This window comes from Haliotis rufescens, unplaced genomic scaffold (genome assembly GCF_023055435.1).
Source record: "Haliotis rufescens isolate VD_foot unplaced genomic scaffold, xgHalRufe1.0.p SCAF_41, whole genome shotgun sequence".
Taxonomy (NCBI): domain Eukaryota; kingdom Metazoa; phylum Mollusca; class Gastropoda; order Lepetellida; family Haliotidae; genus Haliotis; species Haliotis rufescens.
This window is the reverse complement of record NW_025964124.1, coordinates 2,322,384-2,466,562: the sequence shown is the minus strand read 5'-3', so window position 1 is coordinate 2,466,562 and position 144,179 is coordinate 2,322,384. Positions and strand designations below refer to the sequence as shown.

At 45.1% G+C, this 144,179-nt stretch overlaps 1 protein-coding gene across 1 annotated transcript; it reads right to left on the bottom strand.

Annotated features, from left to right (window-relative positions):
* Positions 1 to 140,442: 140,442 nt before the first annotated feature.
* On the bottom strand, positions 140,443 to 143,006 carry LOC125372517. Its single transcript, XM_048382810.1, has 2 exons — positions 141,001 to 143,006; positions 140,443 to 140,719 (listed from the first exon to the last, which is right to left on the bottom strand). The coding sequence occupies exon 1, from the start codon at positions 142,984 to 142,986 to the stop codon at positions 141,982 to 141,984; it is 1,005 nt and encodes a 334-aa protein (XP_048238767.1). The 5' UTR covers positions 142,987 to 143,006; the 3' UTR covers positions 140,443 to 140,719; positions 141,001 to 141,981.
* Between the last annotated feature and the right edge of the window lie 1,173 nt (positions 143,007 to 144,179).

The following is a 144,179-nucleotide window of genomic DNA, read 5'->3' as shown; positions in this document are numbered from 1 at the left end:
TAATGCATCATCGAACAACCAGCGGTGCACACTACGTGTTTTACTAGCAGTGTTGACTTCCACAGTTTGTATGGTGCCTCATCTAACAACCAGCGGTGCATATTACATGTTCCCTTCAACAGCTTGTATGATGTATCATCTAAACTCCAGCGGTGCACACTACGTGTTTAACCATCAGTGTTGACTTCCACAGCGTGTGTGATCCATCATCTAACAACCAGCGGTGCACAGAACGTGTTTAACATCAGTGTTGACTTTCACAGCCTGTATAATGCATCATCTAACAACCAGCGGTGCACATTACATGTTTCTGTCCCTAGATTGTATGATGCATCATCTAACAACCAGCGGTGCACACTTCGTGTTTAACCATCAGTGTTCACTTTCACAGCCTATATGATGCATCATCTAACAACCAGCGGTGCACACTACGTGTTTTACTAGCAGTGTTGACTTCCACTGCCTGTATGAAGCATCATCTAACAACCAGCGGTGCACAGAACGTGTTTAACCATCAGTGTTGACTTCCACAGCCTGTATAGTGCCTCATCTAACAACAAACGGTGCTCACGACGTGTTTAACTAGCAGTGTTGACTTCCACAGCCTGTATAATGCATCATCTAACATCCAGCGGTGCACACTACGTGTTTAACCATCAGTGTTGACTTCCACAGCTTGTATAGTGCCTCATCTAACAACCAACGGTGCTCACGACGTGTTTAACTAGCAGTGTTGACTTCCACAGCCTGTATAATGCATCATCTAACAACCAGCGGTGCACACTACGTGTTTTACTAGCAGTGTTGACTTCCACTGCCTGTATCATGCATCATCTAACAACCAGCGGTGCACACTACGTGTTTAACCATCAGTGTTGACTTCCACAGCCTGTATAGTGCCTCATCTAACAACCAACGGTGCTCACGACGTGTTTAACCATCAGTGTTGACTTCCACAGCCTGTATAATGCATCATCTAACAACCAGCGGTGCACAGAACGTGTTTAACATCAGTGTTGACTTTCACAGCCTGTATAATGCATCATCTAACAACCAGCGGTGCACATTACATGTTTCTGTCCCTAGATTGTATGATGCATCATCTAACAACCAGCGGTGCACACTTCGTGTTTAACCATCAGTGTTCACTTCCACAGCCTATATGATGCATCATCTAACAACAAGCGGTGCACAGAACGTGTTTTACTAGCAGTGTTGACTGCCATAGCCTGTATGGTGCATCATCTAACAACCAGCGGTGCACACTACGTGTTTTGCTAGCAGTGTTGACTTCCACAGCCTGTATGATGCATCATCTAACTACCAGCGGTGCACAGAACGTGTTTTACTAGCAGTGTTGACTGCCATAGCCTGTATGGTGCATCATCTAACAACCAGCGGTGCACAGAACGTGTTTAACCATCAGTGTTGACTTCCACAGCCTGTATAGTGCCTCATCTAACAACAAACGGTGCTCACGACGTGTTTAACTAGCAGTGTTGACTTCCACAGCCTGTATAATGCATCATCTAACATCCAGCGGTGCACACTACGTGTTTAACCATCAGTGTTGACTTCCACAGCTTGTATAGTGCCTCATCTAACAACCAACGGTGCTCACGACGTGTTTAACTAGCAGTGTTGACTTCCACAGCCTGTATAATGCATCATCTAACAACCAGCGGTGCACACTACGTGTTTTACTAGCAGTGTTGACTTCCACTGCCTGTATCATGCATCATCTAACAACCAGCGGTGCACAGAACGTGTTTAACCATCAGTGTTGACTTCCACAGCCTGTATAGTGCCTCATCTAACAACCAACGGTGCTCACGACGTGTTTAACCATCAGTGTTGACTTCCACAGCCTGTATAATGCATCATCTAACATCCAGCGGTGCACACTACGTGTTTAACCATCAGTGTTGACTTCCACAGCTTGTATAGTGCCTCATCTAACAACCAACGGTGCTCACGACGTGTTTAACTAGCAGTGTTGACTTCCACAGCCTGTATGATGCATCATCTAACTACAATCGGTGCACAACGTGTTTAACCATCAGTGTTGGCTTCCACAGCTTGTATGGTGCATCATCTAACAACCAGCGGTGCACACTACGTGTTTTACTGGCCATGTTGACTTCCACAGCCTGTATGATGCATCATCTAACAACCAGCGGTGCACAGAACGTGTTTAACCATCAGTGTTGACTTCCACAGCCTGTATAATGCATTATCTAACAACCATCGGTGCACACTACGTGTTTAACCATCAGTGTTGTCTTCCACAGCTTCTATAGTGCCTCATCTCACAACCAGCGGTGCTCACGACGTGCTTAATAATCAGTGTTGACTTCCACAGCCTGTATAATGCATCATCTAACAACCAGCGGTGCACACTACGTGTTTTACTAGCAGTGTTGACTTCCACTGCCTGTATGAAGCATCATCTAACAACCAGCGGTGCACAGAACGTGTTTAACCATCAGTGTTGACTTCCACAGCTTGTATAGTGCCTCATCTAACAAACAACGGTGCTCACGACGTGTTTAACTAGCAGTGTTGACTTCCACAGCCTGTATAATGCATCATCTAACATCCAGCGGTGCACACTACGTGTTTAACCATCAGTGTTGACTTCCACAGCTTGTATAGTGCCTCATCTAACAACCAACGGTGCTCACGACGTGTTTAACTAGCAGTGTTGACTTCCACAGCCTGTATAATGCATCATCTAACAACCAACGGTGCACAGAAAGTGTTAAACCTTCAGTGTTGACTTCCACAGTTTGTATGGTGCCTCATCTAACAACCAACGGTGCACAGAAAGTGTTATACCTTCAGTGTTGACTTCCACAGCCTGTATAATGCATCATCTAACAACCAACGGTGCACAGAAAGTGTAAAACCTTCAGTGTTGACTTCCACAGCTTGTATAGTGCCTCATCTAACAACCAACGGTGCTCACGACGTGTTATACTAGCAGTGTTGACTTCCACAGCTTGTATAATGCATCATCGAACAACCAGCGGTGCACAGAAAGTGTTAAACCTTCAGTGTTGACTTCCACAGTTTGTATGGTGCCTCATCTAACAACCAACGTTGACACTACGTGTTTAACCATCGGTGTTGACTTCCACAGCTTGTATAATGCATCATCTAACAACCAGCGGTGCACACTACGTGTTTTACTGGCCATGTTGACTTCCACAGCCTGTATAATGCATCATCTAACAACCAGCGGTGCACACTACGTGTTTTACTAGCAGTGTTGACTTCCACTGCCTGTATGATGCATCATCTAACAACCATCGGTGCACAGAACGTGTTTAACCATCAGTGTTGTCTTCCACAGCTTGTATAGTGCCTCATCTAACAACCAACGGTGCACACTACGTGTTTAACCATCAGTGTTGACTTCCACAGCATGTATAATGCATCATCTAACAACCAGCGGTGCACACTACGTGTTCTACTTTCAGTGTTGACTTCCACAGCTTGTATGATGCATCATCTAACGACCAGCGCTGCACACTACGTGTTTTACTAGCAGTGTTGACTTCCACAGCTTGTATGATGCATCATCTAACAACCAGCGCTGCACACTACGTGTTTTACTAGCAGTGTTGACTTCCACAGCTTGTATGATGCATCATCTAACAACCAGCGCTGCACACTACGTGTTTTACTAGCAGTGTTGACTTCCACAGCTTGTATGATGCATCATCTAACAACCAGCGGTGCACACTACGTGTTTTACTAGCAGTGTTGACTTCCACAGACTGTATGATGCATCATCTAACAACCAGCGGTGCACACTACGTGTTCTACTTTCAGTGTTGACTTCCACAGCTTGTATGGTACAACATCTAACAACCAGCGGTGCACAGAACGTGTTTAACCATCAGTGTTGACTTCCACAGCTTGTTTAATGCATCATCGAACAACCAGCGGTCCACAGAACGTTTTAAACCTTCAGTGTTGACTTCCACAGTTTGTATGGTGCCTCATCTAACAACCAGCGGTGCATATTACATGTTCCCTTCAACAGCTTGTATGATGTATCATCTAAACTCCAGCCGTGCACACTACGTGTTTAACCATCAGTGTTGACTTCCACAGCCTGTGTGATCCATCATCTAACAACCAGCGGTGCACAGAACGTGTTTAACATCAGTGTTGACTTTCACAGCCTGTATAATGCATCATCTAACAACCAGCGGTGCACATTACATGTTTCTGTCCCCAGATTGTATGATGCATCATCTAACAACCAGCGGTGCACACTTCGTGTTCAACCATCAGTGTTCACTTCCACAGCCTATATGATGCATCATCTAACAACAAGCGGTGCACAGAACGTGTTTTACTAGCAGTGTTGACTGCCATAGCCTGTATGGTGCATCATCTAACAACCAGCGGTGCACACTACGTGTTTTGCTAGCAGTGTTGACTTCCACAGCCTGTATGATGCATCATCTAACTACCAGCGGTGCACAGAACGTGTTTTACTAGCAGTGTTGACTGCCATAGCCTGTATGGTGCATCATCTAACAACCAGCGGTGCACACTACGTGTTTAACTAGCAGTGTTGACTTCCACAGCCTGTATGGTGCAACATCTAACAACCAGCGGTGCACAGAACGTGTTTAACCATCAGTGTTGACTTCCACAGCTTGTATAATGCATCATCGAACAACCAGCGGTGCACACAAAGTGTTAAACCTTCAGTGTTGACTTCCACAGTTTGTATGGTGCCTCATCTAACAACCAACGGTGCACACTACGTGTTTAACCATCAGTGTTGACTTCCACAGCCTGTATAATGCATCATCTAACAACCAGCGGTGCACACTACGTGTTCTACTTTCAGTGTTGACTTCCACAGCTTGTATGATGCATCATCTAACGACCAGCGGTGCACACTACGTGTTTAACCATCAGTGTTGACTTCCACAGCCTGTATGATGCATCATCTAACAACCAGCGGTGCACAGAACGTGTTTAACATCAGTGTTGACTTCCACAGCCTGTATAATGCATCATCTAACTTCCAGCGGTGCACACTACGTGTTTAACCATCAGTGTTGACTTCCACAGCCTGTGTGATCTATCATCTAACAACCAGCGGTGCACATTACATGTTTCTGTCCCCAGATTGTATGATGCATCATCTAACAACCAGCGGTGCACACTTCGTGTTTAACCATCAGTGTTCACTTCCACAGCCGATATGATGCGTCATCTAACAACCAGCGGTGCACAGAACGTGTTTTACTAGCAGTGTTGACTGCCATAGTCTGTATGGTGCATCATCTAACAACCAGCGGTGCACACTTCGTGTTTTGCTAGCAGTGTTGACTTCCACAGCCTGTATGATGCATCATCTAACTACAATCGGTGCACAACGTGTTTAACCATCAGTGTTGACTTCCACAGCCTGTATGATGCATCATCTAACTACCAGCGGTGCACACAACGTGTTTTACTAGCAGTGTTGACTGCCATAGCCTGTATGGTGCATCATCTAACAACCAGCGGTGCACACTACGTGTTTTGCTAGCAGTGTTGACTTCCAGAGCCTGTATGATGCATCATCTAACGACCAGCGGCGCACACAACGTGTTTTTATTTGGCAGTGTTGACTTCCACAGCCTGTATGAAGCATCATCTAACAACCAGCGGTGCACACGACGTGTTTTACTAGCAGTGTTGACTTCCGCAGCCTGTATGATGCATCATCTAACAACAATCGGTGCACAACGTGTTTAACCATCAGTGTTGACTTCCACAGCCTGTATGATGCATCATCTAACTACCAGCGGTGCACAGAACGTGTTTTACTAGAAGTGTTGACTTCCACAGCCTGTATGATGCATCATCTAACAACCAGCGGTGCACACTACGTGTTTTACTAGCAGTGTTGACTGCCACAGCCCGTATGATGCATCATCTAACAACCAGCGGTGCACACTACGTGTTTTACTAGCAGTGTTGACTTCCACAGCCCGTATGATGCATCATCTAACAACCAGCGGTGCATACTACGTGTTTTACTAGCAGTGTTGACTTCCACAGCCTGTATGATGCATCATCTAACAACCAGCGGCGCACAATGTATTTTACTAATAGTATTGACTTCCACAGCCTGTATGATGCATCACCTAACAACCAGCGGCGCACACAACGTGCTTTACTAGCAGTGTTGACTTCCACAGACTGTATGATGCATCATCTCGCAACCAGCGGTGCACAGAACGTGTTTTACTAGCAGTGTTGACTTCCACAGCCTGTATGATGCATCATCTAACAACCAGCGGTGCACACTACGTGTTTTACTAGCAGTGTTGACTTCGACAGCCTGTATGATGCATCATCTTACAACCAGCGGCGCACAACGTATTTTACCATCAGTTTTGACTTCCAGCTGTGCACACGACGTGTTTAATTGGCAGTGTTGACTTCCACAGCCTGTATGGTGCATCATCTAACAACCAGCGGTGCACACAGCGGGTTTTAATGGAAGTGTTGACTTCCACAGCCTGTATAATGCATCATCTAACAACCAGCGGCGCACACGACGTGTTTAACCATCAGTGTTGACTTAAACAGCTTGTATGATGCATCATCTAACGACCAGCGCTGCACACAGCGTGTTTTACCATCAGTGTTGATTTCAACAGTCTGTATGATGCATCATCTAACAACCAGCGGCGCACACGCTGTGTTTAATTGGCAGTGTTGACTTCCACAGCCTGTATGGTGCATCATCTAACAACCAGCGGTGCACGCAGCGTGTTTTAATGGAAGTGTTGACTTCCACAGCCTGTATAATGCATCATCTAACAACCAGCGGCGCACCCGACGTGTTTTCCTAGCAGTGTTGACTTCCACAGCCTGTATGGTGCATCATCTAACAACCAGCGGCGCACACGACGTGTTTAATTGGCAGTGTTGACTTCCACAGCTTGTATGATGCATCATCTAACGACCAGCGCTGCACACAGCGTGTTTTACCATCAGTGTTGATTTCCACAGCCTGTATGATGCATCATCTAACGACCAGCGGCGCACACAACGTGTTTTTAATTGTCAGTGTTGACTTCCACAGCCTGTATGAAGCATCATCTAACAACCAGCGGTGCACACGACGTGTTTTACTAGCAGTGTTGACTTCCGCAGCCTGTATGATGCATCATCTAACAACAATCGGTGCACAACGTGTTTAACCATCAGTGTTGACTTTCACAGCCTGTATGATGCATCATCTAACTAACAGCGGTGCACAGAACGTGTTTTACTAGAAGTGTTGACTGCCACAGCCTGTATGATGCATCATCTAACAACCAGCGGTGCACACTACGTGTTTTACTAGAAGTGTTGACTTCCACAGCCTGTATGATGCATCATCTAACTACCAGCGGTGCACAGAACGTGTTTTACTAGAAGTGTTGACTGACACAGCCTGTATGATGCATCATCTAACAACCAGCGGTGCACACTACGTGTTTTACTAACAGTGTTGACTTCCACAGCCCGTATGATGCATCATCTAAAAACCAGCGGTGCATACTACGTGTTTTACTAGCAGTGTTGACTTCCACGCACTGTATGATGCATCATCTAACAACCAGCGGCGCACAATGTGTTTAACTAATAGTATTGACTTCCACAGCCTGTATGATGCATCATCTCACAACCAGCGGTGCACAGAACGTGTTTTACTAGCAGTGTTGACTTCCACAGCCTGTATGATGCATCATCTAACAACCAGCGGTGCACAGAACGTGTTTTACTAGCACTGTCTACTTCCACAGCCTGTATGATGCATCATCTAACAACCAGCGGTGCACAAAACGTGTTTTACTAGCAGTGTTGACTTCCACAGCATGTATGATGCATCATCTAACAACCAGCGGTGCACACTACGTGTTTTACTAGCAGTGTTGACTTCCACAGCTTGTATGATGCATCATCTAACAACCAGCGGTGCACACAACGTGTTTTACTAGCAGTGTTGTCTTCCACAGCCTGTATAATGTATCATCTAACGACCAGCGGTGCACACGACGTGTTTAACCATCAGTGTTGACTTCCGCAGCCTGCATGATGCATCATCTAACAATCAGCGGTGCACACAACGTGTTTTACTAGCAGTGCTGACTCCCACAGCCTGTATGATGCATCATCTAACAACCAGCGGTGCACACTACGTGGTCTACTAGCAGTGTTGACTTACACAGACTGTATGGTGCATCATCTAACAACCAGCGGCGCACACGACGTGTTTTACTAGCAGTGATGACTTCCATAGCTTGTATGGTGCATCATCAAACAACAAGCGGTGCACACACCGTGTTTTACTACCAGTGTTGACTGCCACAGACTGTATGGTGCATCATCTAACAACCAGCGGTGAACACAGCGTGTTTTAATAGAAGTGTTGACTTCCACAGCCTGTATGATGCATCATCTAACAACCAGCGGTGCACAACGTATTTTACCATCAGTTTTGACTTCCGCAGCCTGTATGATGCATCATCTAACAACAATCGGTGCACAACGTGTTTAACCATCAGTGTTGACTTCTACAGCCTGTATGATGCATCATCTAACAACCAGCGGTGCACACTACTTGTTTTACTAGCAGTGTTGACTTCCACTGCCTGTATCATGCATCATCTAACATCCAGCGGTGCACACTACGTGTTTAACCATCAGTGTTGTCTTCCACAGCTTGTATAGTGCCTCATCTAACAACCAACGGTGCACACTACGTGTTGAACCATCAGTGTTGACTTCCACAGCCTGTATAATGCATCATCTAACAACCAGCGGTGCACACTACGTGTTTTACTAGCAGTGTTGACTTCCACTGCCTGTATGGTACAACATCTAACAACCAGCGGTGCACAGAACGTGTTTAACCATCAGTGTTGACTTCCACAGCTTGTTTAATGCATCATCGAACAACCAGCGGTGCACAGAACGTTTTAAACCTTCAGTGTTGACTTCCACAGTTTGTATGGTGCCTCATCTAACAACCAGCGGTGCATGTTACATGTTCCCTTCAACAGCTTGTATGATGTATCATCTAAACTCCAGCGGTGCACACTACGTGTTTAACCATCAGTGTTGACTTCCACAGCCTGTGTGATCCATGATCTAACAACCAGCGGTGCACAGAACGTGTTTAACATCAGTGTTGACTTTCACAGCCTGTATAATGTATCATCTAACGACCAGCGGTGCACACGACGTGTTTAACCATCAGTGTTGACTTCCGCAGCCTGCATGATGCATCATCTAACAATCAGCGGTGCACACAACGTGTTTTACTAGCAGTGCTGACTCCCACAGCCTGTATGATGCATCATCTAACAACCAGCGGTGCACACTACGTGGTCTACTAGCAGTGTTGACTTACACAGACTGTATGGTGCATCATCTAACAACCAGCGGCGCACACGACGTGTTTTACTAGCAGTGATGACTTCCATAGCTTGTATGGTGCATCATCAAACAACAAGCGGTGCACACACCGTGTTTTACTAGCAGTGTTGACTGCCACAGACTGTATGGTGCATCATCTAACAACCAGCGGTGAACACAGCGTGTTTTAATAGCAGTGTTGACTTCCACAGCCTGTATGATGCATCATCTAACAACCAGCGGTGAACAGAACGTGTTTTACAACAGTGTTGACTTCCACAGCCTGTATGATGCATCATCTAACAACCAGCGGTGCACAACGTATTTTACCATCAGTTTTGACTTCCGCAGCCTGTTTGATGCATCATCTAACAACAATCGGTGCACAACGTGTTTAACCATCAGTGTTGACTTCTACAGCCTGTATGATGCATCATCTAACAACCAGCGGTGCACACTACTTGTTTTACTAGCAGTGTTGACTTCCACTGCCTGTATCATGCATCATCTAACATCCAGCGGTGCACACTACGTGTTTAACCATCAGTGTTGACTTCCACAGCCTGTGTGATCCATGATCTAACAACCAGCGGTGCACAGAACGTGTTTAACATCAGTGTTGACTTTCACAGCCTGTATAATGTATCATCTAACGACCAGCGGTGCACACGACGTGTTTAACCATCAGTGTTGACTTCCGCAGCCTGCATGATGCATCATCTAACAATCAGCGGTGCACACAACGTGTTTTACTAGCAGTGCTGACTCCCACAGCCTGTATGATGCATCATCTAACAACCAGCGGTGCACACTACGTGGTCTACTAGCAGTGTTGACTTACACAGACTGTATGGTGCATCATCTAACAACCAGCGGCGCACACGACGTGTTTTACTAGCAGTGATGACTTCCATAGCTTGTATGGTGCATCATCAAACAACAAGCGGTGCACACACCGTGTTTTACTAGCAGTGTTGACTGCCACAGACTGTATGGTGCATCATCTAACAACCAGCGGTGAACACAGCGTGTTTTAATAGCAGTGTTGACTTCCACAGCCTGTATGATGCATCATCTAACAACCAGCGGTGAACAGAACGTGTTTTACAACAGTGTTGACTTCCACAGCCTGTATGATGCATCATCTAACAACCAGCGGTGCACAACGTATTTTACCATCAGTTTTGACTTCCGCAGCCTGTATGATGCATCATCTAACAACAATCGGTGCACAACGTGTTTAACCATCAGTGTTGACTTCTACAGCCTGTATGATGCATCATCTAACAACCAGCGGTGCACACTACTTGTTTTACTAGCAGTGTTGACTTCCACTGCCTGTATCATGCATCATCTAACATCCAGCGGTGCACACTACGTGTTTAACCATCAGTGTTGTCTTCCATAGCTTGTATAGTGCCTCATCTAACAACCAACGGTGCACACTACGTGTTGAACCATCAGTGTTGACTTCCACAGCCTGTATAATGCATCATCTAACAACCAGCGGTGCACACTACGTGTTTTACTAGCAGTGTTGACTTCCACTGCCTGTATGGTACAACATCTAACAACCAGCGGTGCACAGAACGTGTTTAACCATCAGTGTTGACTTCCACAGCTTGTTTAATGCATCATCGAACAACCAGCGGTGCACAGAACGTTTTAAACCTTCAGTGTTGACTTCCACAGTTTGTATGGTGCCTCATCTAAGAACCAGCGGTGCATGTTACATGTTCCCTTCAACAGCTTGTATGATGTATCATCTAAACTCCAGCGGTGCACACTACGTGTTTAACCATCAGTGTTGACTTCCACAGCCTGTGTGATCCATGATCTAACAACCAGCGGTGCACAGAACGTGTTTAACCATCAGTGTTGACTTTCACAGCCTGTATAATGCATCATCTAACAACCAGCGGTGCACATTACATGTTTCTGTCCCCAGATTGTATGATGCATCATCTAACAACCAGCGGTGCACACTTCGCGTTTAACCATCAGTGTTGACTTCCACAGCCTATATGATGCATCATCTAACAACAAGCGGTGCACAAAACGTGTTTTACTAGCAGTGTTGACTGCCATAGCCTGTATGGTGCATCATCTAACAACCAGCGGTGCACACTACGTGTTTTGCTAGCAGTGTTGACTTCCACAGCCTGTATGATGCATCATCTAACTACCAGCGGTGCACAGAACGTGTTTTACTAGCAGTGTTGACTGCCATAGCCTGTATGGTGCATCATCTAACAACCAGCGGTGCACACTACGTATTTAACTAGCAGTGTTGACTTCCACAGCCTGTATGGTGCATCATCTAACAACCAGCGGTGCACAGAACGTGGTTAACCATCAGTGTTGACTTCCACAGCTTGTATAATGCATCATCGAACAACCAGCGGTGCACACAAAGTGTTAAACCTTCAGTGTTAACTTCCACAGTTTGTATGGTGCCTCATCTAACAACCTACGGTGCACACTACGTGTTTAACCATCAGTGTTGACTTCCACAGCCTGTATAATGCATCATCTAACAACCAGCGGTGCACACTACGTGTTCTACTTTCAGTGTTGACTTCCACAGCTTGTATGATGCATCATCTAACGACCAGCGGTGCACACTACGTGTTTAACCATCAGTGTTGACTTCCACAGCCTGTATGATGCATCATCTAACAACCAGCGGTGCACAGAACGTGTTTAACATCAGTGTTGACTTCCACAGCCTGTATAATGCATCATCTAACATCCAGCGGTGCACACTACGTGTTTAACCATCAGTGTTGACTTCCACAGCCTGTGTGATCTATCATCTAACAACCAGCGGTGCACATTACATGTTTCTGTCCCCAGATTGTATGATGCATCATCTAACAACCAGCGGTGCACACTTCGTGTTTAACCATCAGTGTTCACTTCCACAGCCTATATGATGCGTCATCTAACAACCAGCGGTGCACAGAACGTGTTTTACTAGCAGTGTTGACTGCCATAGTCTGTATGGTGCATCATCTAACAACCAGCGGTGCACACTTCGTGTTTTGCTAGCAGTGTTGACTTCCACAGCCTGTATGATGCATCATCTAACTACCATCGGTGCACAACGTGTTTAACCATCAGTGTTGACTTCCACAGCCTGTATGATGCATCATCTAACTACCAGCGGTGCACAGAACGTGTTTTACTAGCAGTGTTGACTGCCATAGCCTGTATGGTGCATCATCTAACAACCAGCGGTGCACACTACGTGTTTTGCTAGCAGTGTTGACTTCCAGAGCCTGTATGATGCATCATCTAACGACCAGCGGCGCACACAACGTGTTTTTATTTGGCAGTGTTGACTTCCACAGCCTGTATGAAGCATCATCTAACAACCAGCGGTGCACACGACGTGTTTTACTAGCAGTGTTGACTTCCGCAGCCTGTATGATGCATCATCTAACAACAATCGGTGCACAACGTGTTTAACCATCAGTGTTGACTTCCACAGCCTGTATGATGCATCATCTAACTACCAGCGGTGCACAGAACGTGTTTTACTAGAAGTGTTGACTGCCATAGCCTGTATGATGCATCATCTAACAACCAGCGGTGCACACTACGTGTTTTACTAGCAGTGTTGACTGCCACAGCCCGGATGCATCATCTAACAACCAGCGGTGCACACTACGTGTTTTACTAGCAGTGTTGACTTCCACAGCCCGTATGATGCATCATCTAACAACCAGCGTGGCATACTACGTGTTTTACTAGCAGTGTTGACTTCCACAGCCTGTATGATGCATCATCTAACAACCAGCGGCGCACAATGTGTTTTACTAATAGTATTGACTACCACAGCCTGTATGATGCATCACCTAACAACCAGCGGCGCACACAACGTGCTTTACTAGCAGTGTTGACTTCCACAGACTGTATGATGCATCATCTCACAACCAGCGGTGCACAGAACGTGTTTTACTAGCAGTGTTGACTTCCACAGCCTGTATGATGCATCATCTAACAACCAGCGGTGCACACTACGTGTTTTACTAGCAGTGTTGACTTCCACAGCCTGTATAATGCATCATCTAACAACCAGCGGTGCACACTACGTGTTCTTCTTTCAGTGTTGACTTCCACAGCTTGTATGATGCATCATCTAACGACCAGCGGTGCACACTACGTGTTTAACCATCAGTGTTGACTTCCACAGCCTGTATGATGCATCATCTAACAACCAGCGGTGCACAGAACGTGTTTAACATCAGTGTTGACTTCCACAGCCTGTATAATGCATCATCTAACATCCAGCGGTGCACACTACGTGTTTAAACATCAGTGTTGACTTCCACAGCCTGTGTGATCTATCATCTAACAACCAGCGGTGCACATTACATGTTTCTGTCCCCAGATTGTATGATGCATCATCTAACAACCAGCGGTGCACACTTCGTGTTTAACCATCAGTGTTCACTTCCACAGCCTATATGATGCGTCATCTAACAACCAGCGGTGCACAGATCGTGTTTTACTAGCAGTGTTGACTGCCATAGTCTGTATGGTGCATCATCTAACAACCAGCGGTGCACACTTCGTGTTTTGCTAGCAGTGTTGACTTCCACAGCCTGTATGATGCATCATCTAACTACAATCGGTGCACAACGTGTTTAACCATCAGTGTTGACTTCCACAGCCTGTATGATGCATCATCTAACTACCAGCGGTGCACAGAACGTGTTTTACTAGCAGTGTTGACTGCCATAGCCTGTATGGTGCATCATCTAACAACCAGCGGTGCACACTACGTGTTTTGCTAGCAGTGTTGACTTCCACAGCCTGTATGATGCATCATCTAACAACCAGCGGCGCACACAACGTGTTTTTATTTGGCAGTGTTGACTTCCACAGCCTGTATGAAGCATCATCTAACAACCAGCGGTGCACACGACGTGTTTTACTAGCAGTGTTGACTTCCACAGCCTGTATGATGCATCATCTAACAACAATCGGTGCACAACGTGTTTAACCATCAGTGTTGACTTCCACAGCCTGTATGATGCATCATCTAACTACCAGCGGTGCACAGAACGTGTTTTACTAGAAGTGTTGACTGCCATAGCCTGTATGATGCATCATCTAACAACCAGCGGTGCACACTACGTGTTTTACTAGCAGTGTTGACTGCCACAGCCCGTATGATGCATCATCTAACAACCAGCGGTGCACACTACGTGTTTTACTAGCAGTGTTGACTTCCACAGCCCGTATGATGCATCATCTAACAACCAGCGTGGCATACTACGTGTTTTACTAGCAGTGTTGACTTCCACAGCCTGTATGATGCATCATCTAACAACCAGCGGCGCACAATGTGTTTTACTAATAGTATTGACTACCACAGCCTGTATGATGCATCACCTAACAACCAGCGGCGCACACAACGTGCTTTACTAGCAGTGTTGACTTCCACAGACTGTATGATGCATCATCTCACAACCAGCGGTGCACAGAACGTGTTTTACTAGCAGTGTTGACTTCCACAGCCTGTATGATGCATCATCTAACAACCAGCGGTGCACACTACGTGTTTTACTAGCAGTGTTGACTTCCACAGCCTGTATAATGCATCATCTAACAACCAGCGGTGCACACTACGTGTTCTACTTTCAGTGTTGACTTCCACAGCTTGTATGATGCATCATCTAACGACCAGCGGTGCACACTACGTGTTTAACCATCAGTGTTGACTTCCACAGCCTGTATGATGCATCATCTAACAACCAGCGGTGCACAGAACGTGTTTAACATCAGTGTTGACTTCCACAGCCTGTATAATGCATCATCTAACATCCAGCGGTGCACACTACGTGTTTAGCCATCAGTGTTGACTTCCACAGCCTGTGTGATCTATCATCTAACAACCAGCGGTGCACATTACATGTTTCTGTCCCCAGATTGTATGATGCATCATCTAACAACCAGCGGTGCACACTTCGTGTTTAACCATCAGTGTTCACTTCCACAGCCTATATGATGCGTCATCTAACAACCAGCGATGCACAGAACGTGTTTTACTAGCAGTGTTGACTGCCATAGTCTGTATGGTGCATCATCTAACAACCAGCGGTGCACACTTCGTGTTTTGCTAGGAGTGTTGACTTCCACAGCCTGTATGATGCATCATCTAACTACAATCGGTGCACAACGTGTTTAACCATCAGTGTTGACTTCCACAGCCTGTATGATGCATCATCTAACTACCAGCGGTGCACAGAACGTGTTTTACTAGCAGTGTTGACTGCCATAGCCTGTATGATGCATCATCTCACAACCAGCGGTGCACAGAACGTGTTTTACTAGCAGTGTTGACTTCCACAGCCTGTATGATGCATCATCTCACAACCAGCGGTGCTCAGAACGTGTTTTACTAGCAGTGTTGACTTCCACAGCCTGTATGATGCATCATCTAACAACCAGCGGTGCACAGAACGTGTTTTACTAGCAGTGTTGACTTCCACAGCATGTATGATGCATCATCTCACAACCAGCGGTGCACAGAACGTGTTTTACTAGCAGTGTTGACTTCCGCAGCCTGCATGATGCATCATCTAACAATCAGCGGTGCACACAACGTGTTTTACTAGCAGTGTTGACTCCCACAGCCTGTATGATGCATCATCTAACAACCAGCGGTGCACACAGCGTGTTTTAATAGAAGTGTTGACTTCCACAGCCTGTATGATGCATCATCTAACAACCAGCGGTGCACACAGCGTGTTTTAATAGAAGTGTTGACTTCCACAGCCTGTATGATGCATCATCTAACAACCAGCGGTGCACACAGCGTGTTTTAATAGAAGTGTTGACTCCCACAGCCTGTATGATGCATCATCTAACAACCAGCGGTGCACACAGCGTGTTTTAATAGAAGTGTTGACTTCCACAGCCTGTATGATGCATCACCTAACAACCAGCGGTGCACAGAACGTGTTTTACAACAGTGTTGACTTCCACAGCCTGTATGATGCATCATCTAACTACCAGCGGTGCACAACGTATTTTACCATCAGTTTTGACTTCCGCAGCCTGTATGATGCATCATCTAACAACAATCGGTGCACAACGTGTTTAACCATCAGTGTTGACTTCTACAGCCTGTATGATGCATCATCTAACAACCAGCGGTGCACACTACGTGTTTTGCTAGCAGTGTTGACTTCCAGAGCCTGTATGATGCATCATCTAACGACCAGCGGCGCACACAACGTGATTTTATTTGGCAGTGTTGACTTCCACAGCCTGTATGAAGCATCATCTAACAACCAGCGGTGCACACGACGTGTTTTACTAGCAGTGTTGACTTCCGCAGCCTGTATGATGCATTATCTAACAACAATCGGTGCACAACGTGTTTAACCATCAGTGTTGACTTCCACAGCCTGTATGATGCATCATCTAACTACCAGCGGTGCACAGAACGTGTTTTACTAGAAGTGTTGACTGCCATAGCCTGTATGATGCATCATCTAACAACCAGCGGTGCACACTACGTGTTTTACTAGCAGTGTTGACTTCCACAGCCCGTATGATGCATCATCTAACAACCAGCGGTGCACACTACGTGTTTTACTAGCAGTGTTGACTTCCACAGCCCGTATGATGCATCATCTAACAACCAGCGGTGCATACTACATGTTTTACTAGCAGTGTTGACTTTCACAGCCTGTATGATGCATCATCTAACAACCAGCGGCGCACAATGTGTTTTACTAATAGTATTGACTTCCACAGCATGTATGATGCATCACCTAACAACCAGCGGCGCACACAACGTGCTTTACTAGCAGTGTTGACTTCCACAGACTGTATGATGCATCATCTCACAACCAGCGGTGCACAGAACGTGTTTTACTAGCAGTGTTGACTTCCACAGCCTGTATGATGCATCTTCTAACAACCAGCGGTGCACACTATGTGTTTTACTAGCAGTGTTGACTTCGACAGCCTGTATGATGCATCATCTTACAACCAGCGGCGCACAACGTATTTTACCATCAGTTTTGACTTCCAGCTGTGCACACGACGTGTTTTAATGGAAGTGTTGACTTCCACAGCCTGTATAATGCATCATCTAACAACCAGCGGCGCACACGACGTGTGTAACCATCAGTGTTGACTTAAACAGCTTGTATGATGCATCATCTAACGACCAGCGCTGCACACAGCGTGTTTTACCATCAGTGTTGATTTCAACAGTCTGTATGATGCATCATCTAACGACCAGCGGCGCACACAACGTGTTTTTAATTGGTAGTGTTGACTTCCACAGCCTGTATGATGCATCATCTAACAACCAGCGGTGCACACGACGTGTTTTATTGGCAGTGTTGACTTCCACAACCTGTATGGTGCATCATCTAACAACCAGCGGTGCACGCAGCGTGTTATAATGGAAGTGTTGACTTCCACAGCCTGTATAATGCATCATCTAACAACCAGCGGCGCACACGACGTGTTTTCCTAGCAGTGTTGACTTCCACAGCTTGTATGATGCATCATCTAACGACCAGCGCTGCACACAGCGTGTTTTACCATCAGTGTTGATTTCCACAGCCTGTATGATGCATCATCTAACGACCAGCGGCGCACACAACGTGTTTTTAATTGTCAGTGTTGACTTCCACAGCCTGTATGAAGCATCATCTAACAACCAGCGGTGCACACGACGTGTTTTACTAGCAGTGTTGACTTCCGCAGCCTGTATGATGCATCATCTAACAACAATCGGTGCACAACGTGTTTAACCATCAGTGTTGACTTTCACAGCCTGTATGATGCATCATCTAACTAACAGCGGTGCACAGAACGTGTTTTACTAGAAGTGTTGACTGCCACAGCCTGTATGATGCATCATCTAACAACCAGCGGTGCACACTACGTGTTTTACTAGAAGTGTTGACTTCCACAGCCTGTATGATGCATCATCCTACTATCAGCGGTGCACAGAACGTGTTTTACTAGAAGTGTTGACTGACACAGCCTGTATGATGCATCATCTAACAACCAGCGGTGCACACTACGTGTTTTACTAACAGTGTTGACTTCCACAGCCCGTATGATGCATCATCTCAAAACCAGCGGTGCATACTACGTGTTTTACTAGCAGTGTTGACTTCCACGCACTGTATGATGCATCATCTAACAACCAGCGGCGCACAATGTGTTTAACTAATAGTATTGACTTCCACAGCCTGTATGATGCATCATCTAACAACCAGCGGCGCACACAACGTGTTTTACTAGTAGTGTTGACTTCCACAGCATGTATGATGCATCATCTCACAACCAGCGGTGCACAGAACGTGTTTTACTAGCAGTGTTGACTTCCACAGCCTGTATGATGCATCATCGAACAACCAGCGGTGCACACAACGTGTTTTACTAGCAGTGTTGACTTCCACAGCCTGTATGATGCATCATCTCACAACCACCGGTGCACAGAACGTGTTTTACTAGCAGTGTTGACTTCCACAGCCTGTATGATGCATCATCTCACAACCAGCGGTGCTCAGAACGTGTTTTACTACCAGTGTTGACTTCCACAGCCTGTATGATGCATCATCTAACAACCAGCGGTGCACAGAACGTGTTTTTCTAGCAGTGTTGACTTCCACAGCATGTATGATGCATCATCTCACAACCAGCGGTGCACAGAACGTGTTTTACTACCAGTGTTGACTTCCGCAGCCTGCATGATGCATCATCTAACAATCAGCTGTGCACACAACGTGTTTTACTAGCAGTGTTGACTCCCACAGCCTGTATGATGCATCATCTAACAACCAGCGGTGGACACAGCGTGTTTTAATAGAAGTGTTGACTTCCACAGCCTGTATGATGCATCATCTAACAACCAGCGGTGCACACAGCGTGTTTTAATAGAAGTGTTGACTTCCACAGCATGTATGATGCATCATCTAACAACCAGCGGTGCACACAGCGTGTTTTAATAGAAGTGTTGACTCCCACAGCCTGTATGATGCATCATCTAACAACCAGCGGTGCACACAGCGTGTTTTAATAGAAGTGTTGACTTCCACAGCCTGTATGACGGATCATCTAACAACCAGCGGTGCACAGAACGTGTTTTACAACAGTGTTGACTTCCACAGCCTGTATGATGCATCATCTAACAACAATCGGTGCACAACGTGTTTAACCATCAGTGTTGACTTCACAGCCTGTATGATGCATCATCTAACAACAAGCGAAGCACACAACGTGTTTTCCTAGCAGTGTTGACTTCCACAGCCTGTATGATGCATCATCTAACAACCAGCGGTGCACAGAACGTGTTTTACTAGCAGTGTTGACTTCCACAGCCTGTATGATGCATCATCTAACAACCAGCGGTGCACGTGCACAGAACGTGTTTTACTAGCAGTGTTGACTTCCATAGTCTGTATGATGCATCATCTCACAACCAGCGGTGCACAGAACGTGTTTTACTAGCAGTGTTGACTTCCACAGCCTGTATGATGCATCATCTAACAACCAGCGGTGCACAGAACGTGTTTTACTAGCACTGTCTACTTCCACAGCCTGTATGATGCATCATCTAACAACCAGCGGTGCACAAAACGTGTTTTACCAGCAGTGTTGACTTCCACAGCATGTATGATGCATCATCTAACAACCAGCGGTGCACACTACGTGTTTTACTAGCAGTGTTGACTTCCACAGACTGTATGATGCATCATCTAAGGACCAGCGCACACAACGTGTTTAACCATCAGTGTTGACTTCCACAGCCTGTATGATGCATCATCTTACAACCAGCGGTGCACACGACGTGTTTAACCATCAGTGTTGACTTCCGCAGCCTGCATGATGCATCATCTAACAACCAGCGGTGCACACAACGTGTTTTACTAGCAGTGTTGACTCCCACAGCCTGTATGATGCATCATCTAACAACCAGCGGTGCACACTATGTGTTCTACTAGCAGTGTTGACTTCCACAGACTGTATGGTGCATCATCTAACAACCAGCGGCGCACACGACGTGTTTTACTAGCAGTGTTGACTTCCACAGCTTGTATGATGCATCATCTAACAACCAGCGGTGCACACTACGTGTTCTACTAGCAGTGTTGACTTCCACAGACTGTATGGTGCATCATCAAACAACAAGCGGTGCACACACCGTGTTTTACTAGCAGTGTTGACTGCCACAGACTGTATGGTGCATCATCTAACAACCAGCGGTGCACACAGCCTGTTTTAATAGAAGTGTTGACTTCCACATCCTGTATAATGCATCATCTAACAACCAGCGGTGCACACGACGTGTTTAACCATCAGTGTTGATTCCACAGCCTGTATGATGCATCATCTAACGACCAGCGACGCACACAACGTCTTTTTAGTTGGCAGTGTTGACTTCCACAGCCTGTATGATGCATCATCTAACAACCAGCGGCGCACGCAACGTGTTTTACTAGCAGTGTTGACTTCAACAGCCTGTATGATGCATCATCTAACAACAATCGGTGCACAACGTGTTTAACCATCAGTGTTGACTTCCACAGCCTGTATGATGCATCATCTAACAACCAGCGGTGCACAGAATGTGTTTTACTAGAAGTGTTGACTGCCACAGCCTGTATGATGCATCATCTAACAACCAGCGGCGCACAATGTGTTTTACTAATAGTATTGACTTCCACAGCCCGTATGATGCATCATCTAACAACACAAGAAAAAATACCCATATATACAAAATATACAATTTTGTATATTTGATATTTCCAAAATATACAATTTTGTATAGTTGGTATTTCCAAAATATACAATTTTGTATATATGGTTAGATTTTACCACTGCTTCATTCAATTTCCTCACCTCTTATAGAATGTTTCACATAATATGTGGTTGCAAAGTTTACTAATGATACCGAACAGTATAATTATTGCATGTGACAATAATGCTTTAATACTATTTTCATTATGACAACTATATGATGTTATGAAATAATTTGTATTTCGTTATGTTTTACAGATCTTAATAACAGTTTGATCAATATAAAATGCGTACGCCAGCAACAAGTAGTTGAAAGTAGTTTTAAACATTGATGTTTATCGTTCCAAAGCTCTGTTCTCCAGCTCAGTTCATCTTTGTTTACGAGAACGTTTTTAATATGGGCAATTTTCTTCTTTCGGGACATTGGAGCAGTCATAATATTCATAACATCATAAATATTAAGATTACAGGCAATTTTAACAACTTTAGTACTCCATGAACTTTTACATAGTAACCATTTTCTTCATCAAAGCGTTACAAGTACTGTTATTAAATCTTGGGGTAGTCTAAAAACATTAGCATGTAATGTAACAAACGGGGAGGAGAGACCCATGTCTCCATTAGTGGCTATACATGGAGGTACCGTTACTAACACCAAGAAATAATTTACCGGCTCTATTTTGGATTAGATTAACGTTTTATCCTCATATACCAGAGCCATAGAACATTACCGGCTCAACAAGACTCTCATACAGTTTCATAAAAAAACATCATAAGACATACACCCAACAGAATAAGACAAAGCATGCCTGGCAGAATTGTACAACTCTTTCACAGTTTCACATATCTAGATGCTCGTCAACCCGTAGTCCCAGATAACGATATGATTCTACATAGACCAGTGTTTGCCCAGCGTAGAGGAATCTGGTTAATCTGTATCACTTAACGAGTTTGAATAGCTTACTCTGCCCACAGTCGAGAGCAGCACAGTAATTAGTAGTTTAGACCAGGCGAATACACTGGTTACACTTGACTGGTCTGTCTGATGATTCGGTCACCTGCCAAATGGGATGTCTGACAATTGGGTGTGAACCTTACAGAGGAAGTTATTTTATGAATGCGTCACGTGTTTCAAAAGAGATGACCATTATCTAAGTAAAATACTTCTAAGATCATAAAGGACATAACATTTAATAAAGTGAAATTCATTTTCGACAAACTTTTATGAACAATTTTAAAACAGTGCGTGCAGATTCTATTTTCTAAAAGTTTGGGGGGGGGGGGGGGGGGGGGTTGTAAATCGTCCTGTTTCGATCCAGATCTAAAACTAGCTAAAATGCGACGGTGGTCCCTGTATTTAAAACATAAGGGGCAACAACGTTACGATCATGAAAGTTCTTAATGTAATGCCCTTAACGTTATGTTTATCGTTCCAAAGCTCTTTTCTCCAGCTCAGTTCATCTTTGTTTACGAGAACGTTTTTAATATGGGCAATTTTCTTCTTTCGGGACATTGGAGCAGTCATAATATTCATAACATCATAAATATTAAGATTACAGGCAATTTTAACAACTTTAGTACTCCATGAACTTTTACATAGTAACCATTTTCTTCATCAAAGCGTTACAAGTACTGTTATTAAATCTTGGGGTAGTCTAAAAACATTAGCATGTAATGTAACAAACGGGGAGGAGAGACCCATGTCTCCATTAGTGGCTATACATGGAGGTACCGTTACTAACACCAAGAAATAATTTACCGGCTCTATTTTGGATTAGATTAACGTTTTATCCTCATATACCAGAGCCATAGATCATTACCGGCTCAACAAGACTCTCATACAGTTTCATAAAAAAAACATCATAAGACATACACCCAACAGAATAAGACAAAGCATGGCTGGCAGAATTGTACAACTCTTTCACAGTTTCACATATCTAGATGCTCGTCAACCCGTAGTCCCAGATAACGATATGATTCTACATAGACCAGTGTTTGCCCAGCGTAGAGGAATCTGTTTAATCTGGTTAATCTGACTGTTGGAATATTATCTATGCATTATCCTGTCTAAAAATCTAGATATATTTACAATATCATGTATGCATTTTTGAATCATTGTATTCCGGAGTGGTCTTCATATAAACTTCTTGACCAATCCGCTTCATGTACATTTTCAGAAAAACATAACATAACATGGGAATACCGTTCGAATTGAGCCTCGCTCAATTTCCCTGTGCGCTGTGATTTTTTATTTATTTTTTTTAAATGAAAATTTTACAGGGACTAGCTGTGCTACCACACATGTTAAACCATTTTTACAGTTTTGTCTAATTTTAGCGATAATGAAAACTGAGTAGAGATAAGATATATTGATGAACAACGTCTTTATTACAGTTAGGAGCGACGCTTAGGTGTATGTTGTAACACCATTATCAAGCAAGTGATGTTGTTCATCCACAGATCTTATCCTCTCTCAATACTCCAACTTCTAAATTCCTCGCAAAGAAGATAATGATACTTGTTTTGAATCTTGCCATCGTACAAAATATTCTTCGCACAGTATTCAAGAAACAATGTAATATTAATATCATACTACGCCATCAATATATGTTGTGCAATATTTGAGAGGTTGGCGCCTGTCGGGACGGTGTGAGATGCTAAAACTGTTCTTGTATAGTCTAGTATCCTTTGGCTAGTGACAGCTACCACTGTTTATTCCCATTCAAGTTGCTAACGGTGTTTCATCTAAACAGTATTATGGGAAACGGAAATTAAAACATTACTTCATTCGTTATGCTACCATTTTTGAATATATGTCCATGAGATTAATCTGTTCATTTTTCCGTATTTTATTACGGAACTTATAGCTTTGTGTGGCACAAACGATCAAATAGTAAGATGACTACAATTAAAGGACATTAATAACGAGAGGCTGTTCACATATATGTACATCATATATGTATCACGCGAATCATTTCTGATTTTACTCGACGTAAGAGCTAGAAACGTTACCTACTTCCGGCGCAGTGGTTCTAGATGTTGGCGCTATCTAGATTGGGTCCCTGACACATGCAGCTCTATTTGATGGGTGTATTGTACTTAATAAGCTGAACTTTTATAAATCTATTTTTTGCAAATATATACTGGTCGATCCAATTAATCATTGTTACTAAAATATATAGGATTGTTGTCTATAACGTGTCCATTCGTATGTCTGTTTTACGTCTGTTCTACTAATTATTGACACTAAGAAACTCGTACAATTTTTTAAATCATTACTAAACGTGTTGTACTTGTCTACATCTGAATTGAAAAGTGGGAGAAAAGTTGCTTACTGTATTTTGCCGCCTTTGATGGTTCTGATGATCAAGATGACAACGTCAAAATCTAAGTGTTCAGGAGTCGATGAGGATTCAGGAGTTTGTGAATTGATGCAGAATCAAGGTTGGGGGTTATTATAGGCCTAATAGTGCACCACGTGATTTATGTCCAGGCCCCCGTGACATGCAGTTGTCATGTGACATGTAATTAACTAATTGAATTGCAAAAACAATTCCGACAGCAAATAACCGCATCCACAACAACAATGCGTGGATGCAAAGAAAGAAACCATTTTAAACCCCTTTCTGTATATTTGTATTTGTATTCCTTTCTGAAACTATCATTCTACAAACAGTTGTGTTCACCGCCTATTGTGATACTTCTACTTAAGAAAATAAAAAAGGATGTTTATTTAGTCATTTGACATGCGGTCATTGTAAACAAGGATTAGTGTGAAAGGATTACTAAGTTTGTCATCCAGTATAATGCACTTGAGTTTGTAATTAGTCATATCCTGACTCCAGTAAACCAAGGCAGCTACATCAGTTGTGATTTATGAATTTGTGGAATCTTAATGAAAATAACGACCGCCTGTCACAAAAATGCAAACGAACATTGAACACGCACAGTTGCAGATTTTCCTTTCGTACATTTGAGGGTGAACGTGAACGAAGCCGTGCAAGATGCTTTACAGCGATTTGTCTTCAGAACACATATTGAGCTCAGGTAAGTTTATTAATGATGATATTTTCATCCATTCATAGATATGGCGATCATGAGCGCTGACACTATATGTATTCGCAATAGAACATTTGGAAGACTAGACACAAATTGAGTCACAATATGACAACATCAAATCAAAGAATTTGTTTAATGCAACAGATTTAAGGCATTGAAATTGTACATTATTATAAAATACATGAGTGTCGCTACGCCTCATGTCAAATACATCAATGAATTCTTTATTAAAAAAATTAATTTAATATTACTATGAATTTATAGCTAAAATTATGGAGTCTTGCATGTCGAGCCAACAAACTATAGTACATATTATTCACCTTGGAATTTCTGTTTACTGTGCTTGCGGTGGGGTCAACCCTATTCCCAAAATGGACAGTTCCAAATACTACTGCATAAAATATTAATGCCAATTTGGAGAAAATTACCAAATGAATGAATGCAAGTAAAACTTAATCCAGGGAAAAAGAAAACTGTTCAATATCACGTCAAAGTGTGCCCAAGTGCAAAACCTTATCTTAAAATGAAAGGACTTTGGTATTAATATTTCAGTCAGATTATGATATTGGCGAGTTAACGAGGTAAGCCCTATGATTAATTGTCTTAAATACCTTTCTGGTGTCCACCGCCGTGAACCATACTCAATCACTCAGATAAATAACCCCTTTTACATAAGTCATGAACAAGCATATATATATTGCCAATATTTTGCTCCCATGTTTTGGATAATTGTACCAAAGAAAAAGAATTAATCCTAGAATGTCTACACATTAATTCATTACGGACGCTGAAATAATGCCGATGAGACGTTAATTTTTACCTCACCCACTCACTGATTACGGACTATTTGTGGGCCAATAAGAGGTACAAGCTACGTGAAAATGTGAGACCAACGTAGCCATTACACCTTTTTACAAGATGGAAATGGAAAACATCTTTGCTGTTAGTGATTACATATAAAGAAATCTAACCAATTCACAGGCTATACGTTGTAGAACTGAATGCAAGTCATTCCTACCTGATACCATTAATAATTGGAATAGTCACCGGAAAAAGAGGATTATGAAACTTAGACAATGTTATATTCAGTTAAGCCATGATACCAGATTTTGTCACTTTAAACTTCCATCGGCTTAAAAAACACATCTCAGATAACACATCATGCATGCTCTTGTGGCTGTCACAATGGTACACTGCATTAATTTTTACACATGCCCCAACTACAATATATTTAGAAACGATTCTATTCTAAAGGTTAAGTGAGTTTCTAATCAGTGGTTTATTGGAAACAATTTGAACAGTGCCTAATTTAGCTATTTTGAAATCGGTCATGTACATCCGACGTTCGGGTGGATTTGCACATATATAATAACTAGTAGTAAGACTTAATACATACTTTGAGACACGTATTAAGTATTAAAGAGTTAAATAACTTTTCTTAGGAAACCCCTTTCCATCAACCGCACTGTTGACCTATCTTTTTTGTTCTGTTTTGATGTATTGATGTATTATTTAATACAATATGTATATCTCCCCTCATCCCAATGTTAATAAAAGGAAGCTTGGTGGGGACTTTTGGGATATAAGAAATGAATACAGACTGCCATATTGTCTGAATGTCTTAACAATCACCGGGTGTGACCACGTAGACAGGATATCATTCGGGTTTCTCATAATTACTCCATGAGCATGCTTGGTATTGTAGCTTGGGGATATTAAATGTAAGTTTGTTATCAGAGGAGATTGATAGTGAACTTTTAGTACCAGTTAGATATGATATCTATATGACTTCTTTCTGTTTGACAAAGGATTAAGGGTATATGTGTGGGTAATCCTTCCACGCTGATGAAAGAAAGTCACTCTACTAGTTCATGTAATCTACGTCAAATAAGATCAGAACACATGCATTATTACAACATACTCAGGATACCAATAACAACGAAATGTACAAATTAACAAACATGATCAATATTATTATTACATGTTAATGCCATGTATGTAAATATAGCTATATAAACATATGTTTAATTTTTCAGCTTGTGTGAAGTCGTCCATAAATACAAGAAAACGTATATTTTCCCAAAATTATATTACCCTCAAAAGGGCAATTATATTCATGTTACATTTTTTCAGTCTCTTTTTTAATTCGAATGACGTAACATTTATGTTACTTTGATTTTATTAGACCCATGTTGTTGTTACAGACCCAGGGATTGACTAGGTTCATTACATGTCATAAAAGTGCTGGGACATAATATGGTGGCAATACATTCTCTAATTAACACCTGTCACAAAGGGACGGGCAATTTGGGTTTGTCCTCAGGGAATGTGTTATGCAATTTGTGTATTCACGAAATAACATTCAACAAATTATGTACATGGTCCTGTGATGTAGGATTGATGCATTCGTACTTTTTATAAATAAATGAATTGCATTTTTTTTCTTAACCGTGTGCGAAATACGCATAATGTCGGAAAGCGCAAGTTAAATACTGACTTCATCCCAAAATAAATCACAAACCCTCTCTTATAATTTGTATATTATTCTATATTTTAATTATGTAAATCACGTTCCTGTCACTTTTAAAGTAGAATACGTTAGTCACTCAACCAATTCCATTATTATTTTCCCAAAGATCAAAGATTAAAGCAGTTATCAAGATTTATTTTCCATATCTTTAAAAATACTTAATCTTTACATTGAAACTGCCATCATGATGTATTATTATTATTATTATTTTTACTATTATTATTGATGTACATATGGTTTGCACCCAACCATGCGCGTGCCAAATTATACAGCGTCAAGCTTTTAGTTTTCCAAAGTAGAAATTAAGCCAAATGAATATATATCAAGTTTCCTTTTGCTAGAACATATGCATGCTGTTGTGTTTTTTCAAGGTAATCTTCGTTCTCGCATTGATAACAATATTTAAAGAACAAGTATTATAAAATATAATACGGGAATATATTACACACGTTATTTACGCATCCGGTTGCTCATAATACAATTTTCCCCAAGGACTACCGTTTTACAAAACGCGATTTTCCGCGTTTCCGCCGAGATTTCACATTATAACAATGTATATCTACAATGAAACCGACAGCTCAGAACAAACCAAATTCAACACTTTTAAGTAGTGATAAAATAGTTTTCATCCTCTGTGCAATCCACTCTGTTGGCATATGTGCACGAGAGCATGTTACAAAACACATCGCGGCCTCCCCGTAAAACAAATCCAAGCCCAAACACTTTCAATACAGAAGTTACCGCCAAAGCAATCGCCCCCGACAGCTAATCCCCTCTGTGCATTTGACCATAAAGTCTACTCACATACCAAGCACCGCGCCAGGAAAAGTACCAGACGCCTCAACCGCCCACCCGTCAATATCATTGCAAGGACAGTATGTACTCCCGCTAACAGTGTGGAGTACTAATTAAACTTCCAGTAATGTTACCCGCCACTAAATCAGTTTTTTGTAACTTGCTGATACTATTTTGCACATACAAAACATTTATAGAGCAATACATAGCAATTATCCTCCTTTACCAACATATACAAAGAAACACAGTGCTCAACTTAAAACACTTCAATTTGCACATATATCATAATTATACACAAATACATAATAATTATCTCCCTTTACCAATATATACAAACAAAACAAATTTGGATACACCATATATACAAATTTGTATATTTTGTATATGTCATATATACAAACTTGTATATTTTGTATATATCATCTTTCCAATCTTGTATATCCTTTGGAAATATCATCTTTCCAAAGGATATACAAGCTTGTATATATGGATTTTTTTTGCAGTGCAACCAGCGGCGCACACAACGTGTTTTACTAGCAGTGTTGACTTCCACAGCATGTATGATGCATCATCTAACAACCAGCTGTACACAACGTATTTTACCATCAGTTTTGACTTTCACAGCCTGTATGATGCATCATCTAACAACAATCGGTGCACAATACGTGTTTAACCATCAGTGTTGACTTCTACAGCCTGTATGATGCATCATCTAACAACAAGCGGTGCACACTACTTGTTTTACTAGCAGTGTTGACTTCCACAGCCTGTATGATGGATCATCTAACAACCAGCGATGCACAGAACTTGTTTTCCTAGCAGTGTTGACTTCCACAGCCTGTATGATGCATCATCTAACAACCAGCGGTGCACAGAACGTGTTTTACTACCAGTGTTGACTTCCACAGCCTGTATGATGCATCATCTAACAACCAGCGGTGCACACGACGTGTTTTACCAGCAGTGTTGACTTCCACAGCCTGTATGGTGCATCATCTAACAACCAGCGGTGCACACGACGTGTTTTACTAGCAGTGTTGACTTCAATAGCCTGTATGATGCATCATCTAACAACCAGCGGTGCACACAACGTGTTTTACCATCAGTTTTGACTTCCACAGACTGTATGGTGCATCATCTAACAACCAGCTGCGCACACGATGTGTTTAATTGGCAGTGTTGACTTCCACAGCCTGTATGGTGCATCATCTAACAACCAGCGGTGCACACAGCGTGTTTTAATGGAAGTGTTGACTTCAACAGCCTGTATAATGCATCATCTAACAACCAGCGGCGCACACGACGGGTTTAACCATCAGTGTTGACTTCCACAGCTTGCATGATGCATCATCTAACGACCAGCGCTGCACACAGCGTATTTTACCATCTGTGTTGACTTCAACAGCCTGTATAATGCATCATCTAACAACCAGCGGCGCACACGACGTGTTTAACCATCAGTGTTGACTTCCACAGCTTGCATGATGCATCATCTAACGACCAGCGCTGCACACAGCGTGTTTTACCATCTGTGTTGATTTCCACAGCCTGTATGATGCATCATCTAACGACCAGCGACGCACACAACGTCTTTTTAATTGGCAGTGTTGACTTCTACAGCCTGTATGATGCATCATCTAACAACCAGCGGTGCACACGACGTGTTTTTAATTGTCAGTGTTGACTTCCACAGCCTGTATGAAGCATCATCTAACAACCAGCGGTGCAGACGACGTGTTTTACTAGCAGTGTTGACTTCCGCAGCCTGTATGATGCATCATCTAACAACAATCGGTGCACAACGTGTTCTACTAGCAGTGTTGACTGCCACAGCCTGTATGATGCACCATCTAACAACCAGCGGTGCACAGAACGTGTTTTACTAGCAGTGTTGAATTCCACAGCCTGTATGATGCATCATCTAACAACCAGCGGTGCACAGAACGTGTTTTACTAGCAGTGTTGACTGCCACAGCCTGTATGATGCATCATCTAACAACCAGCGGTGCACACTACGTGTTTTACTAGCAGTGTTGACTTCCACAGCCTGTATGACGCATCATCTAACAACCAGCGGTGCAAACTACGTGTTCTACTAGCAGTGTTGACTTCCACAGAGTGTATGGTGCATCATCTAACAACCAGCGGCGCACACGACGTGTTTAATTGGCAGTGTTGACTTCCACAGCCTGTATGGTGCATCATCTAACAACCAGCGGTGCACACAGCGTGTTTTAATGGAAGTGTTGACTTCAACAGCCTGTATGATGCATCATCTAACAACCAGCGGCGCACACGACGTGTTTAACCATCAGTGGTGACTTCCACAGCTTGCATGATGCATCATCTAACGACCAGCGCTGCACACAGCGTCTTTTACCATCTGTGTTGATTTCCACAGCCTGTATGATGCATCATCTAACGACCAGCGACGCACACAACGTCTTTTTAATTCGCAGTGTTGACTTCCACAGCCTGTATGATGCATCATCTAACAACCAGCGGTGCACAGAACGTGTTTTACTAGCAGTGTTGACTGCCACAGCCTGTATGATGCATCATCTAACAACCAGCGGTGCACACTACGTGTTTTACTAGCAGTGTTGACTTCCACAGCCTGTATGATGCATCATCTAACAACCAGCGGTGCACAACGTATTTTACCATCAGTTTTTACTTCCGCAGCCTGTATGATGCATCATCTAACAACCAGCGGCGCACACAACGTGTTTTACTAGCAGTGTTGACTTCCACAGCATGTATGATGCATCATCTAACAACCAGCGGTACACAACGTATTTTACCATCAGTTTTGACTTTCACAGCCTGTATGATGCATCATCTAACAACAATCGGTGCACAATACGTGTTTAACCATCAGTGTTGACTTCTACAGCCTGTATGATGCATCATCTAACAACAAGCGGTGCACACTGCTTGTTTTACTAGCAGTGTTGACTTCCACAGCCTGTATGATGGATCATCTAACAACCAGCGATGCACAGAACTTGTTTTCCTAGCAGTGTTGACTTTCACAGCCTGTATGATGCATCATCTAACAACCAGCGGTGCACAGAACGTGTTTTACTACCAGTGTTGACTTCCACAGCCTGTATGATGCATCATCTAACAACCAGCGGTGCACACGACGTGTTTTACTAGCAGTGTTGACTTCCACAGCCTGTATGGTGCATCATCTAACAACCAGCGGTGCACACGACGTGTTTTACTAGCAGTGTTGACTTCAATAGCCTGTATGATGCATCATCTAACAACCAGCGGTGCACACAACGTGTTTTACCATCAGTTTTGACTTCCACAGACTGTATGGTGCATCATCTAACAACCAGCTGCGCACACGACGTGTTTAATTGGCAGTGTTGACTTCCACAGCCTGTATGGTGCATCATCTAACAACCAGCGGTGCACACAGCGTGTTTTAATGGAAGTGTTGACTTCAACAGCCTGTATAATGCATCATCTAACAACCAGCGGCGCACACGACGGGTTTAACCATCAGTGTTGACTTCCACAGCTTGCATGATGCATCATCTAACGACCAGCGCTGCACACAGCGTATTTTACCATCTGTGTTGACTTCAACAGCCTGTATAATGCATCATCTAACAACCAGCGGCGCACACGACGTGTTTAACCATCAGTGTTGACTTCCACAGCTTGCATGATGCATCATCTAACGACCAGCGACGCACACAACGTCTTTTTAATTGGCAGTGTTGACTTCTACAGCCTGTATGATGCATCATCTAACAACCAGCGGTGCACACGACGTGTTTTTAATTGTCAGTGTTGACTTCCACAGCCTGTATGAAGCATCATCTAACAACCAGCGGTGCAGACGACGTGTTTTACTAGCAGTGTTGACTTCCGCAGCCTGTATGATGCATCATCTAACAACAATCGGTGCACAACGTGTTCTACTAGCAGTGTTGACTGCCACAGCCTGTATGATGCACCATCTAACAACCAGCGGTGCACAGAACGTGTTTTACTAGCAGTGTTGAATTCCACAGCCTGTATGATGCATCATCTAACAACCAGCGGTGCACAGAACGTGTTTTACTAGCAGTGTTGACTGCCACAGCTTGTATGATGCATCATCTAACAACCAGCGGTGCACACTACGTGTTTTACTAGCAGTGTTGACTTCCACAGCCTGTATGACGCATCATCTAACAACCAGCGGTGCAAACTACGTGTTCTACTAGCAGTGTTGACTTCCACAGAGTGTATGGTGCATCATCTAACAACCAGCGGCGCACACGACGTGTTTAATTGGCAGTGTTGACTTCCACAGCCTGTATGGTGCATCATCTAACAACCAGCGGTGCACACAGCGTGTTTTAATGGAAGTGTTGACTTCAACAGCCTGTATGATGCATCATCTAACAACCAGCGGCGCACACGACGTGTTTAACCATCAGTGGTGACTTCCACAGCTTGCATGATGCATCATCTAACGACCAGCGCTGCACACAGCGTCTTTTACCATCTGTGTTGATTTCCACAGCCTGTATGATGCATCATCTAACGACCAGCGACGCACACAACGTCTTTTTAATTCGCAGTGTTGACTTCCACAGCCTGTATGATGCATCATCTAACAACCAGCGGTGCACAGAACGTGTTTTACTAGCAGTGTTGACTGCCACAGCCTGTATGATGCATCATCTAACAACCAGCGGTGCACACTACGTGTTTTACTAGCAGTGTTGACTTCCACAGCCTGTATGATGCATCATCTAACATCCAGCGGTGCACAACGTATTTTACCATCAGTTTTTACTTCCGCAGCCTGTATGATGCATCATCTAAGAACAATATGTGCACAACGTGTTTTCCTAGCAGTGTTGACTTCCATAGCCTGTATGATGCATCATCTAACAACCAGCGGTGCACAGAACGTGTTTTACTAGCAGTGTTCACTTCCACAGCCTGTATGATGCATCATCTAACAACAAGCGAAGTACACAACGTGTTTTCCTAGCAGTGTTGACTTCCACAGCCTGTATGATGCATCATCTAACAACCAGCGGTGCACAGAACGTGTTTTACTAGCAGTGTTGACTTCCACAGCCTGTATGATGTATCATCTAACAACCAGCGGTGCACAGAATGTGTTTTACCAGAAGTGTTGACTGCCACAGCCTGTATGATGCATCATCTAACAACCAGCGGTGCACACTACGTGTTTTACTAGCAGTGTTGACTTCCACAGCTCCTATGATGCATCATCTAACAACCAGCGGTGCATACTACGTGTTTTACTAGCAGTGTTGACTTCCACACAATGTATGATGTATCATCTAACAACCAGCTGCGCACAATGTGTTTTACTAGCAGTGTTGACTTCCACAGCCTGTGTGATGCATCATCTTACAACCAGCGGTGCACACAACGTGTTTTACTAGCAGTGTTGACTTCCACAGACTGTATGATGCATCATCTAACAACCAGCGGTGCACACAACGTGTTTTACTAGCAGTGTTGACTTCCACAGCCTGTATGGTGCATCATCTAACAACCAGCGGTGCATACTACGTGTTTTACTAGCAGTGTTGACTTCCACACAATGTATGATGTATCATCTAACAACCAGCTGCGCACAATGTGTTTTACTAGCAGTGTTGACTTCCACAGCCTGTGTGATGCATCATCTTACAACCAGCGGTGCACACAACGTGTTTTACTAGCAGTGTTGACTTCCACAGACTGTATGATGCATCATCTAACAACCAGCGGTGCACACGACGTGTTTTACCAGCAGTGTTGACTTCCACAGACTGTATGGTGCATCATCTAACAACCAGCTGCGCACACGACGTGTTTAATTGGCAGTGTTGACTTCCACAGCCTGTATGGTGCATCATCTAACAACCAGCGGCGCACACGACGTGTTTAACCATCAGTGTTGACTTCCACAGCTTGCATGATGCATCATCTAACGACCAGCGCTGCACACAGCGTGTTTTACCATCTGTGTTGATTTCCACAGCCTGTATGATGCATCATCTAACGACCAGCGACGCACACAACGTCTTTTTAATTGGCAGTGTTGACTTCCACAGCCTGTATGATGCACCATCTAACAACCAGCGGTGCACACGACGTGTTTTTAAATGTCAGTGTTGACTTCCACAGCCTGTATGAAGCATCATCTAACAACCAGCGGTGCACACGACGTGTTTTACTAGCAGTGTTGACTTCCGCAGCCTGTATGATGCATCATCTAACAAGAGTCGGTGCACAACGTGTTCTACTAGCAGTGTTGACTGCCACAGCCTGTATGATGCACCATCTAACAACCAGCGGTGCACAGAACGTGTTTTACTAGCAGTGTTGAATTCCACAGCCTGTATGATGCATCATCTAACAACCAGCGGTGCACAGAACGTGTTTTACTAGCAGTGTTGACTGCCACAGCCTGTCTGATGCATCATCTAACAACCAGCGGTGCACACTACGTGTTTTACTAGCAGTGTTGACTTCCACAGCCTGTATGATGCATCATCTAACAACCAGCGGTGCACAACGTATTTTACCATCAGTTTTTACTTCCGCAGCCTGTATGATGCATCATCTAAGAACAATCGGTGCACAACGTGTTTAACAATCAGTGTTGACTTCTACAGCTTGTATGATGCATCATCTAACAACAAGCGATGCACACAACGTGTTTTCCTAGCAGTGTTGACTTCCACAGCCTGTATGATGCATCATCTAACAACCAGCGGTGCACAGAACGTGTTTTACTAGCAGTGTTCACTTCCACAGCCTGTATGATGCATCATCTAACAACAAGCGAAGCACACAACGTGTTTTCCAGCAGTGTTGACTTCCACAGCCTGTATGATGCATCATCTAACAACCAGCGGTGCACAGAACGTGTTTTACTAGCAGTGTTGACTTCCACAGCCTGTATGATGTATCATCTAACAACCAGCGGTGCACAGAATGTGTTTTACCAGAAGTGTTGACTGCCACAGCCTGTATGATGCATCATCTAACAACCAGCGGTGCACACTACGTGTTTTACTAGCAGTGTTGACTTCCACAGCTCCTATGATGCATCATCTAACAACCAGCGGTGCATACTACGTGTTTTACTAGCAGTGTTGACTTCCACACAATGTATGATGCATCATCTAACAACCAGCTGCGCACAATGTGTTTTACTAGCAGTGTTGACTTCCACAGCCTGTGTGATGCATCATCTTACAACCAGCGGTACACACAACGTGTTTTACTAGCAGTGTTGACTTCCACAGCATGTATGATGCATCATCCACAACCAGCGGTGCACACAACGTGTTTTACTAGCAGTGTTGACTTCCGCAGCCTGTATGATGCATCATCTAACAACAATCGGTGCACAACGTGTTTAACCATCAGTGTTGACTTCTACAGCCTGTATGATGCATCATCTAACAGCCAGCGGTGCACACTACTTGTTTTACTAGCAGTGTTGACTTCCACGGCCTGTATGATGCATCATCTAACAACAAGTGGTGCACACTACTTGTTTTACTAGCAGTGTTGACTTCCACATCCTGTATGATGCATCATCTAACAACCAGCGGTGCACAGAATGTGTTTTACTAGAAGTGTTGACTGCCACAGCCTGTATGATGCATCATCTCACAACCAGCGGTTCACACTACGTGTTTTACTAGCAGTGTTGACTTCCACAGCCTGTATGATGCATCATCTAACAACCAGCGGTGCACACTACGTGTTTTACTAGCAGTGTTGACTTCCACAGCCTGTATGATGCATCATCTAACAACCAGCGGTGCACAACGTATTTTACCATCAGTTTTTACTTCCGCAGCCTGTATGATGCATCATCTAAGAACAATATGTGCACAACGTGTTTTCCTAGCAGTGTTGACTTCCATAGCCTGTATGATGCATCATCTAACAACCAGCGGTGCACAGAACGTGTTTTACTAGCAGTGTTCACTTCCACAGCCTGTATGATGCATCATCTAACAACAAGCGAAGTACACAACGTGTTTTCCTAGCAGTGTTGACTTCCACAGCCTGTATGATGCATCATCTAACAACCAGCGGTGCACAGAACGTGTTTTACTAGCAGTGTTGACTTCCACAGCCTGTATGATGTATCATCTAACAACCAGCGGTGCACAGAATGTGTTTTACCAGAAGTGTTGACTGCCACAGCCTGTATGATGCATCATCTAACAACCAGCGGTGCACACTACGTGTTTTACTAGCAGTGTTGACTTCCACAGCTCCTATAATGCATCATCTAACAACCAGCGGTGCATACTACGTGTTTTACTAGCAGTGTTGACTTCCACACAATGTATGATGCATCATCTAACAACCAGCTGCGCACAATGTGTTTTACTAGCAGTGTTGACTTCCACAGCCTGTGTGATGCATCATCTTACAACCAGCGGTGCACACAACGTGTTTTACTAGCAGTGTTGACTTCCACAGACTGTATGATGCATCATCTAACAACCAGCGGTGCACACGACGTGTTTTACCAGCAGTGTTGACTTCCACAGACTGTATGGTGCATCATCTAACAACCAGCTGCGCACACGACGTGTTTAATTGGCAGTGTTGACTTCCACAGCCTGTATGGTGCATCATCTAACAACCAGCGGCGCACACGACGTGTTTAACCATCAGTGTTGACTTCCACAGCTTGCATGATGCATCATCTAACGACCAGCGCTGCACACAGCGTGTTTTACCATCTGTGTTGATTTCCACAGCCTGTATGATGCATCATCTAACGACCAGCGACGCACACAACGTCTTTTTAATTGGCAGTGTTGACTTCCACAGCCTGTATGATGCACCATCTAACAACCAGCGGTGCACACGACGTGTTTTTAATTGTCAGTGTTGACTTCCACAGCCTGTATGAAGCATCATCTAACAACCAGCGGTGCACACGACGTGTTTTACTAGCAGTGTTGACTTCCGCAGCCTGTATGATGCATCATCTAACAACAGTCGGTGCACAACGTGTTCTACTAGCAGTGTTGACTGCCACAGCCTGTATGATGCACCATCTAACAACGAGCGGTGCACAGAACGTGTTTTACTAGCAGTGTTGAATTCCACAGCCTGTATGATGCATCATCTAACAACCAGCGGTGCACAGAACGTGTTTTACTAGCAGTGTTGACTGCCACAGCCTGTATGATGCATCATCTAACAACCAGCGGTGCACACTACGTGTTTTACTAGCAGTGTTGACTTCCACAGCCTGTATGATGCATCATCTAACAACCAGCGGTGCACAACGTATTTTACCATCAGTTTTTACTTCCGCAGCCTGTATGATGCATCATCTAAGAACAATCGGTGCACAACGTGTTTAACCATCAGTGTTGACTTCTACAGCATGTATGATGCATCATCTAACAACAAGCGATGCACACAACGTGTTTTCCTAGCAGTGTTGACTTCCACAGCCTGTATGATGCATCATCTAACAACCAGCGGTGCACAGAACGTGTTTTACTAGCAGTGTTCACTTCCACAGCCTGTATGATGCATCATCTAACAACAAGCGAAGCACACAACGTGTTTTCCAGCAGTGTTGACTTCCACAGCCTGTATGATGCATCATCTAACAACCAGCGGTGCACAGAACGTGTTTTACTAGCAGTGTTGACTTCCACAGCCTGTATGATGTATCATCTAACAACCAGCGGTGCACAGAATGTGTTTTACCAGAAGTGTTGACTGCCACAGCCTGTATGATGCATCATCTAACAACCAGCGGTGCACACTACGTGTTTTACTAGCAGTGTTGACTTCCACAGCTCCTATGATGCATCATCTAACAACCAGCGGTGCATACTACGTGTTTTACTAGCAGTGTTGACTTCCACACAATGTATGATGCATCATCTAACAACCAGCTGCGCACAATGTGTTTTACTAGCAGTGTTGACTTCCACAGCCTGTGTGATGCATCATCTTACAACCAGCGGTACACACAACGTGTTTTACTAGCAGTGTTGACTTCCACAGCATGTATGATGCATCATCCACAACCAGCGGTGCACACAACGTGTTTTACTAGCAGTGTTGACTTCCGCAGCCTGTATGATGCATCATCTAACAACAATCGGTGCACAACGTGTTTAACCATCAGTGTTGACTTCTACAGCCTGTATGATGCATCATCTAACAGCCAGCGGTGCACACTACTTGTTTTACTAGCAGTGTTGACTTCCACGGCCTGTATGATGCATCATCTAACAACAAGTGGTGCACACTACTTGTTTTACTAGCAGTGTTGACTTCCACATCCTGTATGATGCATCATCTAACAACCAGCGGTGCACAGAATGTGTTTTACTAGAAGTGTTGACTGCCACAGCCTGTATGATGCATCATCTAACAACCAGCGGTTCACACTACGTGTTTTACTAGCAGTGTTGACTTCCACAGCCTGTATGATGCATCATCTAACAACCAGCGGTGCAAACTACGTGTTCTACTAGCAGTGTTGACTTCCACAGACTGTATGGTGCATCATCTAACAACCAGCGGCGCACACGACGTGTTTAATTGGCAGTGTTGACTTCCACAGCCTGTATGGTGCATCATCTAACAACCAGCGGTGCACACAGCGTGTTTTAATGGAAGTGTTGACTTCAACAGCCTGTATGATGCATCATCTAACAACCAGCGGCGCACACGACGTGTTTAACCATCAGTGGTGACTTCCACAGCTTGCATGATGCATCATCTAACGACCAGCGCTGCACACAGCGTCTTTTACCATCTGTGTTGATTTCCACAGCCTGTATGATGCATCATCTAACAACCAGCGACGCACACAACGTCTTTTTAATTCGCAGTGTTGACTTCCACAGCCTGTATGATGCATCATCTAACAACCAGCGGTGCACAGAACGTGTTTTACTAGCAGTGTTGACTGCCACAGCCTGTATGATGCCTCATCTAACAACCAGCGGTGCACACTACGTGTTTTACTAGCAGTGTTCACTTCCACAGCCTGTATGATGCATCATCTAACAACCAGCGGTGCACAACGTATTTTACCATCAGTTTTTACTTCCGCAGCCTGTCTGATGCATCATCTAAGAACAATATGTGCACAACGTGTTTAACCATCAGTGTTGACTTCTACAGCCTGTATGATGCATCATCTAACAACAAGCGATGCACACAACGTGTTTTCCTAGCAGTGTTGACTTCCACAGCCTGTATGATGCATCATCTAACAACCAGCGGTGCACAGAATGTGTTTTACCAGAAGTGTTGACTGCCACAGCCTGTATGATGCATCATCTAACAACCAGCGGTGCACACTACGTGTTTTACTAGCAGTGTTCACTTCCACAGCCTGTATGATGCATCATCTAACAACCAGCGGTGCACAACGTATTTTACCATCAGTTTTTACTTCCGCAGCCTGTATGATGCATCATCTAAGAACAATATGTGCACAACGTGTTAAACCATCAGTGTTGACTTCTACAGCCTGTATGATGCATCATCTAACAACAAGCGATGCACACAACGTGTTTTCCTAGCAGTGTTGACTTCCACAGCCTGTATGATGCATCATCTAACAACCAGCGGTGCACAGAACGTGTTTTACTAGCAGTGTTCACTTCCACAGCCTGTATGATGCATCATCTAACAACCAGCGGTGCACAGAATGTGTTTTACCAGAAGTGTTGACTGCCACAGCCTGTATGATGCATCATCTAACAACCAGCGGTGCACACTACGTGTTTTACTAGCAGTGTTGACTTCCACAGCTCCTATGATGCATCATCTAACAACCAGCGGTGCATACTACGTGTTTTACTAGCAGTGTTGACTTCCACACAATGTATGGTGCATCATCTAACAACCAGCTGCGCACAATGTGTTTTACTAGCAGTGTTGACTTCCACAGCCTGTGTGATGCATCATCTTACAACCAGCGGTGCACACAACGTGTTTTACTAGCAGTGTTGACTTCCACAGACTGTATGGTGCATCATCTAACAACCAGCGGTGCACACGACGTGTTTTACCAGCAGTGTTGACTTCCACAGACTGTATGGTGCATCATCTAACAACCAGCTGCGCACACGACGTGTTTAATTGGCAGTGTTGACTTCCACAGCCTGTATGGTGCATCATCTAACAACCAGCGGTGCACACAGCGTGTTTTAATGGAAGTGTTGACTTCAACAGCCTGTATAATGCATCATCTAACAACCAGCGGCGCACACGACGGGTTTAACCATCAGTGTTGACTTCCACAGCTTGCATGATGCATCATCTAACGACCAGCGCTGCACACAGCGTATTTTACCATCTGTGTTGATTTCCACAGCCTGTATGATGCATCATCTAACGACCAGCGACGCACACAACGTCTTTTTAATTGGCAGTGTTGACCTCCACAGCCTGTATGATGCATCATCTAACAACCAGCGGTGCACACGACGTGTTTTTAATTGTCAGTGTTGACTTCCACAGCCTGTATGAAGCATCATCTAACAACCAGCGGTGCACACGACGTGTTTTACTAGCAGTGTTGACTTCCGCAGCCTGTATGATGCATCATGTAACAACAATCGGTGCACAACGTGTTCTACTAGCAGTGTTGACTGCCACAGCCTGTATGATGCACCATCTAACAACCAGCGGTGCACAGAACGTGTTTTACTAGCAGTGTTGAATTCCACAGCCTGTATGATGCATCATCTAACAACCAGCGGTGCACAGAACGTGTTTTACTAGCAGTGTTGACTGCCACAGCCTGTATGATGCATCATCTAACAACCAGCGGTGCACACTACGTGTTTTACTAGCAGTGTTGACTTCCACAGCCTGTATGACGCATCATCTAACAACCAGCGGTGCAAACTACGTGTTCTACTAGCAGTGTTGACTTCCACAGAGTGTATGGTGCATCATCTAACAACCAGCGGCGCACACGACGTGTTTAATTGGCAGTGTTGACTTCCACAGCCTGTATGGTGCATCATCTAACAACCAGCGGTGCACACAGCGTGTTTTAATGGAAGTGTTGACTTCCACAGCCTGTATGATGCATCATCTAACAACCAGCGGCGCACACGACGTGTTTAACCATCAGTGGTGACTTCCACAGCTTGCATGATGCATCATCTAACGACCAGCGCTGCACACAGCGTCTTTTACCATCTGTGTTGATTTCCACAGCCTGTATGATGCATCATCTAACGACCAGCGACGCACACAACGTCTTTTTAATTCGCAGTGTTGACTTCCACAGCCTGTATGATGCATCATCTAACAACCAGCGGTGCACAGAACGTGTTTTACTAGCAGTGTTGACTGCCACAGCCTGTATGATGCATCATCTAACAACCAGCGGTGCACACTACGTGTTTTACTAGCAGTGTTGACTTCCACAGCCTGTATGATGCATCATCTAACAACCAGCGGTGCACAACGTATTTTACCATCAGTTTTTACTTCCGCAGCCTGTATGATGCATCATCTAAGAACAATCGGTGCACAACGTGTTTAACCATCAGTGTTGACTTCTACAGCCTGTATGATGCATCATCTAACAACAAGCGATGCACACAACGTGTTTTCCTAGCAGTGTTGACTTCCACAGCATGTATGATGCATCATCTAACAACCAGCGGTGCACAGAACGTGTTTTACTAGCAGTGTTCACTTCCACAGCCTGTATGATGCATCATCTAACAACAAGCGAAGCACACAACGTGTTTTCCTAGCAGTGTTGACTTCCACAGCCTGTATGATGCATCATCTAACAACCAGCGGTGCACAGAACGTGTTTTACTGGCAGTGTTGACTTCCACAGCCTGTATGATGTATCATCTAACAACCAGCGGTGCACAGAATGTGTTTTACCAGAAGTGTTGACTGCCACAGCCTGTATGATGCATCATCTAACAACCAGCGGTGAACACTACGTGTTTTACTAGCAGTGTTGACTTCCACAGCTCCTATGATGCATCATCTAACAACCAGCGGTGCATACTACGTGTTTTATTAGCAGTGTTGACTTCCACACAATGTATGATGCATCATCTAACAACCAGCTGCGCACAATGTGTTTTACTAGCAGTGTTGACTTCCACAGCCTGTGTGATGCATCATCTTACAACCAGCGGTGCACACAACGTGTTTTACTAGCAGTGTTGACTTCCACAGCATGTATGATGCATCATCCACAACCAGCGGCGCACACAACGTGTTTTACTAGCAGTGTTGACTTCCGCAGCCTGTATGATGCATCATCTAACAACAATCGGTGCACAACGTGTTTAACCATCAGTGTTGACTTCTACAGCCTGTATGATGCATCATCTAACAACCAGCGGTGCACACTACTTGTTTTACTAGCAGTGTTGACTTCCACGGCCTGTATGATGCATCATCTAACAACAAGTGGTGCACACTACTTGTTTTACTAGCAGTGTTGACTTCCACATCCTGTATGATGCATCATCTAACAACCAGCGGTGCACAGAATGTGTTTTACTAGAAGTGTTGACTGCCACAGCCTGTATGATGCATCATCTAACAACCAGCGGTGCACACTACGTGTTTTACTAGCAGTGTTGACTTCCACAGCCTGTATGATGCATCATCTAACAACCAGCGGTGCAAACTACGTGTTCTACTAGCAGTGTTGACTTCCACAGACTGTATGGTGCATCATCTAACAACCAGCGGCGCACATGACGTGTTTAATTGGCAGTGTTGACTTCCACAGCCTGTATGGTGCATCATCTAACAACCAGCGGTGCACACAGCGTGTTTTAATGGAAGTGTTGACTTCAACAGCCTGTATAATGCATCATCTAACAACCAGCGGCGCACACGACGTGTTTAACCATCAGTGTTGACTTCCACAGCTTGCATGATGCATCATCTAACGACCAGCGCTGCACACAGCGTGTTTTACCATCTGTGTTGATTTCCACAGCCTGTATGATGCATCATCTAACGACCAGCGACGCACACAACGTCTTTTTAATTCGCAGTGTTGACTTCCACAGCCTGTATGATGCATCATCTAACAACCTGCGGTGCACAGAACGTGTTTTACCATCTGTGTTGATTTCCACAGCCTGTATGATGCATCATCTAACGACCAGCGACGCACACAACGTCTTTTTAATTCGCAGTGTTGACTTCCACAGCCTGTATGATGCATCATCTAACAACCAGCGGTGCACACTACGTGTTTTACTAGCAGTGTTGACTTCCACAGCCTGTATGATGCATCATCTAACAACCAGCGGTGCACAATGTATTTTACCATCAGTTTTTACTTCCGCAGCCTGTATGATGCATCATCTAAGAACAATCGGTGCACAACGTGTTTAACCATCAGTGTTGACTTCTACAGCCTGTATGATGCATCATCTAACAACAAGCGATGCACACAACGTGTTTTCCTAGCAGTGTTGACTTCCACAGCCTGTATGATGCATCATCTAACAACCAGCGGTGCACAGAACGTGTTTTACTAGCAGTGTTCACTTCCACAGCCTGTATGATGCATCATCTAACAACAAGCGAAGCACACAACGTGTTTTCCTAGCAGTGTTGACTTCCACAGCCTGTATGATGCATCATCTAACAACCAGCGGTGCACAGAACGTGTTTTACTAGCAGTGTTGACTTCCACAGCCTGTATGATGTATCATCTAACAACCAGCGGTGCACAGAATGTGTTTTACCAGAAGTGTTGACTGCCACAGCCTGTATGATGCATCATCTAACAACCAGCGGTGGACACTACGTGTTTTACTAGCAGTGTTGACTTCCACAGCTCGTATGATGCATCATCTAACAACCAGCGGTGCATACTACGTGTTTTACTAGCAGTGTTGACTTCCACACAATGTATGATGCATCATCTCACAACCAGCGGCGCACACAACGTGTTTTACTAGCAGTGTTGACTTCCGCAGCCTGTATGATGCATCATCTAACAACAATCGGTGCACAACGTGTTTAACCATCAGTGTTGACTTCTACAGCATGTATGATGCATCATCTAACAACCAGCGGTGCACACTTCTTGTTTTACTAGCAGTGTTGACTTCCACGGCCTGTATGATGCATCATCTAACAACAAGTGGTGCACACTACTTGTTTTACTAGCAGTGTTGACTTCCACATCCTGTATGATGCATCATCTAACAACCAGCGGTGCACAGAATGTGTTTTACTAGAAGTGTTGACTTCCACAGCCTGTATGATGCATCATCTAACAACCAGCGGTGCACACTACTTGTTTTACTAGCAGTGTTGACTTCCACACACTGTATGATGCATCATCTAACAACCAGCGGCGCACAATGTGTTTTACTAATAGTATTGACTTCCACAGCCTGTATGGTGCATCATCTAACAACCAGCGGTGCACACAACGTCTTTTACTAGCAGTGTTGACTTCCACAGCCTGTATGATGCATCATCTAACAACCAGCGGTGCACAGAACGTGTTTTACAACAGTGTTGACTTCCACAGCCTGTATGATGCATCATCTAACAACCAGCGGTGCACAACGTATTTTACCATCAGTTTTGACTTCCGCAGCCTGTATAATGCATCATCTAACAACAATCGGTGCACAACGTGTTTAACCATCAGTGTTGACTTCTACAGCCTGTATGATGCATCATCTAACAACCAGCGGTGCACACTACTTGTTTTACTAGCAGTGTTGACTTCACAGCCTGTATGATGCATCATCTAACAACAAGCGAAGCACACAACGTGTTTTCCTAGCAGTGTTGACTTCCACAGCCTGTATGATGCATCATCTAACAACCAGCGGTGCACACAACGTGTTTTACTACCAGTGTTGACTTCCACAGCCTGTATGATGCATCATCTAACAACCAGCGGTGCACGTGCACAGAACGTGTTTTACTAGCAGTGTTGACTTCCATAGTCTGTATGATGCATCATCTAACAACCAGCGGTGCACAGAACGTGTTTTACTAGCAGTGTTGACTGCCACAGCCTGTATGATGCATCATCTAACAACCAGCGGTGCACACAACGTGTTTTACTAGCAGTGTTGACTTCCACAGCATGTATGATGCATCATCTAACAACCAGCGGTGCACACAACGTGTTTTACTAGCAGTGTTGACTTCCACAGCCTGTATGATGCATCATCTAACAACCAGCGGTGCACACAACGTGTTTTACTAGCAGTGTTGACTGCCACAGCCTGTACGATGCATCATCTAACAACCAGCGGTGCACACAACGTGTTTTACTAGCAGTGTTGACTGCCACAGCCTGTATGATGCATCATCTAACAACCAGCGGTGCACACTACGTGTTCTACTAGCAGTGTTGACTTCCACAGACTGTATGGTGCATCATCTAACAACCAGCGGCGCACACGACGTGTTTAATTGGCAGTGTTGACTTCCACAGACTGTATGGTGCATCATCTAACAACCAGCGGTGCACACAGCGTGTTTTAATGGAAGTGTTGACTTCATCAGCCTGTATAATGCATCATCTAACAACCAGCGGCGGACACGACGTGTTTAACCATTAGTGTTGACTTCTACAGCTTGCATGATGCATCATCTAACAACCAGCGCTGCACACAGCGTGTTTTACCATCTGTGTTGATTTCCACAGCCCTGTATGATGCATCATCTAACGACCAACGACGCACACAACGTCTTTTTAATTCGCAGTGTTGACTTCCACAGCCTGTATGATGCATCATCTAACAACCAGCGGTCCACACAACGTGTTTTACTAGCAGTGTTGACTTCCACAGCCTGTATGATGCATCATCTAACAACCAGCGGTGCACACTACGTGTTTTACTAGCAGTGTTGACTTCCACAGCCTGTATGATGCATCATCTAACAACCAGCGGTGCACAACGTATTTTACCATCAGTTTTTACTTCCGCAGCCTGTATGATGCATCATCTAAGAACAATCGGTGCACAACGTGTTTAACCATCAGTGTTGACTTCTACAGCCTGTATGATGCATCATCTAACAACAAGCGATGCACACAACGTGTTTTCCTAGCAGTGTTGACTTCCACAGCCTGTATGATGCATCATCTAACAACCAGCGGTGCACAGAACGTGTTTTACTAGCAGTGTTGACTTCCACAGTCTGTATGATGTATCATCTAACAACCAGCGGTGCACAGAATGTCTTTTACCAGAAGTGTTGACTGCCACAGCCTGTATGATGCATCATCTAACAACCAGCGGTGCACACTACGTGTTTTACTAGCAGTGTTGACTTCCACGGCTCGTATGATGCATCATCTAACAACCAGCGGTGCATACTACGTGTTTTACTAGCAGTGTTGACTTCCACACAATGTATGATGCATCATCTAACAACCAGCGGCGCACAATGTGTTTTACTAGCAGTGTTGACTTCCACAGCCTGTGTGATGCATCATCTTACAACCAGCGGCGCACACAACGTGTTTTACTAGCAGTGTTGACTTCCGCAGCCTGTATGATGCATCATCTAACAACAATCGGTGCACAACGTGTTTAACCATCAGTGTTGACTTCTACAGCCTGTATGATGCATCATCTAACAACCAGCGGTGCACACTACTTGTTTTACTAGCAGTGTTGACTTCCACGGCCTGTATGATGCATCATCTAACAACAAGTGGTGCACACTACTTGTTTTACTAGCAGTGTTGACTTCCACATCCTGTATGATGCATCATCTAACAACCAGCGGTGCACAGAATGTGTTTTACTAGAAGTGTTGACTGCCACAGCCTGTATGATGCATCATCTAACAACCAGCGGTGCACACTACTTGTTTTACTAGCAGTGTTGACTTCCACAGCCCTGTATGATGCATCATCTAACAACCAGCGGTGGATACTATGTGTTTTACTAGCAGTGTTGACTTCCACACACTGTATGATGCATCATCTAACAACCAGCGGCGCACAATGTGTTTTACTAATAGTATTGACTTCCACAGCCTGTATGATGCATCATCTAACAACCAGCGGTGCACACAACGTGTTTTACTAGCAGTGTTGACTTCCACAGCCTGTATGATGCATCATCTCACAACCAGCGGTGCACAGAACGTGTTTTACTAGCAGTGTTGACTGCCACAGCCTGTATGATGCATCATCTAACAACCAGCGGTGCACACTACGTGTTTTGCTAGCAGTGTTGACTTCCACGGCCTGTATGATGCATCATCTAACAACCAGCGGTGCACAGAACGTGTTTTACTAGCAGGGTTGACTTCCACAGCCTGTATGATGCATCATCTAACAACCAGCGGTGCACAGAACGTGTTTTACAACAGTGTTGACTTCCACAGCCTGTATGATGCATCATCTAACAACCAGCGGTGCACACTACGTGTTTTACTAGCAGTGTTGACTTCCACAGCCTGTATGATGCATCATCTAACAACCAGCGGTGCACAGAACGTGTTTTACAACAGTGTTGACTTCCACAGCCTGTATGATGCATCATCTAACAACCAGCGGTGCAAAACGTATTTTACCTTCAGTTTTGACTTCCGCAGCCTGTATGATGCATCATCTAACAACAATCGGTGCACAACGTGTTTAACCATCAGTGTTGACTTCTACAGCCTGTATGATGCATCATCTAACAACCAGCGGTGCACACTACTTGTTTTACTAGCAGTGTTGACTTCACAGCCTGTATGATGCATCATCTAACAACAAGCGAAGCACACAACGTGTTTTCCTAGCAGTGTTGACTTCCACAGCCTGTATGATGCATCATCTAACAACCAGCGGTGCACACAACGTGTTTTACTAGCAGTGTTGACTTCCACAGCCTGTATGATGCATCATCTAACAACCAGCGGTGCACGTGCACAGAACGTGTTTTACAACAGTGTTGACTTCCATAGTCTGTATGATGCATCATCTAACAACCAGCGGTGCACAGAACGTGTTTTACTAGCAGTGTTGACTGCCACAGCCTGTATGATGCATCATCTAACAACCAGCGGTGCACACAACGTGTTTTACTAGCAGTGTTGACTTCCACAGCCTGTATGATGCATCATCTAACAACCAGCGGTGCACACAACGTGTTTTACTGGCAGTGTTGACTTCCACAGCCTGTATGATGCATCATCTAACAACCAGCGGTGCACACAACGTGTTTTACTAGCAGTGTTGACTTCCACAGCCTGTATGATGCATCATCTAACAACCAGCGGTGCACACAATGTGTTTTACTAGCAGTGTTGACTTCCGCAGCCTGTATGATGCATCATCTAACAACAGTCGGTGCACAACGTGTTTAACCATCAGTGTTGACTTCCACAGCCTGTATGATGCATCATCTAACAACCAGCGGTGCACACGACGTGTTTTACTAGCAGTGTTGACTGCCACAGCCTGTATGATGCATCATCTAACAACCAGCGGTGCACACAACGTGTTTTACTAGCAGTGTTGACTTCCACAGCCTGTATGATGCATCATCTAACAACCAGCGGCGCACAACGTATTTTTCCATCAGTGTTGACTTCCACAGCCTGTATGATGCATCATCTAACAACAGTCGGTGCACAACGTGTTTAACCATCAGTGTTGACTTCCACAGCCTGTATGATGCATCATCTAACAATCGGCGGTGCACACGACGTGTTTTCCTAGCAGTGTTGACTTCCACAGCCTGTATGATGCATCATCTAACAACCAGCGGCGCACAACGTATTTTTCCATCAGTGTTGACTTCCACAGCCTGTATGATGCATCACCTAACAACAGTCGGTTAACAACGTGTTTAACCATCAGTGTTGACTTCCACAGCCTGTATGATGCATCATCTAACAACCAGCGGCGCACAACGTATTTTTCCATCAGTGTTGACTTCCACAGCCTGTATGATGCATCATCTAACAACAGTCGGTGCACAACGTGTTTAACCATCAGTGTTGACTTCCACAGCCTGTATGATGCATCATCTAACAATCGGCGGTGCACACGACGTGTTTTCCTAGCAGTGTTGACTTCCACAGCCTGTATGATGCATCATCTAACAACCAGCGGCGCACAACGTATTTTTCCATCAGTTTTGACTTCCATAACCTGTATGATGCATCATCTAACAACAGTCGGTTAACAACGTGTTTAACCATCAGTGTTGACTTCCACAGCCTGTATGATGCATCATCTAACAACCGGCGGTGCACACTACGTGTTTTACTAGCAGTGTTGACTGCCACAGCCTGTATGATGCATCATCTAACAACCAGCGGTGCACACTAAGTCTTTTCCTAGCAGTGTTGACTTCCACAGCCTGTATGATGCATCATCTAACAACCAGCGGCGCACACTACGTGTTCTACTAGCAGTGTTGACTTCCACAGACTGTATGGTGCATCATCTAACAACCAGCGGCGCACACGACGTGTTTAATTGGCAGTGTTGACTTCCACAGCTTGTATGGTGCATCATCTAACAACCAGCGGTGCACACGACGTGTTTTACTAGCAGTGTTGACTGCCACAGCCTGTATGATGCATCATCTAACAACCAGCGGTGCACACTAAGTCTTTTCCTAGCAGTGTTGACTTCCACAGCCTGTATGATGCATCATCTAACAACCAGCGGCGCACACTACGTGTTCTACTAGCAGTGTTGACTTCCACAGACTGTATGGTGCATCATCTAACAACCAGCGGTGCACACTAAGTCTTTTCCTAGCAGTGTTGACTTCCACAGCCTGTATGATGCATCATCTAACAACCAGCGGCGCACACTACGTGTTCTACTAGCAGTGTTGACTTCCACAGACTGTATGGTGCATCATCTAACAACCAGCGGCGCACACGACGTGTTTAATTGGCAGTGTTGACTTCCACAGCTTGTATGGTGCATCATCTAACAACCAGCGGTGCACACGACGTGTTTTACTAGCAGTGTTGACTTCCATAGCCTGTATGATGCATCATCTAACAACCGGCGGTGCACACGACGTGTTTAACTAGCAGTGTTGACTTCCACAGCCTGTATGATGCATCATCTAACAACCAGCAGTGCACAACGTATTTTTCCATCAGTTTTGACTTCCATAACCTGTATGATGCATCATCTAACAACAGTCGGTGCACAACGTGTTTAACCATCAGTGTTGACTTCCACAGCCTGTATGATGCATCATCTAACAACCGGCGGTGCACACGACGTGTTTAACTAGCAGTGTTGACTTCCACAGACTGTATGGTGCATCATCTAACAACCAGCGGCGCACACGACGTCTTTAATTGGCAGTGTTGACTTCCACAGCATGTATGGTGCATCATCTAACAACCAGCGGTGCACACAGCGTGTTTTAATAGAAGTGTTGACTTCCACAGCCTGTATAATGCATCATCTAACAACCAGCGGCGCACACGACGTGTTTAATTGGCAGTGTTGACTTCCACAGCTTGTATGATGCATCATCTAACAACCAGCGGTGCACACGACGTGTTTTACTAGCAGTGTTGACTTCCATAGCCTGTATGATGCATCATCTAACAACCGGCGGTGCACACGACGTGTTTAACTAGCAGTGTTGACTTCCACAGCCTGTATGATGCATCATCTAACAACCAGCGGCGCACAACGTATTTTTCCATCAGTGTTGACTTCCACAGCCTGTATGATGCATCAACTAACAGCAATCGGTGCACAACGTGTTTAACCATCAGTGTTGACTTCCACAGCCTGTATGATGCATCATCTAACAACCAGCGGTGCACAGAACGTGTTTTCCTAGCAGTGTTGACTTCCACAGCCTCTATGATGCATCATCTAACAACCGGCGGTGCACACGACGTGTTTAACTAGCAGTGTTGACTTCCACAGACTGTATGGTGCATCATCTAACAACCAGCGGCGCACACGACGTCTTTAATTGGCAGTGTTGACTTCCACCGCATGTATGGTGCATCATCTAACAACCAGCGGTGCACACAGCGTGTTTTAATGGAAGTGTTGACTTCCACAGCCTGTATAATGCATCATCTAACAACCAGCGGCGCACACGACGTGTTTAATTGGCAGTGTTGACTTCCACAGCTTGTATGGTGCATCATCTAACAACCAGCGGTGCACACGACGTGTTTTACTAGCAGTGTTGACTTCCATAGCCTGTATGATGCATCATCTAACAACCGGCGGTGCACACGACGTGTTTAACTAGCAGTGTTGACTTCCACAGCCTGTATGATGCATCATCTAACAACCAGCGGCGCACAACGTATTTTTCCATCAGTGTTGACTTCCACAGCCTGTATGATGCATCAACTAACAGCAATCGGTGCACAACGTGTTTAACCATCAGTGTTGACTTCCACAGCCTGTATGATGCATCATCTAACAACCAGCGGTGCACAGAACGTGTTTTCCTAGCAGTGTTGACTTCCACAGCCTGTATGATGCATCATCTAACAACCAGCGGTGCACAGAACGTGTTTTACTAGCAGTGTTGACTTCCACAGACTGTATGGTGCATCATCTGACAACCAGCGGTGCACACGACGTGTTAAATTGGCAGTGTTGACTTCCGCAGCCTGTATGATGCATCATCTAACAACCAGCGGTGCACACGACGTGTTTTACTAGCAGTGTTGACTTCCACAGCCTGTATGATGCATCATCTAACAACCAGCGGTGCACACGACGTGTTTTACTAGCAGTGTTGACTTCCACACAATGTATGATGCATCATCTAACAACAAGTGGTGCACACTACTTGTTTTACTAGCAGTGTTGACTTCCACAGCCTGTATGATGCATCATCTAACAACCAGCGGTGCACAGAATGTGTTTTACTAGAAGTGTTGACTTCCACAGCCTGTATGATGCATCATCTAACAACCAGCGGTGCACAGAACGTGTTTTACTAGCAGTGTTGACTTCCACAGACTGTATGGTGCATCATCTAACAACCAGCGGCGCACACGACGTGTTTAACCATCAGTGTTGACTTCCACACCTTGCATGATGCATCATCTAACGACCAGCGCTGCACACAACGTGTTTTACCATCAGTGTTGATTTCCACAGCCTGTACGATGCATCATCTAACGACCAGCGACGCACACAACGTCTTTTTAATTGGCAGTGTTGACTTCCACAGACTGTATGATACATCATCTAACAACGAGCGGCGCACACAACGTGTTTTACTAGCAGTGTTGACTTCCACAGCCTGTATGATGCATCATCTAACAACAATCGGTGCACAACGTGTTTAACCATCAGAGTTGACTTCCACAGCCTGTATGATGCATCATCTAACAACAAGTGGTGCACACTACTTGTTTTACTAGCAGTGTTGACTTCCACATCCTGTATGATGCATCATCTAACAACCAGCGGCGCACAATCTTTTTTACTAATAGTATTGACTTCCACAGCCCGTATGATGCATCATCTAACAACCAGCGGTGCACACAACGTGTTTTACTAGCAGTGTTGACTTCCACAGCATGTATCATGCATCATCTAACAACCAGCGGTGCACACTACGTGTTTTACTGGCAGTGTTGACTTCCACAGCCTGTATGATGCATCAACTAACAGCAATCGGTGCACAACGTGTTTAACCATCAGTGTTGACTTCCACAGCCTGTATGATGCATCATCTAACAACCAGCGGTGCACAGAACGTGTTTTCCTAGCAGTGTTGACTTCCACAGCCTGTATGATGCATCATCTAACAACCAGCGGTGCACAGAACGTGTTTTACTAGCAGTGTTGACTTCCACAGACTGTATGGTGCATCATCTAACAACCAGCGGTGCACACGACGTGTTAAATTGACAGTGTTGACTTCCGCAGCCTGTATGATGCATCATCTAACAACCAGCGGTGCACACGACGTGTTTTACTAGCAGTGTTGACTTCCACAGCCTGTATGATGCATCATCTAACAACCAGCGGTGCACACGACGTGTTTTACTAGCAGTGTTGACTTCCACACAATGTATGATGCATCATCTAACAACAAGTGGTGCACACTACTTGTTTTACTAGCAGTGTTGACTTCCACAGCCTGTATGATGCATCATCTAACAACCAGCGGTGCACAGAATGTGTTTTACTAGAAGTGTTGACTTCCACAGCCTGTATGATGCATCATCTAACAACCAGCGGTGCACACTACTTGTTTTACTAGCAGTGTTGACTTCCACAGCCTGTATGATGCATCATCTAACAACCAGCGGTGCACACGACGTGTTTTACTAGCAGTGTTGACTTCCACAGCCTGTATGATGCATCATCTAACAACAAGTCGTGCACGCTACTTGTTTTACTAGCAGTGTTGACTTCCACAGCCTGTATGATGCATCATCTAACAACCAGCGGTGCACACTACTTGTTTTACTAGCAGTGTTGACTTCCACAGCCCGTATGATGCATCATCTAACAACCAGCCGTGGATACTACGTGTTTTACTAGCAGTGTTGACTTCCACACACTGTATGATGCATCATCTAACAACCAGCGGCGCACAATGTGTTTTACTAATAGTATTGACTTACACAGCCTGTATGATGCATCATCTAACAACCAGCGGTGCACAGAACGTGTGTTACTAGCAGTGTTGACTTCCACAGCCTGTATGATGCATCATCTAACAACCAGCGGTGCACACTACGTGTTTTACTAGCAGTGTTGACTTTCACAGCCTGTATGATGCATCATCTAACAACAAGCGAAGCACACAACGTGTTTTCCTAGCAGTGTTGATTTCCACGGCCTGTATGATGCATCATCTAACAACCAGCGGTGCACAGAACGTGTTTTACTAGCAGGGTTGACTTCCACAGCCTGTATGATGCATCATCTAACAACCAGCGGTGCACACAACGTGTTTTACTAGCAGTGTTGACTTCCACAGCTTGTATGGTGCATCATCTAACAACCAGCGCTGCACACTACGTGTTTTACTAGCAGTGTTGACTTCCACAGACTGTATGATGCATCATCTAACAACCAGCGGTGCACATTACATGTTTTATTAGCAGTGTTGGCTTCCACAGCTTGTATGGTGCATCATCTAACAACCAGCGGTGCACACTACGTGTTTTACTGGCCATGTTGACTTCCACAGCCTGTATGATGCATCATCTAACAACCAGCGGTGCACACTACGTGTTTTACTAGCAGTGTTGACTTCCACTGCCTGTATGATGCATCATCTAACATCCAGCGGTGCACAGAACGTGTTTAACCATCAGTGTTGACTTCCACAGCCTGTATAATGCATCATCTAACAACCATCGGTGCACACTACGTGTTTAACCATCAGTGGTGTCTTCCACAGCTTGTATAGTGCCTCATCTAACAACCAGCGGTGCTCACGACGTGCTTAACAATCAGTGTTGGCTTCCACAGCTTGTATGGTGCATCATCTAACAACCAGCGGTGCACAGAACGTGTTTAACCATCAGTGTTGACTTCCACACCTTGCATGATGCATCATCTAACGACCAGCGCTGCACACAACGTGTTTTACCATCAGTGTTGATTTCCACAGCCTGTACGATGCATCATCTAACGACCAGCGACGCACACAACGTCTTTTTAATTGGCAGTGTTGACTTCCACAGACTGTATGATACATCATCTAACAACGAGCGGCGCACACAACGTGTTTTACTAGCAGTGTTGACTTCCACAGCTTGTATGGTGCATCATCTAACAACCAGCGCTGCACACTACGTGTTTTACTAGCAGTGTTGACTTCCACAGACTGTATGATGCATCATCTAACAACCAGCGGTGCACATTACATGTTTTATTAGCAGTGTTGGCTTCCACAGCTTGTATGGTGCATCATCTAACAACCAGCGGTGCACACTACGTGTTTTACTGGCCATGTTGACTTCCACAGCCTGTATGATGCATCATCTAACAACCAGCGGTGCACACTACGTGTTTTACTAGCAGTGTTGACTTCCACTGCCTGTATGATGCATCATCTAACAACCAGCGGTGCACAGAACGTGTTTAACCATCAGTGTTGACTTCCACAGCCTGTATAATGCATCATCTAACAACCATCGGTGCACACTACGTGTTTAACCATCAGTGGTGTCTTCCACAGCTTGTATAGTGCCTCATCTAACAACCAGCGGTGCTCACGACGTGCTTAACAATCAGTGTTGGCTTCCACAGCTTGTATGGTGCATCATCTAACAACCAGCGGTGCACAGAACGTGTTTAACCATCAGTGTTGACTTCCACACCTTGCATGATGCATCATCTAACGACCAGCGCTGCACACAACGTGTTTTACCATCAGTGTTGATTTCCACAGCCTGTACGATGCATCATCTAACGACCAGCGACGCACACAACGTCTTTTTAATTGGCAGTGTTGACTTCCACAGACTGTATGATACATCATCTAACAACGAGCGGCGCACACAACGTGTTTTACTAGCAGTGTTGACTTCCACAGCCTGTATGATGCATCATCTAACAACAATCGGTGCACAACGTGTTTAACCATCAGAGTTGACTTCCACAGCCTGTATGATGCATCATCTAACAACAAGTGGTGCACACTACTTGTTTTACTAGCAGTGTTGACTTCCACATCCTGTATGATGCATCATCTAACAACCAGCGGCGCACAATCTTTTTTACTAATAGTATTGACTTCCACAGCCCGTATGATGCATCATCTAACAACCAGCGGTGCACACAACGTGTTTTACTAGCAGTGTTGACTTCCACAGCATGTATCATGCATCATCTAACAACCAGCGGTGCACACTACGTGTTTTACTGGCAGTGTTGACTTCCACAGCCTGTATGATGCATCAACTAACAGCAATCGGTGCACAACGTGTTTAACCATCAGTGTTGACTTCCACAGCCTGTATGATGCATCATCTAACAACCAGCGGTGCACAGAACGTGTTTTCCTAGCAGTGTTGACTTCCACAGCCTGTATGATGCATCATCTAACAACCAGCGGTGCACAGAACGTGTTTTACTAGCAGTGTTGACTTCCACAGACTGTATGGTGCATCATCTAACAACCAGCGGTGCACACGACGTGTTAAATTGACAGTGTTGACTTCCGCAGCCTGTATGATGCATCATCTAACAACCAGCGGTGCACACGACGTGTTTTACTAGCAGTGTTGACTTCCACAGCCTGTATGATGCATCATCTAACAACCAGCGGTGCACACGACGTGTTTTACTAGCAGTGTTGACTTCCACACAATGTATGATGCATCATCTAACAACAAGTGGTGCACACTACTTGTTTTACTAGCAGTGTTGACTTCCACAGCCTGTATGATGCATCATCTAACAACCAGCGGTGCACAGAATGTGTTTTACTAGAAGTGTTGACTTCCACAGCCTGTATGATGCATCATCTAACAACCAGCGGTGCACACTACTTGTTTTACTAGCAGTGTTGACTTCCACAGCCTGTATGATGCATCATCTAACAACCAGCGGTGCACACGACGTGTTTTACTAGCAGTGTTGACTTCCACAGCCTGTATGATGCATCATCTAACAACAAGTCGTGCACGCTACTTGTTTTACTAGCAGTGTTGACTTCCACAGCCTGTATGATGCATCATCTAACAACCAGCGGTGCACACTACTTGTTTTACTAGCAGTGTTGACTTCCACAGCCCGTATGATGCATCATCTAACAACCAGCCGTGGATACTACGTGTTTTACTAGCAGTGTTGACTTCCACACACTGTATGATGCATCATCTAACAACCAGCGGCGCACAATGTGTTTTACTAATAGTATTGACTTACACAGCCTGTATGATGCATCATCTAACAACCAGCGGTGCACAGAACGTGTGTTACTAGCAGTGTTGACTTCCACAGCCTGTATGATGCATCATCTAACAACCAGCGGTGCACACTACGTGTTTTACTAGCAGTGTTGACTTTCACAGCCTGTATGATGCATCATCTAACAACAAGCGAAGCACACAACGTGTTTTCCTAGCAGTGTTGATTTCCACGGCCTGTATGATGCATCATCTAACAACCAGCGGTGCACAGAACGTGTTTTACTAGCAGGGTTGACTTCCACAGCCTGTATGATGCATCATCTAACAACCAGCGGTGCACACAACGTGTTTTACTAGCAGTGTTGACTTCCACAGCTTGTATGGTGCATCATCTAACAACCAGCGCTGCACACTACGTGTTTTACTAGCAGTGTTGACTTCCACAGACTGTATGATGCATCATCTAACAACCAGCGGTGCACATTACATGTTTTATTAGCAGTGTTGGCTTCCACAGCTTGTATGGTGCATCATCTAACAACCAGCGGTGCACACTACGTGTTTTACTGGCCATGTTGACTTCCACAGCCTGTATGATGCATCATCTAACAACCAGCGGTGCACACTACGTGTTTTACTAGCAGTGTTGACTTCCACTGCCTGTATGATGCATCATCTAACAACCAGCGGTGCACAGAACGTGTTTAACCATCAGTGTTGACTTCCACAGCCTGTATAATGCATCATCTAACAACCATCGGTGCACACTACGTGTTTAACCATCAGTGGTGTCTTCCACAGCTTGTATAGTGCCTCATCTAACAACCAGCGGTGCTCACGACGTGCTTAACAATCAGTGTTGGCTTCCACAGCTTGTATGGTGCATCATCTAACAACCAGCGGTGCACAGAACGTGTTTAACCATCAGTGTTGACTTCCACAGCTTGCATGATGCATCATCTAACGACCAGCGCTGCACACAGCGTGTTGTACCATCAGTGTTGATTTCCACAGCCTGTATGATGCATCATCTAACTACCAGCGACGCACACAACGTCTTTTTAATTGGCAGTGTTGACTTCCACAGCCTGTATGATGCATCTTCTAACAACCAGCGGTGCACACGACGTGTTTTACTAGCAGTGTTGACTTCCGCAGCCTGTGTGATGCATCATCTAACAACCAGCGGCGCACACGACGTGTTTAACCATCAGTGTTGACTTCCACAGCCTGTATAATGCATCATCTAACAACCATCGGTGCACACTACGTGTTTAACCATCAGTGTTGTCTTCCACAGCTTGTATAGTGCCTCATCTAACAACCAGCGGTGCTCACGACGTGCTTAACAATCAGTGTTGTCTTCCACAGCCTGTATAATGCATCATCTAACAACCAGCGGTGCACACTACGTGTTTACTAGCACTGTTGACTTCCACTGCCTGTATGAAGCATCATCTAACAACCAGCGGTGCACAGAACGTGTTTAACCATCAGTGTTGACTTCCACAGCCTGTATAGTGCCTCATCTAACAACGAACGGTGCTCACGACGTGTTTAACCATCAGTGTTGACTTCCACAGCTTGCATGATGCATCATCTAACGACCAGCGCTGCACACAGCGTGTTGTACCATCAGTGTTGATTTCCACAGCCTGTATGATGCATCATCTAACTACCAGCGACGCACACAACGTCTTTTTAATTGGCAGTGTTGACTTCCACAGCCTGTATGATGCATCTTCTAACAACCAGCGGTGCACACGACGTGTTTTACTAGCAGTGTTGACTTCCACACAATGTATGATGCATCATCTAACAACAAGTGGTGCACACTACTTGTTTTACTAGCAGTGTTGACTTCCACAGCCTGTATGATGCATCATCTAACAACCAGCGGTGCACAGAATGTGTTTTACTAGAAGTGTTGACTTCCACAGCCTGTATGATGCATCATCTAACAACCAGCGGTGCACACGACGTGTTTTACTAGCAGTGTTGACTTCCACAGCCTGTATGATGCATCATCTAACAACAAGTGGTGCACGCTACTTGTTTTACTAGCAGTGTTGACTTCCACAGCCTGTATGATGCATCATCTAACAACCAGCGGTGCACAGAATGTGTTTTACTAGAAGTGTTGACTGCCACAGCCTGTATGATGCATCATCTAACAACCAGCGGTGCACACTACTTGTTTTACTAGCAGTGTTGACTTCCACAGCCCGTATGATGCATCATCTAACAACCAGCCGTGGATACTACGTGTTTTACTAGCAGTGTTGACTTCCACACACTGTATGATGCATCATCTAACAACCAGCGGCGCACAATGTGTTTTACTAATAGTATTGACTTACACAGCCTGTATGATGCATCATCTAACAACCAGCGGTGCACAGAACGTGTGTTACTAGCAGTGTTGACTTCCACAGCCTGTATGATGCATCATCTAACAACCAGCGGTGCACACTACGTGTTTTACTAGCAGTGTTGACTTTCACAGCCTGTATGATGCATCATCTAACAACAAGCGAAGCACACAACGTGTTTTCCTAGCAGTGTTGATTTCCACGGCCTGTATGATGCATCATCTAACAACCAGCGGTGCACAGAACGTGTTTTACTAGCAGGGTTGACTTCCACAGCCTGTATGATGCATCATCTAACAACCAGCGGTGCACAGAACGTGTTTTACTAGCAGTGTTGACTTCCACAGCTTGTATGGTGCATCATCTAACAACCAGCGCTGCACACTACGTGTTTTACTAGCAGTGTTGACTTCCACAGACTGTATGATGCATCATCTAACAACCAGCGGTGCACATTACATGTTTTATTAGCAGTGTTGGCTTCCACAGCTTGTATGGTGCATCATCTAACAACCAGCGGTGCACACTACGTGTTTTACTGGCCATGTTGACTTCCACAGCCTGTATGATGCATCATCTAACAACCAGCGGTGCACACTACGTGTTTTACTAGCAGTGTTGACTTCCACTGCCTGTATGATGCATCATCTAACAACCAGCGGTGCACAGAACGTGTTTAACCATCAGTGTTGACTTCCACAGCCTGTATAATGCATCATCTAACAACCATCGGTGCACACTACGTGTTTAACCATCAGTGGTGTCTTCCACAGCTTGTATAGTGCCTCATCTAACAACCAGCGGTGCTCACGACGTGCTTAACAATCAGTGTTGGCTTCCACAGCTTGTATGGTGCATCATCTAACAACCAGCGGTGCACAGAACGTGTTTAACCATCAGTGTTGACTTCCACAGCTTGCATGATGCATCATCTAACGACCAGCGCTGCACACAGCGTGTTGTACCATCAGTGTTGATTTCCACAGCCTGTATGATGCATCATCTAACAACCAGCGACGCACACAACGTCTTTTTAATTGGCAGTGTTGACTTCCACAGCCTGTATGATGCATCTTCTAACAACCAGCGGTGCACACGACGTGTTTTACTAGCAGTGTTGACTTCCGCAGCCTGTGTGATGCATCATCTAACAACCAGCGGCGCACACGACGTGTTTAACCATCAGTGTTGACTTCCACAGCCTGTATAATGCATCATCTAACAACCATCGGTGCACACTACGTGTTTAACCATCAGTGTTGTCTTCCACAGCTTGTATAGTGCCTCATCTAACAACCAGCGGTGCTCACGACGTGCTTAACAATCAGTGTTGACTTCCACAGCCTGTATAATGCATCATCTAACAACCAGCGGTGCACACTACGTGTTTACTAGCACTGTTGACTTCCACTGCCTGTATGAAGCATCATCTAACAACCAGCGGTGCACAGAACGTGTTTAACCATCAGTGTTGACTTCCACAGCCTGTATAGTGCCTCATCTAACAACCAACGGTGCTCACGACGTGTTTAACCATCAGTGTTGACTTCCACAGCTTGCATGATGCATCATCTAACGACCAGCGCTGCACACAGCGTGTTGTACCATCAGTGTTGATTTCCACAGCCTGTATGATGCATCATCTAACTACCAGCGACGCACACAACGTCTTTTTAATTGGCAGTGTTGACTTCCACAGCCTGTATGATGCATCTTCTAACAACCAGCGGTGCACACGACGTGTTTTACTAGCAGTGTTGACTTCCACACAATGTATGATGCATCATCTAACAACAAGTGGTGCACACTACTTGTTTTACTAACAGTGTTGACTTCCACAGCCTGTATGATGCATCATCTAACAACCAGCGGTGCACACTACTTGTTTTACTAGCAGTGTTGACTTCCACAGCCTGTATGATGCATCATCTAACAACCAGCGGTGCACACGACGTGTTTTACTATCAGTGTTGACTTCCACAGCCTGTATGATGCATCATCTAACAACAAGTGGTGCACGCTACTTGTTTTACTAGCAGTGTTGACTTCCACAGCCTGTATGATGCATCATCTAACAACCAGCGGTGCACAGAATGTGTTTTACTAGAAGTGTTGACTGCCACAGCCTGTATGATGCATCATCTAACAACCAGCGGTGCACACTACTTGTTTTACTAGCAGTGTTGACTTCCACAGCCCGTATGATGCATCATCTAACAACCAGCCGTGGATACTACGTGTTTTACTAGCAGTGTTGACTTCCACACACTGTATGATGCATCATCTAACAACCAGCGGCGCACAATGTGTTTTACTAATAGTATTGACTTACACAGCCTGTATGATGCATCATCTAACAACCAGCGGTGCACAGAACGTGTGTTACTAGCAGTGTTGACTTCCACAGCCTGTATGATGCATCATCTAACATCCAGCGGTGCACACTACGTGTTTTACTAGCAGTGTTGACTTTCACAGCCTGTATGATGCATCATCTAACAACAAGCGAAGCACACAACGTGTTTTCCTAGCAGTGTTGATTTCCACGGCCTGTATGGTGCATCATCTAACAACCAGCGGTGCACAGAACGTGTTTTACTAGCAGGGTTGACTTCCACAGCCTGTATGATGCATCATCTAACAACCAGCGGTGCACACAACGTGTTTTACTAGCAGTGTTGACTTCCACAGCTTGTATGGTGCTTCATCTAACAACCAGCGCTGCACACTACGTGTTTTACTAGCAGTGTTGACTTCCACAGACTGTATGATGCATCATCTAACAACCAGCGGTGCACATTACATGTTTTATTAGCAGTGTTGGCTTCCACAGCTTGTATGGTGCATCATCTAACAACCAGCGGTGCACACTACGTGTTTTACTGGCCATGTTGACTTCCACAGCCTGTATGATGCATCATCTAACAACCCGCGGTGCACACTACGTGTTTTACTAGCAGTGTTGACTTCCACTGCCTGTATGATGCATCATCTAACAACCAGCGGTGCACAGAACGTGTTTAACCATCAGTGTTGACTTCCACAGCCTGTATAATGCATCATCTAACAACCAGCGGCGCACACGACGTGTTTAACCATCAGTGTTGACTTCCACAGCCTGTATGATGCATCATCTAACAACAAGTGGTGCACACTACTTGTTTTACTAGCAGTGTTGACTTCCACAGCCTGTATGATGCATCATCTAACAACCAGCGGTGCACAGAATGTGTTTTACTAGAAGTGTTGACTGCCACAGCCTGTATGATGCATCATCTAACAACCAGCGGTGCACACTACTTGTTTTCCTAGCAGTGTTGCCTTCCACAGCCCGTGTGATGCATCATATAAAAACCAGCGGTGCATACTACGTGTTTTACTAGCAGTGTTGACTTCCACACACTGTATGATGCATCATCTAACAATCAGCGGCGCACAATGTGTTTTACTAAAAGTATTGACTTCCACAGCCTGTATGATGCATCATCTAACAACCAGCGGTGCACACAACGTGTTTTACTAGCAGTGTTGACTTCCACAGCATGTATGATGCATCATCTCACAACCAGCGGTGCACAGAACGTGTTTTACTAGCAGTGTTGACTGCCACAGCCTGTATGATGCATCATCTAACAACCAGCGGTGCACACTACGTGTTTTGCTAGCAGTGTTGACTTCCACAGCCTGTATGATGCATCATCTAACAACCAGCGGTGCACACAACGTGTTTTACTAGCAGTGTTGACTTCCACAGCCTGTATGATGCATCAACTAACAACCAGCGGTGCACAGAACGTGTTTTACTAGCAGTGTTGACTTCCACAGCATGTATGATGCATCATTTAACAACCAGCGGTCCACACTACGTGTTTTACTAGCAGTGTTGACTTCCACAGCCTGTATGATGCATCGTCTAACAACCAGCGGTGCACAACGTATTTTACCATCGGTTTTGACTTCCACAGCCTGTATGATGCATCATCTAACAACAATTGGTGCACAACGTGTTTAACCATCAGTGTTGACTGCCACAGCCTGTATGATGCATCATCTAACAACCAGCGGTGCACAGAACGTGTTTTACTAGCAGTGTTGACTTCCACAGACTGTATGGTGCATCATCTAACAACCAGCGGCGCACACGACGTGTTTAATTGGCAGTGTTGACTTCCAAAGCCTGTATGGTGCATCATCTAACAACCAGCGGTGCACACAGCGTGTTTTAATGGAAGTGTTGACTTCCACAGCCTGTATAATGCATCATCTAACAACCAGCGGCGCACACGACGTGTTTAACCATCAGTGTTGACTTCCTCAGCTTGCATGATGCATCATCTAACAACCAGCGGTGCTCAAGACGTGTTTTACTAGCAGTGTTGACTTCCGCAGCCTGTATGATGCATCATCTAACAACAATCGCTGCACAACGTGTTTAACCATCAGTGTTGACTTCCACAGCCTGTATGATGCATCATCTAACAACAAGTGGTGCACACTACTTGTTTTACTAGCAGTGTTGACTTCCACACACTGTATGAAGCATCATCTAACAACCAGCGGCGCACAATGTGTTTTACTAATAGTATTGACTTCCACAGCCTGTATGATGCATCATCTAACAACCAGCGGCGCACACAACGTGTTTTACTAGCAGTGTTGACTTCAACAGCATGTATGATGCATCATCTCACAACCATCGGTGCACAGAACGTGTTTTACTAGCAGTGTTGACTGCCACAGCCTGTATGATGCATCATCTAACAACCAGCGGTGCACAGAACGTCTTTTACTAGCAGTGTTGACTTCCACAGCCTGTATGATGCATCATCTAACAACCAGCGGTGCACAGAACGTGTTTTACTAGCAGTGTTGACTGCCACAGCCTGTATGATGCATCATCTAACAACCAGCGGTGCACACTACGTGTTTTACTAGAAGTGTTGACTTCCACAGCCTGTATGATCCATCATCTAACAACCAGCGGTGCACAACGTATTTTACCATCAGTTTTGACTTCCACAGCCTGTATGATGCATCATCTAACAACCAGCGGTGCACAACGTGTTTAACCATCAGTGTTGACTTCCACAGCGTGTATGATGCATCATCTAACAACAAGCGATGCACAGAACGTGTTTTCCTAGCAGTGTTGACTTCCACAGCCTGTATGATGCATCATCTAACAACCAGCGGTGCACAGAACGTGTTTTCCTAGCAGTGTTACCTTCCACAGCCTGTATGATGCATCATCTAACAACCAGCGGTGCACAGAACGTGTTTTACTAGCAGTGTTGACTTCCACAGCATGTATGATGCATCATTTAACAACCAGCGGTCCACACTACGTGTTTTACTAGCAGTGTTGACTTCCACAGCCTGTATGATGCATCGTCTAACAACCAGCGGTGCACAACGTATTTTACCATCGGTTTTGACTTCCACAGCCTGTATGATGCATCATCTAACAACAATTGGTGCACAACGTGTTTAACCATCAGTGTTGACTGCCACAGCCTGTATGATGCATCATCTAACAACCAGCGGTGCACAGAACGTGTTTTACTAGCAGTGTTGACTTCCACAGACTGTATGGTGCATCATCTAACAACCAGCGGCGCACACGACGTGTTTAATTGGCAGTGTTGACTTCCAAAGCCTGTATGGTGCATCATCTAACAACCAGCGGTGCACACGGCGTGTTTTAATGGAAGTGTTGACTTCCACAGCCTGTATAATGCATCATCTAACAACCAGCGGCGCACACGACGTGTTTAACCATCAGTGTTGACTTCCTCAGCTTGCATGATGCATCATCTAACAACCAGCGGTGCTCAAGACGTGTTTTACTAGCAGTGTTGACTTCCGCAGCCTGTATGATGCATCATCTAACAACAATCGCTGCACAACGTGTTTAACCATCAGTGTTGACTTCCACAGCCTGTATGATGCATCATCTAACAACAAGTGGTGCACACTACTTGTTTTACTAGCAGTGTTGACTTCCACACACTGTATGAAGCATCATCTAACAACCAGCGGCGCACAATGTGTTTTACTAATAGTATTGACTTCCACAGCCTGTATGATGCATCATCTAACAACCAGCGGCGCACACAACGTGTTTTACTAGCAGTGTTGACTTCAACAGCATGTATGATGCATCATCTCACAACCATCGGTGCACAGAACGTGTTTTACTAGCAGTGTTGACTGCCACAGCCTGTATGATGCATCATCTAACAACCAGCGGTGCACAGAACGTCTTTTACTAGCAGTGTTGACTTCCACAGCCTGTATGATGCATCATCTAACAACCAGCGGTGCACAGAACGTGTTTTACTAGCAGTGTTGACTGCCACAGCCTGTATGATGCATCATCTAACAACCAGCGGTGCACACTACGTGTTTTACTAGCAGTGTTGACTTCCACAGCCTGTATGATCCATCATCTAACAACCAGCGGTGCACAACGTATTTTACCATCAGTTTTGACTTCCACAGCCTGTATGATGCATCATCTAACAACCAGCGGTGCACAACGTGTTTAACCATCAGTGTTGACTTCCACAGCGTGTATGATGCATCATCTAACAACAAGCGATGCACAGAACGTGTTTTCCTAGCAGTGTTGACTTCCACAGCCTGTATGATGCATCATCTAACAACCAGCGGTGCACAGAACGTGTTTTCCTAGCAGTGTTACCTTCCACAGCCTGTATGATGCATCATCTAACAACCAGCGGTGCACAGAACGTGTTTTACTAGCAGTGTTGACTGCCACAGCCTGTATGATGCATCATCTAACAACCAGCGGTGCACAGAACGTGTTTTACTAGCAGTGTTGACTTCCACAGCATGTATGATGCATCATCTAACAACCAGCGGTGCACAACGTATTTTACCATCAGTTTTGACTTCCACAGCCTGTATGATGCATCATCTAACAACAATCGGTGCACAACGTGTTTAACCAACAGTGTTGACTTCTACTGCCTGTATGATGCATCATCTAACAACAAGCGATGCACACAACGTGTTTTCCTAACAGTGTTGACTTCCACAGCCTGTATGATGCATCATCTAACAACCAGCGGTGCACACTACTTGTTTTACTAGCAGTGTTGACTTCCACAGCCTGTATGGTGCATCATCTAACAACCAGCGGTGCACAGAACGTGTTTTACTAGCAGTGTTGACTTCCACAGCCTGTATGATGCATCATCTAACAACCAGCGGTGCACAGAACGTGTTTTACTAGCAGTGTTGACTGCCTCAGCCTGTATGATGCATCATCTAACAACCAGCGGTGCACACTACGTGTTTTACTAGCAGTGTTGACTTCCACTGCCTGTATAATGCATCATCTAACAACCAGCGGTGCACAGAACGTGTTTAACCATCAGTGTTGACTTCCATAGCCTGTATAATGCATCATCCAACAACCATCGGTGCACGCTACGTGTTTAACCATCAGTGTTGACTTCCCCAGCTTGTATAGTGCCTCATCTAACAACCAGCGGTGCTCACGACGTGCTTAACAATCAGTGTTGACTTCCACAGCCTGTATAATGCATCATCTAACAACCATCGGTGCACACTACGTGTTTTACTAGCAGTGTTGACTTCCACTGCCTGTATGAAGCATCATCTAACAACCAGCGGTGCACAGAACGTGTTTAACCATCAGTGTTGACTTCCACAGCCTGTATAGTGCCTCATCTAACAACCAACGGTGCTCACGACGTGTTTAACCATCAGTGTTGATTTCCACAGCTTGCATGATGCATCATCTAACGACCAGCGCTGCACACAGCGTGTTGTACCATCAGTGTTGATTTCCACAGCATGTATGATGCATCATCTAACTACCAGCGACGCACACAACGTCTTTTTAATTGGCAGTGTTGACTTCCACAGCCTGTATGATGCATCATCTAACAACCAGCGGTGCACAGAATGTGTTTTACTAGAAGTGTTGACTTCCACAGCCTGTATGATGCATCATCTAACAACCAGCGGTGCACACTACTTGTTTTACTAGCAGTGTTGACTTCCACAGCCTGTATGGTGCATCATCTAACAACCAGCGGTGCACACGACGTGTTACTAGCAGTGTTGACTTCCACAGCCTGTATTATGCATCATCTAACAACAAGTGGTGCACACTACTTGTTTTACTAGCAGTGTTGACTTCCACAGCCTGTATGATGCATCATCTAACAACCAGCGGTGCACAGAATGTGTTTTACTAGAAGTGTTGACTGCCACAGCCTGTATGATGCATCATCTAACAACCAGCGGTGCACACTACTTGTTTTACTAGCAGTGTTGACTTCCACAGCCCGTATGATGCATCATCTAACAACCAGCCGTGGATACTACGTCATTTACTAGCAGTGTTGACTTCCACACACTGTATGATGCATCATCTAACAACCAGCGGCGCACAATGTGTTTTACTAATAGTATTGACTTCCACAGCCTGTATGATGCATCATCTAACAACCAGCGGTGCACAGAACGTGTGTTACTAGCAGTGTTGACTTCCACAGCCTGTATGATGCATCATCTAACAACCAGCGGTGCACACAACGTGTTTTATTAGCAGTGTTGACTTCCACAGCCTGTATGATGCATCATCTAACAACAAGCGAAGCACACAACGTGTTTTCCTAGCAGTGTTGATTTCCACGGCCTGTATGATGCATCATCAAACAACCAGCGGTGCACAGAACGTGTTTTACTAGCAGGGTTGACTTCCACAGCCTGTATGATGCATCATCTAACAACCAGCGGTGCACACAACGTGTTTTACTAGCAGTGTTGACTTCCACAGCTTGTATGGTGCATCATCTAACAACCAGCGCTGCACACTACGTGTTTTACTAGCAGTGTTGACTTCCACAGACTGTATGATGCATCATCTAACAACCAGCGGTGCACAGAACGTGTTTAACCATCAGTGTTGACTTCCACAGCCTGTATAATGCATCATCTAACAACCAGCGGTGCACACTACGTGTTTTACTGGCCATGTTGACTTCCACAGCCTGTATGATGCATCATCTAACAACCAGCGGTGCACACTACGTGTTTTACTAGCAGTGTTGACTTCCACTGCCTGTATGATGCATCATCTAACAACCAGCAGTGCACAGAACGTGTTTAACCATCAGTGTTGACTTCCACAGCCTGTATAATGCATCATCTAACAACCATCGGTGCACACTACGTGTTTAACCATCAGTGTTGTCTTCCACAGCTTGTATAGTGCCTCATCTAACAACCAGCGGTGCTCACGACGTGCTTAACAATCAGTATTGGCTTCCACAGCTTGTATGGTGCATCATCTAACAACCAGCGGTGCACAGAACGTGTTTAACCATCAGTGTTGACTTCCACAGCTTGCATGATGCATCATCTAACGACCAGCGCTGCACAGAGTGTGTTGTACCATCAGTGTTGATTTCCACAGCCTGTATGATGCATCATCTAACTACCAGCGACGCACACAACGTCTTTTTAATTGGCAGTGTTGACTTCCACAGCCTGTATGATGCATCTTCTAACAACCAGCGGTGCACACGACGTGTTTTACTAGCAGTGTTGACTTCCGCAGCCTGTGTGATGCATCATCTAACAACCAGCGGCGCACACGACGTGTTTAACCATCAGTGTTGACTTCCACAGCCTGTATGATGCATCATCTAACAACAAGTGGTGCACACTACTTGTTTTACTAGCAGTATTGACTTCCACAGCCTGTATGATGCATCATCTAACAACCAGCGGTACACAGAATGTGTTTTACTAGAAGTGTTGACTGCCACAGCCTGTATGATGCATCATCTAACAACCAACGGTGCACACTACTTGTTTTCCTAGCAGTGTTGACTTCCACAGCCTGTATGATGCATCATCTAACAACCAGCGGTGCATACTACGTGTTTTACTAGCAGTGTTGACTTCCACACACTGTATGATGCATCATCTAACAACCAGCGGCGCACAATGTGTTTTACTAAAAGTATTGACTTCCACAGCCTGTATGATGCATCATCTAACAACCAGCGGTGCACACAACGTGTTTTACTAGCAGTGTTGACTTCCACAGCATGTATGATGCATCATCTCACAACCAGCGGTGCACAGAACGTGTTTTACTAGCAGTGTTGACTGCCACAGCCTGTATGATGCATCATCTAAGAACCAGCGGTTCAAACTACGTGTTTTGCTAGCAGTGTTGACTTCCACAGCCTGTATGATGCATCATCTAACAACCAGCGGTGCACACAACGTGTTTTACTAGCAGTGTTGACTGCCACAGCCTGTATGATGCATCATCTAACTACCAGCGACGCACACAACGTCTTTTTAATTGGCAGTGTTGACTTCCACAGCCTGTATGATGCATCTTCTAACAACCAGCGGTGCACACGACGTGTTTTACTAGCAGTGTTGACTTCCGCAGCCTGTGTGATGCATCATCTAACAACCAGCGGCGCACACGACGTGTTTAACCAACAGTGTTGACTTCCACAGCCTGTATGATGCATCATCTAACAACAAGTGGTGCACACTACTTGTTTTACTAGCAGTGTTGACTTCCACAGCCTGTATGATGCATCATCTAACAACCAGCGGCGCACACGACGTGTTTAACCATCAGTGTTGACTTCCTCAGCTTGCATGATGCATCATCTAACAACCAGCGGTGCTCAAGACGTGTTTTACTAGCAGTGTTGACTTCCGCAGCCTGTATGATGCATCATCTAACAACAATCGCTGCACAACGTGTTTAACCATCAGTGTTGACTTCCACAGCCTGTATGATGCATCATCTAACAACAAGTGGTGCACACTACTTGTTTTACTAGCAGTGTTGACTTCCACTGCCTGTATGATGCATCATCTAACAACCAGCGGTGCACAGAATGTGTTTTACTAGAAGTGTTGACTGCCACAGCCTGTATGATGCATCATCTAACAACCAGCGGTGCACACTACGTGTTTTACTAGCAGTGTTGACTTCCACAGCCTGTATGATGCATCATCTAACAACCAGCGGTGCATACTACGTGTTTTACTAGCAGTGTTGACTTCCACACACTGTATGAAGCATCATCTAACAACCAGCGGCGCACAATGTGTTTTACTAATAGTATTGACTTCCACAGCCTGTATGATGCATCATCTAACAACCAGCGGCGCACACAACGTGTTTTACTATCAGTGTTGACTTCAACAGCATGTATGATGCATCATCTCACAACCAGCGGTGCACAGAACGTGTTTTACTAGCAGTGTTGACTTCAACAGCCTGTATGATGCATCATCTAACAACCAGCGGTGCACAGAAAGTGTTTTACTAGCAGTGTTGACTTCCACAGCCTGTATGATGCATCATCTAACAACCAGCGGTGCACAGAACGTGTTTTACTAGCAGTGTTGACTGCCACAGCCTGTATGATGCATCATCTAACAACCAGCGGTGCACACTACGTGTTTTACTAGCAGTGTTGACTTCCACAGCCTGTATGATCCATCATCTAACAACCAGCGGTGCACAACGTATTTTACCATCAGTTTTGACTTCCACAGCCTGTATGATGCATCATCTAACAACCAGCGGTGCACAACGTGTTTAACCATCAGTGTTGACTTCCACAGCATGTATGATGCATCATCTAACAACAAGCGATGCACACAACGTGTTTTACTAGCAGTGTTGACTTCCACAGCCTGTATGATGCATCATCTAACAACCAGCGGTGCATACTACGTGTTTTACTAGCAGTGTTGACTTCCACAGCCTGTATGATGCATCATCTAACAACCAGCGGTGCACACAACGTGTTTTACTAGCAGTGTTGACTTCCACAGCCTTTATGAAGCATCATCTAACAACAAGCTATGGACACAACGTGTTTTCCTAGCAGTGTCGACTTCCACAGCCTGTATGATGCATCATCTAACAACCAGCGGTGCACACAACGTGTTTTACTAGCAGTGTTGACTTCCACAGCCTCTATGATGCATCATCTAACAACCAGCGGTGCACACGACGTGTTTTACTAGCAGTGTTGACTTCCACAGCCTGTATGATGCATCATCTAACATCCAGCGGTGCACACAACGTGTTTTACTAGCAGTGTTGACTTCCACACACTGTATGATGCATCATCTAACAACCAGCGGCCCACAACGTATTTTACCATCAGTTTTGACTTCCGCAGCCTGTATGATGCATCATCTAACAACAATCGGTGCACAACGTGTTTAACCATCTGTGTTGACTTCCACAGCCTGTATGATGCATCATCTTACAACCAGCGGTGCACACTACGTGTTTTACTAGCAGTGTTCATTTCCACAGCCTGTATGATGCATCATCTAACGACCAGCGGTGCACACAACGTGTTTTTAATTGGCAGTGTTGACTTCCACAGCCTGTATGGTGCATCATCTAACAACCAGCGGTGCACACAACGTGTTTTACTAGCAGTGTTGACTGCCACAGCCTGTATGATGCATCATCTAACAACCAGCGGTGCACAGAACGTGTTTTACTAGCAGTGTTGACTTCCACAGCCTGTATGATGCATCATCTAACAACCAGCGGTGCACACAACGTGTTTTACTAGCAGTGTTGACTTCCACAGCCTTTATGAAGCATCATCTAACAACAAGCGATGGACACAACGTGTTTTCCTAGCAGTGTCGACTTCCACAGCCTGTATGATGCATCATCTAACAACCAGCGGTGCACACTACGTCTTTTACTAGCAGTGTTGACTTCCACAGCCTGTATGATGCATCATCTAACAACCAGCGGCGCACACGACGTGTTTAATTGGCAGTGTTGACTTCCACAGCATGTATGATGCATCATCTAACAACCAGCGGTGCACACGACATGTTTTACTAGCAGTGTTGACTTCCACAGACTGATGGTGCATCATCTAACAACCAGCGGCGCACACGACGTGTTTAATTGACAGTGTTCACTTCCACAGCCTGTATAATGCATCATCTAACAACCAGCGGTGCACACAGCGTGTTTTAATGGAAGTGTTGACTTCCACAGACTGTATAATGCATCATCTAACAACCGGCGGCGCACACGACGTGTTTAACCATCAGTGTTGACTTCCACAGCTTGTATGGTGCATCATCTAACGACCAGCGCTGCACACAGCGTGTTTTACTAGCAGTGTTCATTTCCACAGCCTGTATGATGCATCATCTAACGACCAGCGGTGCACACAACGTGTTTTTAATTGGCAGTGTTGACTTCCACAGCCTGTATGGTGCATCATCTAACAACCAGCGGTGCACACAACGTGTTTTACTAGCAGTGTTGACTGCCACAGCCTGTATGATGCATCATCTAACAACCAGCGGTGCACAGAACGTGTTTTACTAGCAGTGTTGACTTCCACAGCCTGTATGATGCATCATCTAACAACCAGCGGTGCACACAACGTGTTTTACTAGCAGTGTTGACTTCCACAGCCTTTATGAAGCATCATCTAACAACAAGCGATGGACACAACGTGTTTTCCTAGCAGTGTCGACTTCCACAGCCTGTATGATGCATCATCTAACAACCAGCGGTGCACACTACGTCTTTTACTAGCAGTGTTGACTTCCACAGCCTGTATGATGCATCATCTAACAACCAGCGGCGCACACGACGTGTTTAATTGGCAGTGTTGACTTCCACAGCATGTATGATGCATCATCTAACAACCAGCGGTGCACACGACATGTTTTACTAGCAGTGTTGACTTCCACAGACTGATGGTGCATCATCTAACAACCAGCGGCGCACACGACGTGTTTAATTGACAGTGTTCACTTCCACAGCCTGTATAATGCATCATCTAACAACCAGCGGTGCACACAGCGTGTTTTAATGGAAGTGTTGACTTCCACAGACTGTATAATGCATCATCTAACAACCGGCGGCGCACACGACGTGTTTAACCATCAGTGTTGACTTCCACAGCTTGTATGGTGCATCATCTAACGACCAGCGCTGCACACAGCGTGTTTTACTAGCAGTGTTCATTTCCACAGCCTGTATGATGCATCATCTAACGACCAGCGGTGCACACAACGTGTTTTTAATTGGCAGTGTTGACTTCCACAGCCTGTATGGTGCATCATCTAACAACCAGCGGTGCACACAACGTGTTTTACTAGCAGTGTTGACTGCCACAGCCTGTATGATGCATCATCTAACAACCAGCGGTGCACAGAACGTGTTTTACTAGCAGTGTTGACTTCCACAGCCTGTATGATGCATCATCTAACAACCAGCGGTGCACACAACGTGTTTTACTAGCAGTGTTGACTTCCACAGCCTTTATGAAGCATCATCTAACAACAAGCGATGGACACAACGTGTTTTCCTAGCAGTGTCGACTTCCACAGCCTGTATGATGCATCATCTAACAACCAGCGGTGCACACTACGTCTTTTACTAGCAGTGTTGACTTCCACAGCCTGTATGATGCATCATCTAACAACCAGCGGCGCACACGACGTGTTTAATTGGCAGTGTTGACTTCCACAGCATGTATGATGCATCATCTAACAACCAGCGGTGCACACGACATGTTTTACTAGCAGTGTTGACTTCCATAGCCTGTATGATGCATCATCTAACAACCACCGGTGCACACTACGTGTTCTACTAGCAGTGTTGACTTCCACAGACTGTATGGTGCATCATCTAACAACCAGCGGCGCACACGACGTGTTTAATTGGCAGTGTTGACTTCCAAAGCCTGTATGGTGCATCATCTAACAACCAGCGGTGCACACGGCGTGTTTTAATGGAAGTGTTGACTTCCACAGCCTGTATAATGCATCATCTAACAACCAGCGGCGCACACGACGTGTTTAACCATCAGTGTTGACTTCCTCAGCTTGCATGATGCATCATCTAACAACCAGCGGTGCTCAAGACGTGTTTTACCATCAGTGTTGACTTCCGCAGCCTGTATGATGCATCATCTAACAACAATCGCTGCACAACGTGTTTAACCATCAGTGTTGACTTCCACAGCATGTATGATGCATCATCTAACAACAAGTGGTGCACACTACTTGTTTTACTAGCAGTGTTGACTTCCACTGCCTGTATGATGCATCATCTAACAACCAGCGGTGCACAGAATGTGTTTTACTAGAAGTGTTGACTGCCACAGCATGTATGATGCATCATCTAAGAACCAGCGGTGCACACTACGTGTTTTACTAGCAGTGTTGACTTCCACAGCCTGTATGATGCATCATCTAACAACCAGCGGTGCATACTACGTGTTTTACTAGCAGTGTTGACTTCCACACACTGTATGAAGCATCATCTAACAACCAGCGGCGCACAATGTGTTTTACTAATAGTATTGACTTCCACAGCCTGTATGATGCATCATCTAACAACCAGCGGCGCACACAACGTGTTTTACTAGCAGTGTTGACTTCAACAGCATGTATGATGCATCATCTCACAACCAGCGGTGCACAGAACGTGTTTTACTAGCAGTGTTGACTTCCACAGCCTGTATGATGCATCATCTAACAACCAGCGGTGCACAGAACGTGTTTTACTAGCAGTGTTGACTTCCACAGCCTGTATGATGCATCATCTAACAACCAGCTGTGCACAGAACGTGTTTTACTAGCAGTGTTGACTGCCACAGCCTGTATGATGCATCATCTAACAACCAGCGGTGCACAGAACGTGTTTTACTAGCAGTGTTGACTTCCACAGCATAGATGATGCATCATCTAACAACCAGCGGTGCACAACGTATTTTACCATCAGTTTTGACTTCCGCAGCCTGTATGATGCATCATCTAACAACAATCGGTGCACAACGTGTTTAACCAACAGTGTTGACTTCTACAGCCTGTATGATGCATCATCTAACAACAAGCGATGCACACAACGTGTTTTCCTAGCAGTGTTGACTTCCACAGCCTGTATGATGCATCATCTAACAACCAGCGGTGCACACTACGTGTTTTACTAGCAGTGTTGACTTCCACAGCCTGTATGGTGCATCATCTAACAACCAGCGGTGCACAGAACGTGTTTTACTAGCAGTGTTGACTTCCACAGCCTGTATGATGCATCATCTAACGACCAGCGGTGCACACAACGTGTTTTACTAGCAGTGTTGACTGCCACAGCCTGTATGATGCATCATCTAACAACCAGCGGTGCACAGAACGTGTTTTACTAGCAGTGTTGACTTCCACAGCCTGTATGATGCATCATCTAACAACCAGCGGTGCACACTACGTCTTTTACTAGCAGTGTTGACTTCCACAGCCTGTATGATGCATCATCTAACAACCAGCGGCGCACACGACGTGTTTAATTGGCAGTGTTGACTTCCACAGCATGTATGATGCATCATCTAACAACCAGCGGTGCACACGACATGTTTTACTAGCAGTGTTGACTTCCATAGCCTGTATGATGCATCATCTAACAACCAGCGGTGCACACTATGTGTTCTACTAGCAGTGTTGACTTCCACAGCCTGTATGGTGCATCATCTAACAACCAGCGGCGCACACGACGTGTTTAATTGGCAGTGTTGACTTCCAAAGCCTGTATGGTGCATCATCTAACAACCAGCGGTGCACACGGCGTGTTTTAATGGAAGTGTTGACTTCCACAGCCTGTATAATGCATCATCTAACAACCAGCGGCGCACACGACGTGTTTAACCATCAGTGTTGACTTCCTCAGCTTGCATGATGCATCATCTAACAACCAGCGGTGCTCAAGACGTGTTTTACTAGCAGTGTTGACTTCCGCAGCCTGTATGATGCATCATCTAACAACAATCGCTGCACAACGTGTTTAACCATCAGTGTTGACTTCCACAGCCTGTATGATGCATCATCTAACAACAAGTGGTGCACACTACTTGTTTTACTAGCAGTGTTGACTTCCACTGCCTGTATGATGCATCATCTAACAACCAGCGGTGCACAGAATGTGTTTTACTAGAAGTGTTGACTGCCATAGCCTGTATGATGCATCATCTAACAACCAGCGGTGCACACTACGTGTTTTACTAGCAGTGTTGACTTCCACAGCCTGTATGATGCATCATCTAACAACCAGCGGTGCATACTACGTGTTTTACTAGCAGTGTTGACTTCCACACACTGTATGAAGCATCATCTAACAACCAGCAGCGCACAATGTGTTTTACTAATAGTATTGACTTCCACAGCCTGTATGATGCATCATCTAACAACCAGCGGCGCACGCAATGTGTTTTACTAGCAGTGTTGACTTCAACAGCATGTATGATGCATCATCTCACAACCAGCGGTGCACAGAACGTGTTTTACTAGCAGTGTTGACTGCCACAGCCTGTATGATGCATCATCTAACAACCAGCGGTGCACAGAACGTGTTTTACTAGCAGTGTTGACTTCCACAGCCTGTATGATGCATCATCTAACAACCAGCGGTGCACAGAACGTGTTTTACTAGCAGTGTTGACTTCCACAGCCTGTATGATGCATCATCTAACAACCAGCGGTGCACAGAACGTGTTTTACTAGCAGTGTTGACTTCCACAGCATGTATGATGCATCATCTAACAACCAGCGGTGCACAACGTATTTTACCATCAGTTTTGACTTCCGCAGCCTGTATGATGCATCATCTAACAACAATCGGTGCACAACGTGTTTAACCAACAGTGTTGACTTCTACAGCCTGTATGATGCATCATCTAACAACAAGCGATACACACAACGTGTTTTCCTAGCAGTGTTCACTTCCACAGCCTGTATGATGCATCATCTAACAACCAGCGGTGCACACTACGTGTTTTACTAGCAGTGTTGACTTCCACAGCCTGTATGGTGCATCATCTAACAACCAGCGGTGCACAGAACGTGTTTTACTAGCAGTGTTGACTTCCACAGCCTGTATGATGCATCATCTAACAACCAGCGGTGCACACAACGTGTTTTACTAGCAGTGTTGACTGCCACAGCCTGTATGATGCATCATCTAACAACCAGCGGTGCACAGAACGTGTTTTACTAGCAGTGTTGACTTCCACAGCCTGTATGATGCATCATCTAACAACCAGCGGTGCACAGAACGTGTTTTACTAGCAGTGTTGACTTCCACAGCCTGTATGATGCATCATCTTACAACCAGCGGTGCACACTACGTGTTCTACTAGCAGTGTTGACTTCCACAGACTGATGGTGCATCATCTAACAACAAGCGATACACACAACGTGTTTTCCTACCAGTGTTGACTTCCACAGCCTGTATGATGCATCATCTAACAACCAGCGGTGCACACTAGGTGTTTTACTAGCAGTGTTGACTTCCACAGCATGTATGATGCATCATCTAACAACCAGCGGTGCACACAGCGTGTTTTAATGGAAGTGTTGACTTCCACAGACTGTATAATGCATCATCTAACAACCAGCGGCGCACACGACGTGTTTAACCATCAGTGTTGACTTCCACAGCTTGTATGGTGCATCATCTAACGACCAGCGCTGCACACAGCGTGTTTTACTATCAGTGTTGATTTCCACAGCCTGTATGATGCATCATCTAACGACCAGCGGTGCACACAACGTGTTTTTAATTGACAGTGTTGACTTCCACAGCCTGTATGGTGCATCATCTAACAACCAGCGGTGCACACAACGTGTTTTACTAGCAGTGTTGACTGCCGCAGCCTGTATGATGCATCATCTAACAACCAGCGGTGCACAGAACGTGTTTTACTAGCAGTGTTGACTTCCACAGCCTGTATGATGCATCATCTAACAACCAGCGGTGCACACAACGTGTTTTACTAGCAGTGTTGACTTCCACAGCCTTTATGAAGCATCATCTAACAACAAGCGATGGACACAACGTGTTTTCCTAGCAGTGTCGACTTCCACAGCCTGTATGATGCATCATCTAACAACCAGCGGTGCACAGAACGTGTTTTACTAGCAGTGTTGACTTCCACAGCCTGTATGATGCATCATCTAACAACCAGCGGTGCACACAACGTGTTTTACTAGCAGTGTTGACTTCCACAGCCTGTATGATGCATCATCTAACAACCAGCGGTGCACAGAACGTGTTTTACTAGCAGTGTTGACTTCCACAGCCTGTATGATGCATCATCTAACAACCAGCGGTGCACACTACGTGTTTTACTAGCAGTGTTCACTTCCACAGCCTGTATGATGCATCATCTAACAACCAGCGGTGCATACTACGTGTTTTACTAGCAGTGTTGACTTCCACACACTGTATGAAGCATCATCTAACAACCAGCGGCGCACAATGTGTTTTACTAATAGTATTGACTTCCACAGCCTGTATGATGCATCATCTAACAACCAGCGGTGCACACAACGTGTTTTACTAGCAGTGTTGACTTCAACAGCATGTATGATGCATCATCTCACAACCAGCGGTGCACAGAACGTGTTTTACTAGCAGTGTTGACTGCCACAGCCTGTATGATGCATCATCTAACAACCAGCGGTGCACAGAACGTGTTTTACTAGCAGTGTTGACTTCCACAGCCTGTATGATGCATCATCTAACAACCAGCGGTGCACAGAACGTGTTTTACTAGCAGTGTTGACTTCCACAGCCTGTATGATGCATCATCTAACAACCAGCTGTGCACAGAACGTGTTTTACTAGCAGTGTTGACTGCCACAGCCTGTATGATGCATCATCTAACAACCAGCGGTGCACAGAACGTGTTTTACTAGCAGTGTTGACTTCCACAGCATGTATGATGCATCATCTAACAACCAGCGGTGCACAACGTATTTTACCATCAGTTTTGACTTCCGCAGCCTGTATGATGCATCATCTAACAACAATCGGTGCACAACGTGTTTAAGAAACAGTGTTGACTTCTACAGCCTGTATGATGCATCATCTAACAACAAGCGATGCACACAACGTGTTTTCCTAGCAGTGTTGACTTCCACAGCCTGTATGATGCATCATCTAACAACCAGCGGTGCACACTACGTGTTTTACTAGCAGTGTTGACTTCCACAGCCTGTATGGTGCATCATCTAACAACCAGCGGTGCACAGAACGTGTTTTACTAGCAGTGTTGACTTCCACAGCCTGTATGATGCATCATCTAACAACCAGCGGTGCACACAACGTGTTTTACTAGCAGTGTTGACTGCCACAGCCTGTATGATGCATCATCTAACAACCAGCGGTGCACAGAACGTGTTTTACTAGCAGTGTTGACTTCCACAGCCTGTATGATGCATCATCTAACAACCAGCGGTGCACACAACGTGTTTTACTAGCAGTGTTGACTTCCACAGCCTTTATGAAGCATCATCTAACAACAAGCGATGGACACAACGTGTTTTCCTAGCAGTGTCGACTTCCACAGCCTGTATGATGCATCATCTAACAACCAGCGGTGCACAGAACGTGTTTTACTAGCAGTGTTGACTTCCACAGCCTGTATGATGCATCATCTAACAACCAGCGGTGCACACAACGTGTTTTACTAGCAGTGTTGACTTCCACAGCCTGTATGATGCATCATCTAACAACCAACGGTGCACACAACGTGTTTTACTAGCAGTGTTGACTTCCACACACTGTATGATGCATCATCTAACAACCAGCGGCCCACAACGTATTTTACCATCAGTTTTGACTTCCGCAGCCTGTATGATGCATCATCTAACAACAATCGGTGCACAACGTGTTTAACCATCTGTGTTGACTTCCACAGCCTGTATGATGCATCATCTTACAACCAGCGGTGCACACTACGTGTTCTACTAGCAGTGTTGACTTCCACAGACTGATGGTGCATCATCTAACAACCAGCGGCGCACACGACGTGTTTAATTGGCAGTGTTCACTTCCACAGCCTGTATAATGCATCATCTAACAACCAGCGGTGCACACAGCGTGTTTTAATGGAAGTGTTGACTTCCACAGACTGTATAATGCATCATCTAACAACCAGCGGCGCACACGACGTGTTTAACCATCAGTGTTGACTTCCACAGCTTGTATGGTGCATCATCTAACGACCAGCGCTGCACACAGCTTGTTTTACTATCAGTGTTGATTTCCACAGCCTGTATGATGCATCATCTAACGACCAGCGGTGCACACAACGTGTTTTTAATTGGCAGTGTTGACTTCCACAGCCTGTATGGTGCATCATCTAACAACCAGCGGTGCACACAACGTGTTTTACTAGCAGTGTTGACTGCCACAGCCTGTATGATGCATCATCTAACAACCAGCGGTGCACAGAACGTGTTTTACTAGCAGTGTTGACTTCCACAGCCTGTATGATGCATCATCTAACAACCAGCGGTGCACACAACGTGTTTTACTAGCAGTGTTGACTTCCACAGCCTTTATGAAGCATCATCTAACAACAAGCGATGGACACAACGTGTTTTCCTAGCAGTGTCGACTTCCACAGCCTGTATGATGCATCATCTAACAACCAGCGGTGCACAGAACGTGTTTTACTAGCAGTGTTGACTTCCACAGCCTGTATGATGCATCATCTAACAACCAGCGGTGCACACAACGTGTTTTACTAGCAGTGTTGACTTCCACAGCCTGTATGATGCATCATCTAACAACCAGCGGTGCACAGAACGTGTTTTACTAGCAGTGTTGACTTCCACAGCCTGTATGATGCATCATCTAACAACCAGCGGCGCACAACGTATTTTACCATCAGTTTTGACTTCCGCAGCCTGTATGATGCATCATCTAACAACAATCGGTGCACAACGTTTTTAACCATCAGTGTTGACTTCCACAGCCTGTATGATGCATCATCTAACAACCAGCGGTGCACACTACGTGTTCTACTAGCAGTGTTGACTTCCACAGACTGATGGTGCATCATCTAACAACCAGCGGCGTACACGACGTGTTTAATTGGCAGTGTTCACTTCCACAGCCTGTATAATGCATCATCTAACAACCAGCGGTGCACACAGCGTGTTTTAATGGAAGTGTTGACTTCCACAGACTGTATAATGCATCATCTAACAACCAGCGGCGCACACGACGTGTTTAACCATCAGTGTTGACTTCCACAGCTTGTATGGTGCATCATCTAACGACCAGCGCTGCACACAGCGTGTTTTACCATCAGTGTTGATTTCCACAGCCTCTATGATGCATCATCTAACGACCAGCGGTGCACACAACGTGTTTTTAATTGGCAGTGTTGACTTCCACAGCCTGTATGGTGCATCATCTAACAACCAGCGGTGCACACGACGTGTTTTACTAGCAGTGTTGACTTCCACAGCCTGTATGATGCATCATCTAACAACCAGCGGTGCACAGAACGTGTTTTACTAGCAGTGTTGACTTCAACAGCCTGTATGATGCATCATCTAACAACCAGCGGTGCACAGAACGTGTTTTACTAGCAGTGTTGACTTCCACAGCCTGTATGATGCATCATCTAACAACCAGCGGTGCACACAACGTGTTTTACTAGCAGTGTTGACTTCCACAGCCTGTATGATGCATCATCTAACAACCAGCGGTGCACACAACGTGTTTTAGTAGCAGTGTTGACTTCCACAGCCTGTATGATGCATCATCTAACAACCAGCGGCGCACAACGTATTTTACCATCAGTTTTGACTTCCGCAGCCTGTATGATGCATCATCTAACAACAATCGGTGCACAACGTGTTTAACCATCAGTGTTGACTTCCACAGCCTGTATGATGCATCATCTAACAACCAGCGGTGCACACTACGTGTTCTACTAGCAGTGTTGACTTCCACAGCCTGTATGATGCATCATCTAACAACCAGCGTCGCACACCGTTTTTTACCATCAGTTTTGACTTCCGCAGCCTGTATGATGCATCATCTAACAACAATCGGTGCACAACGTGTTTAACCATCAGTGTTGACTTCCACAGCCTGTATGATGCATCATCTAACAACCAGCGGCGCACACTACGTGTTCTACTACCAGTGTTGACTTCCACAGACTGATGGTGGATCATCTAACAACCAGCGGCGCACACGACGTGTTTAATTGGCAGTGTTCACTTCCACAGCCTGTATAATGCATCATCTAACAACCAGCGGTGCACACAGCGTGTTTTAATGGAAGTGTTGACTTCCACAGCTTGTATAATGCATCATCTAACAACCAGCGGCGCACACGACGTGTTTAACCATCAGTGTTGACTTCCACAGCTTGTATGGTGCATCATCTAACGACCAGCGCTGCACACAGCGTGTTTTACCATCAGTGTTGATTTCCACAGCCTGTATGATGCATCATCTAACGACCAGCGGTGCACACAACGTGTTTTTAATTGGCAGTGTTGACTTCCACAGCCTGTATGGTGCATCATCTAACAACCAGCGGTGCACACGACGTGTTTTACTAGCAGTGTTGACTTCCGCAGCCTGTATGATGCATCATCTAACAACAATCGCTGCACAACGTGTTTAACCATCAGTGTTGACTTCCATAGCCTGTATGATGCATCATCTAACAACAAGTGGTGCACACTACTTGTTTTACTAGCAGTGTTGACTTCCACAGCATGTATGATGCATCATCTAACAACCAGCGGTGCACAGAATGTGTTTTACTAGAAGTGTTGACTGCCACAGCCTGTATGATGCATCATCTAACAACCAGCGGTGCACACTACGTGATTTACTAGCAGTGTTGACTTCCACAGCCTGTATGATGCATCATCTAACAACCAGCGGTGCACACTACGTGATTTACTAGCAGTGTTGACTTCCACAGCCTGTATGATGCATCATTTAACAACCAGCGGTGCACACGACGTGTTTTACTAGCAGTGTTGACTTCCACAGCCTGTATGATGCATCATCTAACAACCAGCGGTGCACAACGTGTTTAACCATCAGTGTTGACTTCTACAGCCTGTATGATGCATCATCTAACAACCAGCGGCGCACACAACGTGTTTTACTAGCAGTGTTGACTGCCACAGCATGTATGATGCATCATCTCACAACCAGCGGTGCACAGAACGTGTTTTACTAGCAGTGTTGACTGCCACAGCCTGTATGATGCATCATCTAACAACCAGCGGTGCACACTACGTCTTTTACTAGCAGTGTTGACTTCCACAGCCTGTATGATGCATCATCTAACAACCAGCGGTGCACAGAACGTGTTTAACCATCAGTGTTGACTTCCACAGCCTGTATGATGCATCATCTAACAACAAGCGATGCACACAACGTGTTTTCCTAGCAGTGTTGACTTCCACAGCCTGTATGATGCATCATCTAACAACCAGCGGTGCACAGAACGTGTTTTACTAGCAGTGTTGACTTCCACAGCCTGTATGATGCATCATCTAACAACCAGCGGTGCTCACAACGTGTTTTACTAGCAGTGTTGACTGCCACAGCCTGTATGATGCATCATCTAACAACCAGCGGTGCACAGAACGTGTTTTACTAGCAGTGTTGACTTCCACAGCATGTATGATGCATCATCTAACAACCAGCGGTGCACACAACGTGTTTTCCTAGCAGTGTTGACTTCCACAGCCTGTATGATGCATCATCTAACAACCAGCGGTGCACAGAACGTGTTTTACTAGCAGTGTTGACTTCCACAGCCTGTATGATGCATCATCTAACAACCAGCGGTGCACACAACGTGTTTTACTAGCAGTGTTGACTGCCACAGCCTGTATGATGCATCATCTAACAACCAGCGGTGCACAGAACGTGTTTTACTAGCAGTGTTGACTTCCACAGCCTGTATGATGCATCATCTAACAACCAGCGGTGCACAACGTATTTTACCATCAGTTTTGACTTCCGCAGCCTGTATGATGCATCATCTAACAACAATCGGTGCACAACGTGTTTAACCAACAGTGTTGACTTCTACAGCCTGTATGATGCATCATCTAACAACAAGCGATGCACACAACGTGTTTTCCTAGCAGTGTTGGCTTCCACAGCCTGTATGATGCATCATCTAACAACCAGCGGTGCACACTACGTCTTTTACAGCAGTGTTGACTTCCACAGCCTGTATGATGCATCATCTAACAACCAGCGGTGCACACTACGTGTTTTACTAGCAGTGTTGACTGCCACAGCCTGTATGATGCATCATCTAACAACCAGCGGTGCACACTTAGTCTTTTACTAGCAGTGTTGACTTCCACAGCCTGTATGATGCATCATATAACAACCAGCGGTGCACACAACGTGTTTTACTAGCAGTGTTGACTGCCACAGCCTGTATGATGCATCATCTAACAACCAGCGGTGCACACTACGTGTTTTACTAGCAGTGTTGACTTCCACAGCCTGTATGATGCATCATCTAACAACCAGCGGTGCACAGAACGTGTTTTACTAGCAGTGTTGACTTCCACAGCATGTATGATGCATCATCTAACAACCAGCGGTGCGCAACGTATTTTACCATCAGTTTTGACTTCCGGAGCCTGTATGATGCATCATCTAACAACAATCTCTGCACAACGTGTTTAACCAACAGTGTTGACTTCTACAGCCTGTATGATGCATCATCTAACAACAAGCGATGCACACAACGTGTTTTCCTTGCAGTGTTGACTTCCACAGCCTGTATGATGCATCATCTAACAACCAGCGGTGCACACTACGTGTTTTACTAGCAGTGTTGACTTCCACAGCCTGTATGAAGCATCATCTAACAACCAGCGGTGCACAGAACGTGTTTTACTAGCAGTGTTGACTTCCACAGCCTGTATGATGCATCATCTAACAACCAGCGGTGCACATAACGTGTTTTACTAGCAGTGTTGACTGCCACAGCCTGTATGATGCATCATCTAACAAACAGCGGTGCACAGAACGTGTTTTACTAGCAGTGTTGACTTCCACAGCCTGTATGATGCATCATCTAACAACCAGCGGTGCACACAACGTGTTTTACTAGCAGTGTTGACTTCCACAGCCTTTATGAAGCATCATCTAAAAACAAGCGATGCACACAACGTGTTTTCCTAGCAGTGTCGACTTCCACAGCCTGTATGATGCATCATCTAACAACCAGCAGAGCACAGAATGTGTTTTACTAGCAGTGTTGACTTCCACAGCCTGTATGATGCATCATCTAACAACCAGCGGTGCACACAACGTGTTTTACTAGCAGTGTTGACTTCCACAGCCTGTATGATGCATCATCTAACAACCAGCGGTGCACACAACGTGTTTTACTAGAAGTGTTGACTTCCACAGCCTGTATGATGCATCATCTAACAACCAGCGGTGCACACAACGTGTTTTACTAGCAGTGTTGACTTCCGCAGCCTGTATGATGCATCATCTAACAACAATCGGTGCACAGAACGTGTTTAACTATCAGTGTTGACTTCCACAGCCTGTATGATGCATCATCTAACAACCAGCGGTGCACACTACGTGTTCTACTAGCAGTGTTGACTTCCACAGACTGATGGTGCATCATCTAACAACCAGCGGCGCACACGACGTGTTTAATTGGCAGTGTTCACTTCCACAGCCTGTATAATGCATCATCTAACAACCAGCGGTGCACACAGCGTGTTTTAATGGAAGTGTTGACTTCCACAGCCTGTATAATGCATCATCTAACAACCAGCGGCGCACACGACGTGTTTAACCGTCAGTGTTGACTTCCACAGCTTGTATGGTGCATCATCTAACGACCAGCGCTGCACACAGCGTGTTTTACCATCAGTGTTGATTTCCACAGCCTGTATGGTGCATCATCTAACGACCAGCGGTGCACAGAACGTGTTTTTAATTGGCAGTGTTGACTTCCACAGCCTGTATGGTGCATCATCTAACAACCAGCGGTGCACACGACGTGTTTTACTAGCACTGTTGACTTCCACAGCCTGTATGATGCATCATCTAACAACCAGCGGTGCACACAACGTGTTTTACTAGCAGTGTTGACTTCCACAGCCTGTATGATGCATCATCTAACAACCAGCGGTGCACACAACGTGTTTTACTAGCAGTGTTGACTTCCACAGCCTGTATGATGCATCATCTAACAACCAGCGGCGCACAACGTATTTAACCATCAGTTTTGACTTCCGCAGCCTGTATGAAGCATCATCTAACAACAAGCGATGCACACAACTTGCTTTACTAGCAGTGTCGACTTCCACAGCCTGTATGATGCATCATCTAACAACAAGCGGTGCACACAACGTGTTTTACTAGCAGTGTTGACTTCCACAGCCTGTATGATGCATCATCTAACAACCTGCGGCGCACAACGTATTTTACCATCAGTGTTGACTTCCGCAGCCTGTATGATGCATCATCTAACAACAATCGGTGCACAACGTGTTTAACCATCAGTGTTGACTTCCACAGCCTGTATGATGCATCATCTAACAACCAGCGGTGCACACTACGTGTTCTACTAGCAGTGTTGACTTCCACAGACTGATGGTGCATCATCTAACAACCAGCGGCGCACACGACGTGTTTAATTGGCAGTGTTCACTTCCACAGCCTGTATAATGCATCATCTAACAACCAGCGGTGCCCACAGCGTGTTTTAATGGAAATGTTGACTTCCACAGACTGTATAATGCATCATCTAACAACCAGCGGTGCACACGACGTGTTTAACCGTCAGTGTTGACTTCCACAGCTTGTATGATGCATCATCTAACAACCTGCGGCGCACAACGTATTTTACCATCAGTTTTGACTTCCGCAGCCTGTATGATGCATCATCTAACAACAATCGGTGCACAACGTGTTTAACCATCAGTGTTGACTTCCACAGCCTGTATGATGCATCATCTAACAACCAGCGGTGCACACTACGTGTTCTACTAGCAGTGTTGACTTCCACAGACTGATGGTGCATCATCTAACAACCAGCGGCGCACACGACGTGTTTAATTGGCAGTGTTCACTTCCACAGCCTGTATAATGCATCATCTAACAACCAGCGGTGCCCACAGCGTGTTTTAATGGAAATGTTGACTTCCACAGACTGTATAATGCATCATCTAACAACCAGCGGCGCACACGACGTGTTTAACCGTCAGTGTTGACTTCCACAGCTTGTATGGTGCATCATCTAACGACCAGCGCTGCACACAGCGTGTTTTACCATCAGTGTTGATTTCCACAGCCTGTATGATGCATCATCTAACGACCAGCGGTGCACACAACGTGTTCTTAATTGGCAGTGTTGACTTCCACAGCCTGTATGGTGCATCATCTAACAACCAGCGGTGCACACGACGTGTTTTACTAGCAGTGTTGACTTCCACAGCCTGTATGATGCATCATCTAACAACCAGCGGTGCACACTACGTGTTCTACTAGCAGTGTTGACTTCCACAGACTGTATGATGCATCATCTAACAACCAGCGGCGCACACGACGTGTTTAATTGGCAGTGTTGACTTCCACACACTGTATTGTGCATCATCTAACAACCAGCGTCGCACACAACGTGTTTTACTAGCAGTGTTGACTTCCACAGCATGTATGATGCATCATCTCACAACCAGCAGTGCACAGAACGTGTTTTACTAGCAGTGTTGACTGCCACAGCCTGTATGATGCATCATCTAACAACCAGCGGTGCACACTACGTGTTTTACTAGCAGTTTTGACTTCCACAGCCTGTATGATGCATCACCTAACAACCAGCGGCGCACAACGTATTTTACCATCAGTTTTGACTTCCGCAGCCTGTATGATGCATCATCTAACAACAATCGGTGCACAACGTGTTTAACCATCAGTGTTGACTTCCACAGCCTGTATGATGCATCATCTAACAACAAGCGATGCTCACAACGTGTTTTCCTAGCAGTGTTGACTTCCACAGCCTGTATGATGCATCATCTAGCAACCAGCGGTGCACAGAACGTGTTTTACTAGCAGTGTTCACTTCCACAGCCTGTATGATGCGTCATCTAACAACCAGCGTTGCACACAACGTGTTTAACCATCAGTGTTGACTTCCGCAGCCTGTATGATGCATCATCTAACAACAATCGGTGCACAGAACGTGTTTAACCATCAGTGTTGACTTCTACAGCCTGTATGATGCATCATCTAACAACAAGCGATGCACACAACGTGTTTTCCTAGCAGTGTTGACTTCCACAGCCTGTATGATGCATCATCTAACAACCAGCGGTGCACAGAACGTGTTTTACTAGCAGTGTTGACTCCCACAGACTTTATGATGCATCATCTAACAACCATCGGTGCACAGAACGTGTTTTACTAGCAGTGTTGACTTCCACAGCCTGTATGATGCATCATTTAACAACCAGGGGTGCACACAACGTGTTTTACTAGCAGTGTTGACTTCCACAGCCTGTAAGATGCATAATCTAACACCAATCGGTGCACAACGTGTTTAACCATCAGTGTTGACTTCCACAGCCTGTATGATGCATCATCTAACAACAAGCGATGCACACAACGTGTTTTACTAGCAGTGTTGACTTCCACAGCCTGTATGATGCATCATCTAACAACCAGCGGCGCACACAACGTGTTTTACTAGCATTGTTGACTTCCACAGCCTGTATGATGCATCATCTAACACCCAGCGGTGCACACTATGTGTTTCACTAGCAGTGTTGACTTCCACAACCTGAATGATGCATCATCTAACAACCAGCGGTGCACACAGCGTGTTTTAATGGAAGTGTTGACTTCCACAGCCTGTATAATGCATCATCTAACAACCAGCGGCGCACACGACGTGTTCAACCGTCAGTGTTGACTTCCACAGCTTGTATGGTGCATCATCTAACGACCAGCGCTGCACACAGCTTGTTTTACCATCAGTGTTGATTTCCACAGCCTGTATGATGCATCATCTAATGACCAGCGGTGCACACAACGTGTTTTTAATTGGCAGTGTTGACTTCCACAGCATGTATGATGCATCATCTAACAATCAGCTGTGCACAACGTATTTTACCATCAGTTTTGACTTCCGCAACCTGTATGATGCATCATCTAACAACAATCGGTGCACAACGTGTTTAACCAACAGTGTTGACTTCTACAGCCTGTATGATGCATCATCTAACAACAAGCGATGCACACAACGTGTTTTCCTAGCAGTGTTGACTTCCACAGCCTGTATGATGCATCATCTAACAACCAGCGGTGCACACAACGTGTATTACTAGCAGTGTTGACTTCCACAGCCTGTATGATGCATCATCTAACAACCAGCGGTGCACAGAATGTGTTTTACTAGCAGTGTTGACTGCCACAGCCTGTATGATGCATCATCTAACAACCAGCGGTGCACAGAACGTGTTTTACTAGCAGTGTTGACTTCCACAGCCTGTATGATGCATCATCTTACAACCAGCGGTGCACACAACGTGTTTTACTAGCAGTGTTGACTTCCACAGCCTGTATGAAGCATCATCTAACAACAAGCGATGCACACAACTTGTTTTACTAGCAGTGTCGACTTCCACAGCCTGTATGATGCATCATCTAACAACAAGCGGTGCACACAACGTGTTTTACTAGCAGTGTTGACTTCCACAGCCTGTATGATGCATCATCTAACAACCTGCGGCGCACAACGTATTTTACCATCAGTGTTGACTTCCGCAGCCTGTATGATGCATCATCTAACAACAATCGGTGCACAACGTGTTTAACCATCAGTGTTGACTTCCACAGCCTGTATGATGCATCATCTAACAACCAGCGGTGCACACTACGTGTTCTACTAGCAGTGTTGACTTCCACAGACTGATGGTGCATCATCTAACAACCAGCGGCGCACACGACGTGTTTAATTGGCAGTGTTGACTTCCACAGCCTGTATAATGCATCATCTAACAACCAGCGGTGCCCACAGCGTGTTTTAATGGAAATGTTGACTTCCACAGACTGTATAATGCATCATCTAACAACCAGCGGCGCACACGACGTGTTTAACCGTCAGTGTTGACTTCCACAGCCTGTATGATGCATCATCTAACAACCTGCGGCGCACAACGTATTTTACCATCAGTTTTGACTTCCGCAGCCTGTATGATGCATCATCTAACAACAATCGGTGCACAACGTGTTTAACCATCAGTGTTGACTTCCACAGCCTGTATGATGCATCATCTAACAACCAGCGGTGCACACTACGTGTTCTACTAGCAGTGTTGACTTCCACAGACTGATGGTGCATCATCTAACAACCAGCGGCGCACACGACGTGTTTAATTGGCAGTGTTCACTTCCACAGCCTGTATAATGCATCATCTAACAACCAGCGGTGCCCACAGCGTGTTTTAATGGAAATGTTGACTTCCACAGACTGTATAATGCATCATCTAACAACCAGCGGCGCACACGACGTGTTTAACCGTCAGTGTTGACTTCCACAGCTTGTATGGTGCATCATCTAACGACCAGCGCTGCACACAGCGTGTTTTACCATCAGTGTTGATTTCCACAGCCTGTATGATGCATCATCTAACGACCAGCGGTGCACACAACGTGTTCTTAATTGGCAGTGTTGACTTCCACAGCCTGTATGGTGCATCATCTAACAACCAGCGGTGCACACGACGTGTTTTACTAGCAGTGTTGACTTCCACAGCCTGTATGATGCATCATCTAACAACCAGCGGTGCACACTACGTGTTCTACTAGCAGTGTTGACTTCCACAGACTGTATGATGCATCATCTAACAACCAGCGGCGCACACGACGTGTTTAATTGGCAGTGTTGACTTCCACACACTGTATTGTGCATCATCTAACAACCAGCGGCGCACACAACGTGTTTTACTAGCAGTGTTGACTTCCACAGCATGTATGATGCATCATCTCACAACCAGCAGTGCACAGAACGTGTTTTACTAGCAGTGTTGACTGCCACAGCCTGTATGATGCATCATCTAACAACCAGCGGTGCACACTACGTGTTTTACTAGCAGTTTTGACTTCCACAGCCTGTATGATGCATCACCTAACAACCAGCGGCGCACAACGTATTTTACCATCAGTTTTGACTTCCGCAGCCTGTATGAAGCATCATCTAACAACAAGCGATGCACACAACTTGCTTTACTAGCAGTGTCGACTTCCACAGCCTGTATGATGCATCATCTAACAACAAGCGGTGCACACAACGTGTTTTACTAGCAGTGTTGACTTCCACAGCCTGTATGATGCATCATCTAACAACCTGCGGCGCACAACGTATTTTACCATCAGTGTTGACTTCCGCAGCCTGTATGATGCATCATCTAACAACAATCGGTGCACAACGTGTTTAACCATCAGTGTTGACTTCCACAGCCTGTATGATGCATCATCTAACAACCAGCGGTGCACACTACGTGTTCTACTAGCAGTGTTGACTTCCACAGACTGATGGTGCATCATCTAACAACCAGCGGCGCACACGACGTGTTTAATTGGCAGTGTTCACTTCCACAGCCTGTATAATGCATCATCTAACAACCAGCGGTGCCCACAGCGTGTTTTAATGGAAATGTTGACTTCCACAGACTGTATAATGCATCATCTAACAACCAGCGGCGCACACGACGTGTTTAACCGTCAGTGTTGACTTCCACAGCTTGTATGGTGCATCATCTAACGACCAGCGCTGCACACAGCGTGTTTTACCATCAGTGTTGATTTCCACAGCCTGTATGATGCATCATCTAACGACCAGCGGTGCACACAACGTGTTCTTAATTGGCAGTGTTGACTTCCACAGCCTGTATGGTGCATCATCTAACAACCAGCGGTGCACACGACGTGTTTTACTAGCAGTGTTGACTTCCACAGCCTGTATGATGCATCATCTAACAACCAGCGGTGCACACTACGTGTTCTACTAGCAGTGTTGACTTCCACAGACTGTATGATGCATCATCTAACAACCAGCGGCGCACACGACGTGTTTAATTGGCAGTGTTGACTTCCACACACTGTATTGTGCATCATCTAACAACCAGCGGCGCACACAACGTGTTTTACTAGCAGTGTTGACTTCCACAGCATGTATGATGCATCATCTCACAACCAGCAGTGCACAGAACGTGTTTTACTAGCAGTGTTGACTGCCACAGCCTGTATGATGCATCATCTAACAACCAGCGGTGCACACTACGTGTTTTACTAGCAGTTTTGACTTCCACAGCCTGTATGATGCATCACCTAACAACCAGCGGCGCACAACGTATTTTACCATCAGTTTTGACTTCCGCAGCCTGTATGAAGCATCATCTAACAACAAGCGATGCACACAACTTGCTTTACTAGCAGTGTCGACTTCCACAGCCTGTATGATGCATCATCTAACAACAAGCGGTGCACACAACGTGTTTTACTAGCAGTGTTGACTTCCACAGCCTGTATGATGCATCATCTAACAACCTGCGGCGCACAACGTATTTTACCATCAGTGTTGACTTCCGCAGCCTGTATGATGCATCATCTAACAACAATCGGTGCACAACGTGTTTAACCATCAGTGTTGACTTCCACAGCCTGTATGATGCATCATCTAACAACCAGCGGTGCACACTACGTGTTCTACTAGCAGTGTTGACTTCCACAGACTGATGGTGCATCATCTAACAACCAGCGGCGCACACGACGTGTTTAATTGGCAGTGTTCACTTCCACAGCCTGTATAATGCATCATCTAACAACCAGCGGTGCCCACAGCGTGTTTTAATGGAAATGTTGACTTCCACAGACTGTATAATGCATCATCTAACAACCAGCGGCGCACACGACGTGTTTAACCGTCAGTGTTGACTTCCACAGCCTGTATGATGCATCATCTAACAACCTGCGGCGCACAACGTATTTTACCATCAGTTTTGACTTCCGCAGCCTGTATGATGCATCATCTAACAACAATCGGTGCACAACGTGTTTAACCATCAGTGTTGACTTCCACAGCCTGTATGATGCATCATCTAACAACCAGCGGTGCACACTACGTGTTCTACTAGCAGTGTTGACTTCCACAGACTGATGGTGCATCATCTAACAACCAGCGGCGCACACGACGTGTTTAATTGGCAGTGTTCACTTCCACAGCCTGTATAATGCATCATCTAACAACCAGCGGTGCCCACAGCGTGTTTTAATGGAAATGTTGACTTCCACAGACTGTATAATGCATCATCTAACAACCAGCGGCGCACACGACGTGTTTAACCGTCAGTGTTGACTTCCACAGCTTGTATGGTGCATCATCTAACGACCAGCGCTGCACACAGCGTGTTTTACCATCAGTGTTGATTTCCACAGCCTGTATGATGCATCATCTAACGACCAGCGGTGCACACAACGTGTTCTTAATTGGCAGTGTTGACTTCCACAGCCTGTATGGTGCATCATCTAACAACCAGCGGTGCACACGACGTGTTTTACTAGCAGTGTTGACTTCCACAGCCTGTATGATGCATCATCTAACAACCAGCGGTGCACACTACGTGTTCTACTAGCAGTGTTGACTTCCACAGACTGTATGATGCATCATCTAACAACCAGCGGCGCACACGACGTGTTTAATTGGCAGTGTTGACTTCCACACACTGTATTGTGCATCATCTAACAACCAGCGTCGCACACAACGTGTTTTACTAGCAGTGTTGACTTCCACAGCATGTATGATGCATCATCTCACAACCAGCAGTGCACAGAACGTGTTTTACTAGCAGTGTTGACTGCCACAGCCTGTATGATGCATCATCTAACAACCAGCGGTGCACACTACGTGTTTTACTAGCAGTTTTGACTTCCACAGCCTGTATGATGCATCACCTAACAACCAGCGGCGCACAACGTATTTTACCATCAGTTTTGACTTCCGCAGCCTGTATGATGCATCATCTAACAACAATCGGTGCACAACGTGTTTAACCATCAGTGTTGACTTCCACAGCCTGTATGATGCATCATCTAACAACAAGCGATGCTCACAACGTGTTTTCCTAGCAGTGTTGACTTCCACAGCCTGTATGATGCATCATCTAGCAACCAGCGGTGCACAGAACGTGTTTTACTAGCAGTGTTCACTTCCACAGCCTGTATGATGCGTCATCTAACAACCAGCGTTGCACACAACGTGTTTAACCATCAGTGTTGACTTCCGCAGCCTGTATGATGCATCATCTAACAACAATCGGTGCACAGAACGTGTTTAACCATCAGTGTTGACTTCTACAGCCTGTATGATGCATCATCTAACAACAAGCGATGCACACAACGTGTTTTCCTAGCAGTGTTGACTTCCACAGCCTGTATGATGCATCATCTAACAACCAGCGGTGCACAGAACGTGTTTTACTAGCAGTGTTGACTCCCACAGACTTTATGATGCATCATCTAACAACCATCGGTGCACAGAACGTGTTTTACTAGCAGTGTTGACTTCCACAGCCTGTATGATGCATCATTTAACAACCAGGGGTGCACACAACGTGTTTTACTAGCAGTGTTGACTTCCACAGCCTGTAAGATGCATAATCTAACACCAATCGGTGCACAACGTGTTTAACCATCAGTGTTGACTTCCACAGCCTGTATGATGCATCATCTAACAACAAGCGATGCACACAACGTGTTTTACTAGCAGTGTTGACTTCCACAGCCTGTATGATGCATCATCTAACAACCAGCGGCGCACACAACGTGTTTTACTAGCATTGTTGACTTCCACAGCCTGTATGATGCATCATCTAACACCCAGCGGTGCACACTATGTGTTTCACTAGCAGTGTTGACTTCCACAACCTGAATGATGCATCATCTAACAACCAGCGGTGCACACTACGTGTTTTACTAGCAGTGTTGACTTCCACAGCCTGTATGATGCATCATCTAACGACCAGCGGTGCACACTACGTGTTTTACTAGCACTGTGTACTTCCACAGCCTGTATGATGCATCATCTAACAACCAGCGGTTCATACTACGTGTTTTACTAGCAGTGTTGACTTCCACAGCCTGTATAATGCATCATCTAACGACCAGCGGTTCACACTACGTGTTTTAATAGCTGTGTTGACTTCCATAGCCTGTATGATGCATCATCTAGCGACCAGCGGTCCACACTACGTGTTTTACTAGCAGTGTTGACTTCCACAGCCTGTATGATGCATCATCTAACAACCAGCGGTCCACACAACGTGTTTTACTAGCAGTGTTGACTTCCACTGCCTGTATGATGCATCATCTAACAATCAGCGGTGCACAGAACGTGTTTTACTAGCTGTGTTGACTTCCACAGCCTGTATGATGCATCATCTAGCGACCAGCGGTGTACACTACGTGTTTTACTAGCACTGTTGACTTCCACAGCCTGTATGATGCATCATCTAACAACCACCGATGCACACAACGTGTTTTACTAGCAGTGTTCACTTCCAAAGCCTGCATGATGCATCATCTAACAACAATCGGTGCACAACGTGTTTAACCATCAGTGTTGACTTCCACAGCCTGTATGATCCAACATCTAACAACAAGCGATGCACACAACGTGTTTTCCTGGCAGTGTTGACTTCCACAGCCTGTATGATGCATCATCTAACAACCAGCGGTGCAGACAACGTGTTTTACTAGCAGTGTTAACTTCCATAGCCTGTATGATGCATCATCTAACGACAAGCGGTGCACAGAACGTGTTTTACTAGCAGTGTTGACTTCCACAGCCTGTATGATGCATCATTTAACAACCAGGGGTGCACACAACGTGTTTTACTAGCAGTGTTGACTTCCACAGCCTGTATGATGCATCATCTAACACCAATCGGTGCACAACGTGTTTAACCATCAGTGTTGACTTCCACAGCCTGTATGATGCATCATCTAACAACAAGCGATGCACACAACGTGTTTTACTAGCAGTGTTGACTTCCACAGCCTGTATGATGCATCATCTAACAACCAGCGGCGGACACAACGTGTTTTACTAGCATTGTTGACTTCCACAGCCTGTATGATGCATCATCTAACACCCAGCGGTGCACACTATGTGTTTCACTAGCAGTGTTGACTTCCACAACCTGAATGATGCATCATCTAACAAGCAGCGGTGCACATAAAGTGTTTTACTAGCAGTGTTGACTTCCACAGCCTGTATGATGCATCATCTAACGACCAGCGGTGCACACTACGTGTTTTACTAGCACTGTGTACTTCCACAGCCTGTATGATGCATCATCTAACAACCAGCGGTTCATACTACGTGTTTTACTAGCAGTGTTGACTTCCACAGCCTGTATGATGCATCATCTAACGACCAGCGGTCCACACTACGTGTTTTACTAGCAGTGTTGACTTCCACAACCTGTATGATGCATCATATAACGACCAGCGGTTCACACTACGTGTTTTAATAGCTGTGTTGACTTCCATAGCCTGTATGATGCATCATCTAACAATCAGCGGTGCACAGAACGTGTTTTACTAGCTGTGTTGACTTCCACAGCCTGTATGATGCATCATCTAGCGACCAGCGGTGTACACTACGTGTTTTACTAGCAGTGTTGACTTCCACAGCCTGTATGATGCATCATCTAACAACCACCGATGCACACAACGTGTTTTACTAGCAGTGTTCACTTCCACAGCCTGCATGATGCATCATCTAACAACAATCGGTGCACAACGTGTTTAACCATCAGTGTTGACTTCCACAGCCTGTATGATCCAACATCTAACAACAAGCGATGCACACAACGTGTTTTCCTGGCAGTGTTGACTTCCACAGCCTGTATGATGCATCATCTAACAACCAGCGGTGCACACAACGTGTTTTACTAGCAGTGTTGACTTCCACAGCCTGTATGATGCATCATCTAACAACCAGCGGTGCACACAACGTGTTTTACTAGCAGTGTTGAGTTCCACAGCCTGTATGATGCATCATCTAACAACCAGCGGTGCACACAACGTGTTCTACTAGCAGTGTTGACTTCCACAGACTGATGGTGCATCATCTAACAACCAGCGGCGCACACGACGTGTTTAATTGGCAGTGTTCACTTCCACAGCCTGTATAATGCATCATCTAACAACCAGCGGTGCACACAGCGTGTTTTAATGGAAGTGTTGACTTCCACAGCATGTATAATGCATCATCTAACAACCAGCGGCGCACACGACGTGTTTAACCGTCAGTGTTGACTTCCACAGCTTGTATGGTGCATCATCTAACGACCAGCGCTGCACACAGCGTGTTTTACCATCAGTGTTGATTTCCACAGCCTGTATGGTGCATCATCTAACGACCAGCGGTGCACAGAACGTGTTTTTAATTGGCAGTGTTGACTTCCACAGCCTGTATGGTGCATCATCTAACAACCAGCGGTGCACACGACGTCTTTTACTAGCACTGTTGACTTCCACAGCCTGTATGATGCATCATCTAACAACCAGCGGTGCACACAACGTGTTTTACTAGCAGTGTTGACTTCCACAGCCTGTATGATGCATCATCTAACAACCAGCGGTGCACACAACGTGTTTTACTAGCAGTGTTGACTTCCACAGCCTGTATGATGCATCATCTAACAACCAGCGGCGCACAACGTATTTAACCATCAGTTTTGACTTCCGCAGCCTGTATGATGCATCATCTAACAACAATCGGTGCACAACGTGTTCAACCATCAGTGTTGACTTCCACAGCCTGTATGATGCATCATCTAACAACCAGCGGTGCACACTACGTGTTCTACTAGCAGTGTTGACTTCCACAGACTGATGATGCATCATCTAACAACCAGCGGCGCACACGACGTGTTTAATTGGCAGTGTTCACTTCCACAGCCTGTATAATGGATCATCTAACAACCAGCGGTGCACACAGCGTGTTTTAATGGAAGTGTTGACTTCCACAGCCTGTATAATGCATCATCTAACAACCAGCGGCGCACACGACGTGTTCAACCGTCAGTGTTGACTTCCACAGCTTGTATGGTGCATCATCTAACGACCAGCGCTGCACACAGCTTGTTTTACCATCAGTGTTGATTTCCACAGCCTGTATGATGCATCATCTAATGACCAGCGGTGCACACAACGTGTTTTTAATTGGCAGTGTTGACTTCCACAGCATGTATGATGCATCATCTAACAATCAGCTGTGCACAACGTATTTTACCATCAGTTTTGACTTCCGCAACCTGTATGATGCATCATCTAACAACAATCGGTGCACAACGTGTTTAACCAACAGTGTTGACTTCTACAGCCTGTATGATGCATCATCTAACAACAAGCGATGCACACAACGTGTTTTCCTAGCAGTGTTGACTTCCACAGCCTGTATGATGCATCATCTAACAACCAGCGGTGCACACAACGTGTATTACTAGCAGTGTTGACTTCCACAGCCTGTATGATGCATCATCTTACAACCAGCGGTGCACACAACGTGTTTTACTAGCAGTGTTGACTTCCACAGCCTGTATGAAGCATCATCTAACAACAAGCGATGCACACAACTTGTTTTACTAGCAGTGTCGACTTCCACAGCCTGTATGATGCATCATCTAACAACAAGCGGTGCACACAACGTGTTTTACTAGCAGTGTTGACTTCCACAGCCTGTATGATGCATCATCTAACAACCTGCGGCGCACAACGTATTTTACCATCAGTTTTGACTTCCGCAGCCTGTATGATGCATCATCTAACAACAATCGGTGCACAACGTGTTTAACCATCAGTGTTGACTTCCACAGCCTGTATGATGCATCATCTAACAACCAGCGGTGCACACTACGTGTTCTACTAGCAGTGTTGACTTCCACAGACTGATGGTGCATCGTCTAACAACCAGCGGCGCACACGACGTGTTTAATTGGCAGTGTTCACTTCCACAGCCTGTATAATGCATCATCTAACAACCAGCGGTGCCCACAGCGTGTTTTAATGGAAATGTTGACTTCCACAGACTGTATAATGCATCATCTAACAACCAGCGGCGCACACGACGTGTTTAACCGTCAGTGTTGACTTCCACAGCCTGTATGATGCATCATCTAACAACCTGCGGCGCACAACGTATTTTACCATCAGTTTTGACTTCCGCAGCCTGTATGATGCATCATCTAACAACAATCGGTGCACAACGTGTTTAACCATCAGTGTTGACTTCCACAGCCTGTATGATGCATCATCTAACAACCAGCGGTGCACACTACGTGTTCTACTAGCAGTGTTGACTTCCACAGACTGATGGTGCATCATCTAACAACCAGCGGCGCACACGACGTGTTTAATTGGCAGTGTTCACTTCCACAGCCTGTATAATGCATCATCTAACAACCAGCGGTGCCCACAGCGTGTTTTAATGGAAATGTTGACTTCCACAGACTGTATAATGCATCATCTAACAACCAGCGGCGCACACGACGTGTTTAACCGTCAGTGTTGACTTCCACAGCCTGTATGATGCATCATCTAACAACAAGCGATGCACACAACGTGTTTTACTAGCAGTGTTGACTTCCACAGCCTGTATGATGCATCATCTAACAACCAGCGGCGGACACAACGTGTTTTACTAGCATTGTTGACTTCCACAGCCTGTATGATGCATCATCTAACACCCAGCGGTGCACACTATGTGTTTCACTAGCAGTGTTGACTTCCACAACCTGAATGATGCATCATCTAACAACCAGCGGTGCACATAAAGTGTTTTACTAGCAGTGTTGACTTCCACAGCCTGTATGATGCATCATCTAACGACCAGCGGTGCACACTACGTGTTTTACTAGCACTGTGTACTTCCACAGCCTGTATGATGCATCATCTAACAACCAGCGGTTCATACTACGTGTTTTACTAGCAGTGTTGACTTCCACAGCCTGTATGATGCATCATCTAACGACCAGCGGTCCACACTACGTGTTTTACTAGCAGTGTTGACTTCCACAACCTGTATGATGCATCATATAACGACCAGCGGTTCACACTACGTGTTTTAATAGCTGTGTTGACTTCCATAGCCTGTATGATGCATCATCTAACAATCAGCGGTGCACAGAACGTGTTTTACTAGCTGTGTTGACTTCCACAGCCTGTATGATGCATCATCTAGCGACCAGCGGTGTACACTACGTGTTTTACTAGCAGTGTTGACTTCCACAGCCTGTATGATGCATCATCTAACAACCACCGATGCACACAACGTGTTTTACTAGCAGTGTTCACTTCCACAGCCTGCATGATGCATCATCTAACAACAATCGGTGCACAACGTGTTTAACCATCAGTGTTGACTTCCACAGCCTGTATGATCCAACATCTAACAACAAGCGATGCACACAACGTGTTTTCCTGGCAGTGTTGACTTCCACAGCCTGTATGATGCATCATCTAACAACCAGCGGTGCACACAACGTGTTTTACTAGCAGTGTTGACTTCCACAGCCTGTATGATGCATCATCTAACAACCAGCGGTGCACACAACGTGTTTTACTAGCAGTGTTGAGTTCCACAGCCTGTATGATGCATCATCTAACAACCAGCGGTGCACACAACGTGTTCTACTAGCAGTGTTGACTTCCACAGACTGATGATGCATCATCTAACAACCAGCGGCGCACACGACGTGTTTAATTGGCAGTGTTCACTTCCACAGCCTGTATAATGCATCATCTAACAACCAGCGGTGCACACAGCGTGTTTTAATGGAAGTGTTGACTTCCACAGCCTGTATAATGCATCATCTAACAACCAGCGGCGCACACGACGTGTTTAACCGTCAGTGTTGACTTCCACAGCTTGTATGGTGCATCATCTAACGACCAGCGCTGCACACAGCGTGTTTTACCATCAGTGTTGATTTCCACAGCCTGTATGGTGCATCATCTAACGACCAGCGGTGCACAGAACGTGTTTTTAATTGGCAGTGTTGACTTCCACAGCCTGTATGGTGCATCATCTAACAACCAGCGGTGCACACGACGTCTTTTACTAGCACTGTTGACTTCCACAGCCTGTATGATGCATCATCTAACAACCAGCGGTGCACACAACGTGTTTTACTAGCAGTGTTGACTTCCACAGCCTGTATGATGCATCATCTAACAACCAGCGGTGCACACAACGTGTTTTACTAGCAGTGTTGACTTCCACAGCCTGTATGATGCATCATCTAACAACCAGCGGCGCACAACGTATTTAACCATCAGTTTTGACTTCCGCAGCCTGTATGATGCATCATCTAACAACAATCGGTGCACAACGTGTTCAACCATCAGTGTTGACTTCCACAGCCTGTATGATGCATCATCTAACAACCAGCGGTGCACACTACGTGTTCTACTAGCAGTGTTGACTTCCACAGACTGATGATGCATCATCTAACAACCAGCGGCGCACACGACGTGTTTAATTGGCAGTGTTCACTTCCACAGCCTGTATAATGGATCATCTAACAACCAGCGGTGCACACAGCGTGTTTTAATGGAAGTGTTGACTTCCACAGCCTGTATAATGCATCATCTAACAACCAGCGGCGCACACGACGTGTTCAACCGTCAGTGTTGACTTCCACAGCTTGTATGGTGCATCATCTAACGACCAGCGCTGCACACAGCTTGTTTTACCATCAGTGTTGATTTCCACAGCCTGTATGATGCATCATCTAATGACCAGCGGTGCACACAACGTGTTTTTAATTGGCAGTGTTGACTTCCACAGCATGTATGATGCATCATCTAACAACCAGCTGTGCACAACGTATTTTACCATCAGTTTTGACTTCCGCAACCTGTATGATGCATCATCTAACAACAATCGGTGCACAACGTGTTTAACCAACAGTGTTGACTTCTACAGCCTGTATGATGCATCATCTAACAACAAGCGATGCACACAACGTGTTTTCCTAGCAGTGTTGACTTCCACAGCCTGTATGATGCATCATCTAACAACCAGCGGTGCACACAACGTGTATTACTAGCAGTGTTGACTTCCACAGCCTGTATGATGCATCATCTTACAACCAGCGGTGCACACAACGTGTTTTACTAGCAGTGTTGACTTCCACAGCCTGTATGAAGCATCATCTAACAACAAGCGATGCACACAACTTGTTTTACTAGCAGTGTCGACTTCCACAGCCTGTATGATGCATCATCTAACAACCAGCGGTGCCCACAGCGTGTTTTAATGGAAATGTTGACTTCCACAGACTGTATAATGCATCATCTAACAACCAGCGGCGCACACGACGTGTTTAACCGTCAGTGTTGACTTCCACAGCCTGTATGATGCATCATCTAACAACCTGCGGCGCACAACGTATTTTACCATCAGTTTTGACTTCCGCAGCCTGTATGATGCATCATCTAACAACAATCGGTGCACAACGTGTTTAACCATCAGTGTTGACTTCCACAGCCTGTATGATGCATCATCTAACAACCAGCGGTGCACACTACGTGTTCTACTAGCAGTGTTGACTTCCACAGACTGATGGTGCATCATCTAACAACCAGCGGCGCACACGACGTGTTTAATTGGCAGTGTTCACTTCCACAGCCTGTATAATGCATCATCTAACAACCAGCGGTGCCCACAGCGTGTTTTAATGGAAATGTTGACTTCCACAGACTGTATAATGCATCATCTAACAACCAGCGGCGCACACGACGTGTTTAACCGTCAGTGTTGACTTCCACAGCTTGTATGGTGCATCATCTAACGACCAGCGCTGCACACAGCGTGTTTTACCATCAGTGTTGATTTCCACAGCCTGTATGATGCATCATCTAACGACCAGCGGTGCACACAACGTGTTCTTAATTGGCAGTGTTGACTTCCACAGCCTGTATGGTGCATCATCTAACAACCAGCGGCGCACACAACGTGTTTTACTAGCAGTGTTGACTTCCACAGCATGTATGATGCATCATCTCACAACCAGCAGTGCACAGAACGTGTTTTACTAGCAGTGTTGACTGCCACAGCCAGTATGATGCATCATCTAACAACCAGCGGTGCACACTACGTGTTTTACTAGCAGTGTTGACTTCCACAGCCTGTATGATGCATCACCTAACAACCAGCGGCGCACAACGTATTTTACCATCAGTTTTGACTTCCGCAGCCTGTATGATGCATCATCTAACAACAATCGGTGCACAACGTGTTTAACCATCAGTGTTGACTTCCACAGCCTGTATGATGCATCATCTAACAACAAGCGATGCTCACAACGTGTTTTCCTAGCAGTGTTGACTTCCACATCCTGTATGATGCATCATCTAGCAACCAGCGGTGCACAGAACGTGTTTTACTAGCAGTGTTCACTTCCACAGCCTGTATGATGCGTCATCTAACAACCAGCGTTGCACACAACGTGTTTAACCATCAGTGTTGACTTCCGCAGCCTGTATGATGCATCATCTAACAACAATCGGTGCACAGAACGTGTTTAACCATCAGTGTTGACTTCCACAGCCTGGATGATGCATCATCTAACAACAAGCGATGCACACAGCTTGTTTTCCTAGCAGTGTTGACTTCCACAGCCTGTATGATGCATCATCTAACAACCAGCGGTGCACAGAACGTGTTTTACTAGCAGTGTTGACTCCCACAGACTGTATGATGCATCATCTAACAACCAGCGGTGCACAGAACGTGTTTTACTAGCAGTGTTGACTTCCACAGCCTGTATGATGCATCATTTAACAACCAGGGGTGCACACAACGTGTTTTACTAGCAGTGTTGACTTCCACAGCCTGTAAGATGCATCATCTAACACCAATCGGTGCACAACGTGTTTAACCATCAGTGTTGACTTCCACAGCCTGTATGATGCATCATCTAACAACAAGCGATGCACACAACGTGTTTTACTAGCAGTGTTGACTGCCACAGCCTGTATGATGCATCATCTAACAACCAGCGGCGCACACAACGTGTTTTACTAGCATTGTTGACTTCCACAGACTGTATGATGCATCATCTAACACCCAGCGGTGCACAGAACGTGTTTTACTAGCATTGTTGACTTCCACAACCTGTATGATGCATCATCTAACAATCAGCGGTGCACAGAACGTGTTTTACTAGCTGTGTTGACTTCCACAGCCTGTATGATGCATCATCTAGCGACCAGCGGTGTACACTACGTGTTTTACTAGCACTGTTGACTTCCACAGCCTGTATGATGCATCATCTAACAACCACCGATGCACACAACGTGTTTTACTAGCAGTGTTCACTTCCACAGCCTGCATGATGCATCATCTAACAACAATCGGTGCACAACGTGTTTAACCATCAGTGTTGACTTCCACAGCCTGTATGATCCAACATCTAACAACAAGCGATGCACACAACGTGTTTTCCTGGCAGTGTTGACTTCCACAGCCTGTATGATGCATCATCTAACAACCAGCGGTGCACACAACGTGTTTTACTAGCAGTGTTAACTTCCATAGCCTGTATGATGCATCATCTAACGACCAGCGGTGCACAGAACGTGTTTTACTAGCAGTGTTGACTTCCACAGCCTGTATGATGCATCATTTAACAACCAGGGGTGCACACAACGTGTTTTACTAGCAGTGTTGATTTCCACAGCCTGTATGATGCATCATCTAACACCAATCGGTGCACAACGTGTTTAACCATCAGTGTTGACTTCCACAGCCTGTATGATGCATCATCTAACAACAAGCGATGCACACAACGTGTTTTACTAGCAGTGTTGACTTCCACAGCCTGTATGATGCATCATCTAACAACCAGCGGCGCACACAACGTGTTTTACTAGCATTGTTGACTTCCACAGCCTGTATGATGCATCATCTAACACCCAGCGGTGCACACTATGTGTTTCACTAGCAGTGTTGACTTCCACAACCTGAATGATGCATCATCTAACAACCAGCGGTGCACATAAAGTGTTTTACTAGCAGTGTTGACTTCCACAGCCTGTATGATGCATCATCTAACGACCAGCGGTGCACACTACGTGTTTTACTAGCACTGTGTACTTCCACAGCCTGTATGATGCATCATCTAACAACCAGCGGTTCATACTACGTGTTTTACTAGCAGTGTTGACTTCCACAGCCTGTATAATGCATCATCTAACGACCAGCGGTCCACACTACGTGTTTTACTAGCAGTGTTGACTTCCACAACCTGTATGATGCATCATATAACGACCAGCGGTTCACACTACGTGTTTTAATAGCTGTGTTGACTTCCACAGCCTGTATGATGCATCATCTAGCGACCAGCGGTCCACACTACGTGTTTAACTAGCAGTGTTGACTTCCACAGCCTGTATGATGCATCATCTAACAATCAGCGGTGCACAGAACGTGTTTTACTAGCTGTGTTGACTTCCACAGCCTGTATGATGCATCATCTAGCGACCAGCGGTGTACACTACGTGTTTTACTAGCAGTGTTGACTTCCACAGCCTGTATGATGCATCATCTAACAACCACCGATGCACACAACGTGTTTTACTAGCAGTGTTCACTTCCACAGCCTGCATGATGCATCATCTAACCATCAGTGTTGATTTCCACAGCCTGTATGATGCATCATCTAACGACCAGCGGTGCACACAATGTGTTTTCAATTGGCAGTGTTGACTTCCACAGCTTGTATGATGCATCATCTAACAACCAGCGGTGCACACGACGTGTTTTACTAGCAGTGTTGACTTCCATAGCTTGTATGATGCATCATCTAACGACCAGCGGTGCACACTACTTGTCTACTAGCAGTGTTGACTTCCACAGCCTGTATGATGCATCATCTAACAACCAGCGGTGCACACTACGTGTTTTACTAGCAGTGTTGACTTACGCAGACTGTATGATGCATCATCTAACAACAATCGGTGCACAACGTATTTAACCATCAGTGTTGACTTCCACAGCCTGTATGATGCATCATATAACAACCAGCGGTGCACACTACTTGTTTTACTAGCAGTGTTGACTTCCACAGCCTGTATGATGCATCATCTAACAACCAGCGGTGCACAGAACGTGTTTTACTAGAAGTGTTGACTTCCACAGCCTGTATGATGCATCATCTAACAACCAGCGGTGCACACTACGTGTTTTACTAGCAGTGTTGACTTCCACAGCCTGTATGATGCATCATCTAACAACCAGCGGTGCATACTACGTGTTTTACTAGCAGTGTTGACTTCCACACACTGTATGATGCATCATCTAACAACCACCGGTGCACAATGTGTTTTACTAATAGTATTGACTTCCACAGCCTGTATGATGCATCATCTAACAACCACCGGCGCACAATGTGTTTTACTAATAGTATTGACTTCCACAGCATGTATGATGCATCATCTCACAACCACTGGTGCACAGAACGTGTTTTACTAGCAGTGTTGACTTCCACAGCCTGTATGATGCATCATCTCACAACCACTGGTGCACGACGTGTTTTACTAGCAGTGTTGACTTCCACAGCCTGTATGATGCATCATCTAACAACCACTGGTGCACGACGTGTTTTACTAGCAGTGTTGACTTCCACAGCATGTATGATGCATCATCTCACAACCACTGGTGCACGACGTGTTTTACTAGCAGTGTTGACTTCCTCAGCCTGTATGATGCATCATCTAACAATAATCGGTGCACAACGTGTTTAACCATCAGTGTTGACTTCCACAGCCTGTATGATGCATCATCTAACAACAAGCGGTGCACACTACTTGTTTTACTAGCAGTGTTGACTTCCACAGCCTGTATGATGCATCATCTAACAACCAGCGGTGCACAGAACGTGTTTTACTAGAAGTGTTGACTTCCACAGCCTGTATGATGCATCATCTAACACCCAGCGGTGCACACTACTTGTTTTACTAGCAGTGTTGACTTCCACAGCCTGTATGATGCATCATCTAACAACCAGCGGTGCACAGGACGTGTTTTACTAGCAGTGTTGACTTCCACAGCATGTATGATGCATCATCTAACAACCAGCGGTGCACACAACGTGTTTTACTAGCAGTGTTGACTTCCACAGCCTGTATGATGCATCATCTAACAACAATCGGTGCACAACGTCTTTAACCATCAGTGTTGACTTCCACAGCCTGTATGATGCATCATCTAACAACAAGCGATGCACACAACGTGTTTTACTAGCAGTGTTGACTTCCACAGCCTGTATGATGCATCATCTAACAACCAGCGGCGCACGCAACGTGTTTTACTAGCATTGTTGACTTCCACAGCCTGTATGATGCATCATCTAACACCCAGCGGTGCACACTATGTGTTTCACTAGCAGTGTTGACTTCCACAACCTGAATGATGCATCATCTAACAACCAGCGGTGCACATAAAGTGTTTTACTAGCAGTGTTGACTTCCACAGCCTGTATGATGCATCATCTAACGACCAGCGGTGCACACTACGTGTTTTACTAGCACTGTGTACTTCCACAGCCTGTATGATGCATCATCTAACAACCAGCGGTTCATACTACGTGTTTTACTAGCAGTGTTGACTTCCACAGCCTGTATAATGCATCATCTAACGACCAGCGGTCCACACTACGTGTTTTACTAGCAGTGTTGACTTCCACAACCTGTATGATGCATCATATAACGACCAGCGGTTCACACTACGTGTTTTAATAGCTGTGTTGACTTCCATAGCCTGTATGATGCATCATCTAGCGACCAGCGGTCCACACTACGTGTTTTACTAGCAGTGTTGACTTCCAAAGCCTGTATGATGCATCATCTAACAATCAGCGGTGCACAGAACGTGTTTTACTAGCTGTGTAGACTTCCACAGCCTGTATGATGCATCATCTAGCAACCAGCGGTGCACAGAACGTGTTTTACTAGCTGTGTTGACTTCCACAGCCTGTATGATGCATCATCTAGCAACCAGCGGTGTACACGACGTGTTTTACTAGCAGTGTTGACTTCCACAGCCTGTATGATGCATCATCTAACAACCACCGATGCACACAACGTGTTTTACTAGCAGTGTTGACTTCCACAGCCTGCATGATGCATCATCTTACAACAATCGGTGCACAACGTGTTTAACCATCAGTGTTGACTTCCACAGCCTGTATGATCCAACATCTAACAACAAGCGATGCACACAACGTGTTTTCCTGGCAGTGTTGACTTCCACAGCCTGTATGATGCATCATCTAACAACCAGCGGTGCACACAACGTGTTTTACTAGCAGTGTTGACTTCCACAGCCTGTATGATGCATCATCTAACAACCAGCGGTGCACACAACGTGTTTTACTAGCAGTGTTGAGTTCCACAGCCTGTATGATGCATCATCTAACAACCAGCGGTGCACACAACGTGTTTTACTAGCAGTGTTGACTTCCACAGACTGTATGATGCATCATCTAACAACCATCGGTGCACACTGTGTCTTTTTCAAGCAGTGTTGACTTCCACAGCCTGTATGATGCATCATCTAACAACCAGCGGCGCACAACGTATTTTACCATCAGTTTTGACTTCCGCAGCCTGTATGATGCATCATCTAACAACAATCGGTGCACAACGTGTTTAACCATCAGTGTTGACTTCCACAGCCTGTATGATGCATCATCTAACAACCAGCGGTGAACACTACGTGTTCTACTAGCAGTGTTGACTTCCACAGCATGTATGATGCATCATCTAACAACCAGCGGTGCACACAACGTGTTTTACTAGCAGTGTTGACTTCCACAGCCTGTATGATGCATCATCTAACAACAATCGGTGCACAACGTCTTTAACCATCAGTGTTGACTTCCACAGCCTGTATGATGCATCATCTAACAACAAGCGATGCACACAACGTGTTTTACTAGCAGTGTTGACTTCCACAGCCTGTATGATGCATCATCTAACAACCAGCGGCGCACGCAACGTGTTTTACTAGCATTGTTGACTTCCACAGCCTGTATGATGCATCATCTAACACCCAGCGGTGCACACTATGTGTTTCACTAGCAGTGTTGACTTCCACAACCTGAATGATGCATCATCTAACAACCAGCGGTGCACATAAAGTGTTTTACTAGCAGTGTTGACTTCCACAGCCTGTATGATGCATCATCTAACGACCAGCGGTGCACACAACGTGTTTTACTAGCACTGTGTACTTCCACAGCCTGTATGATGCATCATCTAACAACCAGCGGTTCATACTACGTGTTTTACTAGCAGTGTTGACTTCCACAGCCTGTATAATGCATCATCTAACGACCAGCGGTCCACACTACGTGTTTTACTAGCAGTGTTGACTTCCACAACCTGTATGATGCATCATATAACGACCAGCGGTTCACACTACGTGTTTTAATAGCTGTGTTGACTTCCATAGCCTGTATGATGCATCATCTAGCGACCAGCGGTCCACACTACGTGTTTTACTAGCAGTGTTGACTTCCAAAGCCTGTATGATGCATCATCTAACAATCAGCGGTGCACAGAACGTGTTTTACTAGCTGTGTTGACTTCCACAGCCTGTATGATGCATCATCTAGCAACCAGCGGTGTACACGACGTGTTTTACTAGCAGTGTTGACTTCCACAGCCTGTATGATGCATCATCTAACAACCACCGATGCACACAACGTGTTTTACTAGCAGTGTTGACTTCCACAGCCTGCATGATGCATCATCTTACAACAATCGGTGCACAACGTGTTTAACCATCAGTGTTGACTTCCACAGCCTGTATGATCCAACATCTAACAACAAGCGATGCACACAACGTGTTTTCCTGGCAGTGTTGACTTCCACAGCCTGTATGATGCATCATCTAACAACCAGCGGTGCACACAACGTGTTTTACTAGCAGTGTTGACTTCCACAGCCTGTATGATGCATCATCTAACAACCAGCGGTGCACACAACGTGTTTTACTAGCAGTGTTGAGTTCCACAGCCTGTATGATGCATCATCTAACAACCAGCGGTGCACACAACGTGTTTTACTAGCAGTGTTGACTTCCACAGACTGTATGATGCATCATCTAACAACCAGCGGTGCACACTGTGTCTTTTTCAAGGAGTGTTGACTTCCACAGCCTGTATGATGCATCATCTAACAACCAGCGGTGCACACTGTGTCTTTTTCAAGGAGTGTTGACTTCCACAGCCTGTATGATGCATCATCTAACAACCAGCGGCGCACAACGTATTTTACCATCAGTTTTGACTTCCGCAGCCTGTATGATGCATCATCTAACAACAATCGGTGCACAACGTGTTTAACCATCAGTGTTGACTTCCACAGCCTGTATGATGCATCATCTAACAACCAGCGGTGAACACTACGTGTTCTACTAGCAGTGTTGACTTCCACAGACTGATGGTGCATCATCTAACAACCAGCGGCGCACACGACGTGTTGAATTGGCAGTGTTCACTTCCACAGCCTGTATAATGCATCATCCAACAACCAGCGGCGCACATGACTTGTTTAACCATCAGTGTTGACTTCCACAGCTTGTATGGTGCATCATCTAACAACAAGCGCTGCACACAGCGTGTTTTACCATCAGTGTCGATTTCCACAGCCTGTATGATGCATCATCTAACGACCAGCGGCGCACACAATGTGTTTTACTAGCAGTGTTGACTTCCACAGCTTGTATGATGCATCATCTAACAATCAGCGGTGCACACGACGTGTTTTACTAGCAGTGTTAACTTCCATAGCCTGTATGATGCATCATCTAACGACCAGCGGTGCACACTACTTGTCTACTAGCAGTGTTGACTTCCACAGCCTGTATGATGCATCATCTAACAACCAGCGGTGCACACGACGTGTTTTACTAGCAGTGTTGACTTACGCAGCCTGTATGATGCATCATCTAACAACAATCGGTGCACAACGTGTTTAACCATCAGTGTTGACTTCCACAGCCTGTATGATACATCATATAACAACCAGCGGTGCACACTACTTGTTTTACTAGCAGTGTTGACTTCCACAGCCTGTATGATGCATCATCTAACAACCAGCGGTGCACAGAACGTGCTTTACTAGAAGTGTTGACTTCCACAGACTGTATGATGCATCATCTAACAACCAGCGGTGCACACTACGTGTTTTACTAGCAGTGTTGACTTCCACAGCCTGTATGATGCATCATCTAACAACCAGCGGTGCATACTACGTGTTTTACTAGCAGTGTTGACTTCCACAGCCTGTATGATGCATCATCTAACAACCAGCGGCGCACAATGTGTTTTACTAATAGTATTGACTTCCACAGCCTGTATGATGCATCATCTAACAACCAGCGGCGCAGACAACGTGTTTTTCTAGCAGTGTTGACTTCCACAGCATGTATGATGCATCATCTCACAACCACTGGTGCACGACATGTTTTACTAGCAGTGTTGACTTCCGCAGCCTGTATGATGCATCATCTAACAACAATCGGTGCACAACGTGTTTAACCATCAGTGTTGAATTCCACAGCCTGTATGATACATCATATAACAACCAGCGGTGCACACTACTTGTTTTACTAGCAGTGTTGACTTCCACAGCCTGTATGATGCATCATCTAACAACAAGCGGTGGACACTACTTGTTTTACTAGCAGTGTTGACTTCCACAGCCTGTATGATGCATCATCTAACAACAAGCGGTGCACAGAACGTGTTTTACTAGAAGTGTTGACTTCCACAGCCTGTATGATGCATCATCTAACACCCAGCGGTGCACACTACGTGTTTTACTAGCAGTGTTGACTTCCACAGCCTGTATGATGCATCATCTCATAACCAGCGGCGCACAATGTGTTTTACTAATAGTATTGACTTCCACAGCCTGTATGATGCATCATCTAACAACCAGCGGCGCACACAACATGTTTAACTAGCAGTGTTGACTTCCACAGCCTGTATGATGCATCATCTAACAACCAGCGGTGCACAGAACGTGTTTTACTAACAGTGATGACTGCCACAGCCTGTATGATGCATCATCTAACAACCAGCGGTGCACACGACGTATTTTACTAGCAGTGTTGACTTCCACAGCCTGTATGATGCATCATCTAACAACAATCGGTGCACAACGTGTTTAACCATCAGTGTTGACTTCCACAGCCTGTATGATGCATCATATAACAACAAGCGGTGCACACTTCTTGTTTTACTAGCAGTGTTGACTTCCACAGCCTGTATGATGCATCATCTAACAACAATCGGTGCACAACGTGTTTAACCATCAGTGTTGACTTCCACAGACTGTATGATGCATCATCTAACAAGCATCGGCGCACACGACGTGTTTAATTGGCAGTGTTGACTTCCACAGCCTGTATGGTGCATCATCTAACAGCCAGCGGTGCACACAGCGTGTTTTAATGGAAGTGTTTACTTCCACAGCCTGTATGATGCATCATCTAACAACCAGCGGTGCACAGAACGTGTTTTACTAGCAGTGTTGACTGCCACAGCCTGTATGATGCATCATCTAACAACCAGCGGTGCACAGAACGTGTTTTACTAGCAGTGTTGACTTCCACAGCATGTATGATGCATCATCTAACAACCAGCGGTGCACAACGTATTTTACCATCAGTTTTGACTTCCGCAGCATGTATGATGCATCATCTAACAACAATCGGTGCACAACGTGTTTAACCAACAGTGTTGACTACTACAGCCTGTATGATGCATCATCTAACAACAAGCGATGCACACAACGTGTTTTACTAGCAGTGTTGACTTCCACAGCCTGTATGATGCATCATCTAACAACCAGCGGTGCACACAACGTGTTTTACTAGCAGTGTTGACTTCCACAGCCTGTATGAAGCATCATCTAACAACCAGCGGTGCACAGAACGTGTTTTACTAGCAGTGTTGACTTCCACAGCCTGTATGATGCATCATCTAACAACCAGCGGTGCACAGAACGTGTTTTACTAGCAGTGTTGACTGCCACAGCCTGTATGATGCATCATCTAACAACCCGCGGTGCACACAACGTGTTTTACTAGCAGTGTTGACTTCCACAGCCTGTATGAAGCATCATCTAACAACAAGCGATGCACACAACGTGTTTTCCTAGAAGTGTCGACTTCCACAGCCTGTATGATGCATCATCTAACAACCAGCGGTGCACAGAACGTGTTTTACTAGCAGTGTTGACTTCCACAGCTTGTATGATGCATCATCTAACAACCAGCGGTGCACACAACGTGTTTTACTAGAAGCGTTGACTTCCACAGCATGTATGATGCATCATCTCACAACCAGCGGTGCACAGAACGTGTTTTACTACCAGTGTTGACTGCCACAGCCTGTATGATGCATCATCTAACAACCAGCGGTTCATACTACGTGTTTTACTAGCAGTGTTGACTTCCACAGCCTGTATAATGCATCATCTAACGACCAGCGGTCCACACTACGTGTTTTACTAGCAGTGTTGACTTCCACAACCTGTATGATGCATCATATAACGACCAGCGGTTCACACTACGTGTTTTAATAGCTGTGTTGACTTCCATAGCCTGTATGATGCATCATCTAGCGACCAGCGGTCCACACTACGTGTTTTACTAGCAGTGTTGACTTCCAAAGCCTGTATGATGCATCATCTAACAATCAGCGGTGCACAGAACGTGTTTTACTAGCTGTGTTGACTTCCACAGCCTGTATGATGCATCATCTAGCAACCAGCGGTGTACACGACGTGTTTTACTAGCAGTGTTGACTTCCACAGCCTGTATGATGCATCATCTAACAACCACCGATGCACACAACGTGTTTTACTAGCAGTGTTGACTTCCACAGCCTGCATGATGCATCATCTTACAACAATCGGTGCACAACGTGTTTAACCATCAGTGTTGACTTCCACAGCCTGTATGATCCAACATCTAACAACAAGCGATGCACACAACGTGTTTTCCTGGCAGTGTTGACTTCCACAGCCTGTATGATGCATCATCTAACAACCAGCGGTGCACACAACGTGTTTTACTAGCAGTGTTGACTTCCACAGCCTGTATGATGCATCATCTAACAACCAGCGGTGCACACAACGTGTTTTACTAGCAGTGTTGACTTCCACAGCCTGTATGATGCATCATCTAACAACCAGCGGTGCACACAACGTGTTTTACTAGCAGTGTTGACTTCCACAGACTGTATGATGCATCATCTAACAACCAGCGGTGCACACTGTGTCTTTTTCAAGGAGTGTTGACTTCCACAGCCTGTATGATGCATCATCTAACAACCCGCGGCGCACAACGTATTTTACCATCAGTTTTGACTTCCGCAGCCTGTATGATGCATCATCTAACAACAATCGGTGCACAACGTGTTTAACCATCAGTGTTGACTTCCACAGCCTGTATGATGCATCATCTAACAACCAGCGGTGAACACTACGTGTTCTACTAGCAGTGTTGACTTCCACAGACTGATGGTGCATCATCTAACAACCAGCGGCGCACACGACGTGTTGAATTGGCAGTGTTCACTTCCACAGCCTGTATAATGCATCATCCAACAACCAGCGGCGCACATGACTTGTTTAACCATCAGTGTTGACTTCCACAGCTTGTATGGTGCATCATCTAACAACAAGCGCTGCACACAGCGTGTTTTACCATCAGTGTCGATTTCCACAGCCTGTATGATGCATCATCTAACGACCAGCGGCGCACACAATGTGTTTTACTAGCAGTGTTGACTTCCACAGCTTGTATGATGCATCATCTAACAATCAGCGGTGCACACGACGTGTTTTACTAGCAGTGTTAACTTCCATAGCCTGTATGATGCATCATCTAACGACCAGCGGTGCACACTACTTGTCTACTAGCAGTGTTGACTTCCACAGCCTGTATGATGCATCATCTAACAACCAGCGGTGCGCACGACGTGTTTTACTAGCAGTGTTGACTTACGCAGCCTGTATGATGCATCATCTAACAACAATCGGTGCACAACGTGTTTAACCATCAGTGTTGACTTCCACAGCCTTTATGATACATCATATAACAACCAGCGGTGCACACTACTTGTTTTACTAGCAGTGTTGACTTCCACAGCCTGTATGATGCATCATCTAACAACCAGCGGTGCACACGACGTGTTTTACTAGAAGTGTTGACTTCCACAGGCTGTATGATGCATCATCTAACAACCAGCGGTGCACACTACGTGTTTTACTAGCAGTGTTGACTTCCACAGCCTGTATGATGCATCATCTAACAACCAGCGGAGCATACTACGTGTTTTACTAGCAGTGTTGACTTCCACAGCCTGTATGATGCATCATCTAAGAACCAGCGGCGCACAATGTGTTTTACTAATAGTATTGACTTCCACAGCCTGTATGATGCATCATCTAACAACCAGCGGCGCAGACAACGTGTTTTTCTAGCAGTGTTGACTTCCACAGCATGTATGATGCATCATCTCACAACCACTGGTGCACGACATGTTTTACTAGCAGTGTTGACTTCCGCAGCCTGTATGATGCATCATCTAACAACAATCGGTGCACAACGTGTTTAACCATCAGTGTTGAATTCCACAGCCTGTATGATACATCATATAACAACCAGCGGTGCACACTACTTGTTTTACTAGCAGTGTTGACTTCCACAGCCTGTATGATGCATCATCTAACAACAAGCGGTGGACACTACTTGTTTTACTAGCAGTGTTGACTTCCACAGCCTGTATGATGCATCATCTAACAACAAGCGGTGCACAGAACGTGTTTTACTAGAAGTGTTGACTTCCACAGCCTGTATGATGCATCATCTAACACCCAGCGGTGCACACTACGTGTTTTACTAGCAGTGTTGACTTCCACAGCCTGTATGATGCATCATCTCATAACCAGCGGCGCACAATGTGTTTTACTAATAGTATTGACTTCCACAGCCTGTATGATGCATCATCTAACAACCAGCGGCGCACACAACATGTTTAACTAGCAGTGTTGACTTCCACAGCCTGTATGATGCATCATCTAACAACCAGCCGTGCACAGAACGTGTTTTACTAGCAGTGATGACTGCCACAGCCTGTATGATGCATCATCTAACAACCAGCGGTGCACACGACGTATTTTACTAGCAGTGTTGACTTCCACAGCCTGTATGATGCATCATCTAACAACAATCGGTGCACAACGTGTTTAACCATCAGTGTTGACTTCCACAGCCTGTATGATGCATCATATAACAACAAGCGGTGCACACTTCTTGTTTTACTAGCAGTGTTGACTTCCACAGCCTGCATGATGCATCATCTAACAACAATCGGTGCACAACGTGTTTAACCATCAGTGTTGACTTCCACAGACTATATGATGCATCATCTAACAAGCATCGGCGCACACGACGTGTTTAATTGGCAGTGTTGACTTCCACAGCCTGTATGGTGCATCATCTAACAGCCAGCGGTGCACACAGCGTGTTTTAATGGAAGTGTTTACTTCCACAGCCTGTATGATGCATCATCTAACAACCAGCGGTGCACAGAACGTGTTTTACTAGCAGTGTTGACTGCCACAGCCTGTATGATGCATCATCTAACAACCAGCGGTGCACAGAACGTGTTTTACTAGCAGTGTTGACTTCCACAGCATGTATGATGCATCATCTAACAACCAGCGGTGCACAACGTATTTTACCATCAGTTTTGACTTCCGCAGCATGTATGATGCATCATCTAACAACAATCGGTGCACAACGTGTTTAACCAACAGTGTTGACTACTACAGCCTGTATGATGCATCATCTAACAACAAGCGATGCACACAACGTGTTTTACTAGCAGTGTTGACTTCCACAGCCTGTATGATGCATCATCTAACAACCAGCGGTGCACACAACGTGTTTTACTAGCAGTGTTGACTTCCACAGCCTGTATGAAGCATCATCTAACAACCAGCGGTGCACAGAACGTGTTTTACTAGCAGTGTTGACTTCCACAGCCTGTATGATGCATCATCTAACAACCAGCGGTGCACAGAACGTGTTTTACTAGCAGTGTTGACTGCCACAGCCTGTATGATGCATCATCTAACAACCAGCGGTGCACACAACGTGTTTTACTAGCAGTGTTGACTTCCACAGCCTGTATGAAGCATCATCTAACAACAAGCGATGCACACAACGTGTTTTCCTAGAAGTGTCGACTTCCACAGCCTGTATGATGCATCATCTAACAACCAGCGGTGCACAGAACGTGTTTTACTAGCAGTGTTGACTTCCACAGCCTGTATGATGCATCATCTAACAACCAGCGGTGCACACAACGTGTTTTACTAGAAGTGTTGACTTCCACAGCATGTATGATGCATCATCTCACAACCAGCGGTGCACAGAACGTGTTTTACTACCAGTGTTGACTGCCACAGCCTGTATGATGCATCATCTAACAACCAGCGGTGCACAGAACGTGTTTTACTAGCAGTGTTGACTTCCACAGCATGTATGATGCATCATCTAACAACCAGCGGTGCACAACGTATTTTTACCATCAGTTTTGACTTCCACAGCCTGTATGATGCATCATCTAACAACAATCGGTGCACAACGTGTTTAACCATCAGTGTTGACTTCTACAGCCTGTATGATGCATCATCTAACAACAAGCGTTGCACACAACGTGTTTTACTAGCAGTGTTGACTTCCACAGCCTGTATGAAGCATCATCTAACAACAAGCGATGCACACAACGTGTTTTCCTAGAAGTGTTGACTTCCACAGCCTGTATGATGCATCATCTAGCGACCAGCGGTCCACACAACGTGTTTTACTAGCTGTGTTGACTTCCACAGCCTGTATGATGCATCATCTAACAACCAGCGGTCCGCACTACGTGGTTTACTAGCAGTGTTGACTTCCATAGCATGTATGATGCCTCATCTAACAACCAGCCGTGCGCACAGCGTGTTTTAATGGAAGTGTTGACTTCCACAGCCTGTATAATGCATCATCTAACAACCAGCGGCGCACACGACGTGTTTAACCATCAGTGTTGACTTCCATAGCTTGTATGGTGCATCATCTAACGACCAGCGCTGCACACAGCGTGTTTTTAATTGGCAGTGTTGACTTCCACAGCCTGTATGATGCATCATCTAACAACCAGCGGTGCACACGACGTGTTTTACTAGCAGTGTTGACTTCCATAGCCTGTATGATGCATCATCTAACAACCAGCGGTCCGCACTACGTGGTTTACTAGCAGTGTTGACTTCCATAGCATGTATGATGCCTCATCTAACAACCAGCCGTGCGCACAGCGTGTTTTAATGGAAGTGTTGACTTCCACAGCCTGTATAATGCATCATCTAACAACCAGCGGCGCACACGACGTGTTTAACCATCAGTGTTGACTTCCATAGCTTGTATGGTGCATCATCTAACGACCAGCGCTGCACACAGCGTGTTTTTAATTGGCAGTGTTGACTTCCACAGCCTGTATGATGCATCATCTAACAACCAGCGGTGCACACGACGTGTTTTACTAGCAGTGTTGACTTCCATAGCCTGTATGATGCATCATCTAACAACCAGCGCTGCACACTACTTGTCTACTAGCAGTGTTGACTTCCACAGCCTGTATGATGCATCAAACATCAAACAGCGGTGCACACGACGTGTTTTACTAGCAGTGTTGACTTCCATAGCATGTATGATGCATCATCTAACAACCAGCCGTGCACACTACTTGTCTACTAGCAGTGTTGACTTCCACAGACTGTATGATGCATCATCTAACAACCAGCGGTCCGCACTACGTGGTTTACTAGCAGTGTTGACTTCCATAGCATGTATGATGCGTCATCTAACAACCAGCCGTGCGCACAGCGTGTTTTAATGGAAGTGTTGACTTCCACAGCCTGTATAATGCATCATCTAACAACCAGCGGCGCACACGACGTGTTTAACCATCAGTGTTGACTTCCATAGCTTGTATGGTGCATCATCTAACGACCAGCGCTGCACACAGCGTGTTTTTAATTGGCAGTGTTGACTTCCACAGCCTGTATGATGCATCATCTAACAACCAGCGGTGCACACGACGTGTTTTACTAGCAGTGTTGACTTCCATAGCCTGTATGATGCATCATCTAACAACCAGCGCTGCACACTACTTGTCTACTAGCAGTGTTGACTTCCACAGCCTGTATGATGCATCAAACATCAAACAGCGGTGCACACGACGTGTTTTACTAGCAGTGTTGACTTCCATAGCATGTATGATGCATCATCTAACAACCAGCCGTGCACACTACTTGTCTACTAGCAGTGTTGACTTCCACAGACTGTATGATGCATCATCTAACAACCAGCGGTCCGCACTACGTGGTTTACTAGCAGTGTTGACTTCCATAGCATGTATGATGCCTCATCTAACAACCAGCCGTGCGCACAGCGTGTTTTAATGGAAGTGTTGACTTCCACAGCCTGTATAATGCATCATCTAACAACCAGCGGCGCACACGACGTGTTTAACCATCAGTGTTGACTTCCATAGCTTGTATGGTGCATCATCTAACGACCAGCGCTGCACACAGCGTGTTTTTAATTGGCAGTGTTGACTTCCACAGCCTGTATGATGCATCATCTAACAACCAGCGGTGCACACGACGTGTTTTACTAGCAGTGTTGACTTCCATAGCCTGTATGATGCATCATCTAACAACCAGCGCTGCACACTACTTGTCTACTAGCAGTGTTGACTTCCAAAGCCTGTATGATGCATCAAACATCAAACAGCGGTGCACACGACGTGTTTTACTAGCAGTGTTGACTTCCATAGCATGTATGATGCATCATCTAACAACCAGCCGTGCACACTACTTGTCTACTAGCAGTGTTGACTTCCACAGACTGTATGATGCATCATCTAACAACCAGCGGCGCACACGACGTGTTTAATTGGCAGTGTTCACTTCCACAGCCTGTATGATGCATCATCTAACAACCAGCGGCGCACACTACGTGTTTTACTAGCAGTGTTGACTTCTACAGACTGATGGTGCTTCATCTAACAACCAGCGGCGCACACAGCGTGTTTTAATGGAAGTGTTGACTTCCACAGCCTGTATGATGCATCATCTAACAACCAGCGGTGCACACAATGTGTTTTTAATTGGCAGTGTTGATTTCCACAGCCTGTATGATGCATCATCTAACGACCAGCGGCGCACACAATGTGTTTTTAATTGGCAGTGTTGACTTCCACAGCCTGTATGATGCATCATCTAACAACCAGCGGTGCGCACGACGTGTTTTACTAGCAGTGTTGACTTCCATAGCCTGTATGATTCATCATCTAACAACCAGCGGTGCACACTACTTGTCTACAAGCAGTGTTGACTTCCACAGCCTGTATGATGCATCATCTAACAACCAGCGGTCCGCACTACGTGGTTTACTAGCAGTGTTGACTTCCATAGCATGTATGATGCATCATCTAACAACCAGCCGTGCACACAGCGTGTTTTAATGGAAGTGTTGACTTCCACAGCCTGTATAATGCATCATCTAACAACCAGCGGCGCACACGACGTGTTTAACCATCAGTGTTGACTTCCATAGCTTGTATGGTGCATCATCTAACGACCAGCGCTGCACACAGCGTGTTTTTAATTGGCAGTGTTGACTTCCACAGCCTGTATGATGCATCATCTAACAACCAGCGGTGCACACGACGTGTTTTACTAGCAGTGTTGACTTCCACAGCCTGTATGATGCATCATCTAACAACCAGCGGTGCACACGACGTGTTTTACTAGCAGTGTTGACTTCCATAGCCTGTATGATGCATCATGTATCAAACAGCGGTGCACACGACGTGTTTTACTAGCAGTTTTGACTTCCATAGCATGTATGATGCATCATCTAACAACCAGCGGTGCACACTACTTGTCTACTAGCAGTGTTGACTTCCACAGACTGTATGATGCAGCATCTAACAACCAGCGGCGCACACGACGTGTTTAATTGGCAGTGTTCACTTCCACAGCCTGTATGGTGCATCATCTAACAACCAGCGGTGCACACAGCTTGTTTAAATGGAAGTGTTGACTTCTACAGCCTGTATAATGCATCATCTAACAACCAGCGGCGCACACAGCGTGTTTTACCATCAGTGTTGATTTCCACAGCCTGTATGATGCATCATCTAACAACCAGCGGCGCACACGACGTGTTTAACCATCAGTGTTGACTTCCACAGCTTGTATGGTGCATCATCTAACGACCAGCGCTGCACACAGCGTGTTTTACCATCAGTGTTGATTTCCACAGCCTGTATGATGCATCATCTAACGACCAGCGGCGCACACGACGTGTTTTACTAGCAGTGTTGACTTCCACAGCCTGTATGATGCATCATCTAACAACCAGCGGTGCACACGACGTGTTTTACTAGCAGTGTTGACTTCCACAGCCTGTATGATGCATCATCTAACAACCAACCGTGCACACTACTTGTCTACTAGCAGTGTTGACTTCCACAGCTTGTATGGTGCATCATCTAACGACCAGCGCTGCACACAGCGTGTTTTACCATCAGTGTTGATTTACACAGCCTGTATGATGCATCATCTAACGACCAGCGGTGCACACGACGTGTTTTACTAGCAGTGTTGACTTCCAGAGCCTGTATGAAGCATCATCTAACAACCAGCGGTGCACACAACGTGTTTTACCATCAGTGTTGATTTACACAGCCTGTATGATGCATCATCTAACAACCAGCGGTGCACACGACGTGTTTTACTAGCAGTGTTGACTTCCACAGCCTGTATGATGCATCATCTAACCACCAACCGTGCACACTACTTGTCTACTAGCAGTGTTGACTTCCACAGCCTGTATGATGCATCATCTAACAACCAGCGGCGCACACGACGTGTTTAACCATCAGTGTTGACTTCCATAGCTTGTATGGTGCATCATCTAACGACCAGCGCTGCACACAGCGTGTTTTTAATTGGCAGTGTTGACTTCCACAGCCTGTATGATGCATCATCTAACAACCAGCGGTGCACACGACGTGTTTTACTAGCAGTGTTGACTTCCATAGCCTGTATGATGCATCATCTAACAACCAGCGGTCCGCACTACGTGGTTTACTAGCAGTGTTGACTTCCATAGCATGTATGATGCCTCATCTAACAACCAGCCGTGCGCACAGCGTGTTTTAATGGAAGTGTTGACTTCCACAGCCTGTATAATGCATCATCTAACAACCAGCGGCGCACACGACGTGTTTAACCATCAGTGTTGACTTCCATAGCTTGTATGGTGCATCATCTAACGACCAGCGCTGCACACAGCGTGTTTTTAATTGGCAGTGTTGACTTCCACAGCCTGTATGATGCATCATCTAACAACCAGCGGTGCACACGACGTGTTTTACTAGCAGTGTTGACTTCCATAGCCTGTATGATGCATCATCTAACAACCAGCGCTGCACACTACTTGTCTACTAGCAGTGTTGACTTCAAAAGCCTGTATGATGCATCAAACATCAAACAGCGGTGCACACGACGTGTTTTACTAGCAGTGTTGACTTCCATAGCATGTATGATGCATCATCTAACAACCAGCCGTGCACACTACTTGTCTACTAGCAGTGTTGACTTCCACAGACTGTATGATGCATCATCTAACAACCAGCGGCGCACACGACGTGTTTAATTGGCAGTGTTCACTTCCACAGCCTGTATGATGCATCATCTAACAACCAGCGGCGCACACTACGTGTTTTACTAGCAGTGTTGACTTCTACAGACTGATGGTGCTTCATCTAACAACCAGCGGCGCACACAGCGTGTTTTAATGGAAGTGTTGACTTCCACAGCCTGTATGATGCATCATCTAACAACCAGCGGTGCACACAATGTGTTTTTAATTGGCAGTGTTGATTTCCACAGCCTGTATGATGCATCATCTAACGACCAGCGGCGCACACAATGTGTTTTTAATTGGCAGTGTTGACTTCCACAGCCTGTATGATGCATCATCTAACAACCAGCGGTGCGCACGACGTGTTTTACTAGCAGTGTTGACTTCCATAGCCTGTATGATTCATCATCTAACAACCAGCGGTGCACACTACTTGTCTACAAGCAGTGTTGACTTCCACAGCCTGTATGATGCATCATCTAACAACCAGCGGTCCGCACTACGTGCTTTACTAGCAGTGTTGACTTCCATAGCATGTATGATGCATCATCTAACAACCAGCCGTGCACACAGCGTGTTTTAATGGAAGTGTTGACTTCCACAGCCTGTATGATGCATCATCTAACAACCAGCGGTGCACAGAACGTGTTTTACTAGCAGTGTTGACTGCCACAGCCTGTATGATGCATCATCTAACAACCAGCGCTGCACAGAACGTGTTTTACTAGCAGTGTTGACTTCCACAGCATGTATGATGCATCATCTAACAACCAGCGGTGCACAACGTATTTTACCATCAGTTTTGACTTCCGCAGCATGTATGATGCATCATCTAACAACAATCGGTGCACAACGTGTTTAACCAACAGTGTTGACTTCCACAGCCTGTATGATGCATCATCTAACAACAAGCGATGCACACAACGTGTTTTCCTAGCAGTGTTGACTTCCACAGCCTGTATGATGCATCATCTAACAACCAGCGGTGCATACAACGTGTTTTACTAGCAGTGTTGACTTCCACAGCCTGTATGAAGCATCATCTAACAACCAGCGGTGCACAGAACGTGTTTTACTAGCAGTGTTGACTTCCACAGCCTGTATGATGCATCATCTAACAACCAGCGGTGCACAGAACGTGTTTTACTAGCAGTGTTGACTGCCACAGCCTGTATGATGCATCATCTAACAACCAGCGGTGCACACAACGTGTTTTACTAGCAGTGTTGACTTCCACAGCCTGTATGAAGCATCATCTAACAACAAGCGATGCACACAACGTGTTTTCCTAGAAGTGTCGACTTCCACAGCCTGTATGATGCATCATCTAACAACCAGCGATGCACAGAACGTGTTTTACTAGCAGTGTTGACTTCCACAGCCTGTATGATGCATCATCTAACAACCAGCGGTGCACACAACGTGTTTTACTAGCAGTGTTGACTTCCACAGCATGTATGATGCATCATCTCACAACCAGCGGTGCACAGAACGTGTTTTACTACCAGTGTTGACTGCCACAGCCTGTATGATGCATCATCTAACAACCAGCGGTGCACAGAACGTGTTTTACTAGCAGTGTTGACTTCCACAGCATGTATGATGCATCATCTAACAACCAGCGGTGCAAAACGTATTTTTACCATCAGTTTTGACTTCCGCAGCCTGTATGATGCATCATCTAACAACAATCGGTGCACAACGTGTTTAACCAACAGTGTTGACTTCTACAGCCTGTATGATGCATCATCTAACAACAAGCGGTGCACACAACGTGTTTTACTAGCAGTGTTGACTTCCACAGCCTGTATGAAGCATCATCTAACAACAAGCGATGCACACAACGTGTTTTCCTAGAAGTGTTGACTTCCACAGCCTGTATGATGCATCATCTAGCTACCAGCGGTCCACACAACGTGTTTTACTAGCTGTGTTGACTTCCACAGCCTGTATGATGCATCATCTAACAACCAGCGGTCCGCACTACGTGGTTTACTAGCAGTGTTGACTTCCATAGCATGTATGATGCCTCATCTAACAACCAGCCGTGCGCACAGCGTGTTTTAATGGAAGTGTTGACTTCCACAGCCTGTATAATGCATCATCTAACAACCAGCGGCGCACACGACGTGTTTAACCATCAGTGTTGACTTCCATAGCTTGTATGGTGCATCATCTAACGACCAGCGCTGCACACAGCGTGTTTTTAATTGGCAGTGTTGACTTCCACAGCCTGTATGATGCATCATCTAACAACCAGCGGTGCACACGACGTGTTTTACTAGCAGTGTTGACTTCCATAGCCTGTATGATGCATCATCTAACAACCAGCGCTGCACACTACTTGTCTACTGGCAGTGTTGACTTCCAAAGCCTGTATGATGCATCAAACATCAAACAGCGGTGCACACGACGTGTTTTACTAGCAGTGTTGACTTCCATAGCATGTATGATGCATCATCTAACAACCAGCCGTGCACACTACTTGTCTACTAGCAGTGTTGACTTCCACAGACTGTATGATGCATCATCTAACAACCAGCGGCGCACACGACGTGTTTAATTGGCAGTGTTCACTTCCACAGCCTGTATGATGCATCATCTAACAACCAGCGGCGCACACTACGTGTTTTACTAGCAGTGTTGACTTCTACAGACTGTTGGTGCTTCATCTAACAACCAGCGGCGCACACAGCGTGTTTTAATGGAAGTGTTGACTTCCACAGCCTGTATGATGCATCATCTAACAACCAGCGGTGCACACAATGTGTTTTTAATTGGCAGTGTTGATTTCCACAGCCTGTATGATGCATCATCTAACGACCAGCGGCGCACACAATGTGTTTTTAATTGGCAGTGTTGACTTCCACAGCCTGTATGATGCATCATCTAACAACCAGCGGTGCGCACGACGTGTTTTACTAGCAGTGTTGACTTCCATAGCCTGTATGATTCATCATCTAACAACCAGCGGTGCACACTACTTGTCTACAAGCAGTGTTGACTTCCACAGCCTGTATGATGCATCATCTAACAACCAGCGGTCCGCACTACGTGGTTTACTAGCAGTGTTGACTTCCATAGCATGTATGATGCATCATCTAACAACCAGCCGTGCACACAGCGTGTTTTAATGGAAGTGTTGACTTCCACAGCCTGTATAATGCATCATCTAACAACCAGCGGCGCACACGACGTGTTTAACCATCAGTGTTGACTTCCATAGCTTGTATGGTGCATCATCTAACGACCAGCGCTGCACACAGCGTGTTTTTAATTGGCAGTGTTGACTTCCACAGCCTGTATGATGCATCATCTAACAACCAGCGGTGCACACGACGTGTTTTACTAGCAGTGTTGACTTCCATAGCCTGTATGATGCATCATCTAACAACCAGCGCTGCACACTACTTGTCTACTAGCAGTGTTGACTTCCACAGCCTGTATGATGCATCATATATCAAACAGCGGTGCACACGACGTGTTTTACTAGCAGTGTTGACTTCCATAGCATGTATGATGCATCATCTAACAACCAGCGGTGCACACTACTTGTCTACTAGCAGTGTTGACTTCCACAGACTGTATGATGCAGCATCTAACAACCAGCGGCGCACACGACGTGTTTAATTGGCAGTGTTCACTTCCACAGCCTGTATGGTGCATCATCTAACAACCAGCGGTGCACACAGCTTGTTTAAATGGAAGTGTTGACTTCTACAGCCTGTATAATGCATCATCTAACAACCAGCGGCGCACACAGCGTGTTTTACCATCAGTGTTGATTTCCACAGCCTGTATGATGCATCATCTAACAACCAGCGGCGCACACGACGTGTTTAACCATCAGTGTTGACTTCCACAGCTTGTATGGTGCATCATCTAACGACCAGCGCTGCACACAGCGTGTTTTACCATCAGTGTTGATTTCCACAGCCTGTATGATGCATCATCTAACGACCAGCGGCGCACACGACATGTTTTACTAGCAGTGTTGACTTCCACAGCCTGTATGATGCATCATCTAACAACCAGCGGTGCACACGACGTGTTTTACTAGCAGTGTTGACTTCCACAACCTGTATGATGCATCATCTAACAACCAACCGTGCACACTACTTGTCTACTAGCAGTGTTGACTTCCACAGCTTGTATGGTGCATCATCTAACGACCAGCGCTGCACACAGCGTGTTTTACCATCAGTGTTGATTTACACAGCCTGTATGATGCATCATCTAACGACCAGCGGTGCACACGACGTGTTTTACTAGCAGTGTTGACTTCCACAGCCTGTATGAAGCATCATCTAACAACCAGCGGTGCACACAACGTGTTTTACCATCAGTGTTGATTTACACAGCCTGTATGATGCATCATCTAACAACCAGCGGTGCACACGACGTGTTTTACTAGCAGTGTTGACTTCCACAGCCTGTATGATGCATCATCTAACAACCAACCGTGCACACTACTTGTCTACTAGCAGTGTTGACTTCCACAGCCTGTATGATGCATCATCTAACAACCAGCGGCGCACACGACGTGTTTAACCATCAGTGTTGACTTCCACAGCTTGTATGGTGCATCATCTATCGACCAGCGCTGCACACAGCGTGTTTTACCATCAGTGTTGATTTACACAGCCTGTATGATGCATCATCTAACGACCAGCGGCGCACACGGCGTGTTTTACTAGCAGTGTTGACTTCCACAGCCTGTATGATGCATCATCTAACAACCAGCGGTGCACACGACGTGTTTTACTAGCAGTGTTGACTTCCACAGCCTGTATGATGCATCATCTAACAACCAACCGTGCACACTTCTTGTCTACTAGCAGTGTTGATTTACACAGCCTGTATGATGCATCATCTAACAACCAGCGGTGCACACGACGTGTTTTACTAGCAGTGTTTACTTCCATAGCCTGTATGATGCATCATCTAACAACCAGCCGTGCACACTACTTGTCTGCTAGCAGTGTTGACTTCCACAGCCTGTATGATGCATCATCTAACAACCAGCGGTGCACACAACGTGTTTTACTAGCAGTGTTGATTTCCATTGCCTGTATGATGCATCATCTCACAACCAGCGGCGCACACTACGTGTTCTACTAGCAGTGTTGACTTCCACAGACTGTATGGTGCATCATCTAACAACCAGCGGTGCACACAACGTGTTTTTAATTAGCAGTGTTGACTTCCACAGCCTGTATGATGCATCATCTAACAACCAGCGGTGCACACTACGTGTTCTACTACCAGTGTTGACTTCCACAGACTGTATGGTGCATCATCTAACAACCAGCGGTGCACACAACGTGTTTTTAATTAGCAGTGTTGACTTCCACAGCCTGTATGATGCATCATCTAACAACCAGCGGTGCACACGACGTGTTTTACTAGCAGTGTTGACTTCCATAGCCTGTATGATGCATCATCTAACAACCAACCGTGCACACTACTTGTCTACTAGCAGTGTTGACTTCCACAGCTTGTATGATGCATCATCTAACAACCAGCGGTGCACACAGCGTGTTTTAATGGAAGTGTTGACTTCCACAGCCTGTATAATGCATCATCTAACAACCAGCGGCGTACACGACGTGTTTAACCATCAGTGTTGACTTCCACAGCTTGTATGATGCATCATCTAACGACCAGCGCTGCACACAGCGTGTTTTACCATCAGTGTTGATTTCCACTGCCTGTATGATGCATCATCTAACGACCAGCGGCGCACACGACGTGTTTTTAATTGGCAGTGTTGATTCCCACAGCCTGTATGATGCATCATCTAACAACCAGCGGTGCACACGACGTGTTTTACTAGCAGTGTTGACTTCCGCAGCCTGTATGATGCATCATCTTACAACAATCGCTGCACAACGTGTTTAACAATCAGTGTTGACTTCCACAGCCTGTATGATGCATCATCTAACAACAAGCGGTGCACACAACTTGTTTTACTAGCAGTGTTGAATTCCACAGCCTGTATGATGCATCATCTAACAACCAGCGGTGCACAGAACGTGTTTTACTAGAAGTGTTGACTTCCACAGCCTGTATGATGCATCATCTAACAACCAGCGGTGCACACTACGTGTTTTACTAGCAGTGTTGACTTCCACAGCCCGTATGATGCATCATCTAACAACCAGCGGTGCATACTACGTGGTTTACCAGCAGTGTTGACTTCCGCACACTGTATGATGCATCATCTAACAACCAGCGGCGCACAATGTGTTTTACTAATAGTATTGACTTCCACAGCCTGTATGATGCATCATCTAACAACCAGCGGCGCACACAACGTGTTTTACTAGCAGTGTTGACTTCCACAGCATGTATGATGCATCATCTCAAAACCAGCGGTGCACAGAACGTGTTTTACTAGCAGTGTTCACTGCCACAGCCTGTATGATGCATCATCTAGCAACCAGCGGCGCACAACGTATTTTACCATCAGTGTTGACTTCCACAGCCTGTATGATGCATCATCTAACAACCAGCGGCGCACACAACGTGTTTTACTAGCAGTGTTGACTTCCACAGCATGTATGATGCATCATCTCACAACCAGCGGTGCACAGAACGTGTTTTACTAGCAGTGTTGACTGCCACAGCCTGTATTATGCATCATCTAACAACAATCGGTGCACAACGTGTTTTACTAGCTTTGTTGACTTCCACAGCGTGTATGATGCATCATCTAACAACCAGCGGCGCACAACGTATTTGACCATCAGTTTTGACTTCCACAGCGTGTATGATGCATCATCTAACAACCAGCGGTGCACAGAACGTGTTTTACTAGCAGTGTTGACTTCCACAGCCTGTATGATGCATCATCTAACAACCAGCGGTGCACAGAACGTGTTTAACCATCAGTGTTGACTTCCACAGCCTGTATGATGCATCATCTAACAACCAGCGGTGCACACTGTGTCTTTTTCAAGCAGTCTTGACTTCTACAGCCTGTATGATGCATCATCTAACAACCAGCGGCGCACAACGTATTTTACCATCAGTTTTGACTTCCGCAGCCTGTATGATGCATCATCTAACAACAATCGGTGCACAACGTGTTTAACCATCAGTGTTGACTTCCACAGCCTGTATGATGCATCATCTAACAACAAGCGATGCACACAACTTGTTTTCCTACCAGTGTTGACTTCCACAGCCTGTATGATGCATCATCTAACAACCAGCGGCGCACACAACGTGTTTTACTAGCAGTGTTGACTTCCACAGCCTGTATGATGCATCATCTAACACCCAGCGGTGCACACTATGTGTTTCACTAGCAGTGTTGACTTCCACAACCTGTATGATGCATCATCTAACAACCAGCGGTGCACAGAAAGTGTTTTACTAGCAGTGTTGACTTCCACAGCCTGTATGATGCATCATCTAACGACCAGCGGTGCACGCTACGTGTTTTACTAGCACTGTGTACTTCCACAGCCTGTATGATGCATCATCTAACAACCAGCGGTTCATACTACGTGTTTTACTAGCAGGGTTGACTTCCACAGCCTGTATAATTCATCATCTAACGACCAGCGGTCCACACGACGTGTTTTACTAGCAGTGTTGACTTCCACAACCTGTATGATGCATCATCTAACAACCAGCGGTGCACAGAAAGTGTTTTACTAGCAGTGTTGACTTCCACAGCCCGTATGATGCATCATCTAACAACCAACGGTGCACAGAACGTGTTTTACTAGCAGAATTGACTTCAACAGCCTGTATGATGCATCATCTAACAACCAGCGGTGCACACGATTTGTTTAACCATCAGTGTTGACTTCCACAGCCTGTATGATGCATCATCTAACAACCAGCGGTGCACACTGTGTCTTTTTCAAGCAGTGTTGACTTCCACAGCCTGTATGATGCATCATCTAACAACCAGCGGTGCCCAACGTATTTTACCATCAGTTTTGACTTCCACACACTGTATGATGCATCATCTAACAACCAGCGGCGCACAATGTGTTTTACTAATAGTATTGACTTCCACAGCCTGTATGATGCATCATCTAACAACCAGCGGTGCACACTGCATGTTTTACTAGCAGTGTTGACTTCCACACACTGTATGATGCATCATCTAACAACCAGCGGCGCACAATGTGTTTTATTAATAGTATTGACTTCCACAGCCTGTATGATGCATCATCTTACAACCAGCGGCGCACACAACGTGTTTTACTAGCAGTGTTGACTTCCACAGCATGTATGATGCATCATCTCACAACCAGCGGTGCACAGAACGTGTTTTACTAGCAGTGTTGACTGCCGTAGCCTGTATTATGCATCATCTAACAACAATCGGTGCACAACGTGTTTTACTAGCATTGTTGACTTCCACAGCGTGTATGATGAACACTACTTGTTTTACTAGCAGTGTTGACTTCCACAGCCTGTATGATGCATCATCTAACAACCAGCGGTGCACAGAACGTGTTTTCCTAGCAGTGTTGACTTCCACAGCCTGTATGATGCATCATCTAACAACCAGCGGCGCACAACGTATTTAACCATCAGTTTTGACTTCCACAGCGTGTATGATGCATCATCTAACAACAATCGGTCCACAACGTGTTTAACCATCAGTGTTGACTTCCACAGCCTGTATGATGCATCATCTAACAACAAGCGATACACACAACGTGTTTTCCTAGCAGTGTTGACTTCCACAGCCTGTATGATGCATCATCTAACAACCAGCGGTGCACACAACTTGTTTTACTAGCAGTGTTGAATTCCACAGCCTGTATGATGCATCATCTAACAACCAGCGGTGCACAGAACGTGTTTTACTAGAAGTGTTGACTTCCACAGCCTGTATGATGCATCATCTAACAACCAGCGGTGCACACTACGTGTTTTACTAGCAGTGTTGACTTCCACAGCCTGTATGATGCATCATCTAACAACCAGCGGTGCATACTACGTGGTTTACTAGCAGTGTTGACTTCCACACACTGTATGATGCATCATCTAACAATCAGCGGCGCACAATGTGTTTTACTAATAGTATTGACTTCCACAGCCTGTATGATGCATCATCTAACAACCAGCGGTTCATACTACGTGTTTTACTAGCAGGGTTGACTTCCACAGCCTGTATAATGCATCACCTAACGACCAGCGGTCCACACTACGTGTTTTACTAGCAGTGTTGACTTCCACAACCTGTATGATGCATCATCTAACAACCAGCGGTGCACAGAACGTGTTTTACTAGCTGTGTTGACTTCCACAGCCTGTATGATGCATCATCCAGCGACCAGCGGTCCACACGACGTGTTTTACTAGCAGTGTTGACTTCCACAGCCTGTATGATGCATCATCTAACAACCAGCGGTGCACACGACGTGTTTTACTAGCAGTGTTGACTTCCACAGCCTGTATGATGCATCATCTAACAACCAACCGTGCACACTACTTGTCTACTAGCAGTGTTGACTTCCACAGCTTGTATGGTGCATCATCTAACGACCAGCGCTGCACACAGCGTGTCTTACCATCAGTGTTGATTTACACAGCCTGTATGATGCATCATCTAACGACCAGCGGTGCACACGACGTGTTTTACTAGCAGTGTTGACTTCCACAGCCTGTATGATGCATCATCTAACAACCAGCGGTGCACACAACGTGTTTTACCATTAGTGTTGATTTACACAGCCTGTATGATGCATCATCTAACAACCAGCGGTGCACACGACGTGTTTTACTAGCAGTGTTGACTTCCACAGCCTGTATGATGCATCATCTAACAACCAACCGTGCACACTACTTGTCTACTAGCAGTGTTGACTTCCACCGCTTGTATGGTGCATCATCTAACGACCAGCGCTGCACACAGCGTGTTTTACCATCAGTGTTGATTTCCACAGCCTGTATGATGCATCATCTAACGACCAGCGGTGCACACGACGTGTTTTACTAGCAGTGTTGACTTCCACAGCCTGTATGAAGCATCATCTAACAACCAGCGGTGCACACAACGTGTTTTACCATCAGTGTTGATTTACACAGCCTGTATGATGCATCATCTAACAACCAGCGGTGCACACGACGTGTTTTACTAGCAGTGTTGACTTCCACAGCCTGTATGATGCATCATCTAACAACCAACCGTGCACACTACTTGTCTACTAGCAGTGTTGACTTCCACAGCCTGTATGATGCATCATCTAACAACCAGCGGCGCACACGACCTGTTTAACCATCAGTGTTGACTTCCACAGCTTGTATGGTGCATCATCTAACGACCAGCGCTGCACACAGCGTGTTTTACCATCAGTGTTGATTTACACAGCCTGTATGATGCATCATCTAACGACCAGCGGCACACACGACGTGTTTTACTAGCAGTGTTGACTTCCACAGCCTGTATGATGCATCATCTAACAACCAGCGGTGCACACGACGTGTTTTACTAGCAGTGTTGACTTCCACAGCCTGTATGATGCATCATCTAACAACCAACCGTGCACACTACTTGTCTACTAGCAGTGTTGATTTACACAGCCTGTATGATGCATCATCTAACAACCAGCGGTGCACACGACGTGTTTTACTAGCAGTGTTTACTTCCATAGCCTGTATGATGCATCATCTAACAACCAGCGGTGCACACTACGTGTTCTACTAGCAGTGTTCACTTCCACAGACTGTATGATGCATCATCTAACAACCAGCGGCGCACACAACATGTTTTTAATTGACAGTGTTGACTTCCACAGCCTGTATGATGCATCATCTAACAACCAGCGGTGCAGACGACGTGTTTTACTAGCAGTGTTGACTTCCATAGCCTGTATGATGCATCATCTAACAACCAACCGTGCACACTACTTGTCTGCTAGCAGTGTTGACTTCCACAGCCTGTATGATGCATCATCTAACAACCAGCGGTGCACACAACGTGTTTTACTAGCAGTGTTGATTTCCATAGCCTGTATGATGCATCATCTAACAACCAACCGTGCACACTACTTGTCTGCTAGCAGTGTTGACTTCCACAGCCTGTATGATGCATCATCTAACAACCAGCGGTGCACACGACGTGTTTTACTAGCTGTGTTGACTTCCACAGCCTGTATGATGCATCATCTAACAACCAGCGGCGCACACTACGTGTTCTACTAGCAGTGTTGACTTCCACAGACTGTATGGTGCATCATCTAACAACCAGCGGCGCACACAACGTGTTTTTAATTGGCAGTGTTGACTTCCACAGCCTGTATGATGCATCATCTAACAACCAGCGGTGCACAAGACGTGTTTTACTAGCAGTGTTGACTTCCATAGCCTGTATGATGCATCATCTAACAACCAACCGTGCACACTACTTGTCTACTAGCAGTGTTGACTTCCACAGCTTGTATGATGCATCATCTAACAACCAGCGGTGCACACAGCGTGCTTTAATGGAAGTGTTGACTTCCACAGCCTGTATAATGCATCATCTAACAACCAGCGGCGTACACGACGTGTTTAACCATCAGTGTTGACTTCCACAGCTTGTATGATGCATCATCTAACGACCAGCGCTGCACACAGCGTGTTTTACCATCAGTGTTGATTTCCACTGCCTGTATGATGCATCATCTAACGACCAGCGGTGCACACAACGTGTTTTTAATTGGCAGTGTTGATTCCCACAGCCTGTATGATGCATCATCTAACAACCAGCGGTGCACACGACGTGTTTTACTAGCAGTGTTGACTTCCGCAGCCTGTATGATGCATCATCTAACAACAAGCGGTGCACACAACTTGTTTTACTAGCAGTGTTGAATTCCACAGCCTGTATGATGCATCATCTAACAACCAGCGGTGCACAGAACGTGTTTTACTAGCAGTGTTCACTGCCACAGCCTGTATGATGCATCATCTAGCAACCAGCGGCGCACAACGTATTTTACCATCAGTGCTGACTTCCACAGCCTGTATGATGCATCATCTAACAACAATCGGTGCACAACGTGTTTAACCATCAGTGTTGACTTCCACAGCCTGTATGATGCATCATCTAACAACCAGCGGCGCACACAACGTGTTTTACTAGCAGTGTTGACTTCCACAGCATGTATGATGCATCATCTCACAACCAGCGGTGCACAGAACGTGTTCTACTAGCAGTGTTGACTGCCACAGCCTGTATTATGCATCATCTAACAACAATCGGTGCACAACGTGTTTTACTAGCTTTGTTGACTTCCACAGCGTGTATGATGCATCATCTAACAACCAGCGGCGCACAACGTATTTAACCATCAGTTTTGACTTCCACAGCGTGTATGATGCATCATCTAACAACCAGCGGTGCACAGAACGTGTTTTACTAGCAGTGTTGACTTCCACAGCCTGTATGATGCATCATCTAACAACCAGCGGTGCACAGAACGTGTTTAACCATCAGTGTTGACTTCCACAGCCTGTATGATGCATCATCTAACAACCAACCGTGCACACTGTGTCTTTTTGAAGCAGTCTTGACTTCTACAGCCTGTATGATGCATCATCTAACAACCAGCGGCGCACAACGTATTTTACCATCAGTTTTGACTTCCGCAGCCTGTATGATGCATCATCTAACAACAATCGGTGCACAACGTGTTTAACCATCAGTGTTGACTTCCACAGCCTGTATGATGCATCATCTAACAACAAGCGGTGCACACAACTTGTTTTCCTACCAGTGTTGACTTCCACAGCCTGTCACAGCAAAAAAAATGCAGTTTCCGGTATCCGGATACCTGCCGGATACCACCGGACACTTACCCAAAACGCGTCCGGGTATCCGGTGGCAGATACCTTGCCGGATACCAGATCCGTGGTATCCGGCATGGACACCTCACCTGAAAGTATGCCACCTGGAATCCGGGTATCCGGCACCGGATACCTCACCGGATACCTCAATCTGGGTGTCCAAGGATCCGCACCGGATACCAAGAATCCGGCACCGGATACCTCATCCTGAGTTTCCAAAAACATGTCACAATTTGGGGGTGCATTTTGTTCAATTAAGTGTGAAACACCTAAATATATATTGGAAACTAACCATGAAAATTGAACATTGCTGAAGGTATCCGGCAGGTATCCGGCAGGTATCCGGATGCAATTTTTCGAGATGTCTTATTTCTGGTAAATAATGTTAGCCTGGGCATATCAGATAGCTGTAGTAATAATCTGTGTCATTTTAGTTGTAAATATCCCCTTAAAGTTGAGATTTATGGGCATGTACTTTTGGAGAAGACAATTTTTTTCAATTTCATCTATAATTCTTTTTAGATGTTAAGCTGTTTAATGAACAAACATCAGTTCTAATACATGTATGATGATATCCTTAAATTTCATGTTCAGACTTCCAGATTATTCTGAGTGAAAGTATAAACTCATCGACTGTGTGCTCACTTGGGCCTTTGGTCCTAGTGAGATGATAATATGATTATTTGTAAAGGTACAAGTACTTGTTATGAGCATACCAGCTTCATTTAAGTTTGAAACACAATATGCCTCACTCTGAGGGTGACATGTACCAGATTTCATCACACTACAGAGAGCTGTTCCTCAGTTACTGTGAACATTTTTACTGAAAGACATTGAAAGCTAATTTGACCTTCAATATCAGTTGCGACTATTTTAAAAACAATTGTAAAGTGCTTCATTCAGTGTAATATTGACAAACATATGACAATGATATACAACTATGTGTATAAGAGTTATTTAGACTTCTGCGGGAAAAGGCACATTAGAGAACAAGAGTCATCAGAAAGATGACATATCCCCCCGGCAGCTGTCTGTAAAGTAACCACTAGTGCATTTCTGTATGTAATGAGTCAACAGTTGAATGTTCTTTAAGAAGCATACATTGTTTACCAACAAAAGATCCACCATGGTCGCATCCATATGAATGCCAAGTTTCGATCAAATACATTGAATGTTTTTCGAATTCTGCCCCAGAAATGAACCTCATCCCCAATTGAGTCTATGTCCAACTTGATTCCATTAAAAAAAAATAAAAAATAAAAATTAGAAAAATCCCAAAATTTGAAAGGCACCACTTCAGTATGTGCATGATAGCTTTGCCAAGTTTCGATCAAATACACTGAATGGTTTTCGAATTCTGCCCCGGAAACGAACCCAATCCCCAATTGAGTCTATGTCCAACGTCATTCCATAAAAATTTTAAAAAATAAAAATTAGAAAAATCCCAAAATATCAAAAGGCACCACTTCAGTATGTGCCTGATAAGAGTTGCCAAGTTTTGATCAAATACACTTAATGGTTTTCGAATTCTGCCCCGGAAACGAACCCAATCCCCAATTGAGTCTATGTCCAACGTCATTCCATAAAAATTTTAAAAAATAAAAATTAGAAAAATCCCAAAATATCAAAAGGCACCACTTCAGTATGTGCCTGATAAGAGTTGCCAAGTTTCGATCAAATACACTGAATGGTTTGGGAATCCTGCCCCGGAAAAGGAAATGATTACGGACGGACAGACGGACAGACAGGCTGATCACTATATCCCCCGTATTATATGCCGGGGGATAAAAAGTAAGTGTATGACCTGTTGCCAACTTCTATCCCTGCCCTAAGGAAGAGTTTGGCCATTAACAATTTTTTTGTCTGGCTGTGACATTGACCTTTGACATAGCAGATCAATGTGTTATTCCAAAGATGTCCAAGCAATGCATGGTTTTATACGATAACTGTGGCTATCAAACTGAGGCAAAATATTGGAAAATCCCCATTTACACAGCGGGCTAAAGAAACAAACAACAAACAAATTATCAATTTCTTTTATTTATATGCATATATCACACATTGAACAGTGTTCATGTAATGGTTCCTGATGCAGTATGCACTTTCCTCCTATTCTTCAATACTCATAACAGAGCGGGATAACTGTTCGCTTGAAAGCATCAGCAGACCATGCTCACCAGTTCAGAGTTACTTGCCCTCAAACATCCTTTTCCTTCTATATTGCCATGGAAAAACAGGAACCAGGATGAGGGGAGGCCAGATGGGCTCTATCCCTGTTGCATTGTGTTAGTAGAATTGTGAACATTCTATTTGGTGTTTGGGTCCACATTTATAGACAAGTAGTCGCAAACATCATTCCTTTCAAGTGATTACCACATGGCCAAAGACAATAATTTCTTCAAGGTCCTTGAAGGATCCCACTCCAACTTGGCATTGGTTGGTCTTCTCACATTTGCCTGACCACCCTTTGTGAGTGTGTCCCAGTGTCAATTGGCATATAACTTCTCGGTAGGCTCCCATTGAAATAACAGGACTCTCCTCATCGCTGTCTGCCAATCACTTCGGATATCTGGAAGGGTCCTTCCAGACTGTCAACCTGTCATCCGGGTATCTCAAGCTGGACTTCAGTTTCTGCAAAATTATGTATAAAGATTGTAGCAAAAGAAAAGAATTGTTGCAACATGTACTTACAGATAAAAGGCAGCAAATTCACTTAATTTATCATCTTTGAGTTTTGTTATATACCAAACATTTGAGATATATATTGTTCCATGCTGATGAGTTGAAACAATCATTAACTGACATCTCTTAAAAATGTTCCTAGCAACCTATGATTGCCATACAAGCCAAAGTAATAGATGAGGTAGCAAGTGGGCTCATTGAAAGCTCGTAATCGTACCCAATAACATGGGATGTTGTCCATAACAGTCATCATCGGTGCGTCTGGATCGAGCTCATAACATTAATCTCTGGTTTGTCTAGTTGAGATTTGAGATTTGATTAATTTATAATCCTTGTCATTTAGCCGAACTATTGCTGGATGTGGTGTTAAATGAGTGAATTGGGTTTAACGCCTCTTTGAACAGTATTCCAGTTATATCACGGCATGTAAGCTTGATGTGGGAAGAAAGCCCGAAGTGATGCAGGTCTTACATGTTTACCACTTTGATGAAACCCACAAGCAAGTGTATGATGCTACCCTCGATTCAAACCCACGACCATCAGTTTCTGTCAAGCCCAAGAGATGCAACTATGCACAGCAAGTTGTAGTGCCTTTGATAATTAGGCCATCCATGCCAACAGGTGATAAAGAACAAGCAAACTGAAGAAATATTTGCAGAATAGCTACATGAACATGATGAACCAAACAGAATAATTTCAAATATTTACCACTCACTGCTACTCTTCTCTTGTTCCTCATTGCTTCCCTTTTTCCATTGATGCTGTGCAGATGACTGACTCATTCATTCATCCAGACATTCTGCAAACATAAGTAGCATTCACATTAGAGAAATGTCCAAACTGTACATGCTGTACATTGAATTCAATTGAAAAGGCCCCAGTTGAGTTTCCAACTTAGAACTGTCCTTATTAAAATATTTCATCCCAAACATTCAGAGATAAAACATAACCCCATATTTAACAACTGTCAAACAATTATTTGACAACAAAGCCAGGGTCATTCAACATACACTTTACATAAGGAATCACTTGTTGCAAAAAAGATCCTCGCCAAGGTAAGAGTCATTCCATGAAATATTGAATGATTAACATGATTAAGTTATGAAGCTTATACAAAACAAGGACATAACAGTGTAATTATAACAATATCCTAAGCGTAAAAAATATAAAGTCTTTGGTGGCCATTATTGTAAATTATAATCTGTATTAGCATCCCACGAAAGTTAAGAGTTAATAATCGTTCCTAGATCTTGGTACTTTTCTTCATTATCTATAAAAAAGCGGATCTAATTTGGATCATCTTGTTTTGACCACAAATCCATTACGCCTCTTGGATTGAGGCACATTATAAGCTGTTGATATTGAGTCTATATAATTCAAAATCACAAAAAATGTCTCACACGCGTGTAACGGCATGTTACGATGTTTCCCAGAATGACGTCATAGCACATGTAGTGGACAAGGGACGATGAAGTCAATAGGTAGCTGTCTGTGTCTTTTCTAGGCTAAAGTCCTCACTGGGGGCTCCATTGAAACCGGGACTGCTTCTTGACATGAAGGACAGACGCAGGTGTTGTTCGAATTATAGCCAAGTTTATTACTGATAAATGTTTTGAACCCTGAAACAATTGTAAAACATTCATTACACAAAATATAAACATATGCTGACATCAAATATTTCATTACATTTGATGATATATACAAAATGCTATAACTACTAATTGATAAACTTACATCTCATCAAAAACTTAATCTTATATTATAAACCTACTTAACCCGCATATATACTTATATATGTGTATTATATAAATAGAGTAAGATAGACGTGACATGATACATTTACTATGTGTACATACAATGTGCAATACATGAGAATATATATAAAACCTAGTAAACCCACCAAGTGTGTGGACCTGGGTTCATCAGTCCAGACACAGACCTCTGCACAAGTATTACAGCTACATCTGCACGACAAATAAATGAATATATATACACACTGTGCAGACCAATCTGATAGCAGCAATATTACTACAAACCGAAACATAGTGTTATTGCAGAGTAACTTAAAACAATTCTAAAATATAATAGTAAAACCCTGATTCATTCATACATTATACATTCATACATTACACATTCATTTATACCAATATGTTACCTAGCAACATATATGTTTCACATTCTTACTTTCATACTTCATACTTTCATACATCAGCTTCACAGTGATTGAAGATTTAGTTAAATAGTATTTTAAGCATAAACTTAGCACTTACTGAATTATTTACCTTACGTAAATAATAACACTTGTAATGCATACAGAAATACAACTAATTACTATGATCTGGCGAATATTTACAACATGACCAAAACAGCCAAATTATCAAGAGCATAAACACAATATACCTACAAATCCTAGGAATACGCACAAACAATAAAATATCATCAAAAGACCAACCTTTAGAAGTGAATTCCAAAATGTCCAATAGATCAAACACCACAATTAGTCCAAATTGTCCAAATTGTGAATTCCAATGATATACGTGTGTTTGACAGTAACATCAAATGTGCTCTAAACTGTAGTAAAACTAAACCCTTTAAAACTGGAGACAGTAAGCTAGAACCTGAAACACAAAGGGGCTTTGAGGGGCGCGCTTGGGCAGGCTATTGTGTGATAGTGCACTAGGTGATTGAGGCTATGGCAAAGTACTCATGCAGTAAGCTGAAACAGAGAATTAGGAGAGCTGAAGTGTGAAGTATATAATGTTTAAAACATATTTGACTGAATATTTAATTCAGTAAAAATCTAAACTGATAAAACTCTGAAAATATATACAATTATCGGATCCTGTCACATACTTCTCTCCCTTGAATAATGGCGTCCTCGTCATTCCGGTTCTTCGTCAACAAGGGAAAGCAATGCCTTGGAGATGCTGGTGCTGATGTGTCCTAAAATGCCGGTCGCTGCCAGTTGTTCCAGGCGTCGACTCCTCTGCTGCCAATCTGGGTGAGAAGTCTGGCACATCACATAATCTCCGGAGGTTTGCCAGGCAGGCTTCCTTGTTAGTCTACCAGTTCTTCTTGGTGCAGGTATGGGTTGGGGATTAGTATCAGGTGGTACAGGAGGAGGTAGCTCTTCTCTGACTGAGTCTTCCGGCTCCTCTTCAGTGTTTTCTGGTGGTTGCACTGCTTCAGGATCTGCTTCTGTGCTGCTGTCTTCTTCAGGTATGTGGTCGTCACCACCAGAAGCATCACCTGCTACTCCAAGAGACTGTAGATCGTCACCTGTTGTCTCTGAAGTAGCCGCACTCTCTTCCACAGTGTCTTCACTGATGATGGTAGCATCCTCAGCAACTGCTGGAAAATAGAATGGAGCATCATAGTCAGACTCTTTATCCTCCTGGATATCCTCTTCTATAGTCTTCTTCACTGTCTTTCTTGGTCTTGGAGTTGGCTTCTTGGCTGCTGGTACTCTGTTATCCATGATCGCTGGTACTGATCCAATGGGCAGGAGATGGTTTCTGTGCAACGTCCTCTTCCTCCCTTCACCAGATTCTTTCTGCACTACAAACACAGGGATATCCTGGTTTGGTTGCAAGAGAACAACATAAGGATCTTCCTCCCAGCGATCTGCCAACTTGTGCTTACCATCAAAGGCTAAGGCTTTCACCAGAACTCGATCACCTGTCTGTACAGTGGCCCCTCTAGTCTTCAAGTCGTAGCTGGCTTTCTGTTTGACTTGGGCAGTCTTTGATGCCTTTGACGCCAGGTCATAGGCTTCTTGGAGCTTCTTTTTCAGAGACTTTGCATAAGCTGTCAGAGACTGATGATTCTTGTTGGTCTCGATCCCAAAAGCAAGATCTACAGGCAGACGAGGTTCACGACCAAACATAAGGAAGAATGGAGACTGGTTTGTTGAATGATGCCGGATGCTGTTATAGGCGTGGACAAGGGGAGCTACATAGGTCTTCCAATCTGCTTTCTGGTCTGGTTGGAGTGTTCCCAACATATTAAGCAGTGTCCGGTTGAAGCGTTCAACCATACCATTGCCCATAGGGTGATAGGATGTTGTCCGGCTTTTCTCCATTCCCAAGAGGCTGCACAATTCCTTCATAAGGCGGCTCTCAAAGTTGGTGCCTTGATCACTATGGATGCGCTTTGGAATCCCATAGTGCATTATAAAGTTCTTGTAGAAGGCTTCTGCTGTTGTTTTTGCAGTCTGATTCCTTGTTGGGATTGCTTGTGCATACCTCGTAAAGTGGTCTGTGATGACTAGAATATTCTGGTGACCTCCCTTTGATGCTTCCAAGGTTAGAAAATCCAGACAGACGAGCTCTAAGGGCTGTGTGGTGATGATGTTGACCAGAGGAGCACGTGCATTGGCGGGGGATTTCCTTCTCAAACATCTGTCACATCTTTGGATCCAATCTTCCACGTAGTTGGTCATGCCTGGCCAAAAGAACCGATCTCTTAGGAGTGACAGTGTCCTCTCTCTTCCAGGGTGTCCCACTTCATCATGAAGTCCTCTGAGCATATCCTCAATCAAGGCTGATGGTAAAACACGCTGATGTCGTTCTTGGCCGTTAATATTAACTTTCCTGTAAAGGATTCCTTCTTGAAGAAACATGCTGTCAAAGTTCCTATGCATGGAGGTATTGGCTTGACAAGGGGGATAATCCTGTCGTCTTGGCTTCCTGTTACTTCTCACCAAGTTAATCCATGGCCTAAGAATGACATCTGCAGCTTGTGCCTTTCTCCAGTCCCTGTCTGTCATCACTTTAAGGTTCTCTCCATGATCTTCTAGGCTTTCTAAATCTGGTGCTGCTGAACAACAGAGGCTGTGTACCAAAGGATGTTCCTGCAAAGTGTGACAAACAGCTCTTATTGACTCTGATGTTATCTGTTGTCTTTCAGCTTCTATTCCAGGCAGCCTGGAGAGTCCATCAGCGTCTGCGTTGTTGAGCCCTGGCCTGTAGATTATATCAAAGTTGTATGCTGACAAGGCCGCTAGCCAGCGGTGACCTGTAGCATCCAACTTTGCAGAACTGAGTACATAGGTCAGAGGGTTATTATCTGTATATACAC

Bases quoted from the DNA above. Each gene is read 5' to 3' on its own strand.
- LOC125372517 (XM_048382810.1), bottom strand. From the start codon at position 142,986: ATGTTTGGTCGTGAACCTCGTCTGCCTGTAGATCTTGCTTTTGGGATC.